The 144,179-nt window shown below is 42.8% G+C and overlaps 3 protein-coding genes across 4 annotated transcripts in view; 1 reads left to right on the top strand and 2 right to left on the bottom strand.

Annotated features, from left to right (window-relative positions):
• Positions 1 to 4,168, bottom strand: part of LOC109899839 (CREB3 regulatory factor) — a 9,895-nt gene extending 5,727 nt beyond the window's left edge. The window contains exons 1-4 of one of the 2 annotated variants that reach the window (XM_020495423.2): positions 4,015 to 4,168; positions 3,697 to 3,774; positions 2,779 to 2,801; positions 2,423 to 2,535 (exon numbers count right to left, since the gene is read on the bottom strand). In XM_020495423.2, the coding sequence (XP_020351012.1) occupies positions 2,423 to 2,524 (102 nt within the window). In that variant the 5' untranslated portion in view covers positions 2,525 to 2,535; positions 2,779 to 2,801; positions 3,697 to 3,774; positions 4,015 to 4,168. Of the gene's footprint in view, positions 1 to 2,422; positions 2,540 to 2,778; positions 2,802 to 3,696; positions 3,775 to 4,014 lie in introns of both variants that reach the window. The other variant, XM_020495422.2, reaches the window with a different exon arrangement.
• Positions 4,169 to 18,760: 14,592 nt separating this feature from the next.
• On the top strand, positions 18,761 to 71,208 carry LOC109899838 (semaphorin-4G). The gene is made up of 16 exons (XM_020495421.2): positions 18,761 to 18,895; positions 34,089 to 34,595; positions 51,754 to 51,902; positions 52,442 to 52,504; positions 52,869 to 52,967; positions 53,317 to 53,410; positions 53,703 to 53,816; positions 54,156 to 54,310; positions 56,163 to 56,338; positions 57,303 to 57,447; positions 58,546 to 58,768; positions 58,980 to 59,095; positions 59,314 to 59,468; positions 59,761 to 59,822; positions 60,355 to 63,404; positions 69,788 to 71,208. Exons 2-15 carry the CDS (start codon positions 34,460 to 34,462, stop codon positions 61,014 to 61,016), a joined length of 2,349 nt encoding a protein of 782 aa, XP_020351010.2. The 5' UTR covers positions 18,761 to 18,895; positions 34,089 to 34,459; the 3' UTR covers positions 61,017 to 63,404; positions 69,788 to 71,208.
• LOC109899837 (tubulin beta chain-like) lies at positions 47,313 to 49,356 on the bottom strand. The gene is made up of 4 exons (XM_020495417.2): positions 49,113 to 49,356; positions 48,854 to 48,962; positions 48,511 to 48,621; positions 47,313 to 48,373 (listed from the first exon to the last, which is right to left on the bottom strand). Exons 1-4 carry the CDS (start codon positions 49,167 to 49,169, stop codon positions 47,313 to 47,315), a joined length of 1,338 nt encoding a protein of 445 aa, XP_020351006.1. The 5' UTR covers positions 49,170 to 49,356.
• Positions 71,209 to 144,179: the final 72,971 nt, after the last annotated feature.

Here is a 144,179-nt window from a genome sequence, read left to right on the forward strand (position 1 = left end):
AAGCTTGTGCTATGTAACCTTGCTCAGAACATGAGAACATATGAAAGCTGGTGGTTCCTTTTAACATGAGTCTTCAATATTCCCAGGTAAGAAGTTTTAGGTTGTAGTTATTATAGGAATTATAGGACTATTTCCCTCTATACCATTTGTATTTCATTAACCTTTGACTATTGGATGTTCTTATAGGCACTTTAGTATTGCCAGTGTAACAGTATAGCTTCCGTCCCTCTCCTCGCTCCTCCCTGGGATCGAACCAGCAACACAAGGACAACAGCCACCACATCGAAGCAGCGTTACCCATGCAGAGCAAGGGGAACATCCACCCCAAGGCTCAGAGCGAGAGAAGTTTGAAACACTATTAGCGCGCGCTAACTAGCCAGCCATTTCACTTCGGTTACACCAGCCTCATCTCGGGAGTTGATAGGTTTGAAGTCATAAAGAGCGCAATGCTTGACGCACAACGAAGAGCTTCTGGCAAAACGCACGAAAGTGCTCTTTGAATGAATGTTTACGCGCCTGCTTCTGCCTACCACCGCTCAGTCAGATACTTAGATACTTGTATGCTCAGTCAGATTATATGCAACACAGGACACGCTAGATAATATCTAGTAATAACATCAACTATGTGTAGTTAACGAGTGATTATGATTGATTGTTTTTATAAGATAAGTTTAATGCTAGCTAGCAACTTACGTTGGCTTACTGCATTTGTGTAACAGGCTTGTGGAGTGCAATGAGAGAGAGGCAGGTCGTTATTGCGTTGGACTAGTTAACTGTAAGGTTGCAAGATTGGTTCCCCGAGCTGACAAGGTGAAAATCTGTCTTTCTGCCCCTGAACGAGGCAGTTAACCCACCATTCCTAGGCCATCATTGAAAATAAGAATGTGTTCTTAACTGACTTGCCTAGTTAAATAAAGATTTTAAAAAATATGTATATATTTTTATTTTTAAATCGGCGTCCAAAAATACAGATTTCCCATTGTTATGAAAACTTGAAATTGGCCCTAATTAAATCAGCCATTCCGATTAATCGGTCGACCTCTAGTCCGAACCATGAAAAACAGCCCCAGACCATTATTAAATCAGTCCAGAGAACATGTTTCCACTGCTCCAGAATCCAATGGCGGTGAGCTTTACACCACTACAGTCGACACTTGGCATTGCACATGGTGATCTAAGGCTTGTGTGCGGCTGCTCGGCCAAATACAAATCAATTTCATAAAGCTTCTGACAAACAGTTACTGTGCTGGTGTTGCTGCCAGAGGCAGTGTCGAACTCGTAGTGAGTGTTCCAACCGAGGACAGACGCTTTTTACACGCTAGGCGCCTTTATTCGTCACGTGCCAGTCAAGATGCTCTCAATGGTGCAGCTGTAGAACTTTGAGGATCTGAGGGCCCATGACAAATCTCTCCAACCTTCTGAGGGGGAAGAGGTGTTGGCATACCCTCTTCAAAACTGTGTTGGTGTGTTTGGACCATGATAGGTCCTTAGTGATGTGGACACAGAGGAACTTGAAACTCTTGACCGTCTCCACTACAGCGATGTGAATGGGGGCGTTTTCAGCCCTCCGTTTCCTGTAGTCCACGATCAGCTTTGTCTTGCTGACCTTGAGAAAGAGGATGTTATCCTGGCACCACGCTGACAGGTCTCTGACCTACTCCCTAAAGGCTGTTTCATCGTCACCAGTGATCAGGCCTACCACTGTCGTATCGTCAGCAAACTTGATGATGGTGTTGGAGTCGTGTGCGGTCACGCAGTCGTGGGTGAACAGGGAGTACAGGATGGGGCTAAGCACGCACCCCTGAGAGGGCCCCTTGTTGAGGGTAAGCTTGGCGGATGTGTTGTTGCCTACCCTCACCACCTGGGGGCGGCCCTTCAGAAAGTGAAATATCCAACTGCAGAGGCAGTTGTTTAATCCCATGGTTCTTAGTTTAGTGATGAGCTTGGAGGGCACTATGGTGTTGAACACTGAGCTGTAGTCAATGAACAGTATTCTCACATAGCTATTCCTTTCATCTAGGTGGGAAAGGGCAGTGTGGGGTGCAATAGACATTGCATCATCTGTGGATTTGTTGGGGCGTTATGTGAATTGGAGTGGGTCCAGGGTGTCTGGGTCGATGGTGTTGATGTGAGCCATGACCAGCCTTTCAAAGCATTTCATGGCTACAGACGTGAGTTCTATGGGCGACAGTCATTTAGACAGGTTACCTTGGCGTTCTTGGGCACGGGGACTATGGTGGTCTGCTTGAAACTTGGGTATTACAGACTTGGTCAGGAAGATGTTAAAAATGTAATTGAAGACACTTGCAATTGTTTATAATTATCTGGTCTTCACTTCCAAAGGTTGCTGTCATTTTGGGACTGATTCAGATGTGGGTCACACGACAAGAGGACTAAATAAAATGTTTTCCCCTGCACCTACCTGATCTGACTCTATGCTGCCCCCTGTAGGAGAGACGGTGAATGGCTCTGAAGTCGCAGATAACCCATGGGTCCCATACGCCTCACCAAAGAAAGGCTCCATCCCACTGCTACCTGGCTGGAGAGCAAGTGGGGGAAAGACAAAGAGAGAAGGGCAGGAGGCCAGAGAGAGAAAGATAAAGAGAGAGGGAAAGACAGATGACTATCAGTTCTCATATTGTACAATAGCCCCCATTACATCAGTAACCTAGCAACTCGACATGGAGTATCCATAGAAATACATTCTATTTCTATGGGAGTATCTTTATATTATGAAGTATAATGTATAATACAACAAAGTATAACAAGGCTGTGTACCTGAGGCATGGTGGTGCTTGGACCTGGTCAGAGGCAGAAGGAAGGGTTAGCAGTTTAGAACGGTTAGCTTCCTCATCATCAGTACACAAACCGCAAGAGGTCAGAGTTCACATCATCTCATAATAGACTGACAGAGAGTTAGCCTTAACATTAACAAATGTTATAGAGCAGCTGAATTATCACTGCAGTAAGACATATGCCTTAGCAAGACCATATAGCGTCCATAAAATGTATTTATAGCTGGTAGAGAAAAGAAGGGATGATCTGTTACATACAGTTTGGGAGTCATTCAATCAAGAACCACTACTTATTATAATGTATGTATACTATGATTGTTCACATACTTTCTGAACAACTATCAGGACTGTTAAAACAACTATTAGGAAAAAAATAGGATTGCTGTTTCCATTGTATGAGCACAGAGCAAGCGAGCAAGCAGAGGAAAGACTCTCTAATATCCACAGCCAACCTCCTGTGCCCTAGATCCCTAAAATAGTAATAATCAGTCATTTCACTGTCTCTCTCTCTCTCTCTCGCTCTCACACACACACACACACACACACACACACACACACACACACACACGCACACACACACGAGATAAATAAATATCTCTAAGGAATTGTTCAGTGCATTCTAGAATGTTCCGTTGAACTCTAAAGTGGTGAAAAAAAGAGGAAGAAAGAGAGGGGTGCCTAGTTATTTCCAAGAAATAAGACAATAGCAACCTCTGTACTTGACAGCTGTCGGATGAATATTTTCATAAGAAACTGACTGTTATTCTCATACATAGACCCAAATCTAGCTGTATGTCCTTCATGTCCTTTAAAACCAAATTTGGCAAAAAATATCACCCTGACACTGTCCCTGAAACTCAACATACGAAAATGCATTATTTTAAACGAACAGCTGTCTTACCTCCTGCATGGACGGTGTGTCACATTTTCCTATGTTGAAGCGCGCACCCGTCATCTGTCAACGCGCAGTCCCGCGATTCTGACAGAAAATAGGTTAAACGTTTGACCACTAAATATGATGCAACATATTAACGCTATTCCATTTTTATGAGTCCTACACATCTATAACATGGGATGCCACTGTTTAGAACACAGGAAGAGTGTATCAGTCGCATTGAGTAGCATAAAGAGCCGCAACAAATTAAAACCACCCTAACTAGGCTACAGGGACATTGCTCGATCCATGTCTACCTTTGCTGTAGTAGGCTAGGCTACTTACAGTCAACTGTTCCATCTGTCAAAAGTACAAAGTTACATATATCTCTGTAGACCGATTTACTTCTCCACAAGTCCGCAGAAATTAATCGAATTGAAATAAATTAAATGTGGTCCTCTAGACGGCTATCGTCGCTAAATATTATTTGGTCATTGTTATGAACAGCTGGCTTTGGAATGGTCTAGCCATAGGGAAACAAGGAAACATTTTTCGTTATTTCTAATGAATACACACGTTTGTTGTTAACATGTATTGCATTACTGTTATCAAAATCACATAGTCATGTTCAAGATTTCATTATGCTAGTCTATATTTTCTCTAAACGTGGTAATGTGTAACTTTTTGATAAATAATTCCCCTCACATCCCAAATGGTTCCATCCAGGATCAGCTGTGAAGGTAGAGTGTAGGATTTGTTCTCAGGAACGAAGAGTAAGTAAGGAAGGAAATGAAACGAGAACACCAGTCATATAATTTGTGGAAGCAGTTATGTCTGAAATGTAAGGGAAATTTCGAAATATATATATTGTGTGTGTGTGTGTGTGTGTGTGACAATAGTGGTAGGTGGATCAGTGGTAGGTGGATCGTTTGTCCAGATCTGCAATAGGCTAACTAATAATCATACCTCACATACAATTATTCAAACTGCATCAATTGTCTATATGAAGCCACAAGAACAAATAGGAATAGCTGATAGGCCAGGTGCATCATTGCGCATGAAAGAACAGTGAAGACATGCAGCTTAAAAAGCTGCCTTTTGATCTTGTTTAGGAACAATACAATTATTCTACCTAGACTAGTTTACAACACCACAATGCAATGAATAATTGCATTATTGTTTTCAAGTGAGTACAAAATTGGCGAGTACAAAATGGTGCAAAAGCCATGTGATTTGAATGTTTAATTCAAAATGTATTGCCTTTTATATGTGGCATAAAAACAACCAGTGACAATGCTTTAGTTTGATTAGGCTACTTCAAAAGTCTCCTGTAAGCATGCACACGATCGTCCAAAATATCATTTCAATTACCATCCAACCTTTTTATGTGAGTGAAGTACATGTTGGATAAAAAATGTAATGACATCATGAAAAGCATGCAGTTTATTACATATTAAATAAGTTATGGTTAACTTCACAGGATGGTGAAAGTACACAGTGATGAGATTGATGCTCCTTTCAATAAATATTGAGAGTCTTATTTTGGTGACATGATGATCGATGCTTGGCTGCCGTTTGACAAATCAAAATAATGTCACACTGTTGTACATGATAATCTCATCATCTCGGCTATACTCAAGGGCGTAACTTTGTCATATTGGGTGGGTCTGGGTCAGTAGGTTTCAGGGTCAGCACCTGTCTAGGGGGGTCCAGGGGCATTACTTTTTTTTAAAGAAATAACTGTGAAAATGTTGTTTCTGGTGAATTTTTAAGGGAAATTACATCCCAAACTTTCCTGATAATTGGTCAGTATATCCCAACCGCAACTGAAATATCAATAATTTCTGTATTACTGTAAACTGTTGGTCTAACTATATCAGTTCAGAAAGTAACCTCGCTTGGTCATTTTTTTGTAGAACAACTATGAGAAAGTCAGTTCTGGGGTTTGTTCAGTTCAATTGAACATTTGCAATGTTGCATAACGGGTTGTACTGCATGACACGTTTCCCAAAAGTATCATTCAGCATTTTTAAACAAACTTTCAGGTAGTCTACGTTTCCTCTGTTTGATGGGTGTGGCGGGTTGTAGCTTGAAGCAATGAGTGGTGTATTTTCAAGAGCAGTGGTGCATTTTGAGCCCACAACCCAACCCCTCCCCATTTTTCAACTGGTCATTCAGAGCAGCTGTAAAAAAAATATAAAAAAATAAGGCCTTCTGAACCTGACTGGCCTTCAGATCTGTCACCTATCTCATTTCCTACCAATCATGGGACTTGGACGTACTCCACGGCTCCACCCCGTGCACCTCAAGTCAGAGACACCTCAAGGAGACTCCCTCTCCTGTCGTGGAGCCACAGTCAGTCGCTGCCATGGGAACTGTTCTGGCTGCCGTTTCAGAGTAGTCCCTGCTAGTTGAGGCAGATGCCCAAGGTTCAACTGTCTGCTATCCTGGAACTTTCAGCCACAAAGACGCCACCTGTTATCCCTCAGGAGCCCCTCCCTGTTCCTTGCCCAGAGCCCAAGCCCCCCGGGTTGGAGCCACAGCCTGCAGCTTAAGCAGAGGTCTAACACAGTTCCCTTCCTCCCTGGCAGGTCCAGAGTCAGTTTCCCTGTTGGGTCCAGAGTCGCTTTCTCTGTCAGGTCCAAGGTTATCAGCACTAGGCTTCTAACCTTATAGTTTTGCTGTCTCCAACTCTAGTCGGCCCTCAGTTCACTGCTCCATCAAGCTATAAGTTCACTGCCCAACTCGGTCAGCAGCCTCTGGCCTCAGTTGATCAGTCGGCAAGCAGTCAGCTCCTTCAGGGCTACACGCCAAACCTCCTGCCCTAGTTCTAGGCCCTGGGTATCCTGTCCCACTAGGAACCCAGCCACCTGTCCTAGCGCTTAGCTATAAGTTCCCTGCTCAGCTAGGTTTACAGCCTCCCGCCATACCTGTCTTGCAGTCTTCAGTCTTAGTAGTAGGTTCCAAATCCGCTGCCCTGTCAGGCCCTTTCCAGGCCATATTTGAATATTTGAATATTATCTGCCATGACTGCAAGGTCCAATAGGAATTCAGGGAACTCAGTGAGGAATGCTGTATATGGCCCAGGAGGCCCGTAAACAGTAGCTATAAAAAGTGATTGAGTAGGCTGCATAGATTTCATGACTAGAAGCTCAAAAGACAATTTTTGTTTTGTTTTTTTGGTCAATTGAAATATGCTATCATAAATGTTAGCAACACCTCCGCCTTCGCGGGATGCGCAAGGGCGGAGGTCACTAGTTTAACCAGGAGGTGAGGCCTCATTTAACACAGTAAATTCATCAGGCTTAAGCCATGTTTCAAACAGGCCAATCACATCAAGATTATAATCAGTGATTAGTTCATTGACTATAACTGCCTTGGAAGTGAGGGATCTAACATTACGTGTCCCTATTTTGAGATGTGAGGTATCACAATCTCTTTCAATAATGGCAGGAATGGAGGTGGTCTTTACTCCAGTGAGATTGCTAAGGCAAACACCGCCATGTTTAGTTTTGCCCAACCTAGGTTGAGGCACAGACACGGTCTCAATGGGGATAGTTGAGTTGACTACACTGACTGTGCTAGTGGCAGACTCCACTAAGCTGTCAGGCTGGCTAACAGCCTGCTGCCTGGCCTGCACCCTATCTCGTTGTGGAGCTAGGGGAGTTAGAGCCCTGTCTATGTTCGTGGATAAGATGAGAGCACCCCTCCAGCTAGGATGGAGTCCGTCACTCCTCAGCAGGCCAGGCTTGGTCCTGTTTGTGGGTGAGTCCTAGAAAGAGGGCTAATTATCTACAAATTCTATATTTTGGGAGGGGCAGAAAACAGTTTTCAACCAGTGCTTGAGTTGTGAGTCTCTGCTGTAGAGCTCATCACTCCCCCCAACTGGGAGGGGGCCAGAGACAATTACTTGTTGCCGACACATCTTTCTAGCTGATTTACACACTGAAGCTATGTTGCACTTGGTGACCTCTGACTGTTTCATCTTAACATCGTTGGTGCCAACAATATCCCTATACTCTCTACACTCACCAGTTTTAGCTTTAGCCAGCACCATCTTCAGATTAGCCTTAACGTCGGTAGCCCTGCCCCCTGGTAAACAGTGTATGATCGCTGGATGATTCGTTTTAAGTCTAATACTGCGGGTAATGGAGTCACCAATGACTAGGGTTTTCAATTTGTCAAAGCTAATGGTGGGAGGCTTCGGCGTCTCAGACCCCATAACAGGAGGAGTAGAGACCAGAGAAGGCTCGGCCTCTGACTCCAACTCGCTGCTTAATGGGGAGAACCGGTTGAAAGTTTCTGTCGGCTGAATGAGCGACACCGGTTGAGCATTCCTACAGCATTTCCCTCCAGAAGCCATGAGAAAGTTGTCCGGCTGCGTGGACTGTGCGTGGGGATTTATACTACCATCTGTACTTACTGGTGGCACAGACGCTGTTTCATCCTTTCCTACACTGAAATGACCCTTGCCTAACGCTTGCGTCTGTACTGGGCTTGCAGCACAGCTATCCTCGCCGTAAGGCGATCGTTATCCTGTATATTATCAGTACAGCGACTGCAATTAGAAGGTATCATGTTAATGTTAATACTTAGCTTCGGCTGTTGGAGGTCCTGACGAACCACGTCCAGATAAAGCGTCCGGAGTGAAAAAGTTGAATTTAAAAAAGTTGAGTAAGGGAAAAACAAAAAATATAAATGGCAATGAAAAAGTAAAAACCGTAAAGTTGTCAGGTAGCAAAGTAAGGTTATTTGTCAAATGATAGTCAAGCATCGATCATCATGTCACCAAGATCAGACCCTCAATATTTATTGGAAAAGAGCATCAAGATCACTGTGCGCTTTCACCACCCTGTGAAGTTCATCATAAGTTATTTCCACTGTAGTTTAAAAAAATATGTTTTTAACTATGCAAGTCAGTTAAGAACAAACTCTTATTTTCAATGACAGCCTGGGAACAGTGGGTTAACTGCCTGTTCAGGGGCAGAATGACAGACTTGTACCTTGTCGGCTCAGGGATTTGAACTTGCAACCTTTCAGTTACCAGTCCAACGCTCTAACCACTAGGTTACCCTGCCGCCCCAATGAAGACATATATATATTTAAGGGTGACAACACAACACTACATAAAGAGAGACCTAAGACAGCAACATAGCAAGGCAGCAACACATGACAACACAGCTTGGCAGAAATGCAACATGACAACTACATGGTAGCAACACAACATGGTAGCAGCACAAAACATGGTACAAACATTATTTGGCACAGATAACAGCACAAAGGGCAAGAAGGTAGAGACAACAATACATCATGCAAAGTAACCACAACTGTCAGTAAGAGTGTCCATGATTGAGTCTTTGAATGAAGAGATTGAGGTTAAACCGTCCAGTTTGAATGTTTGTTGCAGCTCGTTCCAGTCACTAGCTGCAGCGAACTGAAAAGACAAGCGACCCAGGGATGTGTGTGACTGGCAGAACGGGTGTTGTATGTGTAGGATGAGGGCTGCAGTAGATATCTGCAGTAGATTTGAATGGTCAAAACCATTCATCTTGAGGTAACGGGGGAGTGGGGTTCCAAAATGCAATAATATGGCACGCAATTTGACCATTTATAAAATGGTAATATCTTTTTTGTCATACAGACTAGCTCAAAAAGAAGTTAAACTTGACCTATTGACCTATTTTAGGTCACAACTCTTGAAGAGGAAGAAATTTCCAGGTGTGTTTGATTAATAAACAATGCAATAATGGTGGGCGGTAACATTTAAATAAAACCTAAATAAAACCTATCCCTGAAAAGAAATTTTGACTTAAAAGTATTTGCACATCAACTTGTAGTTGGGTAATATTTGATATCCACTTAGTGTATAAAACATTAGGAACACCCCACTAATATTGTGTTGCACCCCCTTTTGCCCTCAGAATAGCCTCAATTCATCAGGGCATGGACTACAGGGTGTTGAAAGCGTACCACAGGGATGCTGACTGATGTTGACTCCAATGACTCCCACAGTTGTGTCAAGTTGGCTGGATGTGTTTGGGTGGTGGACCATTCTTGATACACATGGGAAACTGTCGAGCATGAAAAACCCAGCAGTCTTACAACTCTTACTTCCTACCATACCCCGTTCAAAGGCACTTAAATATTTTGTCTTGCCCATTCACTCTCTGAATGGCACACATACACAATCCATTTCTCAATTGTCTTAAGGCTTAATAATCTTTCTTTAACCTGACTCCTCCCCTTCATCTACACACAGATTGAAGTGGATGTAACAGGTGACATCAATATGGGATCATAGCTTTCACCTGGATTCACCTGGTCAGTCAAAATGTGTAGAATTGCAGGAAATTTGCTTAAAAACAGCAAAATGCTCTCTCAGTCTCATTCTCCCTCACCCAACCTGTTTTCTTAAAGGGGGGTGGGGGGGGAGCCCCCTGGAGGTTGGTGCCCTGGGTCCCCAAATGCGGTAGTCCAGCCCTGCAGCAAATGCATTCATATGTTCTGACTGCCATCTTATTCTGATTAGGCCTATCTTCACCAAAGCTTTATACAGAAGATAATTATGTTGATTTAAAGTTAGCCAAGGGCATCCATTGAACTCCTCTACACACCCCTTTCAGCTCTGGCCCTCTGGCCCTGGTTCTGTAATGATCTGCAGCCTTAGTATATGCCAATAATGTCTGTCTCCACCCAGCAGATGTCAGTAAAGTTCCAGTTGTGTTTTGAATTGATGCACAAACAGTGCCTTCAGAAAGTATTCACACCCCTTGACTTTTTCCACATTTTGTTGTCTTACAGCCTGAATTTAACATTTATTAAATACATATTTTGTGTCACTGGTCTACATACAATACACCATAATGTCAAAGTAGAATTATGTTTTTATAATTTTTTTACTAATTAATTAAAAATGAATAGCTAAAATTTTCTAGTTTTTTTCCCTTTTTCTCCCCAATTTCATGGTATCCAATTGTTTTTTTAGTAGCTACTATCTTGTCTCATCGCTACAACTCCCGTATTGGCTCGGGAGAGACAAAGGTTGAAAGTCATGCGTCCTCCGATACACAACCCAACCAAGCCGCACTGCTTCTTAACACAGCGCGCATCCAACCCGGAAGCCAGCCGCACCAATGTGTCAGAGGAAACACCATGCACATGGCAACCTTGGTTAGCACGCACTGCGCCCGGCCCACCACAGGAGTCACTGGTGCATGATGAGACAAGGACATCCCTACCGGCCAAGCCCTCCCTAAACCGGAAGACGCTAGGGCAATTGTGCGTCACCCCACAGACCTCTCGGTCTCTGCCTGTTACGACAGAGCCTGGGCGCGAACCCAGAGTCTCTGATGGCACTGCGCCACCCGGGAGGCTTACCTGTGTTTTCTGTTGGTCTGTTGCCAGTCTTGTCAAGTCTTACTAGGTGTTCTGCAGTTTTCCAGTTTCTCTTGTTTTTGTTTTCTAGTCCTCCCGGTTCTGACCATTCTGCCTGCCCTGACCCTGAGCCTGCCTGCTGTTCTGTCTTTGTTTGATGTTGTTGTGGATTACCGACCTCTGCCTGTGCTGAGCCTGCCGTTCAGTCCCTTATTGACGCTGTCTTCGATTACCAACCTCTGCCTGCTCTGGACCTGCTGTTTGCCTGTAACCTGTTTTGTAATAAACATCTGAGATTCGAACTGTCTGCATCTGGCTCTTATCCTGAGTCGTGTTAGTACGAACTGGGACTGACTGACCCAGCAGACTCAGACCAGTTTCACAATGCCGTCTCCTCTCAAGGAGCCACCATTGGAAGACACAAGGAGTTACTTCAAAATCTTATGGAAGTTTTCCAGACCTTGGCCGAACTCCATGACCGCACTTTCAATACATTGCTGGAGCAATTCTGCAGATTGTCTGTTAGGCAGCCAGCCACAACAGTAACCTCCCACCCTCTCAGTAACCCCGGTGTCAGCAGAGCATCTCCTCAGCTCATCCCGGCTTCCCGAGAACCCTGCCTACCTCCTCCGGAGTGCTACTCCAGAGATTCGGGAACCTGTCGGCCAGCTCTCGCCTGGGCTACAGCGGTGTGGGAGCAACAATCCACCATGTGCTTCAGTCAAATCAAATCAAATCAAATTTTATTTGTCACATACACATGGTTAGCAGATGTTAATGCGAGTGTAGCGAAATGCTTGTGCTTCTAGTCCCGACAATGCAGTAATAACCAACAAGTAATCTAGCTAACAATTCCAAAACTACTACCTTATAGACACAAGTGTAAGGGGATAAAGAATATGTACATAAAGATATATGAATGAGTGATGGTACAGAGCGGCATAGGCAAGATACAGTAGATGGTATTGAGTGCAGTATATACATATGAGATGAGTATGTAAACAAAGTGGCATAGTTAAAGTGGCTAGTGATACATGTATTACATAAAGATGCAGTAGATGATATAGAGTACAGTATATACGTATACATATGAGATGAATAATGTAGGGTATGTAAACATTATATTAGGTAGCATTGTTTAAAGTGGCTAGTGATATATTTTTTACATAATTTCCCATCAATTCCCATTATTAAAGTGGCTGGAGTTGAGTCAGTGTGTTGGCAGCAGCCACTCAATGTTAGTGGTGGCTGTTTAACAGTCTGATGGCCTTGAGATAGAAGCTGTTTTTCAGTCTCTCGGTCCCAGCTTTGATGCACCTGTACTGACCTCGCCTTCTGGATGATAGCGGGGTGAACAGGCAGTGGCTCGGGTGGTTGTTGTCCTTGATGATCTTTATGGCCTTCCTGTGGCATCGGGTGGTGTAGGTGTCCTGGAGGGCAGGTAGTTTGCCCCCAGTGATGCTTTGAGCAGACCGCACCACCCTCTGGAGGAGAGCCCTGCAGTTGCGGGCGGTGCAGTTGCCATACCAGGTTGCCATACAGCCCGACAGGAGGCTCTCGATTGTGCATCTGTAAAAGTTTTCGAGGGTTTTAGGTGCCAAGCCATATTTCTTCAGCTTCCTTAGGATGAAGAGGCGCTGTTGTTCCTTCCTCACCACACTGTCTGTGTGGATGGAACATTTCAGTTTGTCAGTGATGTGTCGCAGAGAAACTTTAAGCTTTCCACCTTCTCTACTGCAGTTCCGTTGCTGTGGATAGGGGGTTGCTCCCTCTACTGTTTCCTGAAGTCCACGATGATCTCTTTTATTTTGTTGACATTGAGTGAGAGGTTATTTTCCTGGCACAATACTCCCAGAGCCTCGCCTCCACCCTGTAAGCTGTATCGTTATTGTTAACAATCGATCCTAGTACTGTTGTGTCGTCTGCAAACTTGATGATTGAGTTGGAGGCGTGCGTGGCCATGCAGTCATGGGTGAACAGGGAATACATCAGGGGGCTGAGTACGCACCCTTGTGAGGCTCCAGTGTTGAGGATCAGTGCAATGGAGATGTTGTTTCCTATCTTCACCACCTGGGGGCGGCCCGTCAGGAAGTCCAGGACCCAATTGCATAGGGCAGGGTTCAGACCCAGGGTGTCACGCTTAATGATGAGCTCGGAGGGTACTATGGTGTTGAATGCTGAGCTACAGGCAATGAACAGCATTCTTACATAGATATTCCTCTAGTCCAGATTGGATAGGGCAGTGTGCAGTGCGATGGAGATTGCATCGTCTGTGGATCTATTGGGACAGTAAGCAAACTGAAGTGGGTCTAGGGTGTCAGGTAAGGTCGAGGTGATATGATCCTTAACTAGCCTCTCAAAGCACTTCATGATGACAGAAGTGAATGCTACGGGGCGATAGTAATTTAGTTCAGTTACCTTAGCTTTCTTGGGTACAGAAACAATGATGGACATCTTGATGTCTGTGGGGACAGCAGACTGGGATAGGGAGAGATTGAATATGTCCGTAAACACTCCAGCCAGCTGGTCAGCGCATTCTCCCCGGACTCGGCTAGGGATGCAGTCTCGGCCGGCCGTCTTGCGAGGTTAACACGCTTAAATGTCTTACTCACGTCGGCTATGGAGAAGGAGAGCCCACAGTCCTTGGGAGCGGGCCGCGTCAGTGGCACTGTGTTATCCTCAATGCGGGAAAAGAAGGTGTTTAGCTTGTCCAGAAGCAAGGCGTCGGTGTTTGTGTCAGACCCTGCCACATACGACTTGTGTCAGAGCCATTGAATCGCGACTCCACTTTGTCTCTATACTGATGTTTTGCCTGTTTGATTGCCTTACGGAGGGAATAACTACACTGTTTGTATTCTGCCAAAATCCCAGTCACCTTTCCATGGTAAATGTGGTGGTTCGAGCTTTCAGTTTTGCCAGAATGCTGCCATCTATCCACAGTTTCTGGTTAGGGTAGGTTTTAATAATCACAGTGGGTACAACATCTCCTATACACTTCCTGATAAACTTAGTCACCGTATCAGTATACTCATCAGTGTTATTCTCGGATACAACCCGGAACATATCTCAGCCCTTGTGATCCAAACAATCTTGAAGCATGGATTTCGATTGGTCAGACCAGCATAGAATAGTCCCTAGCATGGGTACTTCCTGTTTGAGTTTCTGCCTACAGGAAGGGAGGAGCAAAATGGAGTCGTGATCAGATTTGGGGGAGGGACTTGTAGGCATCCAGGAAGCTAAAGTAGCAGTGGTCGAGTGTTTTAGCAGCGCGAGTACTGCAGTCAATATGTTGGTTGCGTTTTCCTCAAATTTGCTTTGTTCAAATCCCCAGCTACAATAAATGCGGCCTCAGGATATGTGGTTTCCAGTTGGCATAAAGTCCAGTGAAGTACTTTGAGGGCCGTTGCAGTAATATACATGGCTGTGACTATAACCGAAGAGAAGTCTCTTGGGAGGTAATATGGTCGCCATTTGATTGTGAGGTATTCTAGGCCAGGTGAACACAAGGATTTGAGTTCCTGTATGTTATCACAATCACACCATGAGTACTGTGATTGCTAGCACAGACTGAAGTATGTTCCAGGATTCCTCCAATTGCATTGAGGAGTACACAACATCAGTCATTGGCTTCATCAATAAGTGCATCGATGATGCCGTCATCCCCTCAGTGACCGTACGTACACCCCAACCAGAAGCAATGGATTACAGGCAACATCCGCACTGAGCTTAAGGCAAGAGCTGCCGCTTTCAAGGAGCGGGACTCTGACCCGGAAGCTTATAAGAAATCCCGCTATGCCCTCCAACGAATCATCAAACAGGCAAAGCATCAATACAGGACTAAGATTGAATAGTACTACATCGGCTCTAACGCTTGTCGGATGTGGCAGGGCTTGCAGACCATTACAGACTACAAAGGGAAGCACAGCTGAGAGCTGCTCAGTGACACAAGCCTACCAGATGAGCTAAACTATTTCTATGCTCGCTTCGAGGCAAATAACACTGAAACATGCATGAGAGCACCAGCTGTTCCAGAAGACTATGTGATCAAGCTCTCCGCAGCCAATGTGAGTAAGACCTTTAAACAGGTCAACATTCACAAGGCCGCAGGGCCAGACGGATTACTAGGAGGTGTACTGCGAGTATGCACTGACCAACTGGCAAGTGTCTTCACTGACATTTTCAACCTCTCCCTGTCTGAGTCTGTAATACCAACATGTTTCAAGCAGACCACCATAGTGCCTGTGCCCAAGAACTCTAAGGTAACCTGCCTAAATGACTACCGACCAGTAGCACTCACGTCTGTAGCCATGAAGTGGTTTCAAAGGCTGGTCATGGCTCACATCAACACCATTATCCCAGAAACCAAAGACCCACTCCAATTTGCATACCGCCCCAACAGATCCATAGGTGATGCCATCTCTATTGCACTCCACACTACACTTTCCCCCCTGGTCAAAAAAAACACCTATGTTAGAATGCTATTCATTGACTACAGCTCAGCGTTTAACGCCATAGTGCCCTGAAAGCTCGTCAATAATCTAAGGACCCTGGGACTAAACATTTCCCTCTGCAACTCGATCCTGGACTTCCTGATGGGCCGCCCCCAGTTGGTAAGGGTAGGATACAACATATCCACCACACTGATCCTTAACACAGGGGCCCCTCAGGGGTGCGTGCTTAGTCCGCTCCTGTATTCCCTGTTCACCCATGACTGCACGGCGAGGCACGACTCCAAGACCATCATTAAGTTTGCTGATTACCTGATCACCAACAACGACGAGACAGCCTATAGGCAGGAGGTAAAAGACCTGGTAGTGTGGCCCACTTCCCCAACAAACTAACATGGTCCAAGCACACCAAGACAGTCGTGAAGAGGGTACGACAAAACCTATTCCTCCTCAGGAGACTGAAAAGATTTTACATGGGTCCTCAGAACCTCAAAAGGTTCAACAGCTGCATCATCGAGAGCATTCTGACTGGTTGCATCACTACCTGGTATGTCAACTGCTCGGCCTGCGACCGCAAGGCACTACAGAGGGTAGTGCGAACCGCCCAGTACATCACTGGGGCCAAGCTTCTTACCATCCAGGACCTCTGTACCAGGCAGTGTCAGAGGAAGGCCCTAAAAATAGTCAAAGACACCAGCCACCCTAGTCATAGACTGTTCTCTCTGCTACCACACGGTAAGCGATACCGGAGCTCCAAGTCTTGGTCCGAGAGGCTTCTAAATAGCTTCTACCCCCAAGCCATAAGACTCCTGAACACCTAATCAAATGGCTACCCAGACTATTTGCATTGCCCCCCCCTTTTACACCGCTGTTACTCTCTGTTATTATTGTCTATAGTAATTTTAATAACCGGTGCCCCCATACATTGACTCTGTACTGGTACCCCCCTTTATATAGTCTCGCTATTGTTATTTTACTGCTGCTCTTTAATTACTTGTTACATTTATTTATTGTTCTTATCTGTATTTTTTTAAACTGCATTGTTGGTTAGGTGCTCATAAGTAATCATTTCACTGCAAGGTCTAAAATTTGATTTAAGTAGTTAATCACACCCACACCCTTCTTCTTCCCGGATTGATATTTATTGGTGGCCCACCACGGTTCCTGATGTCTCTGCGTATGTCACCGCCTGTGCTGCAGCAAGCTCTGGCTGGCCTCCTTTAACCACTCCCTGTTCATCAGCGCCCTTGGTCCCATATATCCCTGGACTTCGTCACTGGTGTCACTCCATCAGATGGCAACACCCATATCCTTTACGGTGGTGGATAGGTTTTCCAAAGGCTCCCATTATATTCCCCTTCCAAAGTTACCCTCCGCCAAGGAGATGGCCCAGCTCATGGTGCAGCATGTTTTCTGGATCCATGGAATGCCGGTAGACATGGTCTCCGATCGCGGTCCTCAGTTCTCGTCCCGGTTCTGGTGGCGTTCTGCACCCTCATTGAGTTGTAGGCCAGCCTGTCCTCCAATTTTCACCCCCAGTCCAACGGCCAGTCGGAGCGAGCCAATCAGGACCTGGAGACAGCTCTTCATTGCCTTGTCTCCGCCAACCCCACCACCTGGAGCCAGCAACTCGTGTGGGTGGAATGCGCCCGCAACACCCTTCCCTGCTCGGCCACTGGTCTCTCGCCTTTCGAGTGTTCCATGGGATATCAGCTCCTGCTCTTCCCTGGGGCAGACATCAGCATACCCTGGGCCCAGATATTCATCCGCCACTTTCGCCGTACCTAGAAGAGAGCCCAGTACGCTCCTCCCAAGACCACTTCCACAAATCGGCAACAGGCAGACTGCGACCAGACCCCTGCTCCCCGCTATCGTCTCGGGTGGAGTCCCGTACACTTTCCCCCCGTTTTATCGGCCCTTTCCCCATCTCTAAGATTCTTAGCCCCTCTGCTGTTTGTCTTCTGTTGCCCTGCACCCTCCGTATACATATTCACTTTTCATGTGTCTAGGATCAAACCTCTGCCTCACAGACCCCTGTCCCTGTTTGTTCGCTGTCTTGTATTACTGACCTCTGCCTGCCCTGATCCTGAGTGTGCCTGCCGTTCTGTCCCTTATTGAAGCTGTCTTGTATTACTGACCTCTGTCTGCCCTGATCCTGAGTGTGCCTGCCGTTTTGTCCCTGTTTGTTCGCTGTCTTGTATTACTGACCTCTGCCTGCCCTGATCCTGAGTGTGCCTGCCGTTCTGTCCCTTATTGAAGCTGTCTTGTATTACTGACCTCTGTCTGCCCTGATCCTGAGTGTGCTTGCCGTTCTGTCCCTGTTTGTTCGCTGTCTTGTATTACTGACCTCTGCCTGCCCTGATCCTGAGTGTGCCTGCCGTTCTGTCCCTTATTGAAGCTGTCTTGTATTACCGACCTCTGTCTGCCCTGATCCTGAGTGTGCCTGCCGTTCTGTCCCTTATTGAAGCTGTCTTGTATTACCGACCTCTGTCTGCCCTGATCCTGAGTGTGCCTGCCGTTCTGTCCCTTATTGAAGCTGTCTTGTATTACCGACCTCTGTCTGCCCTGGACCTGCCGTTTGCCTGCCCCCTCTTTTGTAATAAACATTTGAGATTCTAACTGTTTGCTTCCTGCATCTGGGTCTTATCCTGAGTCGTGATATTACCCAGAAAGACTCACAGCTGTAATCGCTGCCAAAGGTTATTACAACATGTATTGACTCAGGGTGTGAATAAATGTAAATCAGATATGTACATTTATTTAATTTCAGTAAATGTGGCAAAATTTATAAAAACATGTTTTCACTTTCTCATTATGGGGTATTGTGTGTAGATGGATGATTAAAAAAAAGTTTAATAAATGTTGATTTCAGGCTGTAACACAACAAAATGTGGAATAAATCAAAGGGTATGAATACTTTCTGAAGGCACTGTAAGTACATAGTAGGTGTACAGCTAAGCTAAGGAAGGACACACTGCTGTTTTTTAAATTAATTTACACAGACACCGTTCTGAATGATTATTGATCAAATGTACCCATTGATATCTTCTTATTGCAGTTGTCAACTTCCATGAAACTCACGGAGAGAAAATGTAATGGAAGAATGGAAAAAGCCAGAAAAAAATCAAGAACTACATGCTAACATTTAGAGAAAGGTATAGAATTAATTTGCTGATATTTTCTAGCATTCTGTCAAACTTAAGTTTTGTCATACTGATAGAGTTTTATTTAATTCCTGAACATTCACGAAGAGGCGTGGTCACCTGTGACGAAGGTTCCACACCTCTTGTTTGTCAGGCTGCCACAGTTTGCTGTGGGTGAAAGTCCACTGTAGATTACAAACCGCATTGGGATTTTTTTTACACCGAACACCGTATCTTCAAGGAATCCCCCCATAATTTCAGGTAAAACAGAATGACTTTATCTCCGTGTACTGCGGCTCTTTGTGACTGTATGATTAATTTATCTGCGTTTTGGATAGGCTACCTGCTGCTTTACAGTAGCCTACAGCATGAGTGTACGGCAGATGCGGAAAAAGATCGAGACAATGGACAAATGACGATACTGGTGTTCAATAAAAAGTAGTAGGCTATATAGGCTATACCTAACTGCATAGACGCTGACAGAAAATCAGTTGTTCATCATTGATAGGCTATGCCTATGTAGAAATATAGCCTGCTTGCAGCAAACGAACTCAAATCGATTACATGCTAGTTGATTTAGTATAGGCTAATCGCTTTTTATAGGAGCTCTGTTAGATGAATTTCCTACCTTGTCACAGAAAAGCGCGTTTGGGACTTCTGTCTAAATAACCGGTGAAAGGCTATCCACTCAAGACAGTTGATCATAATCAATTTAGTGTCTACCTGTTATTCTATTACCAAGACATGTATAGTGGAGTTTAAATGACCATTCTGAGAGGCAAATAGACAAGCCGCCTATGTCAACCTGGTATCAGAGTATTTCGTATTATTCTGTACTTAAATCCGAGATACTCCATTTAGTATATGTTACGTTTCATATCATATGTATTAATTTGTGGATATCCATCAACCATTTTGTAAGATATGTTACGAATTACAATTTATGTTATGAATTTTCAAATGTACAATATATTACGAATTTGAAAAACGTATGATATGTTACGAATTCTAGCTAGGTGGCTAACGTAATCTAGCTGGTTAACGTTAGCTAGGCTATGAGTTAGGGTTAAATTTAGGAGTTAGGGGAAGGGTTAGCTAACATGCTAAGTAGTTGCAAAGTAAGTAAAAGTAGTAAGTAGTTGAAAAGTTGCTAAAATGCTGAAGTTGGCCGTGATGAGATTCAAACTTGCAAATGTTGGGTTGCTAGATGTTTGTTTCATATACCCACCCACGAGACCAGATAACAGATGAGTGTTTTGTTCATTGTTGTTTATGGATTACAATGATTTGTGAGTCATAATCAGCCAGCATTGTTAGCATGCGATACCATGTAACCTCGCATGAGAATCACATCAGAGCACCAGGGACCACAGGTAGATCACATTGATTCAGATTAAATGGACAGGGAGGACCTGATCCCAGCTCAGGACTCCTATTCTGAGACACTTGATACATAGGCCCCAGATCTAACATTACTGGATAGGTGACAGCAAGGTACCACTTCAAATGCATTCCCACCATTACAGTCATAGAAGATCAAGGATTAGGTCTACCTCAAGGAAGGGAGGAGGAAATTGTACATTTTAGAAATGGAACAAGGGCCATTGTATCATCTAAAAACACAGTGATGAGATTGGTAATGATCAGATCATTACTATTCTCTTCCATACTGAAGGTATCAATGACATCAAGTGCAATCAATGCTACAATTCCCAATTTGTTTGGAGAATGTGAAGATAATAATGTTTGGTACTGACTCCATAAATGTTTAACAAATCATTTATTCATTATAAGCAGTGCGTAACTGGTCTTAAAGTTATTCATTATTCTAGAGGAGGAATAAATCATATCAAATCTAATACTCCGAATACAAGAGGTGTAGACTTTACAGTGAAATGCTTACTTACACGAACGAGCCCGTTCCCAACAATGCAGAGTTAAAAAGTAAGAAATATTTAGAAATATTTTCTAAATAAAAAGGAGATATTAACACAATAAAAACAAAAACAAGGCCATATACAAGGAGTACCAGTACCGAGTCAGTGTCTTGTTGTCTTTTTTCTGTCTCTTCTCTGTTAGCTGCATTCAATAACTTTAATTCATACTTCCTCTTTTGTGTTATCCTCTTCTTTATTTTATACTGTAGAGACCATCAGTGTCATACACAGATTTGTTCCTACTCTTTATTCCATTGAATAAGGGGAAACTATTATTAGTGAATGGTGTTATAGATTTGCATGTTCCAGCTGGGGGAGTGTATTGTGTGAGAGAAAAACAGTTTACATTCATTAAATTGTTCCCATATATTTTTATTTGACCAAAAACACTGTCTCTCTGCCTCTATGTAAATTCAATGGCAACGACTGTCATCTTTTTCACTAATTGTCACTACACATTTTCACTACACATGTGACACGAGCGCACACAAGGATTTTATTTTATCTTTTAGAGAAGGAAGGCTCATAAATGAAAAAGGATTATACCAAGATGTGAAAGGGGGCTGGATATATTTGTCATTATAAGTTATCTAGCCATCGTTGGTCCTTCATAAAGAGTTCTTACATTCATAATAAAAGGCTTTATATTGAGATGTGAACGAGGGCATCTCGGATGGAGCTGCCTTAGTTATCCAATCTGCCATATCCTCATTAGACAGAGCTCATTGACACACAGTAATTGCCTAATACTCTAAACTCGGTTTAGTGGATGAGTTCTAAGGAATCTCACAGTGGGTCATAGTCAGAACCTACTGTAAATGATGAGTCCCGTAAGCTAATCGCTAATACCCTATGGATAAGGACTGGGGACCCACTCTGACAACCACTGGATTAGCGCGAGGGTAAGAAGCAGCATGGGGTATGTTTTGGGTTGGCAGACTGGCAAACAGGGCAAAGGGTTGGCAAACAGGGCAAAGGGTTGATGGGATTATCTTCTGTAGAGAAGTGTAGATTTCTCACCCCTTCCTGATTTTGCCTGTGGTTACATCAATTGATAAATCTCAATGATGCATTTTTCTCATGAAGCAGTTTACAGATCAGTAGCCCAATATTATCCACACATCTTGCTGTATGTGTGCAGCATGCAAGTTTGTGTCTGCGCACACATGTGTACTCAATAAAGATTCTTCATACACTTGACTGTCAGTAAACCGATAGTCCATGAGGAGTCAGAACTAAGACATTGTGTGCTTTATGGACACTTCTTTACACTACCCTGTTTGTCCATCTGTCTGATGATCCTGGATCCCTCCAGACAGTGAGGAACTGATAAAGACGTTTCCTCCTCCTCTGTCACATCTTTAAGAGTATTTTTTTTTGACAGGCCCTCTGAATGCTGGTGGGCATTTCCATGTAAAAAGCCCTATGAGCACTAAAGTGAAGTTCATAGGAGCACATCAAATTTGGTGTTAAATGAAAGCTGCGTCTATATCTTTGAGAAATAAAGACATATACATTTTTAACACATTTCCATCCTAAAAATGAGGAATAAGTAAAGGCTTTGATTTATGGTCAAACAGTTGGAGAAGGGGTATTAGAAGTTTGGACAGTACAAATCAAATTGTATTGGTCACATATACATATTTAGCAGATCAAATCAAATCAAATCAAATTTATTTATATAGCCCTTCGTACATCAGCTGATATCTCAAAGTGCTGTACAGAAACCCAGCCTAAAACCCCAAACAGCAAGCAATGCAGGTGGAGAAGCACGGTGGCTAGGAAAAACTCCCTAGAAAGGCCAATACCTAGGAAGAAACCTAGAGAGGAACCAGGCTATGTGGGGTGGCCAGTCCTCTTCTGGCTGTGCCGGGTGGAGATTATAACAGAACATGGTCAAGATGTTCAATGTTCATAAATGACCAGCATGGTCGAATAATAATAAGGCAGAACAGTTGAAACTAGAGCAGCAGCACAGTCAGGTGGAAGTTGAAACTGGAGCAGCAGCATGGCCAGGTAGACTGGGGACAGCAAGGAGTCATCATGTCAGGTAGTCCTGGGGCATGGTCCTAGGGCTCAGGTCAGTTGAAACTGGAACAGCAGCATGGCCAGGTGGACTGGGGACAGCAAGGAGTCATCATGTCAGGTAGTCCTGGGGCATGGTCCTAGGGCTCAGGTCCTCCGAGAGAGAGAAAGAAAGAGAGAAGGAGAGAATTAGAGAACGCACACTTAGATTCACACAGGACACCGAATAGGACAGGAGAAGTACTCCAGATATAACAAACTGACCCCAGCCCCCCGACACATAAACTACTGCAGCATAAATACTGGAGGCTGAGACAGGAGGGGTCAGGAGATGTTATTGCTGGTGTAGGGACACAAGCATTTCACTATCTCCAACAGTGCAGTAGTATCTAACAATACACACATCTAAAATGAAAATAATGGAATTAATAAATATTTTAATATTAGGTTGGGCAATGTCGGAGTGGCATTGACTAAAATACAGTAGAATACAGTATAATACAAATTAAATGAGTAAACGTTATTAAAGTGACTAGTGTTCATCATTAAAGTGACCATAGACATGGAATCAATGTACATAGGGCAGCAGCCTCTAAAGTGCAGGGTTGAATAACCGGGGGGTTGCCGACTAGTGATGGCTATCTAACAGTCTGATGGCCTTGAGATGGAAGCTGTTTTTCAGTCTCTCGGTCCCAGCTTTGATGCACATTTACTGACCTCACCTTCTGGATGGTAGCGGGGTGAACAGGCAGTGGCTCAGATGGTTGTTGTCCTTGATCTTTTTGGCCTTGTGACATTGGGTGCTGTAGGTGTCCTGGAGGGCAGGCAGTTTGCCCCCAGTGATGCATTGGGCAGACTGCACAACACTCTGGAGAGCCTTGCGGTTGTGGGCGGTGCAGTTGCCGTACCAGGCGGTGATACAGCCCAACAGGATGCTGTCAATTCTGCATCTGTAAAAGTTTGTGAGGGTCTAAGGGGCCAATACAAATTTCTTCAGCCTCCTGAGTTTGAAGAGGCACTGTTGGTCCTTCTTCACCTCCACTGTCTGTGTGGGTGGACCATTTCAGATTGTCAATGATGTGTACGCCGAGGAACTTGAAGCTTTCACCTTCTCTACTGCGGCCCTGTGGATGGGGGCGTGCTCCCTCTGCTGTATCCTGAAGTCCACGATCAGCGCCTTCAATTTATTGACGTTGAGGGAGAGGTTATTAACCTGACACCACCCCGCCCAGTCCCTCACCTCCTCACTGTAGGCTGTCTTGTCATTGTTGGTAATCTGGCCTACTGCTGTTGTGCCGTCTGCAAACTTGATGATTGAGTTGGAGGCGTGCGTGGCCACACAGTCATGGCTCAACATGGAGTACAGAAGGGGGCTGAGCATAAACCATTGTGGGGACCCTGTGTTGAAGATCAGTATAGTGGAGGTGTTTTTTCCTACCTTCACCACCTAGGGATGGCCCGTCAGGAAGTCCCGTTGCACAGGGCAGGGTTCATACCCAGGGCCCCAAGCTTAATGATGAGCTTGGAGGGTACTATGGTGTTGAAGGCTGATCTATAGTTAATGAACATCATTCTTCCGTCTGGGCTGGCAGCCTTGCGAGGGTTAACACATTTAAATGTCTTACTCACATCTGCCACGGAGAACGAGAGCCCACAGTCCTTGTGAGCATGCCGTGTCAGTGGCACTGTGTTATCCTCAAAGTGGGCAAAGAATGTGTTTAGCTTGTCCAGGAGCAAGATGTTGGTGTCAGCAACGTGGCTGGTTTTCCCTTTGTAATCCGTGATTGTCTGTAGATCCTGCCACAAGCATCTTGTGTCTGAGCCGTTGAATTGCGACTCCACTTTGTCTCTGTGCTGACGTTTTGCCTGTTTGATTGCCTTATGGAGGGAATAACTACACTGTTGGTATTAGACCATATTCCCAGTCACTTTACCATGATTAAATGCTGGGATTTGCACTTTGAGTTCTGCACGAATGCTTCCGTCTATCCACGGTTTTTGATTTGGGTAGGTTTTAATAGTCACAATGGGAACAACATCACCTATATGCTTCCTGATGACCTCAGTCACCGGGTCTGTGTATATGTCAATGTTATTCTCAGAGGCAAGCTGGAATCACAGTACAGTAAAAAACTAGAGTATAGGTCAGTACAATACTGTACTTTAAAGTTTAGTACTTTACTAAATTAAAATTACTAGAATTAAACTTATCTTATAAACAACAATCAATCTTAACATAATATTTAGACTTAGGGTTGCCACCCGTTTGATAAAATACGGAACGGTTCCGTATTTCACTGAAAGAATAAAAGTTTTGTTTTCGAAATTATAGTTTCCAGATTTGACCATATTAATGACCTAAGGCTCGTATTTCTGTGTGTTTATTATATTATTATTAAGCCTATTATTTGATAGAGCAGTCTGACTGAGCGATGGTAGGCAGCAGCAGGCTCGTAAGCATTCATTCAAACAGCACTTTCCTGCGTTTGCCAGCAGCTATTCACTATCAACTCCCGAGATTAGGCTGGCAATACTAAAGTGCCTATAAGAACATCCAATAGGCAAAGGTATATGAAATACAAATGGTATACAGAGAGAGAGTCCTAAAACTCCTATAATAACTACAACTAAAACCTCTTAACTGGGAATATTGAAGACTCATGTGTAAAGAAATTGCCAGCTTTCATATGTTCTGAGCAAGGAACTTAAACTTAAACTTTATTACATGGCACATATTGCATTTTCACTTTCTTCTCCAACACTGTGTTTTTGCATTATTTAAACCAAATTGAACATGTTTCATTATTTATTTGAGGCTAAATTGATTGATTGATTTATTATATTAAGTTAAAATAAATGTGTTCATTCAGTGTTGTTGTAATTGTCATTATTACAAATATATTTATATATATATTTTAATTGGTATCGTCTTTTTTTGGGTCTCCAATGATCGGTATCGGTGTTGGAAAAATCATAGTCGGTCGACCTCTAGTCCAAACCAACCAAATGTGGTCTTGTTTGAGTACGGAGCTCATTAGAATAATAGCCACTGTGTAGAATAATACCCAAACATGCTATAGGATATTACATTTTTCTACCTTTGTGTACCTATTCAGGATGCCTCACCATGAAGGAATGACATTCATAATTATGCATTTCTGTATAGTACAGATCAGGGACCCATGATGTCATTCTGTTACCATAATTATGTTACAGGGTGTTAATCCACCTTACTTACTGTAGTTCAATAACCAAAATATATTTTTTCAAACTCAAGGTGTCATGTCATAGTTGACACCCCGTTCTTTCTGCAGATGTCTTTGGATCTTAGTTCGAATTAGATATTTAAAGGTCCAATACAGCCGTTTTAGTTTAAATATCAAATTATTTCTGGGTAACAATGAAGTACCTTACTGTGATTTATTTTTAATTAAAATGTCATTAAAAAAAAAAAGCTTCTTAGCAAAGAGCAATTTCTCAAGCAAGGACTTTCTGGGAGTGGTCTGAGTGGGGAGGGGGAAACTTAAAACTAGCTGTTATTGAAAGAGGTTTGGAGCTCTCTTTCTTATTGGTCTATTAACTAATTTACAGCCTGGTGATGTCACTAGGCAGGCCAAAACTCCATCCCACCAAATTTCAAGCTGTCTTCTCAAACAGCTCTTACACTGTTTTTAAATTAAAATCCCTTCCTGAATTGAGTGCCTTTTGAATTGACCCCATCACTGGTTTGTTTAACTTTGCAATCAATGGTTTTTGTTTGGCTTTCATTTGAAGTGAAAAATCGGAGTCTCAGCGTCATTCTGTTAACGTGTAATTGCCCAGCAGCACTCTGTGATTGACTCAGCCTTCCCTCTGTTAAGATAAGAGCTCCTCATCTCTGACAAGCTGACTGATTGGAAACTTTAGGGAAATGATAACAATCATTTTATTGTGACATTTTATGCACATTTTTTTTGCACTATTTGAAAACTATAGCATAATATTATAGCCTTCTATCAGTGGAACTATGTATCTCTTCTAGTATGTTCTATTTCTATTCTGTGTGCTCCTGATCTACAGGTATGTTGCTCTACTTCTATGTTCTACACCTGCGGTCTACTGCTTACCTGATCCAGAGGTAGAGAGGTAGCTAGCTACGGCAATGCAATCTGTTGTCATGACAGCATTGTGGAGTGTTGTGATGTTTTCAGATACAGAATCTACAGATGTCTAGAGTGAGATTCTGCAGGCTCCTCTTGGACGAGTGTGTGTGTGTGTGTGTGTGTGTGTGTGTGTGTGTGTGTGTGTGTGTGTGTGTGTGTGTGTGTGTGTGTGTGTGTGTGTGTGTGTGTGTGTGTGTGTGTGTGTGTGTGTGTGTGTGTGTGTGTGTGTATGAGAGAGTAAATGGGGGTAAGAGCGAGAGTTCCGGTGGGTTTGTTTTATGGAATGAGAGAGTGTGAATGTTTACACCAAAGAGAGACAACATTAGGAAGGCGAAGACTGAGGGTGTTTATAGTAGTGTGTTTGCGTGTGCATTCGTACACCTGTTTGTGAAAAGTCTGTGCCCTTGAGCAAAGCACTTCATCTTAATTGCTCCAGGGTTGCCGTTGATATTGGCAGACCCTGGCCATGACCCCACTCTCCGAGGGTGTCTCAGGGAGAGTTGGGATATGCCAAAAACATATTTCATATTCACACATGCGTATTAATACACATTTGTATGTGTGAAATATGACAAATATAAGCACCCACCAAATTATTATTATTATTATTGTGAGAGAGTATATAGTTATATAATCAATAACGTAAACTTCCTTTGTGGCACCAGCACATGTAACTGCAGTGAACTCTGCAGATTGTTCCACATACTAGGGGAAAAAAACTAACTGCACATTTTCCCACATATGTGGAGACTGAAGGGATCTCTAGTGTTATCCATTCCTGAGACGGGTCTGGTAACTTATGATTCTTAACTTCATTAATGAAGTTACATACAGAGGCAGTTTCTGTAAGACTGCTTTGTAATGAAATAAGAGAGAATGCAGCTCTCTTACAGACAGAGAGGTCCATCCCACATTTTTATACAGACTACAATGGGTCCTAAAATTGTCCCCTGTGATAAAACATATTGCGGAATGGTAGACTGTGTCCAAGGGTTTCAAAACAGAGGTTGCCGAATGCATGTAAACAATATCATCAAAATACAGGGAGAAGCATTGTCTTAACAATCTTTCTCCTATTTTCAATACTGGGGTATGATTTATTTCGATATAAAAAACAATCTTGGATATAAGTCAGATATAATATATCAATCAATCTATCAAATTTTATTTGGTCACATACACATGGCCAGTGATATGAATCTCTATGTACGCAGCAGCCTCTCTGAGTTAGGGATTGCTGTTTAGCGGTCTGTCAGCTTTGATGCACCTGTACGAACCTTGCCTTCTGGATGGTAGTGGGGTGAACAGGCAGTGGCTCGGGTGGTTGTTGTCCTTGATTATCCTTTTGGCATTCCTGTGACATTGGGTGCTGTAGGTGTCGGGGGGCAGGTAGTTTGCCCCTGGTGATGCATTGTGCAGACTGCACCACCCTCTGGAGAGCCTTGCGGTTGATGGTGGTGCACTTGCCGTACTAGGCAGTGATACAGCCCGACAGGATGTTCTTGATTGTGTATCTGTAAAAGTTTGTCAGGGTTTTAGGTGACAAGCCAAAGGTTGAAGAGGCGCTTTTGCGCCCTCTTCACCACACTGTCTGTGTGAGTGGACTATTCAGTTTGTCTGTGATGTGTATGCTGAGGAACTTAACTTTCCACCTTCTCCACTACGGTTCTTTCGATGCGGATAGGGCGGTGCTCCCTCTGCTGTTTCCTGAAGTCCACGATCATCTCCTTTGTTTTGTTGACACCCAGTTACTTATATTGAGAAACAAGCTCCATTTGGGCTCCATTTGTAGCCAAATATGCAGATCCTCAGGGTCAACACTTTGTGACCTAGAGAACAGCATGAGCTTGGTTTTACTTGTATTTAACACATATTTAAGAACTGTAAGTGATTTCTGAATTGAATCAATGTCATGCTGAAGTTCACGAATGGCCTGCTACACCGAGGTGGCACAGGAATACAAAACTGTGTCATCTGCATAGTGAATGTTACAAGTATTAACAGTTTCCTATGTCATTAATATACAAGGTGAACAATGATGGACCCAAAATTTAACCTTGAGGAACAGCTTTTGTAAACATGGAGTTCTGTCACTAAGATAATTCTGAAACCATAAAAAGACTGTATATCCCAGGCCTATTTTTGATAACATCTTCAGCAAAACAGAATGATCAACAGTGTCGAACGCCTTTGACAGGTTCATAAACAAGGCAGCACAGCTCTTTTAGCATCCAAGGCATTGTCAAGATCATTAACAACTAGCGTGGATGCTGTGGTACTACTATGTCCAGGCCTAAACCCTGATTGGTTTATTTTAAAAATACAAAAATCTGATAAAAAGGAACAAAGTTGTACATTAACCAAGGATTCAAGAATCTTAGATAAAGAAGGTAGTCTTGAAATGTTGTCATTACACTCCTTACATTGTGCTCTAACATAAGGAGTATGTCTAGGTTCTGAAATACACATTTTCACAAATGTATTCAACTTTTAACATATTATTAAAATCTCGATAGTACCCTTTTTTTCATTTTAAGACATATCGCTTGCAACAATATAGAAGTACATCACATTCCCAGTGAGCTCTCTGCTAATTCGGAAGGTACCATACATTTTATGAGCACCACCAACACAGTGAATGGGAAAATGGATTCAACAGCAACTCCCTCTGCTGGTGATTTACGGCATGTGCAATCCTAAAGGAGGACTGGGATTGGTTAATGACCTATATTGTCATATCATTAAAAGTACCAGAGAGCCCACTCTTTTGTATGTGTTTGAAGAGTATATTGTGCCTAACAATTTATCTAGAAACACGCTAAATCAAAAGGATACTTTTGAGATATTCATATGTTTTATGTACAGCACACTATATGGAGTATAATGACTCTAAGATGTTGTCTGTGTCAGGGCTATAAATAAAAATACAAGATTGGTAGCACTGGTGCTCACAACTTCAAAAAGTTAGGAACACCACATGAAATTTAGGAGCACCTGCCTATATTGGTCCTACATGTGAGCGGACCAAGTAATTGGGCGTCAGTCTAAAGCGGGAAGGTGGAATAAACGAGTCAGGAGTAGGTTTTCTTGATTGAACACAGTTCTCTATTGAGGGCATTTGGTCAACACAAACACTCCAACATAATCAATTAAAATCTTCCAAGGAAAAACATACATCTTCTTCTCCAGATGAAACAGGAACACAATAGGATTATCTTTAAACTACAACAAAAGTCACGGGATTGTCACCGTCTTAGTGGTTCTTCCTGGATAGCTCCTGGATAGTGGCCATCTTCCAGATAGTTTTCCCCTCCCCTCTCTGCTGGCTCCATTCTCTCCCTTATAGGGGAAGGAGAATATGTCATTAGTACCGTCAGCTGTGCTTAATAAATCTTGTTCAGGATAGGGGGCAGTATTTCCCCTTTGGATGAATTGCGTGCCCATAGTGAACTGCATCAAAATCTGTCCTAAATTGCTAATATATGCATATTATTATTATTATTATTATTATTATTATTGGATAGAAAACACTCTGAAGCTTCTAAAACCATTTGAATTATGTCTGTGAGTATAACAGAACTCACAGGGCAGGCAATCTTCCAAACTAGTTTTGGAATGCATTAGACTGCTTTGTCTGTTCCAGTCAGGCCCAGATGAACTAGGATTGTCCGGTTGGAATGCCATTCGTTTTGTACATTTATAACGTCCTGAAGATTGATTCTGCACTTAGTTGACCAGTTTCGTCGACCTGTAATATGTAATTTGGAAGTTTTGATGCAAAATTATACTGGACCAGAAGTAATTTTTTGGGCATTTGAGCTGAAAGTTGTAGCAGGTGCTGCTACATGGACACTAGAATTGAACATTATGAAACAAAACGATTTATTGTTGAAATAGGACTCCTTGCAGTACATTCTGATCGAAGACCATCAAAGGTAAGGGAATATTTATGTTGTAATTTTGTATTTCTGTTGACTCCAACATAGCGGAGAAATATTGTTACGTCTGAGCGCCGTCTCAGATTATTGCATGGTAAGCTTTTTCCGTAACGTAAAAAAAAAATGTGACACAGCGATTGCATTAAGAACCGGTGTATCTTTTTAATTATATGTAGAACATGTATCTTTAGTCAAAGTTTATGATGAGTATTTCTGTTATCTGGCGTAGTTTTCTATAATTCCTCCGGACATTTTTGAGAATTTTCTGAACATGGCGTCAATGTAAACCGAGATTTATGGATATAAAATGCATATTATCGAACAAAACATAAATGTACTCTGTAACATGTCATATGACTGTCATCTGATGAAGATTTTCAAGAGGTTAGTGAATGTTTATTTTTTTTTATCCTGCTTTTTGTCATTTTATCATTTGTGGTACAAAATGGCTGCCTTTTGTCTTTGTTTTGGTGGTGGTCTAACATAAATATGTGCTATGTTTTCGCCGTAAAACATTTAAAAAATCTGACACACTGGGTAGATGAACAAGGTGTTTATCTTTCATTTGAGGTATTGGACTTGTTAATGTGTGGAGGTTAAATATTTCTACTAATATTTTTGCATTCCCTGCGTACCGTTTCAGCTGAACGGGGGGGGGGGGAGTTCCCGTAGGGGAACCCATAGTCTTAACAGGTTGCCTCTGGTTACCTTGTCTCCCATGCCTTGTTGGGCTACTATCCGTGAGCCCAGCCTGCCCTCTGGTGGTCCTTCCACATACATGAATTCAAACTACTTTTGAAGCACGTGCTAGAATATAAAATGTAGAACTGTAAATACGTTAGTTTATTATAAAAGTTCAAATGTTGCTACAAATACCTGCCATTGAAATTACAAAGTCCTTTGTGGAATATTAGGTTCCTACATTGTGTAAAAATACTATTTTTCTTATTGAAATGCATTACATAAAAGATTCTACACTGTTTCTTTAAAAAAGTCAAGTTTGTGATGACAACATGCAAGAGACCTGTCATTCATTCATTGCTAGGACCATTGATCTCATGAAGAAGCTATCCCGTTTCCTTTCTTTCTCTCCCCCCCAAATCCGCTGGGGAAGTTACCAGATTGTTAGCTATGCAATGAAGTAACATGACTAAACAAAGACTAAACAAATGGTTAACAACGTCACCATGCAAGTAGTTTTAGAAGGCCCACCAACATGTTTTATGAATGTAAAATGCCATCCCGGCAATCCGTTATAGGAAGAAAAATAATTGTGCTGTAATATGTGTCCGATCTTTTGATCTGGTTGGTCTAGAAGCAGGCCGTTTTCGCTGTAGTAATGGTGCAACCGTGACTCTAATGAGTCTTCACTAGATTGTTTCTCTAGGGAACTTGGTAACAACAGTACAGTACAGTGAAGCCTTATCATTAGAACAATTATTATCCGGGAGGTTCTTTTCATAGGTCGCACAGTGCTCCCAAAATAAAATTCCATGTCGCACAAAATGTTTTGTCGCACTTTAGAGCCCTGGGCCCAGTTTCACAAAAGTGTCTTAAGGCGAAGTTCATCATTAGAACTATTGAGCACAATGGTTATCACGATTAACTTAGCCTTAAGATGCTTTTGGGAAGCTGGGCCCTGGTCTGTATCATATACGGTTCTTGGCTCATAGGCTCTTACAGGAGGTATGTATAGGTCTAAAAAGGGCCACTTTCATCATGATTTTTTTTCTGATAAAAAAATAAATAAATGTAAATAGCATGTCAGAAATCCTTCCTCCCAATGACGTTTCTTTGAGAATTGCCAGAACGATCTGAGATACCAAAAATATTTTCAGCCTACACTGGCATAGAATCGCCCAGAGACAGCAAGAGACACAGAAATAGGGAAAGATAAGTACCCTGCTAAATCAGATGAAACAGGGTGAGCCTTGCTCCACAGGAGGGCTACGAGTGTTTTTACAGCATGTGATTCCTTATGACCTAAAGCCATAGAACTGAAGAGAGCTAAAGGGGAAGCTAGACACTTGCTCTATGTTATACTGCACCCATCAAACTACTTTTCTATCTTTCCTCTCCTCTTATTCTATCAGTATGTAAGCTATCTCCCCTTCTACTATAGTGGGCAGCAGGATCATTCTATTACTCTCTCTTTCTGTCCTCTCTCTCTGACTCTCTACGTTCTTTCTCTCCACACAACAGAAACGTCTCTCCCTTTGTCTCTCTGCCCTTCTGTCCCCCTGCCCTTCTGTCCCCCTGATCTTCTGTCCCCCTGACCTTCTGTCCCCCTGACCTTCTGTCCCTCTGCCCTTCTGCCCTTCTGTCCCCCTCTCATTCCTCTGCAGCCTGTAGAAACACTTGTAGATAGCTGTCGTTCCTCTGCCTCATCAACCAATGTGAATGTTATATTCTCTCCTTTTCTCTGTGGATTCTAGTGCTTTAACACTCACACTAATTTCATGCTTCTGGATTTCGATTGCATTCCATCGCTATCTTATCTGTAAGTGTTTACTTGGTTTATTAAACATATTACACAGTGATGGGTTGACGAATACACATGCAATTGATACAGTCATACGGAATAGTAATGATTGCTGTGGTTATGATAATGATTGCTGAATATTTAAATGTCTTAGTGATATTCTGTCCTTTGGAGTTATAAAATAAATCTAACATAGATCAGACTTATAGTACCAGTCAAAAGTTTGGACACACCTACTCATGCAAGGGTTTTTCTTTATTTTTGACTATTTTCTACATTGTAGAATAATAGTGAAGTTATCAAAACTATTAAATAACACATGTGGAATCATGTAGTAACCAAAAAAGTGTTAAACAAATGAAACTATATTTTATATTTGAGATTCTTCAAAGTAGCCAGCCTTTGCCTTGATGACAGCTTTGCACACTTGCCATTTTCTCAACCAGCTTCATGAGGTAGTCACCTGGAATGAATTTCAATTAACAGATGTGCCTTGTTAAATGTTAGTTTGTGTAATTTCTGTCCTTCTTAATGCGTTTGAGCATTGATCAGTTGTGTTGTGACAAGGTAGTGGTGGTATACAGATAATAGCCCTATTTGGTAAAAGACCAAGTCCATGTAAAGTCAAGAACAGCTCAAATAAGCAAAGAGAAACGACAGTCTATTATTACTTTAAGGTCAGTCAATCTGGAACATTTCAAGAACTTTAAAATATGTTTAGATTTATTTAACACTTTGTTTTGTTGCTACATGATCCCATATGTGTTATTTCATAGTTGTGATGTCTTCACTATTATTCAACAATGTAGAAAATAGTACAAATAAAGAAACTCTTGAGTAGGTGTGTCCAAACGTTTGACTGGTATTGTATGTGTAGATGATATTGGAGAAGTCTAACAGTTATCTTGTTTTTGTGTGTTTTCTCTATAGATGGAACCTGCAGCAAGGAGATGAGCCAGCTGGTTCAGTCTTCAGCACAGAGCGAGAGAGACTTCCAGTGTCTGTTGGCGTGTATGTGCTAGAGAGTATATATGTATGCGTGTGTGTGTGTCTGCCGAGAGGAGAGAAGACTGCCTTCCAGCGGTGTGTGTGGGAGCAATTGTGTTTCTTTGCTTGAGCTGGTGTGAGTGTGTGAGTTCTTTACTCCGAATAGTAGAAGAATGGCAGCTCGCTAGTGTGTGTTTATGTGAATGCATGTGCATGAGTGTGTGTTTTCCCGAGTGAGTGTGTTGTTTCCACCTCTCTGAGGAGGAGTAGGAGGGCAGCTCTCTCCCCCTGGCTGTGTGTGTGTGTGTGTGGAGATGGCAGTGTGTGTGTGTACTACCCTGCCCGCACTGCTCCTGCTCCTGAGCTGCGGTGTGTGTGTGACGGTGGGATACCCATTCAGACCCCCCATAGACCTGGATGTCACCCCCAGAATCACCATAACTACCAGCGGTAAGCACACACACACACCTCGGACGCATAGAAGGAAACAATATTGTTTTGGATCCCCCCCCCCATCCCTTCTCTCTCGCTCTCTCATTAATCTGGGGAGAGAAAGCGAGAGCTACAGCTTCACTCATCTGTCCAAACTAGGAGAGGTGTACTCTATCACACCATTGTGTGTTTATAGAAGGACAACTGTGACTATAACTTAGACTTATCTCGTCTCCTTCTCTAACTCTCAGGATGTATTAGATTTTTCAGCCTAATGTACTCTGGGATAATGACAATGGATTTGATCTTTCTGTATGAGAAACAGGCCGTTTTTATGGGCTCATGAACAATTGTGCTATTTTGTGTATTTGTTATAACTGATCTTAACTTTTTTTGTACATATTGTTTCTGCCACCCTTTCCTATGACCAAAAAGAGCTTCTGAACATGAAAACAGACATCACTAACCTTGATTAAGACAGGGACACTTCTACTTCAGTGAGTCGGAGGCTAAATACATATAGATTTTTCCGGACAAGGCGCAAATCCCCGACACTCGAAGAAGGAGATGGCGCTATAGAGTCCGGTGCGCGGGCACCCTGATGAGATATGGTGGTGAGGGAATAAATCGCCTCTATTCTCTGTTATATTGGCGAATGTGCAATAACTTGAGAATAAACTAGACAAACTCCATTCGAGACTATCCTATCAATGGGACATTAAGAATTGTAATATACTATGCTTCTCAGAGTCATGACTGAACAAGGACATGGATAATATACATGTTGGCAGGACAGAATGAGAGTCTGGTAAGGTCGGGGGGGGGGGGGGTCTTTTTGTTAACAACAATTGGTGCGCAATCTTTAATATTAAGGACGTTTCAAGGTTCTGCTCGCCTGAGTTAGAGTACATGGGATTCACGACCGACGTGCTGAAGGCTGGTCAACATGAAAATACTTTGTCTTTATTTTGTGTGTAACCCAAGTTTTAGCGAGAGATTCCAGCATCTAAATGTGACATCTAGATTATTGTTCATGAATCGACCAAAAGCACTAACCAGAGAGGAGAAAAACAGACATCTTTTAGGGTGTCGGGAGGACAAAGCCACCGCAAACAGTATAGCAGAGCTGGCTGTAACTTCACCAAACACAGAACCTGTCAAAGCGATTACAGAAAAGTTGATCAATATAATTGTTGATTGTTGAAAAATAATAATTGTTGAAAAGTTTATCAATATAATTATAATTGACGAGAAATTAAAGACATTTTCTGACACCCTTGTTACAATTGAAACTAAGTTGGATGTTAATGTGAAGAGAATCGAGGAAGGAGAGAAGCGCATTTCCACCGCTGAGAACTCCATGCTAACTGTACAACACTGTAAGCATTACAACACTGGAGAAAACGGTGGAAAAAACGGACAGAAATGTTGTCTAATTTTAAGAACAGAAGTCGCAGAGGCAATATTAACATTTCAAATCTGAGAGAAGGAACCGAAGTGGTCAGTCCGATCCAATTCTTTGGTACATGGCCACCAACTCTGCTTGGCTTGGAGACGAAAACGGGCATCATGAAAATTGACTGAGGGCACCATGGTCCCGGGCAGGTGAGAAGAGACCAACCGAAGTGTGTCTGCATTAAACTTCACAACTACACCAATGAAGAGACAATCCTGTCAGTGGCAAAGACAAAGAATCCACTCTAATACAAGGCATTGGGATTTCTTTCCAACAAGACCTCTCTGCCAGTGCACGGGCAAAACACTGGGGCTTCAACGGAATCTGTGAGGAGCTGATAAGCAAGAGGATTCGGTTCTCCATGATATTCCCGGCAACCTTAAGCCTGACGCAAAAGTGTCATCTTATGACATTTTTCCAAAACCGTTAAAATAGTGTCTGTGAGTATAATAGAACTGATTTGGCAGGCGAAAACCTGAGAAAAATCCATCCAGGAAGTAGGATTTTTTTGGTTTTGTATTCAATGCCATTACAGTATCCATTGACTTAGGACACAAATTGCAGTTCCTATGCCTCCCACTAGATGTCAACAGTCTTTAGAAATTGTTTCAGGCTTGTATTCTGAAAAATGAGGGAGTAAGAGCAGTCTGAATGAGTGGACCCTGCAGTGTCACAGAGCTTTTTCATGCGCACGACCGAGAGTGCCTTTCTTGTTTACCTTTTATATTGACAACGTTATTGTCCGGTTGAAATATTATCGATTATTTAGACTAAAAACATCCGGATGATTGAATATAAACATTGTTTGACATGTTTCTATGAACTTTTACAGCTACAGTTTAGATTTTTTGTCTGCCTGTTGTGACTGTGTTTGAGCCTGTGGATTACTGAAGAAAACGCGCGGGAAAAAACAACGATTTTGGGATATAAAGAGAATTTATCGAACAAAACATTTATTGTGTAAATGAATATCTTCTGAGTGCAACCATATGAAGATTATCAAAGGTAAGTGATTAATTTGATCTCTATATCTGACTTGTGTAACTCTTCTACTTGGCTGGTTACTGTTTGTAATGATTTGTCTGCTGGGCGATGTTCTCAAATAATCATAAGGTATGCTTTCACCGTAAAGCCTTTTTGAAATCTGACACGGTGGTTGGATTCACAAGAAGTTAATCTTTAAACCTATGTAAAATACTTGTATGTTTTCTGAATTTTTAAATGAGTATTTCTGTATTTGAATATGGCGCTTTGCAATTTTACTGGCTGTTGTCGAGGTGGGACGCTAGCATGCTTCAGTGTTGCTTGCCTCGAAGCGATCGTAAAAGGCAATTAGCTCGTCTGGTAGCTCGCATCACAGGATAGCTCGCATCTGGGTTTCCCTTTTTTGTCTGTAATAGATTTCAAGCCCTGCCACATCTGTCAAGCGTCAGAGCTGGTGTAGTAGGATTCAATCTTAATCCTGTATTGGCTCTTTGCTTGTTTGATGGTGTTGCGGGATTTCTTACAAGAGTCCGGATTAGTGTCCCACTCCTTGAAATCGGTAGCTCTAGCCTTTAGTTTGATGCGGACGTTGCCTGTAATACATTGCTTCTGGTTGGGATATGTACGTAAGGTCACTGTGGGGACAACATCAGATGCACTTATTGATGAAGCCGATGACCGGTGGTATACTCCTCAATGCCATTCGATGAATCCCAGATCATATTCCAGTCTGTGCTAGCTTTGCACACTCTTGCCATTTTCTCAACCAGCTTCATGACGTAGTCACTTGGAATGCATTTCAATTAACAGGTGTGCCTTGTTAATGAGTTGGACCGCAGAGTGAAAGAAAAGCAGCCAACAAGTGCTCAGCTTATGTGGGAACTTCAAGACTGTTGGAAAAGCATTCCAGGTGAAGCTGGTTGAGAGAATGCCAAGAGTGTGCAAAGTTGTCAAGGTAAATGGTGGCTACTTTGAAGAATCTAAAATATGAAATGTATTTTTATTTGTTTAACATTTTTTTGGTTGCTACATGATTCCATATGTGTTATTTCATAGTTTTGACGTCTTCATTATTATTCTATATTGTAGAACATTTTTAATATTAAGAAAATGAGTGAATGAGTAGGTGTGTCCAAACCTTTTGACTGGTACTGTTAATGTTTTGTGTGGATGAAAATGATATGTAACTATTCATAGATCTGATTTATTTTGGTTCAACGTATGATGCTACTTTTATGTGGAAGTGGGGTTTGGGTGCGCTCGTCTCTATGCCTGTCGGGGCGGCCGGCCGGCCGGGGTCTTTCTCATCCTTGGAAAATCCCTTTGGACCCAGGGGGCAGGGGCCTCAGCCGACCAACGGCTCGAGGCGGGTGGGGTCGAGCGCACCTATGGTCAACAGTAGTCGATTGTACGAGTCTATTCTGTTTGGATTTTTATATTGATTGGGTGTCTGTCTGCTCTCAGGATAAAGGTTCCAAAGACCCCGCTATTTTGTTTTTTTTACTCCCCATGAATGGTTAAATTTATTAGGACTGTTTTTTTTATGTTGGAGCTGAGAGCTCAGAGGGAGAAAATTACTTGAGTGGTTGGACAACAATCATAATATGGCCCGAATAATTAAGGTTGATAGATTAATGAGCCACTATAGACTCGCCCTGACTTTGACTGGGATTCAAATATTGAGAGGTTGTTCTGTTTGACTTTGCTGTCTATAATAGGAAGCAGAATGGGATTTGTTCTGACATTCGATTAAGAAGCGAGCTGTCATGAACAAATCCCTCTTCTTTCTTAAGTCTACTGTGTTCTTATTAAACTAGGAGCTTGTTTAATTAATGGAAGTTTGTAATCATGAATTTTATTTTCTCCTTCCCAGCGCACTATTACTATTATTATGACTTTATAATTAGTATTATTAGGTTATAATAATTAATTCAATATGAATTATCTATCAGCTAATGGCTTTTCTGACTGAATGCAACATTGAATGCAGTTTTAATTGCATTGATATCTACTTCTATTTGGATAAAGGCCTCATTGGAAGGTAGACAGTACCAGGGTAGCTAATGGTAAAATCTTAACATTTATTTGGACCAACGATGAAGATGCTCGTAGGAGACGATGACCTAGACCACGTTATATTTATTTTCAGAAGCAGAAGTGTTTTGTTATGTAATGTTGGATGTATAAGGTTGCTTTTTCTTTATCTTAATGTTGGCCAAATATGTTAAAAATGATCAGACAGGTTTTATTGCTCTTTCATTGCTTGTTGCGGATTCTGTAACAACATCAAACCCTCATGATTTTAAAGATACCTACTATTCTTTTGAAAGGAATTCATTCGCCTAAAAAAAGTTTTGACTCATCCTAAAAGAGAAAAGGAACAGATTGCTCTCCTACAGGACAGACATCTGACTGACTTGGAACATTAGAAATTAAAGCGAGACTGTATAGGCAAAGTGTCTTACTCATCCTATAATTCTAAAAGCAGAGGGGCTGTCATTCTTATTATGAAAAAACAACATTATATCCAGGCAGTATCACAACCGGACTTCATTGGGAGTCCCATAGGGCGGCGCACAATTGGCCCAGTGTCGTCCGGGTTTGGCTGGAGTAGGCCATCATTGTAAATAAGAATTTGTTCTTAACTGACTTGCCTAGTTAAATAAAAAAAATATTATAAATATCTCTATGTAATGATATTTTGCTATTAATTTCTAACCCAGAAACCTTTATTCCCATTCTTATTGACTTAATTAAGAGGTTTAGCTCCTTTTTCTGACTACAAAATTTATTTTTATAAATCAGAAGCTATGCCCCTAGGGAGCTTGAGTGACAACACTTTGAATGAGTTTCTGTTCAAATTGACAATTCTTCTTGTTGAATAAACTTCACAATCTGTCTAATAGCAGCTAACCTGTCTAACAGCAGCTTTGCACCTGTACTTAGGATTAATGAAGACCTAGATAGGTGGATGGACCTGCCATCATAATGGATGGGTAGAATTCATCTGATTTAAAAAGAAGGTTTTCACCAGACTTTGGTTTCTCCAGACGATGCCATTATATATAACAAAAAAATAATTTTTATGAACTCAATAAATACCTCTCAGATTTTATATGGAACAGCACAGAAAAATACCACAAATTAGTAGTGCAGCTGTCGTATAATTTAGAAGGCCTGGCACTACCTAATTTGCTATTTTATAACTGGGCATGTCGTGCTCGCATAACTGCAGAATGGCTCAGGATGAACATTGCTCTAATTGGGTCAGTAATGACTCCTGTTTCACATCTCCATACTCATTAATCAGTGTTATGACTGGTGATAGAAACTCAGTCAGCACAGAAGAGAAACATAACCCGATTCTTAACAGCACCTTTAAGATCTGGAGAGAGATTTGCAAACACCTTGGGAGAAAGGATTACTTTTCTGTTCTGACTCCCCTTATAAATAACAAGGTAATTCCTCCTGGTATCTCTGATAGCATTTTCCACCTCTGGTACCAGAAAGTTAGAGATGCAGTGTAAGATTATGCAAAGGGTTCATAGGACTCCCATTATATGTAATACATTTAAAGCAGAATTCTCTGATACCAGTTGTAAGTGTAAGAAGGAAAATGTGCTCATGGCCATCTGTTTTGGATTTTCCCATTAATTAATATGTTCTGAGAAAATGTCAAAACAAAGCTGGAGGGCATGTGCATATAAGAATGGAACAATGGCTATTCTTACTACAGCCACACATTTTGTGACATTCAAATTATGAATTGTATGTAACGAAAATGTTAATGAAATGAGTGAGAAAAAGATATTAAAGCAATGAAAATGAAGAGCAGAGAACTGAAAGGGAATGTGTAATTCTTATTGTTTTTGTATGTTTTTTTATTTGTTTTGGTGTTTGTTGGTTATGATCTGTTTCATTTTGTAATTTAAATATATCTACATATGTAAAAATTTGTTTGACGTTGACCTGAAACAAGTAACATTAAGTCGGAAATGTACATACACCTTAGCCAAATACATTTAAACTCAGTGTTTCACAATTTCTGACATTTAATCCTAGTAAAAATTCCCTGTCTTAGGTCAGTTAGGATCACCACTTTATTTTAAGAATGTGAAATGTCCGAATAATAGTAGAGAGAATGATTTATTTCAGCTTTTATTTCTTTCATCGCATTCCCAGTGAGTCAGAAGTTTACATACTGTACACTCAATTAGTATTTGGTAGCATTGCCTTTAAATTGTTTAACTTGGGTCAAATGTTTCGAGTAGCCTTCCACAAGCTTCCCAAAATAATTTGGGGGAATTTTGGCCCATTCCTCCTGACAGAGCTGGTGTAACTGAGTCAGGTTTGTAGGCCTCCTTGCTTGCACACACTTTTTCAGTTCTGCCCACACATTTTCTATGGGATTGAAGTCAGGGCTTTGTGATGACCACTCCAATACCTTGAATTTGTTGTCCTTAGGCCATTTTGCCACAACTTTGGAAGTATGCTTGGGGTTGTTGTCCATTTGGAAGACACATTTGCGACCAAGCTTTAACTGATGTCTTGAGATATTGCTTCAATATATCCACATAATTTTCCTACCTCATGAAGCCATCTATTTTGTGAAGTGCACCAGTCCCTCCTGCAGCAAAGCACCCCCACAACATGATGCTGCCAACCCCATGCTTCACGGTTGGGATGGAGTTCTTCGGCTTGCAAGCCTCCCCCTTTTCCTACTTACATAACAATGGTCATTATGGCCAAACAGTTCTATTTTTGTTTCATCAGACCAGAGGACATTTCTCCAAAAAAGTGGGATCATTGTCCCCATGTGCAGTTGCAAACCGTGGTCGGGCTTTTTTACGGCTGTTTTGGAGCAGTGGCTTCTTCCTTGCTGAGCGGCCTTTCAGGTTATGTTGATATAGGATTCGTTTTACTGTGGATAAAGATACTTTTGTACCTGTTTCCTCCAGCATCTTCACAAGGTCCTTTGCTGTTGTTCTGGGATTGATTTGCACTTTTCACAAGTACGTTCATCTCTAGGAGACAGAACGCGTCTCCTACCTGAGCGGTATGACGGCTGCGTGGTCCCGTATTGTTTACACTTGCATACTATTGTTTGTACAGATGAACGTGGTACCTTCAGGCGTTTGGAATTTGCTCCCAAGGATGAACCAGACTTGTGGAGGTCAACTCATTTTTTGGGTGGGGTATTGGCTGATTTCGTTTGATTTTCCCATGATGTCAAGCAAAGAGGCACTGAGTTTGAAGGTAGGTCTTGAAATACATCCACAGGTACACCTCCAATTGACTCAAATTATGTCAATATGTCTATCAGAAGCTTCTAAAGCCATGACATCATTTTCTGGAATTTTTAAAGCTGTTTAAAGACACAGTCAACTTAGTGTATGTAAACGTCTGACCCACTGGAATTGTGATACAGTGTATTATAAGTGAAATAGTCTCTGTAAACAATTGTTGGAAAAATTACTTATGTCCTTCACAAAGTAGACCAACTTGCCAAAACTATAGTTTGTTAACAAGAAATTTGTGGAGTGGTTGAAAAACAAGTTTTAATGACTCCAGCCTGTAAACCTCCGACTTCAACTGTATATATTTATAAAAGAATACCTCATGATATGCTATAGACCATACTATTTACCAAGAGTTTAACTGTATTATTCTTTTCCTTCATACTCTCTTCTGCCTTAGTGAAGCAAAATGCTAGGATTACCCTGACTGGTCTCTGCCTGGGGCCTCCAAATCAGTCCGCCCCTAAACTCAGGCATTGTCTCTGCAACACACATTGTCCCCTCTCTTAATGACAGGCTGTGTGTGTGTGTGTGTGTGTGTGTGTGTGTGTGTGTGTGTGTGTGTGTGTGTGTGTGTGTGTGTGTGTGAGTGTGAGAAAGAGAATGGCATTGTCTTTCACAATTGTGCTTACAGAAGATCTCACATGATTCCAGGGGAGAGAATACAATAGGCTCGTAATACTGTCATCCAGAAGTAATGTAATATGGAACCTTTCCTTTGTGTCTGATGAATCTCAATGTTAGTCACTGGGAAGTAAAAAAACCTGAAGAAAGATAGGATTTCTAACCTAGTATAAGAAATGAAACACAAACTTTCCAGTTAGGCTGGGCTGAAGCCGAAAAATAAAGTAAGTTCACATGGGCATCAAAAGACCTAACTTCGCACATGCTCTACCAAGGTTTTCCAGCAACGTAGTGTAATACATATAAAACGTATAAGCACAGGAGGTTGGTGGCACCGTAATTGGGGAGCAAAGGCAGGTAATAATGGCTGGAGTGGAGTAAATGTAGAGTAAATGTAATTTCCATGTGTTTGATGCCATTCCATTCGCTCTGTTCCAACCATTAGTATGAGCTGTCCTCCCCTCAACAGCCTCTACTGCATATAAGGGTGGTTTTCCGTACACAGACTTAGCCTATTTCTAAACTAACAAACAGTAGAGATTGTACCTTGGAAGTATTTCTTAGTCCAGGGAAATCGGCCCATAGAGAGGCACTTGTTATTGATAAGTCGCTAGATAAGTAGCTACACAGTACACTCTTTGTAAAAAAAAAAAAAAATGTAAAAAAAAATGAGATTATTAAGAACCTAAAAGGAAAATCCTTTTTGGTTCCTTTTCCACATATGGTTCTACAGTGCCTTGCAAAAGTTTTCACCCCCCTTGGTGTTTTTCCTATTTACAACCTGTAATTTAAATAGATTTTTATTTGGATTTATGTAATGGACATACACAAAATAGTCCAAATTGGTGAAGTGAAATTTTAAAAAGTATTGTTTCAAAAGATTCTAAACAATTAAATATGGAAAAGTGGTGCGTGCATATGTATTTACCTAAATAAGATCTGGTGCAACCAATTACCTTTTAGAAGTCACATAATTAGTTAGATTGCACACAGGTGGGCTTTATTTAAGTGTCACATGATCTGTCACATGACCTCTATATATACACCTGTTCTGACAGTCACCGGTCTCCAACACCGCTAAGCAAGGGGCACCACCAAGCAAGCGGCATCATGAAGACCAAGGACCTCTCCAAACAGGCCAGGGACAAAGTTGTGGAGAAGTACAGATCAGGGTTGGGTTATAAAAAAACATATCAGAAACTTTGAACATCCCACGGAGCACCATTAAATCCATTATTAAAAAATGGAAAGAACAAACCTGCCAAGAGAGGGCTGCCTACCAAACCTCACGGACCAGGCAAGGAGGGCATTAATCAGAGAGGCAACAAAGAGACCAAAGATAATTCAATCTCCGCTGTGGAGCTCCTTCAGGGTTATCTGTCCATAGGACCGCATTAAGACATACACTCCACAGAGCTGGGCTTTATGGAAGAGTGACCAGAAAAAAATAAGCAAACACGTACGGAATACCATCCCTACAGTGAAGCATGGTGGTGGCTGCATCATACTGTGGGGATGTATTTCATCGGCAGGGATGGTGAAACTGGTCAGAATTGAAGGAATGATGGATGGCGCTAAGTACAGGGAAATTCTTGAGGGAAACCTGTTTCAGTCTTCCAGAGATTTGAGACTGGGACAGAGGTTCACCTTCCATCAGGACATTGACCCTAAGCATACTGCTAAAGCAACACTTGAGTGGTTTAAGGAGAAACATTTAAATATCTTGGAATGGCCTCGTCAAAGCCCAGACCTCAATCCAATTGAGAATCTGTGGTATGTTTCAAAGATTGCTGTACACCAGCGGAACCCATCCAACTTGAAGGAGATGGAGCAGTTTTGCCTTGAAGAATGGACACAAATCCCAGTGGCTTGATGTGCCAAACTTATAGAGACATACCCTAAGAGATGTTCAGCTATAATTTCTGCAAGGGGTGGCTCTACAAAGTATTGACTTTGGGGGGTGGGGGGTGAATAGTCATACACGCTCAAGTTTTCAGTTGTTTTGTATAATTTCTTGTTTGTTTCAAAATAAAAAATATTTTGCATCTTCAAAGTGGTAAGCATGTTGTGTACCTCAAATGATACCAACCCCCCAAAAATCTATTTTAATTCCAGGTTGTAAGGCAACAAAATAGGAAAAATGCAAAGGAGGGTGAATACCTTTCCAAGCAACTGTACATGAAAACCAAAAGGATTATACCAGGTACAAATAAGGGTTATTTTATGGGACAGCCCAGAACCATTGTTCTATGAGTGTACAGTTATTGTTGATAATTAAGTGTGTGAGTGCTCAAACACAGTTGCAGATGATAATCTTCTTAATACAACTTAAACAAAATATACCAGCTGCTAGTACCTTCACGGGGTGAAGAAATCAGACATTTCAGACATTTCCATGAATCAGGATAGGAATGTTGATCTAGCATCAGATTTCCCCTGTCCATGTGATGTTATTAGTTGTGAACAAAAGGCTAAACTGATCCTGAAAGAATTACCACACTGGGGGAACCTTTCCAGTTCAAAAAGGTTCCTTGAGGAACCCCTCTGAAAACGGTCTTTGATGAATCCCTCTTGTAAAGGTATTATTTTTACCTTTTTAATAATATCTTGTAGAGGTGGCAGCCTATCAGAAGATTGGAGGTGTGGCTTTCATATATGTATTTTTGGCCACCCGTTAGAGTAAATGAATTTCTGTTCGTCATGTTTAAGTTTGTACACTGCAAATTAAAACTTTCCTTAAATATGTACACATATTACATATTCCAATATAATATTAATAATACTAACATTACTGATTACATATTGTAATAAAGTAGTAACTATTCCAACTTAGTTTGTTTTGCACAGGCTTTTGAGGAACTCAGTGTTCAACCTTAACATGTGATGACAATACAACAGAGCAGATGAACCGGAATGACATTTACTCCACGGGTGGCCTAAAAATATACATCTGAAAACCACTTTCGTTTTGAATTTGACTGTTCTGGCATGTCTGCCTACAGGCCATTTGTTGGGATAGTTGTCTGTCTGAAAAGGACCCCTCCCCCCCCCCCCCCAGGAACATTTTGTTTTTCCCTTTGAGAATTTACCAAGACAGTCTGGGTGGGATCATGACCCTGGGCACTGCGGTTACCTGTTGGTCGGGTTTCCGAGACTAAGCCCAGCCTTCACACTCTTTATCATTGACTCTGTGCCTCTGGAAAGTTTATTTGTTTTTTTTAGGACTATCATTTTCTCCACCAGGCTAGATGGATGTCATATGGTACAATCTGTTTGTCTCCCCTCTTTCCGTAGGCCTAGGCTATTGGTTACACTCAAGACAAGATTGTTTATAATTATCTAAGTTTGTCTGTGTCATTTTGTTAATTTTTGTGGTATTAAAAAATATTCTACATGTCTCCATGTAATGTGTTTAGAAAAGGGAAAAAAAATTCTAGACCTCCTAAAATAATTTACCCCTGGGGCTGAGCCCCGAATGTGCCTCTATTCAGAATGGTCTTTTTAAATTTGTGAGTTCGATGAACTTTTAAGTCGTGAGTTAAATTAACATATTAGGCTGCAGTGACTAGGACTACTACTACCGAATGTAGGCTAGAGAGCCTGCGGGTCCCGACAGAGATCATTGCGGCGTGGCCGCATGTTTCATGCTGCGGGCGGAGCAGGTCGCTCAGACAGACAACAATTTTTGTCCAGCTGATTATTTGGAAATTGTCTTCTTTCTGCTTTGTATGCTGTAGCCTAGGCCAACCAATTGTATTAACCTTTCTAGGGCAGGCGGAACCCCTCGACATCATTCCGCTGAAAAGTCAGCGCGCAAAATTCAAAAATATTTTTTCTAATTGCTGGGACCATGGCTGGCAAGCGAGCTGCTTCACATATGCCTAAAATCGCATAGTGCATACCTGTAGCCTAGACCTCCTTATGACATTAGGAATGTTATTTTATTGTTCCTCTGCAAATGCGATGATAGATGCATGTAATCGTTTATTATAAAGGTGAACTTTGACTCCCACCAACCATAGAAATAGAATTCCAAACATTGTGCAGTAAAAAAATCTTAACTTGAATAATATAAATATTGCGTAACACATAATGCATTCAGGAGAAGAAGTTCATTACAAAGTGGCTTCAATATGGGTTATATACATAATAAGTGCTACTTGAAGTCACTATCCATTTCTGAGACGGCAAGGCATTTTGGGACCCTGCTTGTGCTAACTGCTATAGACACTCAGACAAAGCAACAACAAAAAATCATGAAAAATGTCATGTGAAAATGTCATTGGATGCATTTGCAACATCAATACGATTTTGTTGGTGTTGGTACGTCCCATTATTTGATGGTTTAAGAAAGTTACATTTTTGTTCTGGATCTCAGGCTATTCCTTTTTCTTCCTCTTCATCATCAAACACCTCCTCCTCAGTGGTGGCGTCCTGGTACTGCTGGTACTCAGACACCAGGTCATTCATGTTGCTCTCGGCCTCGGTGAACTCCATCTCGTCCATTCCCTCTCCCGTGTACCAGTGCAGGAAGGCCTTGCGACGGAACATAGCGGTGAACTGCTCAGAGAGGCGCTTGAACAGCTCCTGGATGGCTGTATTGTTACCTATGAAGGTGGCGGACAGCTTGAGTCCAGGGGGTGGGATATTACAGACCGCTGTCTTAATGTTGTTGGGGATCCAGTCCACAAAGTAGCTGCTGTTCTTGTTCTGAATGGCCAGCATCTGCTCGTCCACCTCCCTCATAGACATGTGACCCCGGAACACCATCGCCGCAGTGAGGTAGCGCCCGTTACGCGGGTCGCAGGCTGCCATCATGTTCTTGGCGTCGAACGCCTGCTGGGTGAGTTCAGGCACGGTGAGGGCACGGTACTGCAGGCCCCCCCTGTTAGTGAGCGGGGCGAAGCCCAGTATGAAGAAGTGCAGGCGGGGGAAGGGTACCATGTTGACGGCCAGCTTGCGGAGGTCGGCGTTGAGCTGGCCTGGGAAGCGAAGGCATGTGGTCACCCCGCTCATGGTGACCGACACCAAGTGGTTGAGGTCTCCGTAGGTGGGTGTGGGGAGCTTGAGCTTGCGGAAGCAGATGTCGTAGATCGCCTCATTGTCGATGCAGAAAGTTTCGTCTGTGTTCTCTAGAAGCTGGTGAACAGAGAGGGTGGCGTTGTAGGGCTCCACCACCGTGTCCGATACCTTAGGGGAGGGGACCACGCTGAAGCTGGCCATCATACGGTCGGGGTACTCCTCCTGGATCTTGTTGATGAGTAGGGTCCCCATACCAGAGCCTGTGCCCCCACCCAGGGAGTGGGTAAGCTGGAAGCCCTGGAGACAGTCACAGTTATCTGCCTCCTTCCTCACCACGTCCATCACTGCTTCCACTAGCTCTGCTCCCTCTGTGTAGTGGCCCTTAGCCCAGTTGTTACCAGCTCCACTCTGACCTAGAGCATGGGGGGAGATAAGGTAGTTTGTTATAAGGATAACAAGCTGGTTTATGGATGATTTAGGCAGCTATTAATGTACACAGTGAGCAAAATTGGTTTGGTGACATCATCACAAAGCAGAGACCCCCACTGACCGAAGATGAAATTGTCCGGTTTAAAGAGGTGTCCTATGTGTCCGCAGCGCACACTATCCATTGTTCCTGGCTCCAGGTCCACTAGGATGGCTCTGGGGACATACTTTGAGACTGGGGCGAGACAATCACACAGAGACACATGATTAAGGGAATGGACTGGATAAATGCGCACATTGCTGCATGTAGTTCCCTAATACATTTGAGTACGCAATGAGAATTACTTTGATCACTGTTACTGCACTAAAACATTTTATTAATACACTAATGTAAATACACAAGGGATGTTTACAGAGATTGACATAGAATGTTGACTCCTGTATTAAAGACACAGAGAGAGACTCACATGAGGATTCGTTGAAGTAGACACTGATCTTGTCCAGCTGAAGGTCTGAGTCGCCCACATAGTCCCCAGTGCAGTTGATTCCATGCTCCTCACTAATCACCTCCCAGAACTAGACAGAGAGCACAGTCAAATCTAACCAAACACCTCTGAAAAAGTCAATGATATTGATGATAGAAAGAAGGAGAACAAGACAGTAATAGAGAGCGAGAGGGGGGGGGGACTGAGTACTGAATTTTTATCTCTTTATATTATACATCACCTTTGCGCCGATCTGGTTGCCACACTGGCCAGCTTGAATGTAAACGATTTCTCGCATCCTTTCCTTTGTGCAATGTGTATTTATCCTCTTGCAGATGTCAGAGAGCCCTGATCCCAGTCTCACACCAAGGTAAAGTGTTTGGGATGTGTTGAATGGACTGTTGACCGGACAATTTATCTTGCACTTCTATTGGACGCCTGTGGGTTTGGCGGGTAGGACTGAGTGGGGTTGCATCCTGGAGCACGGCACGGACTTTAAAATCTATTGGTCTGCATTGTACTCACACAGAGCCTAGTGAGGGATTAGTAGTTAGCACCTGCAGAAGTATCGAACCAGAACCACTGCTAGCTACCCCTCAACTGAACATTGTATACATAGTTCTCGTAGTCCTCTGTGACCCCTCGCAGTGTTAGCGACAGCTGCTAAATTCTGTGTTTGATTCTCAGTGTGAGTAAGCCTCCAACGCTAATTAGCCACACAGTATGGGTTAGCCCGCTAACTTCCTGTCCTGCGAGAAATACAGCTGGATAAATGAGTGCTTTAGCAGGGGCCACCCTTTTCCCTATTTGGTGATCTACATGGGTCCTGGTCAAAAGTAGTGCACTATATAAGGAATACCTGGTCAAAAGTAGAGCACTATCAAGGGAATAGGGTGCCGTTTGGTATGCATATGCTGTATGAAGCAGGCCCTAGGTACATAGGTTACTGCTGAAGCACTTTCAATAAATTAGAGGGAAAATGTCATATTTTGTAATGTTCTTCACTTTAGGTCATAATGTGGATCTGACAGGAATCACTCATAGTCAGATTTATGCATGTTCCAAGGAGCTAGGGGTAACGATGACAAATCCTAAATGGATCCCTCATCAAATTACATTTTATTTGTCACCTGCGGCAAATTAACAACCTTACCGTGAAATGCTTTACTTACGAGCCCTTCCCAACTAAACAATTAAAATGACACGAGAAATAAAATACACAAGAATAAAGCTATTTACAGAGAGTACCAGTACTATATCAATGTGCAGGGGTACAAGGTGTTTGAGGTACATACTTTTTTACAGTACCAGTCAAAGGTTTGGACGCACTCATTCCAGGGTTTTTCTTTATTTTTACTTTTTTTCAGCATTGTAGAATAATCAAACCTATGAAATAACACATGGAATCATGTAGTAACCAAAAAAGTGTTAAAACAAATCAAAATATATTTGGGATTTTAGATTCTTTAAAGTAGCCACCCTTTGCCTTGATGACAGCTTTGCAAACTCATGGCATTCTCTCAACCAGCTTCAACTGGAATGCTTTTCCAACTGTCTTGAAGGAGTGGAAAAGTGTACTTACTGTGAATCTTTAGATGAATGCACAAACTGTAAGTCGCTCTGGATAAGAGTGTCTGCTGAATGACTAAAATGTCAAATGTAATGACTAAAGTTTAAAATAATCCTGCTGTGTTAACACAACCTAACACATATCTTTATGAGATCCATCCCTGTGTGTTTGATCTTCTTCCTTTCCTACCACATCTGATCAACGGAGAGTTGTAAAAGATCCTGTTCTGTTAAAACAGTACCCTTGGATCCTCTATTCTGTGCACATTTATTATTATTAATGTTGTTTTCCCCTCAACTGCCAGTCATCCCAATTTTCTAAGAATGTGTTATCACTGATCACATAGCTAATCTTGGGTTCACTTGGAGATTGCAGTGGTATGATTCCAAAATTTTTTGTTTTAGGAGAAAAAAATTACTTTATTCTCCAGAAAAGTCATTTAAAATCATACCCAAACCATGTGCAGGCGAGCCGCCACGCCCTGAACTCATTTTAAATGTTCTTGTTTTGCTCTGCTAATATGGGTGTTAAAACCTATGCACAAAACCTGCCTTAAGGACCATTTTTAATTTACAGAACGGGGTAGGCCTACATGGAGGAATATTGGGGAGGGACATGGTTTAAACATTATTTCAGTCTAGGGGAGGGTTTCGTGTTTTTTATTTCAGTCTAGGGGAGAGTTTAGTGTTTTCATTTCAGTCTAGGGGAGGGTTTAGTGTTTTTATTTCAGTCCAGGGAGGGTTTAGTGTTTTTATTTCAGTCCAGGGGAGGGTTTAGTGTTTTTATTTCAGTCCAGGGGAGGGTTTAGTGTTTTTATTTCAGTCCAGGGGAGGGTTTGTAATTGATAAAAGTTAAATATTTCCAAATGTTTTAGAATGATTTGCTAATTATTATATCTCTATGTTCCTGATGCCGACCCTAATCACTATGTCTGGTCATTAGTATATCATAGCCTCTCAACTGGAGAACTAATTAGAGCAGATGCTATACTGCTGAGTCAGGTTCACACACAACCACCCACAGGCACACCCACCCACAGGCACACCCACCCACAGGCACACCCACCCACAGGCACACGCACCCACGGGCACAGGCACCCACAGGCACAGGCACACGCACAGGCACCCACAGGCACACGCACCCACAGGCACAGGCACCCACAGGCACAGGCACACGCACCCACAGGCACACCCACCCACAGGCACACGCACCCACAGGCACACGCACCCACAGGCACACACGTACTTTAATAAATTATTATTAATTCTTAACTTTCTCTCTCTCATCCCTCCCGTCCTCAATCTCCCCCCAGGTCTGTTGGGCTGTAGACGTTTCCAGTCCTCAGTAGTGAACTACAGTACTCTGCTACTAGAGGAGGACAAGGGTCTTCTCTATGTGGGGGCCCGGGGGGCCGCGTTCTCTCTCAACGCCACAGACATCTCAGACAGCACAGCTCGCACTGTAAGAGAGAGAGCAAGATTGTGCATACGTGTGATTTCTACATGATGCCTACACCAATCCAATGCTTTTCAGATTTGTGGGAACTGGGAAGTAGTGAACGAGTGTTCACTTCAGGAAAAGGGAGATATTATTAGGACGCAGTGACTGTCTCTCCAAGAACATTAGCCCACGGTCTAGTTATCCTTAAGGGCACAAAATGATAATATTCTGTCACTTAATCTAGCCACACTAGGACAGAAACTCAATGCCCTGTTTCACATGACACCCTGCCATAAAACTGTTGTAAACGTAGTTAGCCAAGAACCCTTGTTAACGTTCCACTAACACAGTATAGATGCTCCACAAAGATCAAGTAGTAGAAGTGTGTGATATATTTGTACAGATTAAACAGATCAAACTGTCATGAACAACACTCTCTTCTTTCTCTCTCACCTGAACTGATCCTTTGTCTAACTCTCTCTGTCTCTCTCTCTCTCCCTCTATCGCTGTCTCTCTCCCTTTTTCCCTTTCTTTCTCTCTCTCTCTCTTTCTCCTATCAGATTGAATGGGAAGCCTCGACGGAGCAAAAAAAGCAGTGTCTGAGCAAAGGGAAAGACAATAAGGTAGGTATCTTTATTTCTTCATATCCCAGCTAGTGTGCGTCTTCTCCTTAGAGCACAACCTATCCCTCTCTCTCTTTCTTATTCTCTGTGATATGTTTATTATTTTGCAGAGTGCCTTCATCACAACCTCTCTCTCTCCAGCTCTCTTCCTCACCCTCTCTTTATCTCCCTCTCTCCCAAGGAGGTTTAAATCTACTCATCTCAACAATTATTTCCCTCCCTCTCTCGCCCTCACTCATGTCTCTCTCTCTCTCTCTCTCTCTCTCTCTCTCTCTCTCTCTCTCTCTCTCTCTCTCTCTCTTTTAATATATTCTCTCTCTTTTAATATATTCTCTCTCTTTTAATATATTCTCTCTCTCAACAGACAGAGTGTTATAACCACATCAGGTTTCTCCAGAGATTTAACTCAACTCATCTCTACATGTGTGGGACTTACGCCTTCAGACCTCTCTGTGCATACATAGTAAGGAATCTAAGCATACTAAGTCATAGAATGAACATGCATAAAAAATGTAATCATTTCTCAATGGGTTATTTGGTATTCTAGTTATTTAGAAAAACTCCTTCAAGGTATTGTGTCGGTCGATTCTCTCCCCCTTCCACAGTAATTGACACAATATGAAACATATTATGCTATACGTGGATGTCGATCTAAGGCAGTCCCCCGCACCTCTCTGATTCAGAGGGGTTGGGTTAAATGCGGAACACACATTTCAGTGGAAGGCATTCAGTTGTACAGCTGACTAGGTATCCAGCTTTCCACTTATAGCACTGTGTCACTAGCTGCCCTAACCTCCTGTTCTCATGTGTAGGATGAGGGGAGGTTTAAAGTATCATCTGAGTTTGAGGAGGGCCGAGAGAAGTGTCCATATGGACCTGCTACAGGCTACACTGGCATCATCGTAGGTAAGACAACCATTCTTAGACCTTGTTATACATGACTACTGTAATCCTTTATTGAGATGTGTTCTGTCACCAAACATGAGAGCCAATGTTTTGGCCAAGTGTAGATGTAAAAAAAACATATATATATATATATATATATATATATATATATATATAAAACAATGATTATTATTTTTATTTTTTTTTGGGGGGGGGGATTTTTCACAATTTTTATTTATGCTCAATGCTAATGTCATACTTGTTCTGAAATGTAAACCTACCAATAACCATTGCTGTTCCTGTATTGGTCCAGACCAGCAGATGTACACAGCGTCTCAGTATGAGTTCCGGGGCTTCCCGGATGTCCGACGTAACTTCCCCTCCCCCACAGTGAGGACAGAGGAGGCACCCACACGCTGGTTACATGGTGAGTACCCTGGGGCTAGAAGAGATCCTTACAAAGAACACATGCTGGTTAGATGGTGAGTACCCTGGGGTTTGATCAAATCCTCTCAAAGGACCTATACCTATGAGCCCCATCCCTCCCGCCCTCCAGGTTCTTTGGCCATTATGGTCCTTCTCAAAGATCTATTTTCATGCTTATTTTCATGCTCAAGTCACCAGGTCTTCAAAGAAGACAAGCAGCACCTTCTGTTCTGCCTGTTATTTAAAAGGATAGGTTTTATTAGCTTGAACAGTTTTAATTCATTTCTAAGTGAAGAGTTGGCATGTTTCATTACGCTGTCTGTGTTTCTTTGTTCCCCAGAGGCTGACTTTGTGGGCAGTGCCCTGGTGAGGGAGAGTGAGGGCAGTACCACCGGAGATGACGATAAAATCTATTACTTCTTTACTGAGAAGAGCCAGGAGCAGACACCATACTACAGCCACATTAGAGTGGCACGGGTTGGACGAGTCTGTAAGGTGAGGAGAGGTGTAAGGGGGTGAGGAGGGTGTGGGTTGGAAGGGAGGTTGAGAAGAGCCAGGAGCAGACACCATGTGAAGCCAGGAGAGAGTGGTGAGGAGTGAGAAAGAGATGAAGGAAGAGCAGGGTAGGGTGGCCCTGTGGGCATTAGGCACTGACTTACTGTACCAGGGCAAGGACTTTTAGACACTGAAGAAAATGTCAAAGTGAGATATTATTTGTTGAGGACAGGTGTCAAATGATCTGATTTGATCAGCTTAGATTCCACCTGGTCAACACTTCTGAGCATTGTGCTCCTAAAAAAACGCTTGCCCTCGACTTTAGTAGAAAGAGAGAGAGTGTGTTTTGATGTATACGTTGCCTCTGGCTTGCCCTCTGAGCTGTGTGTGTGTGTGTGTGTGTGCTTCTCAGCAGCAGATAACACTCTCGAATGCAGAGTGCACTTGATGTCTAGTGTGTATCACCCCTCTCAACAGGGTTGCTAATGGGCTTTCACAGGGCTGTGCTGTTGCTAAGCAGACACAGATGCAAACACACACACACACACACACACTCCCATGGCTATGCTCTCTGTCTCGTGTCTTAGCTCCGGGGGAGCTGTAGATTGAAAAAGTAAACAACGTTGCAGATACGATAACCTCCCTTGACCCTCCTTTGTGCCCAAGAAAGGCATGTTCTCTGGACTTAGTTTAGGTTGTCCATATGTTGAGTGCTAACCTTATTTCTCCTCCTGCTCCCTTTTTTCTCTTTCATCCTCCTCTTCTCCCCTGTCCTCTTCTCCCCTGTCCTCTTCTCACTCCCCCTCATCTTCTCCTCTCCTTTCCCCCTCTCCCTCCCCCCATCCTCCTCTTCTCCCCTGTCCTCTTCTCACTCCCCCTCATCTCTCCTCTCCTTTCCCCCTCTCCCTCCCTCCATCCTCCTCTTCTCATTCCCCCTCATCTTCTCCTCTCCCTTCCCCCTCTCCCTCCCTCCATCCTCCTCTTCTCACTCCCCCTCATCTTCTCCTCTCCTTTCCCCCTCTCCCTCCCTCCATCCTCCTCTTCTCACTCCCCCTCATCTTCTCCTCTCCTTTCCCCCTCTCCTTCCCTCCATCCTCCTCTTCTCACTCCCCCTCATCTTCTCCTCTCCTTTCCCCCTCTCCTTCCCTCCATCCTCCTCTTCTCACTCCCCCTCATCTTCTCCTCTCCCTTCCCCCTCTCCCTCCCTCCATCCTCCTCTTCTCCCCTGTCCTCTTCTCACTCCCCCTCATCTTCTCCTCTCCCTTCCCCCTCTCCCTCCCTCCATCCTCCTCTTCTCCCCTGTCCTCTTCTCACTCCCCCTCATCTTCTCCTCTCCCTTCCCCCTCTCCCTCCCTCCATCCTCCTCTTCTCCCCTGTCCTCTTCTCACTCCCCCTCATCTTCTCCTCTCCCTTCCCCCTCTCCCTCCCTCCATCATCCTCTTCTCCCCTGTCCTCTTCTCACTCCCCCTCATCTTCTCCTCTCCCTTCCCCCTCTCCCTCCTTCCATCCTCCTCTTCTCCCCTGTCCTCTTCTCACTCCCCCTCATCTTCTCCTCTCCCTTCCCCCTCTCCCTCCCTCCATCCTCCTCTTCTCCCCTGTCCTCTTCTCACTCCCCCTCATCTTCTCCTCTCCCTTCCCCCTCTCCCTCCCTCCATCCTCCTCTTCTCCCCTGTCCTCTTCTCACTCCCCCTCATCTTCTCCTCTCCCTTCCCCCTCTCCCTCCCTCCATCCTCCTCTTCTCCCCTGTCCTCTTCTCACTCCCCCTCATCTTCTCCTCTCCCTTCCCCCTCTCCCTCCCTCCATCCTCCTCTTCTCCCCTGTCCTCTTCTCACTCCTCCTCCCTCTCTCGTAGGGAGACAGAGGAGGTCTTTTGACCCTCCAGAAGAGGTGGACATCGTTCCTGAAGGCCAGACTGGTGTGTTCCCTGCCGGAATATGACTTCCACTTCAACGTGTTGAGGAGTGTGTACACGCTGTCGGGGGACACACCTCACGACACGCTGTTCTACGGCGTCTTTGGTCTCGAGTGGTGAGTAGTAGTAGAACTAGATGTATATGAGATGTATATATGATATATATGAGAGAGAGACTGTAGTTATGACCTCTATGGTCAGGTTACACTTGGCAATGATGGGTTGGCTGTGTGTATGAGAGACCACAATGTCCTCTGACTGTCTGAGTATCAGGTGATATAGTAGCTCAGCTCTGGTCACCAACGCTCTCTCCCAGTCTTTTTTTTCCATTCCCTTAAAGGGCCCCATTCCTTCTTTTGTTTACCTCTCCTTCTCTTCTCTCCCACTCATACCTTCTCTTATCCTTCACGCCTACACTCTTCTCATTCTCCCTCTCTCTGTTCACCTCACTCCCTTTTTTACATGTCAAAGGAGACGTAGAGCTTCTCTTGATTAGCTTTGAACATTTCTCTTTGTCACCATGCCCCCTGCTCTCTCTCTCTCTATCTCTCTTTTCATCTCCGCTATGTCAATCTCTGATCTATTTTAGCTGTCGCTGTGTGTGTGTGTGTGTGTGTGTGTGTGTGTGTGTGTGTGTGTGTGTGTGTGTGTGTGTGTGTGTGTGACCCAGGTCAATGAACATATCCATTGGGAGAGAGAGATGTTTATACTGTATCAGTTTGTGACGTGTCCTCTCTGAGTGCTGTAGTGTTTACAGACCATGTCCCTGGAGACAGCACTGTTTGTATTAGGAACCTAGCTTTGAGCTCTCCTGGATTGGAACAGTCACTTGTACCTCTTTACCAGACCTGGTCCAAATAGTATTAGTTTTCTCTCCAATATTTTGGGAATTCTTAATTGAGTGACTTCATTTATCTTGTCCAACCTAATGAAACCAGTGGAATAGATGGAATAGTCCCAAACCCCATTTCTTTATGTGGGATATCACAAACTGTTTAGGGCAGTGTAACTGTTGATCATATCAACGTCTTCGTATGTTACGGCAACCTTCAAACGTTTGTGTGTGTGTGTGTGCTATAGGAAGAACGTGAAGGCGTCGGCAGTGTGCCAGTTTTCTCTGTCTGAGCTCCAGCGGGTCTTTGATGGGCCCTACATAGAGAACCAGGACTCTGGAGCCAAATGGAGCGAGTACACTGGCAAGGTCCCTGACCCACGACCTGGATCAGTGAGTGTCGCACACACACACACGCCTCGTCTTTTGCTGTCCAAGCAGACTTCTATATAACAGGCCCAGTCAGGTCTTCTTAGTTGCCGATGTAAAGTTTCCCCTAATCTATCTCCTCTTTCCCAGCATCCCAACATCCAATCTACTGAGTCTAAATACTCACATGAAGAACTGGGGAGAGGGAGAGATTGAGACTGTAAAGGGTGGGGAGGGAGAAAGGTTGAGGAGTGAGGGGGAGAGAGGGGTTTATAAAAACAGAGTGATAAACAGACTGAGGAGGAGGGACTGGGAAGGAGAGAGAGGAAAGATGGAAAAAGTGATCATAGAGCTGAGTAGCAGCTTCTTGAATGAGGATCAAATGGAAGGAGCTTATGTCGTTGAAAGCCATTTTCTATGGTGATTATTGCTGGGCCGAGACTCTGCGCAGTTATGATGATGACTTATTATAGGTTCCAAAGGAACGACATCATTAATGAGACGGGTCGTGATCCACAGTAGTGTCGTTTCAATGCCGAAAAGCTTAATTTCCGCTCGCCGGGTCTAGCTGTGAAATGGGGTAGAGGAAGTAACGGTTCTGGGTCTTAACTGTAGTGGCAGTGTCAAAGCCTCTTAGCAGAGTTGGCAATGACATCTTACAGAGGACAAAGTCAGAGAAGTTGTTCGCTTAGTCAGGTGGAGAGAGATAAGCAGCTTGCACACACTGACTTTTCAACTCATAGTGGCTAATAGGTTACAGCAGGCTGCTGAGGGGAGGACGGCTCATTATAATGGCTGGAATGCAGTAAATGGAATGGTATCAAACACACGTGTTTGATGAGTTCAATTACCATTCCAGGGCTATATCTTCCACTCATCTCTCTCTATCCATCTACAGCATCTATCCCCATTTAATTTATTCATCCATACATCCAGACCTTTTGAGAGCCAGAGGCCTCAACTCTACCTCTTTCTCTCCTCTATCCCTCTCTCTTATGAATGTATTTTTCTTAACCCCTCGCTCCAGTGTATAACCGACCCATTGAGATCTAGAAGTGTCAACTCCTTCCTCTCATCCCCCTCTCTCTCCATCCTTCTCATCCCCTCTTCCTTCGTCTATAGTGTATAACAGACCAGTTGAGATCTAGAGGTATCAACTCCTCCACCTCCTTGCCAGACGACGTGTTGAACTTTGTGAGGAGACACCCTCTGATGTCCCAGCAAGTCATGTCTACAGAACAGCGCCCCCTGTTGTTCAGGAGGACCACAGACTACACCCAGCTGGCGGCTCACAGGGTGGAGGGGCTGGACGGGCAGAACTACCATGTACTGTTCATGGGCACAGGTTGGTGGGGGTGTAGAGAGGGGGAGGGTTATGGTGTACATGTGTTATGTTGTGTGTCTGCGTACATGTGATTCATTTGTGTGTCACTAGGCAGTCAATTATTGCGATCACCAATCATTCCAGTAATGGAATGGAACAGACTTCAAACCACATGTACAGTACATCCCATTGTATGCGTGTGTTGTGACCCTGTCTCTGTCTCCTGTTTCAGACGATGGCTGGCTGCACAGGGCTGTGGAGGTCAAGGGCCATCTACACATCATAGAGGAGCTACAGCTGTTTGACCAACCACAGCCTGTGGATAGCCTGGTCATCTCACACACACAGGTACACACTCACAAACGGACGTCCAGACACGTACACACACGTACACACACGCACAGGTGCACATTTTCACTCACACGGCTAGTATTATGTTTTGTATGTTTTGTTTATTGTCATTCTAAGTGAAGGACCGCTAACCCAGATCCACCACCCATTTTCAATAACACAGAGAGGCTCTCTCTCTCTCTCTCTCTCTCTCTCTCTCTCTCTCTCTCCTCTAGATGAGTGTGTATGTAGGTTCTCCCTCTTGTGTGGTCCAGCTGCCTCTCTCCACCTGTAGCAGGTACACCTCCTGTTACGACTGTGTCTTCTCCCGGGACCCTTACTGTGGCTGGGATGGACAGGACTGTGTGGACATCACAGCACAGACTGACAGGTGTGTGTGTGTGTCATCACGTCACTGTCAGGTGATGGGGTTGAGTAATATCATTTTAGCTGGTGCCCTTGTGTCTGTCTGTGTGTTTGATTTGACTTATCTTATCTTCTGTATATCTCTGTCTGTGTTGCAATCTCTGCAATGCATTCACAACTGTTGCGTAATGCTGAACTGGGCGTAATGTTTGTTGACTGTGCTGGTGAACGTGACATGAATAGTTCTGTGTGTGTGTGTGTGTGTGTGCGCACTTGATGACACGCTAACAGTCTCTCCTCCTCTCCTCTCCTGTTAGGTCTAACCTGAGTCAGGACGTCCTGTATGGGAACAGAGGATGTGACAGTGACACAGCAGACGGTACGCAGACACACACAGACCGGCCTTACCAACCATACTTAGTTGTATTGTTGTGCAGATGTATTTTATCTGGAAAGTTGAGGGATTTAAGAGTTGTGTTAATATTTGAAAGTTGGTTATGCATGCTGCATGCTGTCTCTGCAGCACCCTCGTTTCCATAGCACCTCTAATCATATTTCTGATAGGTCTGAAGAGAACTTTCAGAAGAGAATCTGACTTATACATTGATGTACTTTACATACTAAGAAGTTAGAAAATACTATGCAATTCAGGATTTGAGATCCTCAAGCTTTTCTGATTATGATGCAATTGTTTTAAATGGGAGAATGTAACATATTGAATTATTTATGCACCAGTGATTTTAGAGTCATATATGCAGTCTGATAAGTTGTATAGAAGTTGCATATAACTCCCAAACACATAGTACAATGTCTTGGGCCTTTTAGTGTCTATTCTGAAATCCATAACAGTATATATATCAGTCTTATTGTGAGAGGATACTCATGTTGTATGTGTGTTGCCCTTCATTCAGAGCTAGTCCAGCACCGGAGCCGGTCTGTGATGGTGGGAGATGACGTGCTGCTCCAGTGTGAACTCGGCTCCAACCTGGCAACCCCAGTGTGGACTCTGGGTGGGTCAGAGTTGCAGGGCTACGGCCTGGACTCCGGCTTCAGAGTGGGAAATGATGGCCTCCTGGTCATTGAGTCCCGACCTGAGCAGAGCGGCGAGTACACCTGCCACGCCCTTGAGAATGGCATCCGGGTCGCCGTGGTTACGTACTCTGTGACAGTTCGTTTAGACATGCCCCAACCCCCTCCCCCGCCCAAGGACCCCACCAAGGAAGACTACTCCTTCTACACCCCCCGGGACTCTGACTCATCCAGCCTTGACCCCCCTCCTCCACCCAGCGCACCCCCCTCCTCAGAGAGGCCCCTGCTACCCCCCTCCCCCGGCCCATCTCCCCCCCACCTCGGAGCTGCTCTCCCCCAGGAGCATGGAGGCTATGTACCTGTCCATGATCACCATCCTAGGGGGTCTGTGTCTGGTTCTCACAGTGGTTCTCCTCTACGTGGGCTTCTGTCTTCGGGGCGGCCACAGGGGGAAGTACTCTCTCCGCGCTGCCGCCGCTGCCTCTGCCAATCACACGAACAGGAAGAAAAAACACAGGAAGCAGCATCAGAAACGCCACAGTAGCTCCACCCACCTAGAGCTCAAGACCATCTCCAGCCACTGTAATGGGAATGGGATCTGTAATGGTAACGGTGTCTCCAAACAACCGGGGGACGGTGACGCGCATGAAGGGGGCTTCCTCCAGATCGTCCCTGGGGAGGGCCAGTCGTCCCCCAACAAGGACCCCCCACCCCCTGCCCCTCCTCTCCCCCCGCCTCCTCAGACCCCCCACACTGCCCTCAACCAATCAGAGTGTGACTTGCAAGACTTCCCCAGCCCCAACGGCCTATCGGCGACGTTACCCAGCGTCTTGCGGAGGATGCATGGTAACAGCTATGTGTTGTTAAGACAGAGTGACGCAGACAGCAGTTCTCCTCTCTGCTACTCCTTCACTGAGGAACTCAACAGGATCCTAGAGAAGAGGAAGCACACACAGCTGCTGCCCAAACCGGACGAGAGCTCTGTGTAGTAGAGGGAATCTGTGTCAGGGAGGTAGCTCCCCCTGTGGTGGGAGGACTGAACTGGGACATTAATATAGGCCATTTAGCAGATCCAAAGCGACTTACATCAGTGAGTACATACATTTTGTATTGGTGGCCCCAGCGACAATTGAACCTATGACTCTGTCATTACATGCTGAAGGGCCTGTTGTAAGGCTCTGACTTTATCTCCTTCTCCAAGTCAAGAACAGTAATACTCATCGGGAGGAACTTGAGAAACTGGCCCCAAACCGAAGGGTGCAGAGATAATTTGTGGATGACCCATGCTGCTCACAGAGTACATGGGCTCTAGGCAAGTCTATATAACAGCAGCTAGCCTGATCTGAATTATGAGAGGGAGATAGCCTGCCATTTGTCCTACTTAAAGGCCCAGTGCAGTCAAAATGCTTTTTCCTGTGTTTTGTATAATATTGTACAACAGTTGATGAAACGAACACTGTAAAAGTGTGATTTAAAAAAAATTAGTGTTATTTCCTCATATTTGCTAGTTGGAAATACAGTCGTCTAATCAACCTGTTTGCATTGGCGGGAGTTTCGGCTTGCCTGGTGACATCACCAGGCGGTAAATTAGTTAATAGACCAATAGCAAAGAGAGTTTCTAACCTCTCTACCAATAACAGCTAGTTTTAAGTTTTCCCATCCCCACACAGACCACTCCCAGACAGTCCTAACAAAAGTCTTGCTTGAAAAATTTGCTAAAAATACATTTTTGTCCATTTTAAGGTAAGGTACTTAATTCTTACCTAGAAATGATTGGATATAGATATAAAAGCGGCTGCAATGGGTCTTTTTTTAAAAGTTTTTGCACCACTGAAAATGGGCACACATCTAATGAGTCGCTTGCATGTGTGTTGGAATAACAACTATGTTTCAAAAGAGGTGATTTCTGCACAATATTCAACCTTCCTAGGAGCTATTCTTGTATCTCTATCTCCTGTTTGACACCCAAAGGCATGGGTTACAGTGAGGACTCACGTAAGATAAGCCTCTCTAGGAGAGACAGAGAGAACCTACCTCAGCTCTGCAAAACTTAGCAGGCTAGAGCTAACCCAGCTCAAGTCAATACGGCTCAGTCTGGATCAATAAAAGACTAGCCCTGGAGGTGGTGAATCAGGGAGAAGGCCTCAGATCTCAGCCCCAGAATAAGGTTCCTCGCTGGGCAGGACACGAGTGGCAGGGACCCTGTGAAGTCTCAACACAGACCATGGTAACAAGGAGGAAAAGGAGGAAGAAGAAGAGGCTCATATGAAGTTGTTGTGAATTGTGACAACGGCCTTGAATTGGCTTTTGTTTTAAACTGGAGGCAGATGTCCGAAGAAGGGACGAGGTGTTTTAACGATGGTGTGCTCTACACCTTTTTAGCAGGTTTCATATTAGAACATTGAGGGGAAAAGTGTATTTGTTTTTATTCTTAGAGGTTCTCATTGTAAATGATCTTTATTGATTACAATGGTAACACAAACTGTAATAACCACATTCAAGTATTATTATTAACATATAGCAAAGTTTAACCCAAGACAGAGAGCGTATCCAATGACAAAACCCTTTGAACATTATATTTGTGATAGGAAATATGACAGTATTAACAGTTTTTATGCACTTTCAATGCCATTTGCTTCAGACATTCCTTGGTTATTATGTACTCAAATCAATGGACACTACAAGCACATCAGGACTATGGGAGATTCAACATCATCACACCCTGTCAAGAGACAACACCATCAACTGAGTTGGAGCTAATAGATTAGCAGCACCCCTACACTACTGACTTTCTTTCTCCTAACCAACTCCAACGAATGTGTCTGAACTGGGGTTGGCAAAATTCCCAGTTCTGAACTCATCACAGCTCAGCCACAGAGGATCAGACATCACTTCCGGTTCATGGCCATAACTTATAGGCTACACACCTGAGGTAAGCAGACTGAGTTTTGCTTTCTGATATTTTGTTGGTTGTACAGACAGACACAGACAGACAGACACAGACAGACACAGACAGACACAGACAGACACAGACAGACAGACAGACAGACAGACAGACAGACAGACAGACAGACAGACAGACAGACAGACAGACAGACAGACAGACAGACAGACACAGACAGCCAGACATAGACAGACAGCCAGACACAGACAGACAGACAGACACAGACAGCCAGACATAGACAGACAGACAGCCAGACATAGACAGACAGCCAGCCAGACATAGACAGACAGCCAGCCAGACATAGACAGACAGACAGCCAGACATAGACAGCCAGCCAGACATAGACAGATAGACAGCCATAGACAGACAGACATAGACAGACAAACAGAGCAAGACAGGCACTCTGCCAGCTAGCTGCTTAAACCAGTGTTTCCCTGGTCCTCCAGTTCCCCAACAGTAATAATTTTGATTGTAACCCTGGACAAGCACACCTGATTCAACTAATCATCAAGCCCTCAATGAGCTGAATGAGGTGTGTTTGTCCAGGGCTACAATGAGAATGTGTACTGTTGGGGGTACAACAGGACCAGGGTTGGGAAGCACTGGCATTTAAACAATTATATACAGTTACTCAGACAAATTGCAATCTCCCATAAAAGCACTGATGTTAAATGGAAGAGCCATATAGGCCTACTAAAAGAGAGGAACTAAGGTAAGAACAAACTAGGATTAGTTATATTGATTTAATAGATATTTGCAGCCTGTGTTACAGCAAAACTGATATGGTGGCCAGATAGTGACATCCAGGGAAGCTCTGCTCTAGTCAGTTCTCCTCTTTTCTTTTAGTGATGGTTGTTAGGAATACAGAGGGTAGAATAGAGAGGGTCGATATTAGTGAAGCAGAGTACAAAAATCTAGCAGCTCCAGGTGAAGGGGAAAAATGTCCTCTACATGAGATGAAACTGTTCACCATTCTCAGTATCGGATGCTCTCTCTCCATTTCTCACTCTCTCTTTCTCCACTTGCCGTCTTTTCCCTTTTTCACCATCTCCTTTCTCACTTTCTCTCACACATTTGTCTATCTTTTTTCCCTCCCTCATCTTGTCCTTTCTCCTTTGCTTTGTCTTCTTCTCATCTATTTCCTCCATGTCACCACTGATCTCCAGAGTTCTGTCTCTCCTCTGTGAGACGCACAAGTTAATTGGAGCAGGTGAACCTGGCAAGAGCACCTGACCTCTCTGTAGAGAGATTGAAGAGAGAAAGAGGGGGAGAGAGTTCCACCAGAGATTTCCTGAATAGATTTATTTCAGATGCACACTCTGTTCTCAATTATCTTCTTATACCTCTAGACCCTGAAAACAGAAAGTAGCACACACATGCAGACACACACACTCTCTCTCACTCACTCACATGCGCGCACACACACACACCACGTATGATTGAATCTAACAAGCCAGGACAGGTCTCTAATGTGAGTCTGTGATGTGGGCTGGAGAAGCAGTGAATTGAATGCTGCAGTAAATTCAAAAAGGCTATAGCTGGTTGGAGACCAAACATCACATGGCCGTGGCATTGATGGAGGAGATGCAAGGGAGGAAAGAAAGAAAAAGCAACACAAGCCATTAGAGAAACCTCCATTAGAGAAGCTGTCATTAAGCCCTATTCAGCTAGTCTCTAAATATACCCAGGAGTGATGAGACATGGTGACAGTTATTTAGTTAGGTAGGTAAACTATACTCCCAAAGGGGTTCTTTTAAATCAAGATTTGGGATCTACAAATGACGTGAGGATATGTTTGAAGAGTTACGGCCCGCTTCATACACACAGGGACAGCTGTGATGCTATCTATAGCACTGTGCTAGCTTTCATCTATTTTTTTCATCATCCTTTTTTTATGCAAGTTATTTTTGTTTCCAGTGGCTACTGCCCACTGGGGACACCACGTTATTTCAACGTGGATAATTGGGTAATATTTGGTTTACGTTGATCAATGAGATTACAACCTATTGTATATTCACCCGTTCAATAAGACAGCCAAAAGTGGATTGAATTTCCAATGTTTAATCACTATGCTTTCAACCATCTAAAAGCACAACCAAATTCCAATGTGTTATCACTATGCTTTCAACCATCTAAAAGCACAACCAAATTCCAATGTGTTATCACTATGCTTTCAACCATCTAAAACACAACCAAATTCCAATGGAAAAACAATTTGATTTTTGGTTTCAAATGTCTATCACTGCACTTTCAACCGTTTAAGAGCACAGCAAAGTTCAAATGGGAATATAATGTCAGATCTTTTGTTTATTTATACAATAGATGAAAGTGTTATCGCTGTGCTTCATTTTGTAGAAGAACCAAATGACCTGGATTGCAGTTGAGATTACATTCAAAGTACATAGTGCAAGTGATCAATGCTGTTTGAGATTCTGCACAGATTATTATAGAAATTGTGAAGATCTCCACAGACTTGCGATGACCTATGCATGCTGTTTTGAACATGCACGCTTTATAGAATTACATAGGAAGAGATGTTTAGTTATGGTAACCTCAAAATGTGGCCATGGATGTGTGGGCAATTTGATGGTAACGGAATTACAATGAGACGCAGATTTTTCACTTTAAAATGTATACTATACAACAAAAACTAAAAACTAAATTGAAGGAATCAAATTAAACTTAAAAAAGGGTTTGATTTTGTCCTATTCTTTAACATAGATTTGTGGTTGAGATGGAGACGTGAACCCAACACATCAATTAATAATTTATAACTGCAAGTAAAGCCAGACGAAGTCACTGGCACAGATGGAACTATCCGAGCAGAAGATAGATCACCTGTTGATATTTTGTTGCGTTGACAACCAAACACAATTCACTATCACTTTTGAAATACAATAAATAGCCTGTTAACAAATACTATGTTCGATTCTCCAACTCAACCAAAAAGAATGGTATCAAAACAGTGGCTTAGATGGAACTATCCAAGCAGTAGATTAATTTCATTAAATGGTGATATTTTGTTGTCAACCAAACACAATTCAATATTACTTTTGTTATTTGACGTCATTACCCTAGGAAATAGATACCTCAGTAAGTAATATAGGTCGATGTCCAGTACAACTACTCTCTGTAACCTGTATGTCCCTCTACAATATATATATATATATATATATATACATATATACAGTGGGGAGAACGTGTATTTGAAACACTGCCGATTTTGCAGGTTTTCCTACTTACAAAGCATGTAGAGGTCTGTCATTTTTATCATATGTACACTTCAACTGAAATCCAGAAAATCACATTGTATGATTTTTAAGTAATTATTAGCATTTTTTTGCATGACATAAGTATTTGATCACCTACCAACCATTAAGAATTCCAGCTCTCACAGACCTGTTAGTTTTTCTTTAAGAAGCCCTATTGTTCTCCACTCATTACCTGTATTAACTGCACCTGTTTGAACTCGTTACCTGGATAAAAGACACCTGTCCACACACTCAATCAAACAGACTCCAACCTCTCCACAATGGCCAAGACCAGAGAGCTGTGTAAGGACATCAGGGGTAAAATTGTAGACCTGCACAAGGCTGGGATGGACTACAGGACAATAGGCAAACAGCTTGGTGAGAAGGCAACAACTGTTGGTGCAATTATTAGAAAATGGAAGAAGTTCAAGATGACGGTCAATCACCCTCGGTCTGGGGCTCCATGCAAGATCTCACCTTGTGGGGCATCAATCATGAGGAAGGTGAGGGATCCGTCCAGAACTACACGGCAGGACCTGGTCAATGACTTGAAGAGAGCTGGGACCACAGTCTCAAAGAAAACCATTAGTAACACACTACGCCGTCATGGATTAAAATCCTGCAGCACACGCAAGGTCCCCTTGCTCAAGCCAGCGCATGTCCAGGCCCGTCTGAAGTTTGCCAATGACCATTTGGATGATCCAGAGGAGGAATGGGAGAAGGTCATGTGTTCTGATGAGACAAAAATAGAGCTTTTTGGTCTAAACTCCACTCGCCGTGTTTGGAGGAAGAAGAAGGATGAGTACAATCCCAAGAACACCATTCCAACCGTGAAGCATGGAGGTGGAAACATCATTCACAACTGCACTGTATTGAGGGGAGGATGGATGGGGCCATGTATCACGAAATCTTGGCCAACAAACTCGATGGGTCGTGGCTGGGTCTTCCAGCATGACAACGACCCGAAACAGACAGCCAGGGCAACTAAGGAGTGGCTCCATAAGAAGCATCTCAAGGTCCTGGAGTGGCCTAGCTAAGTCTCCAGACCTGAACCCAATAGAACATCTTTGAAGGGAGCTGAAAGTCTGTATTTCCCAGCGACAGCCGTGAAACCTGAAGGATATGGAGAAGGTCTGTATGGAGGACTGGGCCAAAATCCCTGCTGCAGTATGTGCAAATCTGGTTTAAAAAAAACTACAGGAAACGTATGATCTCTCTAATTGCAAACAAAGGTTTCTGTACCAACTATTAAGTTCTGCTTTTCTGATGTATCAAAGACTTATGTCATGCAATAAAATGCAAATTAATTACTTAGAAATCAGAGAATGTGATTTTTAGATTCCGTCTCTCACAGTTGAAGTGTACCTATGATAAAAATTACAGACCTCTACATGCTTTGTAAGTAGGAAAACCTGCAAAATCGGCAGTTGTTCTCCCCACTGTGTATATATATATATATATATATATATATATATATATATATATATGTATGTAAAGCACATTTTTTGTCCATTAATATAACATCAAATTGATCAGAAATACAGTGTAGACATTGTTAATGTTGTAAATGACTGTTGTATTTGGAAACTACAGATTTTTTTATGGAATATCTACATAGGCGTATCTGGAGCATCAGCATTTGTGGGTTCGATTACAGGCTCAAAATAGCCAGAAACAAGTAACTTTCTTCTGAAACTCATCAGTCTACCCGCAGTCTCAACGTCAGAAGTGAAGAGGAGACCCCGGGATGCTGGCTTTCTAGGCAGAGTTCCTCTGTCCAATGTCTGTGTTCTTTTGCCCATCTTAATCTTTTCTTTTTATTGGCCAGTCTGAGATATGGCTTTTTCTTTGCAACTCTGCCTAGAAGGCCAGCGTCCCGGAGTCGCCTCTTCACTGTTGACGTTGAAACTGCGGGTAGACTGACGAGTACTATTTAATGAAGCTGCCAGTTGAGGACTTGTTGTTGAGGTCTGTTTCTCAAACTAGACACACTAATGTACAGTACTTGTCATCTTGCTCAGTTGTGCACTGGGGCCTCCCACTCTTTCTATTCTGGTTAGAGTTGTATGAGATCTTCAGTTTCTTGGCAGTTTCTCATATGGAAGAGACTTCGTTTCTCTGAACAAGAATAGACTGACGTGTTTCAGAAGAAAGTTCTTTGTATCTGACCATTTTGAGCCTGTAATCAAACCCATAAATGCTGATGCTCCAGATACTCAACTAGTCTAAAGAAGGCCAGTTTGATTGATTCTTTAATCAGAACAACAGTTTTCAGCTGTGCTAACATAATTAAAAAAGGGTTTTCTAATGATCAATTAGCCTTTTAAAATGATAAGCTTGGATTAGCTAACACAACATCACATTGGAACACAGGAGTGATGGTTGCTGATAATGGGCCTCTGTATGCCTATGTAGATATTCCATTACAAATCAGCCGTTTCCAGCTACAATAGTCATTTACAACATTAACAATGTCTCCACTGTATTTCTGATCAATTTGATGTTATTTTAATGGACAAATAAAATAGCTTTTCTTTCAAAAACAAGGAGATTTCTCAGTGATCCCAAACTTTTGAACAGTAATATATCATTTTTACCCTTTCTTAACTAGGCAAGTCAGTTAAGAACAAATTCTTATTTAAAATGACGGCCTACCCCGGCCAAACCCTAGCCCGAACGACGCTGGGCCAATTGTGCACCTCCCTTGATGAGGGACCAAAGGGTAGCTGTAGATAAACCCATTCTCCAGTTGGATGTGCTGCCCAGCCTGTAGTTATTTTTCTGATAGTGGATATAACGTTGAAGATCTAATGTTGGTTTGAAGGTACAAATTCAACATATTTTATACGAGGTTTGTCTATGTTGAAATTTTGTTGCTATTATTATATAATCCTGTGGTTGACATTTCACCCTCAAAACAACAGTTAAATACTTTGATCAAATCCAATGTATTTTCCACGTAGGGTTCACATACCAATGTGTTGACAAATTACGTTGAAACAACATTGATTCAACCAGTTTGTGTCCTGTGGGTGGTGACGCATCAAAACAACACCAGTAAATGAACCCAGAATGTATATCTCTGTTCCTGACTCACAGATGTGTCTCTTTCTTCCACAGACCTGAGAGATGCTATCTAGTTTGGGGCCTGTCTGTTTCAAACAGATCTTGCTCCAGCCATGCTCAAATATGGTGTGATGTCTGGTACCGTGACATGAAGATCTTGCCAACTGGGAATAGTGTAGCTTCAAAATGTCAGGATAATGCCACCGTTTGGAATCAAACACAGTTCCAGTGCAATTGGAAGACAGCAATTATAATCCAGAGTGAGTGAGGAAAAAGACTAATCCTCCCTTCTACAACCAGTTCACTGCTCTATCCCATCTTAACCTGAGAACTGGAGTTGACATGGATACCTCAGTAAGTAATATAAGTCATGGTACAGTACAACTACTCTCTGCAACCTGACCTGTGCTGTTCACCTCAAGATACAGGAGCAAACTGGGGAAAGTGGCATGGTCCTGGTCTTCACCTCAGACTACTCTGCCCTCTATAGCCCTCTCTGTAAAGATGACAAACTATCACAACATGGAAGCTTACTAATAGAATGGGGGACCATCATAAACTGTTGTCAGGTTTTAAAAGGACTGCACTATCAGTGCCACTACGTTCTTTGAAGAAAAACATTTAAAAGGGGAAAAAAAGCATTTATATTGTGATTTTGTACCAAGTTGCTCTTCTATTGCCGTTGTTGTTTTAAAGCCATTTGTAAGAGGCTCTGATGTGGGTCTCAGTCCATTAGTGTTGCACAAGTAGTCTAATAACACTGTTGAACAGGGGTCTCCAACTCTGGAGATCTCCAACTCCTGGAGATCTATGAGTGGTGCAGGCTTTCGTTCCAGCCCAGCGCCAACACAGCTGATGCAACTTATTATGGTCCAGAGTCAGACTGAAGACCATGATGAATTGATTTTGTTTAGTAGGTATGTTAGTGATGGATTGAAGCAAAACCCTGCACATCCAGTTGCTCTCCAAGGCCAGGGTTTGAGGAAACCTGTTGTAGAAGCATGGTAGGTTAGCCAACAGCATGATGAACAGAATATACCACCGTAGCTATAAGGCTTAAATTTAAAAAATAATCAAATGTGACAGATGATGAGACTGTTCTCAGTCTTGCCCATTCATCTGGGTTTGTTTAGATAGTTTCTCATCCACAGTGTTCTGTATTTCTCTCTCTCGCTCCATATACTGTATCTACCAATGGTTTCTGTCTGTCTTTCTATCTCTCTCGCTTTGTCTCACACACTCTCTTGCTTTATACAGTATCTCCACCCCTTTCTCTGTCTGTGCCTGTCTCTCTCCTTATTTTTCTCCCTCCCTCTCCATATTTATCTGTCACGTTATGAGTAATATGTCCACACAACAAGATGTCCTCCTGCTTCACTGACACTAACACATTGAGTAGAAGCTCACTGACTTCTGGTTCATTTACATTTCATTTTGATGAGCTGAAATTCTAATAAACAATATGTTTCAACCTCTTCTGTTGTTTATCATTGCTTGTGTGTATATAACTGACACGGTGCTCTGGTCAACCCATATTCATCTCTCTTTAGACCTGTATTGCAGTTCAGAGTGAATCAGTGAACTTTGAGGTAGTGAAGCATTGAAGGAGTGAGGAAGGAAGGGAGGGAGGGAGGGAGATAGGGAGGTATTGAAACATGGTCTGAGGATTTACATCAGCTAGGCTCAACAAGCCAGCCAGTTAACATTGCCAAACACTCAGTGTGAGGGAGGAGTACATCATGAGTAAACTATTAGAGTGAGGCACAGGTCTCTGGAGTGGTCTGCCTGGGATGAACCAACACTGACAGATGTTTACAGAGTGGTAATGAAGAGGCAGTAATCTAGGCCCGTTTCCTATTAAATGACTTGGTTAGCATCCAGCCTCGTCTCCCACAAATCTCTGGCTACATTGTGTTATACATACACATACTCAGCTAGCAGGGCTGCTGTCTCAAGGTGGTTCTGTTTGTGTTCTGGGAAGCATAAACATCACGGCTGAAAGCATAACCGTGTGTCTCATTAGTCTTGTTTAGAGGACATTTGGGGACTCAGAGAAGAGTGTGTATCTGTCGATCTATTCAGTGTTCTAGAGACATTGCCAAAGGCAGGGGCTAAGAGAAAGCACAGCGATTGAAACTGACTACATTTGTACTAGAGTTCGACTAGATATTATCGAGCGTGTCCTGTGTTGCATATAATCTGACTGAGCATACAAGTATCTAAGTATCTGACTGAGCGGTGCTAGGCAGAAGCAGGCCCGTAAACATTCATTCAAACAGCACTTTTGTGCATTTTGCCAGCAGCTGTTTATGACTTCAAATCTATCAACTCCCGAGATGAGGCTGGTGTGACCGAAGTGAAATGGCTGGCTAGTTAGCAAGCGCTAATAGCGTATCAAACTTCACTTGCTCTGAGCCTTGGGGTGGTTGTTTCCCTTGCTCTGCATGGGTAATGCTGCTTCGATGTGGTGGCTGTTGTCGTTGTGTTGCTGGTTCGAGCCCAGGGAGGAGCGAGGAGAGGGACGGAGGCTATACTGTTACACTGGCAATACTAAAGTTCCTATAAGAACATCCAATAGTCAAAGGTTAATAAAATACAAATGGTATAGAGGGAAATAGTCCTATAATAACTACAACCTAAAACTTCTTACCTGGGAATATTGAAGACTCATGTTAAAAGGAACCACCAGCTTTCATATGTTCTCATGTTCTGAGAAAGGAACTGAAACGTTAGCTTTCTTACATAGCACATATTGCACTTTTACGTTCTTCTCCAACACTTTATTTTTGCATTATTTAAACCAAATTGAACATGTTTCATTATCTACTTGAGGCTACATTTATTTTATTGATGTATTATATTAAGTTAAAATAAGTGTTTATTCAGTATTGTTGTAATTGTCATTATTACAAATACATAAAATTGTAATCGGCCGATTATTCGGTATCTGCTTTTTTGGTCCTCCAATAATCGGTATCGGTATCGCTGTTGAAAAATCATAATCGGTCGACCTCTACTTTGTACATCTAGACTGTACTGTACCAATGTTCGACCCTTGTGGGGTTTAAAGGGGATAGTTCATTTGAAGTCAGCTGTACAGCACCTGTAAGACAATAACTCAGTTGTGGAAATAGGTCATAGAATGTACTGTACATGTGTCAAAACTACTGGACAGGTAAGTCGGTCACCCATAGACGTGCAACCATGTGTGCCTGTCACCCAGAGACCGATATGTCTCCTAAGAGGATTTACGTTCTGATACTGTCAGGTAGCCTACTGGTTAATTATAACACCACAAGCAGCAACAGAACCATACCAATTCTGATGTAATAATTAACATTTTGTTTATCTAAGCCCAACAGGATATGCTTGTTCTGCTTGTTGCGGGATCACACTGGTAGAGGGAGTCACTGAAAGGTATGGAGAAGAACTGGATCAAACAAGGGCAGTATCAAATCAAATCAAATCAAATGTATTTATATAGCCCTTCGTACATCAGCTGATATCTCAAAGTGCTGTACAGAAACCCAGCCTAAAACCCCAAACAGCAAGCAATGCAGGTGTAGAAGCACGGTGGCTAGGAAAAACTCCCTAGAAAGGCCAATACCTAGGAAGAAACCTAGAGAGGAACCAGGCTATGTGGGATGGCCAGTCCTCTTCTGGCTGTGCCGGGTGGAGATTATAACAGAACATGGCCAAGATGTTCAAATGTTCATAAATGACCAGCATGGTCGAATAATAATAAGGCAGAACAGTTGAAACTGGAGCAGCAGCACGGTCAGGTGGAAGTTGAAACTGGAGCAGCAGCATGGCCAGGTGGACTGGGGACAGCAAGGAGTCATCATGTCAGGTAGTCCTGGGGCATGGTCCTAGGGCTCAGGTCAGTTGAAACTGGAACAGCAGCATGGCCAGGTGGACTGGGGACAGCAAGGAGTCATCATGTCAGGTAGTCCTGGGGCATGGTCCTAGGGCTCAGGTCCTCCGAGAGAGAGAAAGAAAGAGAGAAGGAGAGAATTAGAGAACGCACACTTACATTCACACAGGACACCGAATAGGACAGGAGAAGTACTCCAGATATAACAAACTTTTTATTTATTTTTTTATTTTATTTAACCTTTATTTAACCAGGTAGGCTAGTTGAGAACAAGTTCTCATTTACAACTGCGACCTGGCCAAGATAAAGCATAGCAGTGTGAGCAGACAACAAAGAGTTACACATGGAGTAAACAATTAACAAGTCAATTACACAGTACAAAACAAAGTGGGAGTCTATATACAATGTGTGCAAAAGGCATGAGGAGGTAGGCAAATAATTACAATTTTGCAGATTAACACTGGAGTGATGAATGATCAGATGGTCATGTACAGGTAGAGATATTGGTGTGCAAAAGAGCAGAAAAGTTAATAAATAAAAACAGTATGGGGATGAGGTAGGTGAAGAAGGGTGGGCTATTTACCAATAGACTATGTACAGCTGCAGCGATCGGTTAGCTGCTCAGATAGCTGATGTTTGAACTGACCCCAGCCCCCCGACACATAAACTACTGCAGCATAAATACTGGAGGCTGAGACAGGAGGGGTCAGGAGACACTGTGGCCCCATCCGAGGACACCCCCGGACAGGGCCAAACAGGAAGGATATAACCCCACCCACTTTGCCAAAGCACAGCCCCCACACCACTAGAGGGATATCTAGTATGACCGTATTAATTCTTGTTGAGATAATGCACGTACAGATGCAGGCATGCACGCACAGTCACACATAATCATTAAGTGAAATGCCTTGGACCTTGAATCCATCTTGAAAACCTCAATGTTCCACTGTTACGTAGTAAAGCACACCCTATCTGGTGGCTCACCATACAGTGAGCCAGCAGTCCTCCTTGGTCAGAGAGAAGCTGTACCGACACTCGGCTCACCATGATGTTGCCCAAAACTCTGACACATGAGGGTCGTGTTCATTAGGGCACACTGTTGAAAAATATTTTGCAACATCAGGGTGAGCCGAACAAGTTCAGATAGTACCATTTTGGACTGTTTTCTTACGTTTCGTGCCTACTGATCAAGATCCAATACCAGTCTTTAATTTGTCATGGAGTTCTCACAGGACAGTCAGAGAGGGATTGTGAGAGAGAGATTCTTAGTTACCTTCTAAACAGGGTTTCTTCACCTCCAGGTTTCAAGGATAACATTCTACCTGCATGTTTGATAAGATTCTTACCAGTTTCCATGTTTCAGAGAAGTGGGGAAATATCATGCGTACTTCTTGTAAACTTGGCTACGACACTAAGACTGATAACAGAAAGTAGTTCAGAGTGATTAGACATCAGTTAAATTGAGTCCTTTGTCTGAAATATTTGAAAGGTTTGATCCGACCCACCACAACTGATTCAGCTAATTCAATTATTGGTAATATTTTTTTTAGTTGAACCAGGTGTGTAAGTGCTAGTCTAACAAAAATATTCACCACCTATGGATCCCTAAGGAATGGATTGAGAGACTATTCATTGGATTGAGAGACTATCAGAGGAGATGAGAGAGAGAGAGGGGTTGAACAGGTGAAACATCATAAAAGTGATTCAGAATAATTAGTATAATATTCCATCTCTTTTATCCTTCACATCTCTCATGTTTCCCTGGTCTCTATGCTTTTCCTAAGGCTAGGGCCTTGGGCGGTTGCATAGCTGTCTCTTGAGAGAGCTGGTTAAACAATACAGACAGACATACAAAGAGATGCGCACACACCCAGGGTTGGGGAGTAACTGATTACATCTAAAATATTGTAATCAGATTACAAATACTTTTGGAAAACTAGATTACTTCTTGGATTGCTTTAAAATCATTTCTGTTCTCAATTACTTTCAATTTGGCTTTGAAAAAAGGCGGAAGTTTAAAGGTGCACTTTGCAGAAATACCTCTGCCATTTCCTGGTTGCTAAAATTCTAATAGTTAACCTAATCCATAGCCCCCAAAAATATATTTTCAACTGTTTGAAGCTGGTGTACAAAACCGAAAGTAAAAGACGCAAAAACTAAACTTTAGACTGGGAAGCATAGAAATAGTGCACCGAACAGATCTACCACTTCTTAAACTTGCTTTCACAAAAAAACGACAGGTCACTTTCTATGTGAATTTGGTCAGGTCGCCCCAAAAAGTTACATAGTGCAGCTTTAAATTTGTTCCTCCTGGGCAAGTCTGGCCACAAGTCAGAGACCACTATGATCACACACCAAATGCTTTTGATGGTCATTTTTGTCTTCTTCTAATGCCTCTTTAAGGCAGATTACGTTACCGAGTTTGGGTAATCCAAAAGTTATGTTACTGATACAAATGCTGTACAGGTAAGTAGTAACTATAATGGATTACATTTAGAAAGTAGCCTGCACACAAACGAATAAACATGCACACAAAAGAATAAACAAATATTTATGCACAGACGTTCCAGCATCTTCAGGTAGTTTAGCCTGATGGCTCTGCCACAAAGACAGGGTCAAAAAACAAAGCCTGTATGACATTGTGACTCATCTCAACCTAGGCAAGGACACACACTGGTTTCATAATCATAATACACACTCATTCTGACACTACATACACTGGATATATCATTGTCTTCCAGTACTGCCACATCATTCCATTGAAAACCCTAACACTGCTTGTTAATCAGGTTCTAAGGCTGTGTGTGAGTCATATTGTCGTAAGCAAGCACAGCGCAGACGTGTGATATTTCCAATGTGCAAAGAGTTACCATTAGAGATGGACAGGTAACTGCCAAAATAAAGGAAACACTTGAGTAAATGAGGAATACAAAGTATATTGAAAGCAGGTGCTTCCACACTGGTGTGGTTCCTGAGTTAATTAAACAGTTAACACCCCATCATGCTTAGGGTCATGTATAAAAATGCCGGTTGCCCCTCATTTTGGCTAGTGACTTTGAAAGAAGGGCATCAAGGGTTTGTGGTGTGTGTGTGTGTGTGTGTGTGTGTGTGTGTGTGTGTGTGTGTGTGTGTGTGTGTGTGTGTGTGTGTGTGTGTGTGTGTGTGTGTGTGTGTGTGTGTGTGTGTGTGTGTGTGTGTGTGTGTGTGTGTGTGTGTGTGTCAGTCCAATTGAACACTTATGGGATATTCTGGAGCGGCGCCTGAGACAGTGTTTTCCACCACCATCAGCAAAACACCAAATAATGGAATAATGATTTCTTATCCCCCCAATAGAGTTCCAGACACATTTAGAATCTATTCCAAAGCACATTGAAGCTGTTCTGGTGGCTCGTGGTGGCCTGACGCCCTATTAAAAACTTTATGTTGGACCCTCAGAAATTGATAGCTTGTTACAACATGCATTTGACCAAAACTGGATCACCAAGCGTGAGCACAAATCCCTAAATGTCACCTATCCAGTCACCCCAGTCCCTAATTCCCTTCTGAAAGTACATAAGAACCCTGCTCACCCTCCACCCAGATGTATTATCAACAGCATAGAATCAGTCACAGACCCCCTTTCGAAATTCCTAGATTTTTTTCAGATTTTTAAGTTGCCATCCTTTTTAAGACAAAATGTCTACTCAACTGCTTAAATGACTGTCAAATGGATTCAGATGTATTACTCATTACTCGTGTTCACAATGAAGACAATAACCCTTTTACCCATATTACGCTTTGGAAGCGCTAAATTGACAACATCATTTTATTTTGGTGTTTATCTAAAGAGAATCTTGATTACTTTGTTATCTGAACAACACAAGGACTTTCCTCTAATTCACTGTTGAAAGTGACCCCAATAGCATCAACTTCCTAGATCTCAAAATATTCAAGGATGATCAAAATCCACACTACCATCTATCGGAAACCAAGAGAGGAATACTGTCCTCCTCTTCTATAGTAATCATCCGTGACATCTCAAAACAGATTTCCCGACTGGCCAGTTTCTACGCCTGAGTCGCAACTGCTCTACACTCAAAGAGCTGACACAGGTTCCAGAGGATATTGTAGTCCAATCCTCCAGCGCGCCCACCTCCAGGCTCAGGACATTCCCAGACCATCACTTCTAGCTCAGAAGCCCCAAATGAACAGCATGGCATGACTGTGCATTGTAACATGACTTCAGTCATTGTTCAAATCAAAAATCCCAAAACAGTAGCCTATTCTACAAACTGACTGGGCAAATACTGGTTCAATCAACATTGTTTCCACATATTTCAACCCCAAAAATAAATGTGTTGAATCAACTTGAATCAACTTGTAAAACTGTTTGGATTAGAACATGAGGGCATTTTGTCCTTTTTTAACCCAACTTTTAACCTAAATCCAATTACATGTTAATTTTTTGTTGTTGATTTTATAATGATTTCACGTTAGTTGACAACTCAACCAAAAGTAAATCAAAAATGTGCCCAGTGAGGATGCTCCAGCCTCTGGCGGAAAATCACACTCTGTTCTCATATAGAGGAGCACGCGCAATCAGGGACACCCTCGTCCAATCTTTCCAAAAGCCTGACCGTTCAAGCTGGTTACCTCTACACGGAACTATAAGTGTGGAAGATGTGCTCAATGTAACAACACAGCAAACTGTAAGTACTTCACACACCCTTTACCTGGCCGAAAGTTCTACCAAAGACAGTTCATCAATTGTAACTCCACCAACATGATGTATATTCTTACGTGCCCATGTGGTACAGCCTACAGTATGTGGGCCCCAAAAAAAATGTTTAAAAATAAGAATATCTGAACATAAAACAGCTATCTGCACTGGCAATATTAAATATGCTATGGCAAAACACTACTTAGAAACCATATGTGTATATGTATTTGTATATACTGTATAATGTCACCGTTTGTTTTGAATACCACTATGCACCACCCTCACACAGGTCTGGGCAATTAATTATGTAATTATCACCTTGGCACTTGCATAAAAAAAAACTGTGGCTTTGGCACATCTTCCAATGAGCTGATGAAGGCATTACTGCCGAAGCATGTTAGCATGCCCAGCCTAAAATAGAAAGGTGAAAGGAGGTGAAGTCTTTTTTGTCTTCGAAAATACATAAATTGAGTGAAGCCTTTCCCAATTTCCTTGGGATTTCATTTGAAGTCATTGTCATGTACAATGCCTTCAGAAAGTATTCACACCCCTTGACTTTTTCCACATTTGGTTGTGTTACAAAGTGGAATTGAAATGGATTTAAATGTCGTTTTTGTCAATGATCTACACAAAATAATTAACGTCAAAGTGGAGAAAGAATTATCTTTAATAAGAAAAGGGAAATAAAACACTAATATATCTTGATTACATAAGTATTCAACACCCTGAGTCAATACCTGTTAGAATCCCCTTTGGCTGTGCTTACAGAGTCTTTCTGGGTAAGTCTATAAGAGCTTTGCACACTTGGTTTGTACAATATTTGCCCATTAGTCTTAAAGAATGTGTCAAGCTGTGTCAAGTTGGTTGTTGATCATTGCTAGACAGTCCTTTCAAGTCTTGTCATAGATTGTCAAGCCAATTTTAGTAATAACTAGGTCACTCAGGAAAATTCCATGTAATCTTGATAAGCAACTCCAGTTTACATTTGGCCTTGTTTCAGGTTATTGTCCTGCTGAAAGGTGAATCTGTTTCCCAGTATCTGTTGGAAAGCAGACTGAACTAGGTTTTCCTTTAAGATTTTGTTTGTGCTTTGCTCTACTCTGTTTATGTTTATGAGAGTAAACTCCCTAGTCCTTGCAGATACAAAAGCATACACATAACAGGAAGCAGCCACCACCATTCTTCTAAATATGAAGAGTGATACTCAGTTATGTGTTGTGCTGGATTGGCCCTAAACATAACGCTTTCAGGACAAAAAGTGAATTGCTTTGCCAACATATTTTTACAGTATTACTTTAGAGCATTACTGCATACAAGATGTATGTTTTCGAATATTTTTGTATTCGGTACAGGCTTCCTTCTATTCACTCTGTCATTTATGTTAGTATTGTGGAGTAACTACAATGTTGTTGATCCATCCTCAGTTATTTCCTATCACGTCCATTAAACTAACTATTTTAAAATCACCATTGGCCTCATGGTGATTGCTTCCTTGTGGCTTACTCTGCTAAAGCAGTTGACTCCCAATCAATAATGCACAGTCTAGCGTGGGTTCGAGCCCCCTTCTCAGCAAGCTTATTTCTTGGGATGCCGAGTGGTTCAGCGGTCTCTGCATCTCAGTGCTAGAGGCTTCGCTAAAGACCCTGGTTTAATTCCAGGCTGTATCACAACCGGCCATGATTGGGAGTCCCATAGGGTGGTGCACAATTGGCCCAGCATCGTCCAGGTTAGGGTTTGGCCAGGGTAGGCTGTCATTGTAAATAAGAATTTGTTGTTAACTGACTTGCCTAATTAAATAAAGGTTAAATAAATAAATCCCTGAGCGGTTTCCTTCCTCTCTGGCAACTGATTTAGGAAGGGTGCATGTATCTTTGTAGTGACTGGGTATATTGATACACCATACAAAGTGTCAAATTAATAACTGCAACATGCTCAAAGGGATATTCAATGTCTGTTTAGTTTTTTTTACCCAGCTACCAATAGGTTTGCGAACCAAGGGAAGAACTCCCTGGTCTTTGTGGTTGAATCTGTGTTTGAAATTCACTGCTCGACTTAGGGACCTTACACATAATTGTATGTGTGGGGTACAGAGATTGGGTAGTCATTTAAAAAGAATGTTAAAGACTATTATTGCACACATAGTGAGTCCGTGCGACTTATAATGTGACAATTTTACTCCTGAACTTATTTAGGCTTGCCATAACAAAAGGGTTGACTACTTATTGGCTCAAGACAATTCAGCTTGACATTTTTTATTAATTTGAAAACACTTATTAAAACGTACTTTCTATTTGACATTATGGGGTATTGTGTGTAGATCAGTGACACAAAATCTCAATATAATCAGATTCAGACTGTAACACAACAAAATGTGGAAAAAGTCAAGGGGTGTGAATACTTTCTGAAGCCACTGTATAGCAGCACAGCCAGCTAATACAGTAAGGTTGGGCACCTGTTACACACTCCACTTTCTGTTGGTGTTTCCTTTGTAACAACTGTTTGTTGACTAATGTTTTGAATACCACTATGGGTTTCTTTGTATTTCTTTGAAAACATTTAAGAGTGCTGCCATTTCCCAGTGTTCTTGGGATTTCGTTTGAAGTCATTGTCATATATGGCAGAGCAGCCAGCTAATGAAGAGAGAGAGAGCACCTGTTACCCACTCCACCGTATGTTGGTGTTTCCTTTGTATGGGAAGTTATCTGTATATGATGGGTCAGTGTCAATAGCACAATTTACTAGCTGGGTCTGTGTGTGAATGAACCATCTACTATTGAGGTTTAACCTGACTACAATACCAAGCATTCACCATCTCTCTCTCTCATACACACACACACACTGACATGCATGCAGTGCACCTCAGGTATCTGTGACTAACTTGACATTAACGTGACATTAATTCCAACAGTAGGGGACAAACTTCACAGATTCTGCTCTACTAAAGCACAACATTGCTGAAACAAGCAGAACATTTCATCTGCAAGTAGCATACAGAGCTATCACAGGAATATATGTTTGCACAAAGGGAAGCCTTCACCGGGTGCCTGCCGTCTCTATCTAGAAGGGGGGGGGGGGCTGAGTATGAGAAAGTGTATGCATGAATGTTCATGTTTATGCTTTATTCTACTGATCAATATTATAATCCATATTTCATGAATTTTGAATTATATTCACACTTTCATAATTTCACCCTCTAGTTTTATCATTTGTTCTCTCTTTGTTCCCTCTCTCTCCTCCCTCTATTCCTGACCACAGGTGACAAGCTGCACCTGTGACCAGTGGGGATCCTATACTGAACAAAAATATAAATGTAAAGTGAAGGTCCCAGGTTTCATGAGCTGAAATAAGAAATCCCAGAAATGTTCCATATGCACAAAAAGCTTAATTCTCTCAAATGATGTGCACAAATTTGTTCACAACCCTATTGGTGAGCATTTCTCCTTTGCCAAGATAATTCATCTACCTGGAGTACTTCTGTCTGTAATAGAGCCCATTTGTGGGGGAAAAACGCATGCTGGTTTTCTGGGCCTGGCTCCCCAGGGGTGTGCCTGGCTTCCAAGTTGGTGGGGCTATGCCCTCCCAGGCCCACCCATGGCTGCACCCCTGCCCAGTCATTTGAAATCCATTATTTATTTTAATTGACTGATTTCCTTATATGAACTGTAACTCAGTAAAATCTTTGAAATTGTTGCATTTTGAATTTATATTTTTGCTCAGTTTAATAGTGGGATGCTATGGGGTGGGGTGTCTTCTCGAGGAGGCCTGCTTAATCTCACCTTTACCATGTGTTTGTTATTTTCAGACTGAGGGCCATGTATTTTGCACCAGAAAACATGGTCCTGGGATTCTCTTCATAGATATAGCCCAGGAAACATGGTCCTGGGATTCTCTTCATAGATATAGCCCAGGAAACATGGTCCTGGGATTCTCTTCATAGATATAGCCCAGGAAACATGGTCCTGTGATTCTCTTCATAGATATAGCCCAGGAAACATGGTCCTGGGATTCTCTTCATAGATATAGCCCAGGAAACATGGTCCTGGGATTCTCTTCATAGATATAGCCCAGGAAACATGGTCCTGGGATTCTCTTCATATATATAGCCCAGGAAACATGGTCCTGGGATTCTCTTCATAGATATAGCCCAGGAAACATGGTCCTGGGATTCTCTTCATAGATATAGCCCAGGAAACATGGTCCTGGGATTCTCTTCATAGATATAGCCCAGGAAACATGGTCCTGGGATTCTCTTCATAGATATAGCCCAGGAAACATGGTCCTGGGATTCTCTTCATAGATATAGCCCAGGAAACATGGTCTTGGGATTCTCTTCATAGATATAGCCCAGGCAACAACCTGCCAGTGACACACAAGTCAATGACAAACAAAACATTCTGTATCTACATTCTGTATCTAATGTTTTCTGTGTGTTTGTCAAGCCCTGATCTGTTTCACCTGTCTTTGTGATTGTCTCCACCCACCTCCTCATTAGTCCCTGGATACTTATTCCTGTGTTCCCTGCTTGTCTGTTGCCAGTTTATCTTGTTTGTCATGTCAACCAGTGTGGTTTTTCCAGTTTTCCCATTTCCCTGCTTTTTTCCCCCCTTCTCTCTGTTTTGCTAGTCCTCCCAGTTGTGACCCTTGCATGTCTGGACTCTGAACCCACCTGCCTGACCATTCTGCTTGCCCTGACCCCGAGCCTGCCTGTCACTCTGTACATCTTGGACTCTGACCTGGTTTGGATCTTTTGCCTGTCCATGACCATTCTCTTGCCTACCCCTTGAATTATAATAAATATCAGAGACTCAAACAATCTGCCTCCCGTGTCTGCATCTGGGTCTCGCCTTGTGCCCTTATAGTGTGAAGGGAACCATAGGGGGTCTGTGTAGCTATAGGGCATGTCATTGTTGTATCGATTATAGTTCCTTTATAAAAAGTGACATTTGTTATGTTGTTACTTGTTTAGAAGTGGCTTGGAAATTATGGTGTGACTGTTCTTGTGTGGGTTGGACAAAGATTAGTGTGTAACGATGGACTCTTCTCTTCCAAAACAAACAGTCACTGTGGCTGTAGCACGCCATGCCAAGAGACGCCTCCCTGTTCCCTCCATGACCGGTTTAACTCCTAGACAGCCACGTGCTTCTGTTGTTAGATCAGCTGTCACCCACACACACACGCAGGCATGTATGCACGCATACACACACACATATGCACACAATTACATATGCGCACACACGCTTATGCAAGCACGCACTCATGCACACACAGTCACACACACATACACGCTTCAGTTGTCACACATGCACACACATTCCTGTCAATCAAGCCTTTATCTTATTTTTGGGAAAATTAGGCCATTCCGAAACTTTTCCAGAATTTTTTTTTAATAACAAAAATCCCCCGGATTATAACACTGATGGTGATGTCCTAAAAACTGAAAATGTTACAACACGTATCTGTCTGTCAAAATATACAGTTGGAGGCTTACCACCAGTCTGAGTGACACAAATTCTCTCGACAAACAGGTCACAGTCTCTCAGCCAGACAACTAATCACTCTTGAATCTAGACAAACCGAAAATACTGGGTTGCATCTTAAGTCTAAAGTGGCTTGCTCTCCTCATCTCTCCTCTCCTTGTTTACTCTTCTATTTTTTTACTGATCTGAAAACACAGGCTAGGTGAATTCATAGACTAGATTGGAACGTGAGGGAGTCCAATCCGGCCCGTGGGTGATTTGAGTAAAAAACAAAAGGGGAACTTGAAACTTTGTAGAAATGATAATGGACCTATATTCATATAGTTTGTTAACTGTGTCCAGCTTGCTGATAATCACCGAAATTTAAGATAGACAGAGAGCATGAAAAATTCCCAAAACGATAGAAGACTACTTTTTGTCAATTTTGACTGTGAGGAAATATAACCAATTTTCAGTGCGATCTTCCAGTCCTCGTTGAAGACCGAAATCAGCCCCCAGGGCAAAAATAGTTTGACACCCCTGATTTAGACTATTAGGTCACACCCCTGGCCAGGTCTCTTAGCGACACGTCACCGTACACATCCACACCTGTCGACTGAAGTGTCATGACATCACACCCATTTACACTTTTTACTGCCATGTTCTTTTGAGATAACCACACATCAATCTAGATGGGAATTTGATAATAGTCTAGGCCTACCACATAGTTTCCACTGAGATTTGGCTAGAGGCGACACTGTGTCAAGAGAGTGGCGTTTGTTGTGCTGATCAGCTGCACTGAGACACGGCTGTGTAGTGTGTAGAATTCTATGTCATACAGCCAGTTCACCCGCGATACAAGTCAGTATTCAATGTCCATCCACGTCTGAGGATGTCGGGAGATGACATAACAACCAACCACTAGGGGCAACCAGGAGCACTCTTAATTTCAAATATGTTTCCTTTTTGCTAGGGCATTGTAGATGGCGATGGTGGATGGCATCTACCTGTGGTGCCTGTTTGAATCCAGCGATATAAAAATGTTTTTGAGATTTTTGTTTTAATTAAGCCTATCCCAAACCTTAAACCTTAACCATTCGGAGTTAATACCTAACCTTAAGATTTCTGAGTTACTGGCTAAACGTAACCTTAAACACCTCGAAATGTGATGTTTGCAACAACTTAGAAATGTGATGTTTGAGAAATATGGATGAACATCTAATTCTGACATGAGACTGTGAGAGCTAGCTGGATCATAAATAGTAATCATTTTGAGGTTTTCTCCCCACAATGGTCATTCATTGAATATGGAGAAATGTATCTCAAGTATGGGCCTTGGTCAAAAGTAGTGTACTGAATAGGGTGCCATTTTGGATGCAGACAGGGTGTTAGAGACAGATAGAGTGGTGAATCAGGGACCTTTGCACTTCAAATATTGACTGTGAGTCAATAACCCAGCCTCCAGCCCACCTACTGAGTCTATATTTGATGCCTGCCACCTCTGACCCTATAGCCTGTTACACTGGCTGTGTGTGTATGTGGGTGCAGTCACAGTCCAGCCCTACTCAATATATTTGTTTGATAATTATGCCATCTATTGAATTTCCATTAGAATCACACTTGGCTGCAGTTCTACAATTTCTCCACTAGAGTTCATATGTGGCTTGGCTATTCTAGAGAGTAGTCAAAAACCAGATGGGGGAGAGAAGCCACTTCAGAATACTATTGAGACACCAGGTCAACAATCTTACTGTGGTTTATTAGAGGAGTCCCCAGCACAACGTGCACCTGAGTAAAGATCATGCTGTTTAATCAGCTTCTTGATATGCCACACCTGTCAGATGGATGCATTATCTTGGCAAAGAAGAAATGCTCAGGGATGTAAACAAATTTGTGCACAAAATTTGAGAGAAATAAGCTTTTTTGTGTGTATGAAAAATGTATGGGATCTTCAATTTCAGCTCCTGAAACCTGGGACCAACACTTTACATGTTGTGTTTATTTTTTCAAATCACTTGTCCATAGTCTGCCTATAGTTATAATACCATATCCAACCTACTCCCAAATCCCAATGACGGGATGCTTTTGTAACGGATGTGAAACGGCTAGCTTAGTTAGCGGTGCACGCTAAATAGCGTTTCAATCGGTGACGTCACTTGCTCTGAGACCTTGAAGTAGTAGTTCCCCTTGCTCTGCAAGGTCCGCGGCTTTTGTGGGGCGATGGGTAACGATGCTTTGAGGGTGACTGTTGTTGATGTGTGCAGAGGGTCTCTTGTTCGCGCCCGGGTATGGGCGAGGGGACGGTCTAAAGTTATACTGTTACATTGATGCTGTTGACCTGGATCACTGGTTGCTGCGGAAAAGGAGGAGGTCAAAAGGGGGGTGAGTGTAATGGATGTGAAACGGCTAGCTTAGTTAGCGGTGCGCGCTAAATAGCGTTTCAATCAGTGACGTCACTTGCTCTGAGACCTTGAAGTAGTAGTTCCCCTTGCTCTGCAAGGGCCACGGCTTTTGTGGAGCGATGGGTAACGATGCTTCGTGGGTGTCAGTTGTTGATGTGTGCAGAGGGTCCCTGGTTCGCACCCGGGTATGGGCGAGGGGACGGTCTAAAGTTATACTGTTACACTTTCTCTGTTGTCAGTCCCTAGAACATAGTATATATATTTTTTGTATTCAGTATGGTATGATGCCCTCACTGCCTGTAGAACAGTCGATTATATAGTTTCTCTTCTTTCAGTATTGTATTCACCCGGTGTCACAGGAAGGCCAAGAAGATCATCAATGACCTCAGCCACCCGAGCAACGGCCTGTTCACCTTGCTACCATCTAGAAGGTGGAGACAGTATACTGTAGGTGCATCAAAGCTGGGACCGATAGCTTGAAAAACAGCTTGTATCTCCAGACCAACAGACTGTTAAATAGTCACCACTAGCCGGCCTCCTCCCAGTACCCTGCCCTGAACTAGCCGGCTACCGCCTGGTATTCTACCCTGTACCTTAGAGACTGCTGCCCTATGTACAGCATATTTGTAAAGTATTCAGACTCCTTGACTTATTCCACATTTTGTTATGTTACAGACTTAGTCCAAAATGGATGGAGAGAAAAAAATCCTCACCAATCTACACACACTTCCCCATAATGACAAAGTGAAACAAGTTTTTAGGAATTGTATAAATGTATTAAAAAAACACACACACAAAAAAAATACGTATTTACATAAGTATTCAGACCCTTTGCTATGAGACTCGAAATTGAGCTCAGGTGCATCCTGTTTCCATTGATCATCCTTGAGATGTTTCTACAAATTGATTGGAGTCCACCGGTGGTAAATTCAATTGATTGGACATGATTTGGAAAGGCACACACCCATCTATATAAGGTACCACAGTTGACAGTGCATATCAGAGCAAAAGCTAAGCTATGAGGTCAAAGGAATTGTCTGTAGAGCTCCGAGACAGGATTGTGTCGAAACACAGATCTGGGGAAGGGTACCAAAAATGTCTGCAGCATTGAAGGTCTCCAAGAATCTCCAAGAACTGAGCAATCAGGGGAGAAGGGCCTTGGTCAGGGAGGTGACCAATTACCCGACGGTGACTCTGACAAAGCGTACCTCTGTGGAGATGGGAGAACCTTCTAGAAGGACAACCATCTCTGCAACATTCCACCAATCAGGCCTTTATGGTAGAGTTGCCAGACAGAAGCCACTCCTCAATAAAAGGCACATGACAGCCCGCTTGGAGTTTGCCAAAAGGCACCTAAAGGACTCTCAGACCATGAAAAACAAGAATAACTGGTATGATGAAACCAAGATTGAACTCTTTGGCTTGAATGCCACACGTCAAGTCTGGAGGAAACCTGGCGGTGACGCAGGGTGGTGGCAGCATCATGCTCTGGGGATGTTTTTTAGCGGCAGGGACTGGGAGACTAGTCAGGATCGAGGAAAAGATGAACGGAGCAAAGTACAGAGAGTCATTGATACAAATCTGCTCCAGAGTGCTCAGGACCACAGACTGATTCGAAGGTTCACCTTCCAACAGTACAACAACCCTAAGCACACATCCAAGACAAAGCAGGAGTGACTTCAGGACAAGTCTTTTAATGTCCTTGAGTGGCTCAGCCAGAGCTAGAAGGTGGAGACAGTGGAGAGACCTGAAAATAGCTGTGCAGCGACGCTCCCCATCCAACCTGACAGAGCTTGAGAGGATCTGCAGAGAAGAATGTGAGAAACTCCCCCCCCCCCCCCAAAATAAAATACAATTTAATTGGTCACATACACATGGTTAGCAGATGTTAATGCGAGTGTAGCGAAATGGTTGTGCTTCTAGTTCCGACAGTACAGTAATATCTAACAAGTAATCTAACAATTTCACAACAACTACTTTATACACACAAGTGTAAAGAGATGAATAAGAGTATGGACATATATATATATGGATGAGCGATGGCCGTGCGGCATAGGCAAGATGCAGTAGATGGTATAGAGTACAGTATATACATATGAGATGAGTAATGTAGGGTCTGTAAACATTATATCAAGTGGCATTTTTTAAAGTGACTTGTGATTCATTTATTATATCCAGGTGTGCCACATTTACATTTATTACATTCCAGGTGTGCCACATTTACATTTATTACATCCAGGTGTGCCACATTTGCATGTATTACATACAGGTGTGCCAAGCTTGTAGCTTCATACATAAGAAGACTCTAAGCTTTAATCGCTGCTAAAGACGCTTCAACAAAGTACTGAGTAATGGGGCTGAATACTTATGTAAATGTGATATTTCAATTTTTTTGTTTTTATATAAAAAACAGTTTTTTCTTTGTCATTATGGGGTATTGTGTGTAGATTGATAACGGAAATAAACTATTTAATCAACTTTAGAATAAGGTTGTAACAAAGCAAAATGTGGAAAAAGTCAAGGGGCTTGAATACTTTCGGAGTGAATTGCATGCATGAACACTGGTCACTTTAATAATGTTTACACACTGTTTTACCCACTTCATATGAATATACTGTATTTTCGTCAAGGCTCATCTCAACTACTGCTGTCCACACCTTTTATATTCATATACTGTCCATACTATCTATACACACCATAATATACATATAGATTTACATTTTTAGGGATTAGTTGTTTTGTATGGTTCGGTAATACTGAACTGATGGAGCTGGAAACATAAGCATTTTGATGTACCTGCGATAACATCTGCAAAATATGTGTACGTGACCAACAAACTTTGATTTGGTTTGATTTGACCCTAGTAAAGTTTAGGAAAGCTCTCTTAGCCTGGCTGGCTGACTGGATGACATCTGTGTGGGCAAGCTGCTCCAGGATTACATGTCTATAATTTTGATGGGAGGGATTTCACATACAGCCAGCCAGGACTAATGGACCAGCCATACTACTCACTGTGGTTAATTTAGTAATGAGAAATGGGAGGGAGGGGGGAAATGATGAAGTTTTGACAAATATGCATTTTTCAGACCTGATTTGCTAGTTTTTGTTTAGTCTAAGTTTGATACAAATATTTGTATATATGATTTAACTATTACCATATGTAACACTTTTTTTGTTTCTGTGTTGAGGATAGAAAGCATGTGTGGGAGGCTAAGAGCCACTTGGGTTTATAGTTTGTGTTTGTTTTTTGGGATGTCACTTCCTGCACATGGAGGAGGGTAATACATAAAGTGATGGTTAGATTATGTTTAAATTATGAAGTCAATCTGCATGTGACCTGGATTTAAAAGGAATATCGCAGGGTAGCCTAGTGGTTAGAGCGTTGGACTGGTAACCAGAAGGTTGCAAGTTCAAACCCCCGAGTTGACAAGGTACAAATCTGTCGTTCTGCCCCTGAACAGGCAGTTAACCCACTGTTCCTAGACCAGTTAACCCACTGTTCCTAGGCTGTTATTGAAAATAAGAATTTCTTCTTAACTGACTTTCCTAGTAAAATAAATAAAGAGACTGGTGTAAAAATATGGTGAAATGAAACTCTCTGTTGCTCATGTTTACACCAATCCAATGCCTTTTAACTTTAGTAATACATCAAGTTAGAATCAAGTTAGCTACCTAGCTTCTTTCCCTGTTGGCTAGTGATAGCTAGTGATAGTGACACACAGAGCTAGGCCTAATTGAAACATCGCTTGGCCGCATTTACCTGCCAGGATCCTATGGTTCTAATGATGAATTTAGCCTTAAAATGCTTTTGGGAAACCGGGCCCAGATTAAGTAGCTTGTAAACCACCCAAAGTCTTGAAAACCCAATGGAAAACCTCAATAGATTTTTGTCCAAAGTGTAGAAAAAAACCTAAAACTTAAGATATTTCATGATGGTTTTTATTTTAATTTGTTTTGGAGCTAAAGATAATAGTTTCAGTATAGTTTTAGTTTTTCAAACAGGTTTGTTAATTATTTTATTTCAGTTTACTAAACGTTTTTTTTTCATTATTAGTTTTCATTTTAGTTTCAGTTTACTATAATAATCTTGGGATACACACACACACACACGCACCCACACACACACGCACCCACACACACACGCACCCACACACACGCACCCACACACACACGCACCCACCCACACGCACACACACGCACCCACCCACCCACACGCACACACACACACACACACACACACACACACACACACACACACACACACACACACACACACACACACACACACACACGCACCCACGCACACACGCACCCACACACACATGCACACCCACACACACACGCACCCACACCCACACACACACACACCCACCCACGCACCCACGCACCCACGCACCCACGCACCCACACACACACACACACACACACACACACACACACACACACACACACACACACACACACACACACACACACACACACACACACACAAGGACCACAGATTAAACCTGGCTCATTGTTTCTCTGGGTGTGCAGCAGGACGGAAAGTAAATTGCAGGCCCCAGTGGAGACAATACTTTTAACTGTTGCTCTTAGTTAAACACACGGTGTGCGTGTGTGTGTGTTTGTGTTTGTGTATTTGTGTTATGTTGACATTTTGAGTGTGTAACTTGCTGTCATTGTTCCTGAGTGGAAAACAGTTTTTTGAGTGTTTGCAGTGGAATGAAATAATGTTAAAGAATTAAACACAGACTGGCAACAGACTTAACATTGTGTAGCATCACATGAAATAAAACGCAGACACAAATATATAGATCAGAGGGACAGATGACAAAGATATTTTAGTAAGTTTGTCTATGTGGTGTATGTGAATGTGAGGCTCCTGCGTGTGTGTGTGTGTGTGTGTGTGTGTGTGTGTGTGTGTGTGTGTGTGTGTGTGTGTGTGTGTGTGTGTGTGTGTGTGTGTGTGTGTGTGTGTGTGTGTGTGTGTGTGTGTGTGTGTGTGTGTGTGTGTGTGTGTGTGTAGAGAAGTTTAATTGAGCTAAAGGATCCTGCTTCAATCCAGGATTAGAGATGATCTCTCTCTGTGTGTTTATCTTCCACTGGACTCTCCACAGAGGTTTAACTCAGTTACACACACACACACACACACACACACACACACACACACACACACACACAGAGAGAATGACACACACACCACACAAGTAGGGCTGACCATACTCGTATTCGTAATCGCATCCGTAATTGACAGTTCATAGTTGGATCGGATCATACTCGTAATCGGAAAAGACGGAAGTGTTTTAATATGCCTAAATAGATGTTGGGAGATATGTATACTCTAGCTAAGAAAGTAATACTAAGTGTATGTTGTGTACGATGTTAGAAGCCCATGTGCCTCACCCTAATAATTTGGTCTATTTTCACTTTTTAATTTAGCCTACTGTTCTGACTTGGTGGTGCACATGAAGCCTATAGCCTGTTTTAGAGAAATGTCATCATCAAATATCCAACCTGACAGAGCTTGAGAGGATCTGCAGAGAAGAATGTGAGAAACTCCTCAAATAAAATAAAATAAAATGTAATTGGTCACATACACATGGTTAGCAGATGTTAATGCTAGTGTAGCGAAATGCTTGTGCTTCTAGTTCCGACAGTGCAGTAATATCTAACAAGTAATCTAACAATTTCACAACAACTAACTTATACACACAAGTGTAAAGAGATGAATAAGAGTATGGACATATACATATATGGATGAGCGATGACCGTGCGGCATGGGCAAGATGCAGTAGATGGTATAGAGTACAGTATATACATATGAGATTAGTAATGTAGGGTATGTAAACATTATATCAAGTGGCATTGTTTAAAGTGACTTGTGATTAATTTATTACATTCCAGGTGTGCCACATTTACATTTATTACATCCAGGTGTGTCACATTTTCATTTATTACATACAGGTGTGCCAAGCTTGTAGCTTCATACATAAGAAGACTCTAAGCTTTAATCGCTGCCAAAGACACTTCAACAAAGTACTGAGTAATGGGGCTGAATACTTATGTAAATCTGATATTTCAATTTTTTTTGTTTTTATATAAAAAACAGTTTTTTCTTTGTCATTATGGGGTATTGTGTGTAGATTGATAACGGAAATAAACGATTTAATCAACTTTAGAATAAGGTTGTAACAAAGCAAAATGTGGAAAAGATCAAGGGGCCTGACTACTTTCAGAGTGAATTGCATGCATGAACACTGGTCACTTTAATAATGTTTACACACTGTTTTACCCACTTCATATGAATATACTGTATTTTCGTCAAGGCTCATCTCAACTACTGCTGTCCACACCTTTTATATTCATATACTGTCCATACTATCTATACACACCATAATATACATATAGATTTACATTTTTAGGGATTAGTTGTTTTGTATGGTTCGGTAATACTGAGCTGATGGAGCTGGAAACATAAGCATTTTGATGTACCTGCGATAACATCTGTACCTGCGATAACATCTTAGAGAAATGTCATCATCAAATATTTTAAGAGTTTTCATTGTCTGCTTATATGCCACCTGTATTTAACCTACAGTTCTGACTTGGTGTTCTGAATTTTGTCACTGTACAGCTCAGAAGTGCTGAATGAATTGTTATATTGACTACGTCCAACCTAGCTCGCTCATAAAGTATTTTTTTTAAAGGGGCTCATTAATTTAATGTCTTAATCAAAATTACGGATTGCCTCTTATCTTCTCGCCGTCCCCTTATACCATAGTTTGTACATCTCAATTGTCAGTAGAAACCACATTTGTTTAAGCAAGTCAGCCATATCAGCTATGTTTTTTTTAAAGCTAGTAAAGCCTGAATGAACTGTTTCACTGCTGTCTGTCTGTCTGTCTGTCTGTCTGTCTGTCTGTCTGTCTGTCTGTCTGTCTGTCTGTCTGTCTGTCTGTCTGTCTGTCTGTCTGTCTGTCTGTCTGTCTGTCTGTCTGTCTGTCTGTCTGTCTGTCTGTCTGTCTGTCTGTCTGTCTGTCTGTCTGTCTGTCTGTCTGTCTGTCTGTCTGTCTGTCTGTCTGTCTGTCTGTCTGTCTGTCTGTCTGTCTGTCTGTCTGTCTGTCTGTCTGTCTGTCTGTCTGTCTGTCTGTCTGTCTGTCTGTCTGTCTGTCTGTCTGTCTGTCTGTCTGTCTGTCTGTCTGTCTGTCTGTCTGTGTGTGTGTGTGTGTGTGTGTGTGTGTGTGTGTGTGTGTGTGTGTGTGTGTACACATGAGGGACAGTGTGTTTGTGTCCATTTATTACCGTTGCTGTAGACTCAACGATGCGTGGCCCAGTGTGATATAGCTGCATTGCAGCAGAGGCATCTTCTCAAACGTTCTCCTCTTTCACAATCAATACCCGGTCAAATAACTAATGATTCACTTATCATGGAGCAAACCATGGCCCTTTTTATCTTGGGAACAAGCATGATTTATAAGCTATCTTAAAAGTGTATTTTACAAGGCAGCAAAAATGAGCAAAGTAAAGAAATTGGGCTCATCATTTGCACAATGTGATGTGAAGGGCAGTAACTCTGTTGGAAGACTTGGTACTAGCACACAGGGTAGTCGTTCTGCTACACAAACAAACTACAGAACTCCATATAGTGAAGCATTAAAACAGTGTGAACCAGTGTGTCCAACATGACACAACATTTAATATGAAATATTATGAAGTAATATCAGTTTAAACAAATCTATGCCCATTTCTCACCTCTACCTCCCTCTAAACTTGCTTTGACAAAATATGTCAGCCTATTTTAACAGGAAGAATGTGTCATTTGTCATGAGGCTGTACTGAAGCCTTTAATGTAAAGATCAGACAGTTTTTGCCCCTGGACCAACCCCCCCCCCCCCCCCAAAGTGGCGGTTCTGGCTTGTACGGCTTCCTGGACGTACCCTTCCAAAGTGGCGGGTTCTGGCTTGTATGGCTCCCTGGACGAAAACCCCCAAAGTGGCGGTTCTAGCTTGTATGGCTCCCTGGACGAACCCCCCCAAAGTGGCGGTTCTGGCTTGTACGGCTCCCTGGACGAACCCCCCTAAAGTGGCGGTTCTGGCTTGTATGGCTCCCTGGACGAAACCCACCAAAGTGGCGGTTCTGGCTTGTACGGCTCCCTGGACGAACCCCCCCAAAGTGGCGGTTCTGGCTTGTATGGCTCCCTGGACGAAACCCACCAAAGTGGCGGTTCTGGCTTGTACGGCTCCCTGGACGAACCCCCCCAAAGTGGCGGTTCTGGCTTGTACGGCTCCCTGGACCAACCCCACCAAAGTGGCGGTTCTGGCTTGTATGGCTCCCTGGACCAACCCCCCCAAAGTGGCGGTTCTGACTTGTATGGCTCCCTGGACCAACCCCCCCCAAAGTGGCGGTTCTGGCTTGTACGGCTCCCTGGACCAACCCCACCAAAGTGGCGGTTCTGGCTTGTATGGCTCCCTGGACGAAACCCCCCAAAGTGGCGGTTCTGGCTTGTATGGCTCCCTGGACGAACCCCACCAAAGTGGCGGTTCTGGCTTGTATGGCTCCCTGGACCAACCCCCCCAAAGTGGCGGTTCTGACTTGTATGGCTCCCTGGACCAACCCCCCCAAAGTGGCGGTTCTGGCTTGTACGGCTCCCTGGACCAACCCCACCAAAGTGGCGGTTCTGGCTTGTATGGCTCCCTGGACGAAACCCCCCAAAGTGGCGGTTCTGGCTTGTATGGCTCCCTGGACGAAACCCCCCAAAGTGGCGGTTCTGGCTGGTACGGCTCCCTGGACCAACCCCACCCAAGTGGCGGTTCTGGCTTGTATGGCTCCCTGGACGAACCCCCCCAAAAAACACCATTCTGCACTGTCATATTTATTCAGACATTTGGAACAACACAAATAATCATAATATTTAAAACGATATAAATATGAAATTATATACAAAAATAACTCATAAATATCAAAAAAGTAACAAAGACAAATAGAAACAAATTGTAGTATAAAAATACAAATAAAAAAGAGAATCAAATTATTACACGATTGCCCTATTGCTAACAAAAAACACACAAATAAATCTAAATTGCACAAATCCTATATTACACAAATAGAATAGCACACTTATAAAGAAGAGAACCTGATTATTGCACTAATGCAACTTCAAACAAGAAACACACAAACTATGGCCACAAGAGCCGCGGCTTTTGTGGAGTGATGGGTAACAATGCTTCGTGGGTGACTGTTGTTGATGTGTGCAGAGGGTCCCTGGTTCGCACCCGGGTCCCTGGTCTATGAGTTTTGGTGGATGGCCGGTTTGTTGTGGTGCCATATTCTTTCCATTTTTTAATAATGGATTTAATGGTGCTCCGTGGGATGTTTAAAGTTTATTTTTTATTTTTTTTACCCAACCCTGATTTGTACGTCTCCACAACTTTGTCCCTGACCTGTTTGGAGAGGTCCTTGGTCTTCATGGTGCCGCTTGCTTGGTGGTACCCCTTGCTTAGTGATGTGAACAGGTGTATATATACACTGAGATCATGTGACAGATTATGTGACACTTTGATTGCACACAGGTGGACTTTATTGAACTAATTATGTGAGTTCTGAAGGTAATTGGTTGCACCAGATCTTATTTAGGGGCTTCATAGCAAAGGGGGTGAATACATATGCACGCACAACTTTAAAGGTTTTTTTATTCTCAAATTTTTTGCATTTCACTTCACCAATTTGGACTATTTTGTGTATGTCCGTTACATTAAATCCAAATAACAATCCATTTAAATTACAGGTTGTAATGCAACAGAATAGGAAAAATGCCAAGGGGGGTGAATACTTTCGCACGCCACTGTAGATGGGCTACACTTCCTGAGACAGAGGGGCACTGTTTTGTTTGCTCAGATGCTTTCTCCGGTGAGATACATTCAGCCCCTAGCAAATTGAGGTTAATTTATGAAACAGAGAGACGAAGATATATTATTTCTTGGTAAACTTTTTGGGGAAGCCTGGATTCCCTTGGTATCCATGAATACATGCCGCTGACCAATGCTACAAATTATTTCTCCCTCGCCCAACAAAATAATCATCACTTTCTTTTTACACTTTTAACTAGCGCCATGCTACTGTTGTTGCCAGCTAGCCAGCATAAACTAATCCCTTCGTCTCCACACTTGACTCCTAGCTGCACGACATATGTCCTCAATTTGAGCACCATGCGTGTCCGTATAGCCTTTCCCCTCAAGGCCCACATTCCCCCTCTCCCTCCTTCCTCCTTCCCTTCACTACCCTTCACTGAGTTTCTTATGGAGCAGGATCTCTGTGTGCCACAGGGAGAACAGGAGATTTGACCTTTCACCTTCTCTCTAGTCCACTGGCTTTACCTCCGTGGAGCTGCCTGGGGCTCTTACGGCCAATAGATGTGTGTTTATGTGGAGCTAGGGGCGGGGAAACTACAGCTATTATGTTGTGAGAGAGAAATACTGTGTAGAATATGCTAACTTGAATGTGGTGTGTTTGTGTGAATGAGGGTGTATGAGCATGGGTGAGTGAGTGCATGTGTGCATATGCCTGCATGCTTGTCCGTGCATGACCTCGTCCTTGTGTACGTGCGTGTCAGAGAGAGACACAGCTGCCGGTCGAAGGCAGTGAAGCTTGTGTTTACATACAGTACATCACCCCCCCCCTGAATTCTAACCCAAACCCTAAACCTAGCCTCTAAAATTTAAATATCCTTTTTCCTCGTCGGGAGGAGGGAGAATTTTCTCTGTTTTACTATCCTTGTGGGGACTTTTGGGGATTTTAGGTCCCCACGAGGGTAGAAGAACAAGACCACACACACACACACACTTCCTTTTACATCAGCTCCATACTTTCTAATCAAGAAAGCTGATTTTTAATTCATGGCCTATGTGTAAGTTAAGCCACACACACAAATGGCTGAGTAGACTTGCCTGTGTATGTGTGATTGTCATCATCATCACCACCATTATTATCATCATCATCATCATCATTATCGTCATCATCATCTGTGTAACCGTGGCAACGGGCGTGTTGCTCAACATTGTGGCACAAGTTGTCTGTTTGACCTGCACTGACCTAAAGCTACCCCCAAGCCTCTTCTAGGAGGAGGAAAGAGGAGGAGGAAAGAGGGAGGAGAAGGTAAGACAGAGGAAAAGTTCTAAAAACAGATGCTCCCCTGACTGGCCCTGTCTCTTCACATTAGTGCAGCACACCCTCTCATTGACTCCTCCTCGCACCCCTCTCTTCTTATCTCTCTCTCTTCTTCCCCTGTCCTCTCAGCTCTGTCCTCTCCCCTGACCTCTCCTGCTCCCTCTCTCACTTCACTTATTTTTCTTCACTGCTCTCTTGTCTCTCAACTCCCAAACTATCTTGTTTGTTAGATACTCGCTTTAGTGGTTCTGTGTACGTAAGCACACATAGGTAGGCATACGCATGTGTACTTTCACATTATCTTCATTTGTATGTGTATTCACACGTCTGTTCAGTGTCTGGAGAGTTTTTCAGTGGTACCATCATCTCAGCCAACCATAACATTTCCACAGCTGCTGTTTCAACACATATTCAAAGGTTCAGATTTCCTTACAATGGAAACTGTGTATGCGCATTTGTACGTAACACATGTACAGGCTGCAGTTCAAGCGCAAAGTAGACAGCCCTCGACCCTCAACCCTCAGCCGTTGAATGGCGTTTTACATTGCAAGATGGCGCCGACAGAGAGGGTCGCCTCGCTTCTAGTCCTTAGGAAACTTTGCAGTATTTAGTTTTTTTTAGGTATTATTTTTTACATTGTTAGCCCAGAAAATCTTAAGTGTTATTACATACAGCCGGGAATAACTATTGGATATCAGAGAGATGTCAACTTACCAGCACTACAACCAGGAATATGACTTTCCCGAAGCGGATCCTTTGTCCGAACCACCCAAAGCATTTCAACTGATTCCAGAGGCTGACCCAAAACAACATCGCCTCAGAAGCGGTAGATGGAGCAGCCTTCTGGTCAGACTTCGGAGGCGCACACACCACGCATTTCTTCCGAGTATATTACTCGCTAATGTCCAGTCTCTAAATAACAAGGGCAAGGGTTGCTTTCCAGAGAGACATCAGGGATTGTAACATACTCTGTTTCATGGAAACATGGCTCTCTGGGGATAAGCTATCGGAGTCGGTACAGCCACCGGGATTCTTTGTGCATCGCCCGGACAGAAATAAAAATGTCTCCGGGTAGAAGAAGGGCGGGGGGTGTGTGTTTCAATGACTTATTGTTTTACTCCAATGTTTGCAAACAAACTAAATGTAAACAAACACTATATAGCTTCAAAACATGGGTGAAACTATCATTTTGATATCACAGATGGTCAGTCCTTGCATCCATAGCTCTGTCTATGAATTTGAAAGTGATTACATTTCTCCAGCCCCATCCCTCAGCTTTTTACCGGAACAAGGGTGGGGAGACAGCTTTGTTATTGTTTCAACTGCTGCTTTAAAGGCAATATCCCAGACGTTTACGGTAAACGCTGCTGCATATGTGAACTCGAGCATTACCTTCAAAAATAAAATGCAATGCTTTTGTTGACAACACACCTTGGATTGACCAGTGACTCGGACTGAAACCTGAATCACCATGACATGAGTGCATTTAGAGCTACAATATATGAACACAATTTTATTGAGGTTGTTGTTGATATCTTAGAAGAATGTGTGCTGAAAGGTGATTAAGGAGAGTTGGCTGTACTGTACCCGATGGTGTCTTTGATCTGTTCTGAAGATAGACACATAGCTATAATAATACTACAAGCCTTTACGACACACTGTTCACATGCCTTTGATCTTTAACCTCTCTATCCCTCTAATACACACACGCGTGACTGAAGACACACACACATGCATGCATGCATGCACGCACACACACACACACACACACACACACACACACACACACACACACACACACACACACACACACACACACACACACACATTCTGCTCATGTAGAACCAATCTTGACCCAAGGCGTAAAAATAAAAGAGTGGAGTAAACAAGTGCACACATTGGGGAGAAGAGTAGAGGAACGCAAATTCACCACTGTCTATTTCTCACTATGAGAATGTGTTGCCCTTTGTGTTGCCTGACTGAAATAGCCATCTGGAGCACACTCTCTCTGGGAAATGTACAGTATAATTCACTGCTACATTTGATGCTTATTATAGCATACACACACACACAGAGAGAGAGAGACTTAGCGCTTGGCTAATCTGGGTCATTGCCCTCCCATCTGAGTGTGTGGATTAATCTAATGTAACATGGAGCGTTCTCCTTACACACAAAAGCAAATATTGCTTACATCCCAGTCCCCCGCTGTGTGAGTGTGTGTGTGAATGTGGTGAATGTGCGTGTGAATGTGATGTGTGTGTCTGTGTTTGTGTGTGTGTGTGTGTGCATGCTACCATGTGTGTGTGTGTCTGCATATGTGCGCATGTGTGTGCATGCCTATGTGTGTGTGTGTGTGTGTGTGTGTGTGTGTGTGTGTGTGCGTGTGCATGCACCACTAACGCTGCATGACATTTGGGACCCCTCATAGGGCCCCATAGGGGAAGGTCAGGGCATCTGTTATGTTGTTTGCAGTATTTATTTACAGTCAAAACACACCAACTGTGGACAGCCCCTTTAAGGAACATACCTACTGTCAACACACACTTACTGTGGACAGCCCCTGTAAGGAACATACACACTGTCAACACACACTTACTGTGGACAGCCCCTGTAAGGAACATACACACTGTCAACACACACTTACTGTGGACAGCCCCTGTAAGGAACATACACACTGTCAACACACACTTACTGTGGACAGCCCCTGTAAGGAACATACACACTGTCAACACACACTTACTGTGGACAGCCCCTTTAAGGAACATACCTACTGTCAACACACACTTACTGTGTACAGCCCCTGTAAGGAACATACACACTGTCAACACACACTTACTGTGGACAGCGCCTGTAAGGAACATACACACTGTCAACACACACTTACTGTGGACAGCCCCTGTAGGGAACATACACACTGTGAACACACACTTACTGTGGACAGCCCCTGTAAGGAACATACACACTGTCAACACACACTTACTGTGGACAGCCCCTGTAAGGAACATACACACTGTCAACACACACCTACTGTGGACAGCCCCTGTAAGGAACATACAGGTATGCGTCCCAAATACCACACTATTCCGTATATGGTCCACCACAGAGCCCTGTGGTCCCTGGGCAAAAGTAGTGCACTATAGGGAATAGGGTGCCATTTGGGACACACCCAAGTTACCTGTCTGTAGCGTGACCATGGGGTGTTTGTTTGTGTGGGAGGAGAAGCTACAGTGGATTATTAGTGTCACACTGACTACTTTGCGTGGGATGTTGTTCTTGACCTTTAAATGTGAGTAAATGAAGATAGACTTGACATCATCGTCAATGTTGATATTTTCTGTCACATCATGTACTGTTATGAGATTAAAGTTCGTTGAAATACCAGCAAGGTCATATACTGTACTTTTCCATTTTGTTTTAATAAAAAAAAAATGGTCCTCTCATCTGAACCCATGTTGTGTACGTGTGTGTGTGTGTGTGTGTCTGTGTGTGTGTGTTCAATACTGAGAAACTATCAGTCCAAGCCTATTTAGCACACACCACAATGCCATTAGAGGGGAGTTATTCAATACACAGAAGAGAAAACCCCAGAGAGAGGCGGGAACCATAGGATCCTAATAGCCTAATGTTTTTCAAATGTTTCTTAACTAACAATGAAATCTTTTAAAATCATACAGTATTTGCTGTTCGTCTTAGTTTTGAATAGCGAGTATGTCAAATCTTTTGTGACGATGCCGTAGCCCCTTATTATGCTGAATGTTTAATGGTCCTCTAATGGTACATTTTACTCCCTATTTCCTTCCCATATCAATAATAAAGGATTAGAAAGATGAGCTTTTGAAGTTGGTTTCAGTAATCCTGGGAGGATGGCTCTAAATGCTTCATTTTAAGCTCTGGGAGTGAATTTTTTTATCCTGTATTAATCTTCATTTTACAGGTTGAGGCAGTTATTTAGTGCACTTGTGACAGCTTAGTAAGAGCATATTGGTTAGAGTGATTCAATTTCAGAGAAAACTTCAATTGGTAGTAAGTTTTAAGTTCCTCGGCGTACACATCATGGACAAACTGAATTGGTCTACCCACACAGACAGCGTCATGAAGAAGGCGCAGCAGCGCCTCTTCAACCTCAGGAGGCTGAAGAAATTCGGCTTGTCACCAAAAGCACTCACAAACTTCTACAGATGCACAATCGAGAGCATCCTGTCGTGCTGTATCACGACTGGTACGGCAACTGCTCCGCCCACAACTGATTTTGTTTTGTGTTTTTCTCACAAACCCTGCTCATAAGACACTATATTGTTTAGACATCAAATGCTGTTTCGGTTTTCATAAGAACATTTATTTCAAAAAAGAGAAAATATTGTCCACATAATTTACTGTATCCCAGCCAGGTGCATAGGAGCCGGAGGAACCCCCAATGTTAGAAACTCCTTCTGATGTGCATATTTCCGTTTCAAGATGATTCGATACGCATCTACACTGAACAAAAATATAAACACAACATGTAGCAATTTCAAAGATTTTACTGAGTTACAGTTCATCAAGGAAATAAGTCAATTTGAATAAATGAATTAGGCCCGAATCTATGGATTTCACATGACTGTGAATACAGATATGCATCTGTTGGTCACAGATACCTTTAAATATGACCACCATTTGCCTTATGCAGCATGACACATCTCCTTCGCATAGAGTTGATCAGGCTTTTGATTGTGGCCTGTAGAATGTTGTCCCACTGCTCTTCAATGGTTGTGTGAATTTCCTGGATATTGGAGGGAACTGGAACACACTGTTGTGCACTTCGATCCAGAGCATTCCAAACAGGCTCAATGGGTGGAATGTTTAGTGAGTATGCAGGCCATGGAAAAACTGATACATTTCCAACTGCCAGGAATTGTGTACATATTCTTGTGTATAGATAATAAACAGCGAGTAGCGGCAGTGTAAAAAACAAAGGGGTGGGGGTCAATGTAAATAGTCCAGGTGGCCGTTTGATTAATTGTTCAGCAGTCTTATGGATTGGGGGTAGAATCTGTTAAGGAGCCTTTTGGACCTAGAATTTGCGCTCCGGTCCCGCTTGCCATGCGATAGCAGAGAAAACAGTCTATGACTTGGGTGACTGGAGTCTTAGACAATTTTTTGTCTTGGCCATCCTTTGACACCGCCTGGTATAGAGGTCCTGGATGTCAGGAAGCTTGTCCCCGGTGATGTACTGGGCCTTACGCACTACCATCTGTAGTGCCTTACGGTCAGATGCCGAGCAGTTGCCATACCAGGCAGTGATGCAACTGGTCAGGATGCTCTCGATGATGCAGCTGTAGAACTGTTTGAGGATCTGGGAACCCATCACAAATCATTTCAGTCTCCTGAGAGGGAAAAAGCATTGTCGTGCCCTCTTCACGACTGTCTTGGTGTGTTTGGACCATGATAGTTTGTTGGTGATGCGGACACCAAGTATCTTGAAACTCTCAACCTGCTCCACTACAGCCCCATCAATGTGAATGGGGGTGTGTTCGGCCCTCCTTTTCATGTAGTTCACGATCAGCTCCTATGTCTTGCTCACGTTGAGGTTAGAGGTTGTTTTCCTGGCACCATGTTCGTGAACCAGCGATTTGCAACATTTGAATAGATTTTCTGACCGATGCATGCTACATTTGGATCAGTTTGGGGTCCCCTGGGCCGATGCACACATTTCTTACATTTTAACTGGGACCGATGTCTATCAGTGAGTCATTACATCACTTGGTGTTTCCCCAACAAAATGTCACCAAAAGTAGGGCCGGCTCTGACTGCATGTGTGGGTATGGATGTGGGTAAGCAGACCCGAGATGATGAGTTCATCTTTTTTTGTGGCCCCCACCCCCATCAAAGTTTCCCGTCACTACAAGGTGTAATGCATGTGTTAACAGTAGAGAGGCAGCCATGATGATACCCACAGACAGACAGACAGGCAGAGAGGGGGAGAGAGGAGGCCACAAACAAACAGGTAAGATAGTAAGTGCCTCCAAGCTCATAGAGTTCATAGACTGATGAGCTTTCATGGTGTGAATCAATCTGAATTAGTGTGCAATAATAGTGTTTAACATATTTTTTTTATGACTACCTCATCTCTTTATCCCACACATACAATTATCTGTAAGGTCCCTCAGTCGAGCAAGGAATTTCAAACACAGATTCAACCACAAAGACTAGGGAGGTTTTCCAATGCCTTGCAAAGAAGGGCATCTATTGTAAACTATTTTGAATATCCCTTTGAGCATGGTGTAATTATTAATTACACTTTGGATGGTGTATCATACACCCAGTCACTACAAAGATACTAGCGTCTTCCCTAACTCAGTTGCTGGAGAGGAAGGAAACCGCTCAAGGATTTCACAATGGGGCCAATGGTGACGTGAAAACAGTTACAGAGTTGAATGTCTGTGAAAGGAGAAAACTGACCTAAATGACAGAGTGAAAAGAAGGAAGCCTGTACATAATAAAAATATCCCAAAACATGCATCCTGTTTGCAATAAGGCACTAAAGTAAAACTGCAAAAAATGTGGCATAGAAATTGACTTTGTGTCCTGAATACAAAGCGTTATGTTGGGGACAATCCAACACAATGCATCACTGAGTACCACTCTTCATATTTTCAAGTATGGTAGTGGCTGCATCATGTTATGGAGATCTGCAAGGACTACTGAGTTTTTTGGTAAAAAATAAACAGAATAGAGCTAAGCACAGGCAAAATCCTACAGGAAAACCTGGTTCATTCTGCTTTCCAACAGACACTGGGAGACAAATTCACTTTTAAAAAATTGCAATGAAATGTGTGGTTTGTTTGTGTGTGTGTGTGTGTGTGTGTGTGTGTGTGTGTGTGTGTGTGTGTGTGTGTGTGTGTGTGTGTGTGTGTGTGTGTGTGTGTGTGTGTGTGTGTGTGTGTGTGTGTGTGTGTGTGTGTGTGTGTGTGTGTGTGTTGGTTTGTTTGGGTGTGTGTGTGTATATATATATATATATTCCATGTCAGATATATATATTTTCCATGTCAGATTATATTTTCCATTTTTTTATTCAAATGGAATGGAGTAGAACAGCAAACACACACATGGCCACTGCGCCTGCTACTCCTCTCCATTTCCATATGAAATAGCCATTGGGTGCTGTTCAGGGGAGGGCAGGCCCACTACAAGGGCCGGAGTTGAATGGAACAGCACTTCACCTTAGTGATTGTTCCCTCTGCTCTATACAATACATATCTGTTTATTTTATGTGATGATAAAAGGCTCATACAATACAAATATTTTTTTAATGTTTTCTTTCACAGTGATAGCGACTCCGACTGGGAGCCCCCGGTGCCAAGCTGCCCGCTCTACCTCTGCCCCCAGTGGTGTTCATATGCCACAGTTCATTACTGCAGGCATGACTGTGCCTCAGGGCCAAAAGGGCACAGCATGAAGGCGTCGTTGTGTTCTGTGTCGCATGAACTGCATCACTTGTTCAGTTTGCCTCTGCTTTACATCAGAAAGAAACTGCTATGGGACATGGCACAGGCAGCAAAATATTGTGTCGAGGACTTCCAAAGGGCGTTTTTTTTTTCAAATATTTTTTTTAACTCTTTTTTTGTGTGTGTGTGTGTTAGAATTGCTTTGTGATATGTTGTATATAGTTATTTGCATTATAGTTATTTGCATTATATATAGTTCTAGGTCATTTCACCAATTCGGCCACTTGGAAACATTTGGGCAACTTGTGTGGGACACCTGGGTGTCTTCATGCTAAATGTCATGTAGCTCACCCATTCCTGAAGTTATCAGTCTGAAACTTTGCACACCTACACCTACACCTCCAGCATCCTATCTGACTGTGTGGTATTCTAGTACATGTGAAAGATGATGCTACAACAATAAAAAACAGAAAACGTATGCTCTTTCTTTCTCTTTTCTTTCACCAGATCTACTGTGTTATATTCTCCTACATTTAATTAACATTTCCACAAACTTCAGAATGTTTCCATTCAAATGATACCAATAATATTCATATCCTTGCCTCTGGGGCTGATCTACAGGCAGTTAGATTAGGGTATGTCTTCAGGCTGAAATTGAGAACAAAGGGATGCAGCCATAACAGGTTATTAACAGTCACACTGGTATTCAGTACAGTATGAATGGCCATGGCCCTGTACCAAAGTAAGTCCTCCCTGGTAGGCACCCCTTCACCTTGTAAACTTGCCCATTTGTAAGTTAATATTTTTTTACAATCCTGGACCACCGTAACAAAATGTGTGTGTGTGTGTGACCACGCCCCCGATCCAGCCATATATGGATTATTCACTCCCATCTACAGTACATTCCATCTCCAGGGGCATTTGGGGGAAAGGCGCCATTTCCATTTAAACAGTATAGCACTGCAGGGCAAAGCTTTCATATAGTTCATATCCGTCTTTATGAAGGGTGGAGGAAAGTCAGTGTCAAGATGTTCCTGGGGAATGAATTATGCTACTGTACCCTGCTGTACAGTACTGTACGCTATGTTCTGTATGGTCATTGTGTGTCTGCAATGTGTCCACTATACCATCACTTTATCAAGCCCAATCCCAAATGAACCCATAGCCCAATTCTACAGTGAGCATCATAATCCATTGGACAGTGACCATTTTTTGTTATTTCGGTTCTGTACTCTAGCACTTTGAGTTTGAAAGGATACAATGACAAGGATGAAGTGCAGACTGTCAGCTTTAATTTGAGGGTATTTTCATACATATCGGATGAACCGTTTAGAAATTATAGAAGCTTTTGTACATAGTCCCCCCCCATTTTCGGGCATCAAAAAACATTGGACAGTTTAACATAATGTAGAATAAAGTAATCATTGTTAATATTTGGTCGCATATCCTTTGCATGCAAGGTCTGCTTGAAGTCTGCGATGCATCGATATCACCAGACACTGCGTATCTTCCCTGGTGATGCTCTGCCAGGCCTGTACTGCAGCCATCTTCAGTTCCTGCTTGTTTCGGGGACTTATTGCCTTCAGTCTCCTCTTCAGCATGTAAAATGCATGTTCAATTGGATTCAGATCTGGTGATTGACTCGGCCAGTCAAGGATTTTCCACTTTTTGGCCATCAAAAACCCCTTCGTTGCTCTAGCAGTACGTTTAGGGTCATTGTCTTGTTGCATGATGAAGTGCCAATGAGTTTGGAGGCATTTGGTTTTATCTGAGCAGGTAAAATATTTCTGTAGACTTCAGAATTCATTGTTCTACTTCTGTCTCCAGTCACATCATTGATGAAGACAAGTGAGCCTGTTCCACTGGCAGCCATACAGGCCCAAGCCATAACACCCCCTCCACCATGTTTCACAGATGAGGTGGTATGCGTTGGATCATGGGCATGTCTTTTTTTCTCTCCACACTTTCCTCTTTCCATCACTCTGGTACATGTTCATCTTGGTCTCATCTGTCCACAATACTTTTTTCCAGAACTCTTGGGGCTCTTTTAGGTGCTTTTTAGCAAACTATAATCTCGCCTTTCTTTTCTTCAGGCTTATCAGTGGTTTGCATCTTGTAGTGTACCCTCTGTAGTCCTGCTGGTGTAGTCTTCTACGTATGGTAGACTTTGACACATCTACACCTGCATTCAGGAGAGTGTTTTTGATCTGTTGGGCTGTTGTCAGGGGTGGTTTCTTCACCATAGAGAGTATTCTCCGGTCATCCACTACAGTGGTCTTCCTCAGTCTACCGGGTCTTTTTACATAATTGAGTTCACCGGTTGTTGTTTTCTTGTTAATGATGAACCAAACTGTTGACTTGGGCATGCCCAGGGTTTTTGCAGTGTTCCGGATTGATTGATTTTCATTTCTGAGCCTTATGAAGGCCAGCTTCATTTGCATCGACACTACTGTCTTCCTCATGTTGTCACACCCCAACAACAATCTCCAAAGGCAATAACAAAGTCTAGAATCAAGACTATTCATCATCAGCTCTTCTGCATTCACTAATGACACAAATGAATACACCTGCCTAACAACACACATCTGTGAAGCCAATTCAACAATTACTTGTAGTACCTTAAAATGGGGGGACCATGTACAAAAGGTGCTGTCATTTCTAAACGGTTCATCCGATATGTATGAAAATACCCTCAAATTAAAGCTGACAGTCTGCACTTCACCCTCATTGTCATTGTATCCTTTCAAACTCAGGGTGCTAGAGTACAGAACCAAAATAACAAAAAAATGTCACTGTCCAATGAATTATGGTGCTCACTGTATAGGTGAAGGCAGGTGATTGCTGAACTCCATTTCTTGAATTTAAATCAGTGTATTGCAGGTGTGTGGATCCAGAACAGGGATGCTGTCTGCACACTGCAAAAAAACAAACATATTTGGACTCAAAACTCCATCAAAATAATAATGCAGTAGTGCGTATAGTGCCCAATCCATCCAAAACTACCTCATAGCTTTCCCTATTGCTCTGGATCCTTGATTATTCTCTTTCAGAGATCTGAAAGGATTGTAGTTGGATTGTAAACAGACTGGGCAGCTCATCTATTCAGCTTTGTCTCACCATGGGGTGTGTGTGTGTGGGGGGGGGGGGTTATATCCCATTGTATTCAGTCAGCACAAGCAGTGACCAGAATTTCAACGTTCGTATCCCACTGATCAAGGCTCTTACAATAACAGCGTATTTCAAAGTATTAGGACATACTGTACACTACAGTATGATGCACACACACTGGCTTTCACAGACTTTATTTACAAAACAAACGTTGCACTCAGATGGCAGAAGTGCACATCTGTGAACAAACAGAAAAACAGTGTTCAGGAACAGATCTTTGGAATGGAGTTAAGAGTTTTCTGCCCCAATTCTCTCCATTCTATTCACAGCCATGCAGATAGAGTCTGCAGTGGACAAAAGGTTCAATATTGTATGAGCCCAGTGCTGCATGGGGCTAAGAATGCTTGTTTCACACTGTGATGCTACCCACTGATTTAACTTTGGAATATGAAAATAACCCCCTGAAACACACACATACACTGTAACCAGTTTTTGTAATTTTATCCGTAAATTACTGCATTAGTCAACAGTATGATACTTTATAAACTGAATACAGCAGATTACCATAGAATGCACACTAAAATACTGCACATTTGTTTTAAAGCATACTGTAAGACCTGTCTACAATTTCAACAGTAATACCTTGTAGAATGAACAGTAAAATACCATAAATGTGTTTTACAGTATTCATTTTGGTGCATTGTGGAAATATATATATATTTCACAAGACAACACAAAACAATATAAACAATATACTCAAATAGAAAAAATACACACAAAAAACAACTAGCTTTAAAGATCCCCTACTTTAGACAAGTTAAACACACCGGGCAGAAGGTTAAAGGGCAATCTATAGTACAGGGACAGAGGAAACACCTCACCATTGTTCCTGTAAACAGTCAAGGGATAGGAGTGGAGAAATGCATCCACTGGACCCCAAAAAAAGTTTACAATGCTATAAAAAGAAGAAAAATAAAATAATCATCATTTTATGTGAGCATGAACAAATTGTACAAAAAACAACAACATTTAAACGGCAAAACAAGCTCACATTTTAGCGTCTGACCGAACAAGGCATCCGCAGGGCACAATCAATAAGCACATCATCAACTTTAAATGCCCCCCCCCCCAATAAAAGAAATGCTCAGCCAACCCTTAAGTCAAATACAGACTTATTTGTGTTTTAATATGAGAGGATGGACTGTTTGAAGTAAGACCGGAATGGAGCCCAAGCCTCATAAAACAGTTTGGGGTTCCCACGTGTATTGAATTAAAACAATTCTAATTTCAGAGAGCACAACACGTCTCTCACCCAATATTTGTAAGATGGGGGAACTGCCATCTTTCAATTCTGTAGTATTAGCCGGCTAGCTAAACGAGTTGTATAATGTCCAACTGGATTCTTGACAGGGGGTAGCTATGGGCAGTACACCAAAAAGGGCTGTAAGGGGAGGCGGATCTATAACAGTGTCATATAGATCAGAGAAACATTTAAATATGAATTCCCAGAAACCTGACAGTTTATGACAGCCCCAAAACATATGCAACAGTGTGGCTGGTTCCGTTTTACATCTGACACAGGTAGGATTAAAATCAGAGAATATTCTTCCAAGTTTGGCCCCGGTCCAGTGGATACGGTGGACCACCTTGAATTGAATGAGGCTGTGTCTAGTACTAAAAGAGGATGAATGCACCCTGTGCAGCACAGCTTCCCAGGTGTCTTCCCCAAGTTTCTTGGGGAAGAGGCAAATTTATCATCAAAGAATAATTGGGCTAGTGAGGAGAGGCCTAGTGAGTGCCAGATAGCAAAAGCCCCATCATTCAAAGATGGAGGAAATAAAATGTTCTGATTGATTGGGCCTGACAGAGAAAAGCCTCGGAGGCTAAAGGCTAAACTGAACTGATTCCAAAATTTAAGAGACTGCTTTACAATTGGGTTGACATACCTTTTGCCTAGGGACACTGGGAGAGATGAGCACAACACAGAAGAAAGTGCAGCAGGTTTACATGATTCAGACTCCATCTGGACCCAGAGTGGTCTAGGGCCAGTAGGATTAGTCTGCAGCCAGTACAAAAGGGCTCTGAAATTTTCAGCCCAATAGTATGTCTGAAAATTTGGTAGAGCTAAACCACCCAGTGTCTTAGGCTTCTGTAAATGTTTTCTACCAATCCATGATACCGTGCCACCCCAAATAAAATACATGAATGTTTGGTCCAGTGAATTACAAAAAGATTTTGGAATAAAAATGTATAAACATTGAAAAAGATATACAAATTCTGGCAACACATTCATTTTAATGACATTAATCCTTCCAATAAGAGAAAGAGGTAGCGAATTACAAAAGTCAAAGATTGTTTCAAACTGTCTGCTAGAGCAACAACGTTTTCCTGAAACAACTTTGAATATTTCCTTGTCACTTTAACTCCCAAGTAGGTGAATTGATCCCGGACAATCCTAAACTGAAAACTTGCAAAAGAGCACTTTAAAGCAGCCTTATTTACAGGAAAAAGCTCACTCTTGCCTAGATTCAGCTTGTACCCTGAGATTGATCCAAACTTTTTAAGAACAGATAGGGCATGTGGCATTGAGGTATCAGGGTTGGAGATAAACAAAAGGAGGTCATCAGTATATAGCGAGACTTTCTGCTCTAAGCCCGTCCTGATTATACCTTGAATTGCTTCATTAGGGTGTAGTGCAATGGCGAGAGGCTCGATTGCCAGAGCAAACAACAAGGGGGAGAGAGGACAACCCTGTCTGGATCCGCGGTGCGAGGGAAAATAGTCAGAGGACAAGTTGTTAGTCCGTGCCATGGGAGAAAAATAAAGAATCTTTATCCACGCAATGAATTTGGGGCCAAAGCCAAATCTATAAAGGGCAGCTGTTAGGTAGTCCCACTCAACACGGTCAAAAGCTTTTTCCGCATCAAGTGAGACCACCACCTCCGGGTCCCCCGATGCTGGGGGGTAAAGTATATTCATAAGGCGTCTAATATTGAAAAACAAATTTCTCACAAAGCCAGTCTGATCAGAGTGTATTACTTGGTGTAGCTAGCCTTCCATGCGGATGGCTAAAAGCTTGGCTAGGATTTTGTAATCACAGTTTAAAACCGAGATTGGGCGATAGGATCCACATTCCAGGGGGTCTTTGTTTTTCTTTAATAGTAATGAAATTGAAGCCTGATAAGACTAGACTGTAGCTTTGAGGTATTAAGGCACTCTGCAAATAATTGAGACAAGAATGGGCCAAGCAGACCAGAAAACATCCTGTAAAATTAATTTGGAAAACCATCCAGACCCGGTGATTTACCACTTTTCAACACTGCTGTTGCAATCTCCTCAGGTGTAAGTTCTTCTAGACCGTCATGGGAGACTGTATCAATTGAAGGCATATTCAAGCCATTAAAGACTGAATCAACGAGCAAAGGGTCTTGAGGAGATTCAGAGGTGTATAGCGTAGAGTAAAATTGTTTAAATTTATCATTGATCTCTTTATGTATAACTGTGGTGGCACCAGACAGGGTCCTTATTTGTGGGATTAAACGTGAGGCCTCATATTTACGAATGTGATGTGCAAGGAGTTTACTGGCCTTGTCGCCTTGTTCATACACTCTGTATCGAGCTCGCAAGAGTAACTGTTCAGCTTGCCTGGTAGAAAGCTCATCAAATTCAGATTGGAGTTGTTGGCGCTCTTTATGTAGATCAGAGGAATGATCCGTATCATACTTCTCATCCAATGTGGCTATGGATTCGCTCAGGTCCAGAAGTTGCTGAGAGCGAGCTTGGTTTTGGTTGGCTGTATAAGAAATAATTTGGCCACGTAGGCATGCTTTGAGAGACTCCCATATGGCAGAGCAAGACATACCTGGCTTTGAAATTGTGGAAATATTTTGTGGGCGTTAGCATATTTTAAGCCGTGCCTTGTAAGAGGCTGTATTTGTTGCACCCATGAGTGAGACAGTTGTACATCCACAGAATACAGTAATACACTGTATTTTAGGCATTCTACAGACCTTGTCCTGAAACTCTACTGCAACTTACTGGCCAATTGCTGCCAGCAATTTACTGTAATTCCGAATACAGTACCATACTGCATTTTTGGAGCACCAAAAACCTTTTGAACTCTAGTGGGTGCAGGGTATTGTTGTTTCTCACTCACCCATGACTGAAAGTGCTGTACCAATTTAAGTGATATGTGGTAGTGTTTCCCTAACAATTCAATTTATCCAGAGGACAGATCCGAGTGGCAGCAAGTCTAGTGGAAAGCCTTCCCAAAAGAGTGGAGGCTGTTTTAGCAGCAAAGGGGGGACCAACTCCATATTATTGCCCTTGATTTTGAAATTAGATGTTCGACGAGCATGTAATGTAGTGTATTTCAGGAATATGGTTTATAATATGATGATAGCTAGCCTTCCAGTAGGTTGTGAACATAGATGGCATAAATCCTATAGAGGAAGGAACAAGAGACCAAGCTATATGAAATGGGCCTCTCATATCATATGATTCACAGACGTTCTCTGCCTTAAGGGTCTTCATCCTATGACCAGTCACCTGACCTAACTTTGACCCTGTTACTGTAGTTCTTCACTCTACACTGTAGTTCTTCTCTCTACAATGATAAATAAGTACCTGCACCACAGACATATTCTGAAATACCCAAAAGCATAGAAGAGTTTTAAATTCTGTTCTTTCAGTCGAACATTAACAAGTGTTCTATTATGCTAGTATTAGTAACTAGCTACAATGTATTTAATGGGTTCAATGTATATGTTTAATTCACCATGAGGAAATTTCATTATTATATAACATAAACAATGAAGACTGGAATGTGGTCACCACACATCAAAATAAACCCAGAAACAGAACAATAAATATAAACATAACAAGGGGGGAAAAAATATAAGGAAAACATTTTATATCTGTCTTGTTATCGTCCTCATTAACTGTTATCGTCCTCATTAACTGGACAGACATCATCATCATGTATCCAATTAAAGGGTCAGTTCTTCTCTTGCCAGTTTCTGGTCGGAGTGGTTGTGTGTGTGCACACATGCACGTGTGTGTACATTGTAAAACATTTCTGGTCAAATGTTCAGTAACTTACAGTAATTGGCCACTACAGCTACGGTAATCGATTTGACGGTAATCCATTTTACAGTACCAAACATGTTACTGTAATCTAATTTACAGTATATTACTGGAATTACCCATGCAGCGACATACTACAGATTGTTCTTTGGAAGTTTAAATGTTGACATTTACATTTACATTTTGATCATTTAGCGGTCACTCGTCTTTTTACAGTCAGTGCATTTTACCAAGGTTGATTAAACAAAACACATATCAAGAGTCATAGCAAGTAAAACATTTCTGTAACCGTTACTGAAAATATTGTTGAAGTTAAGGATACAGATATTCATGGTAACCAGAGCAATAAAACACAGTACAACACAATAAAAGTAACTATTAAACTGTAAGAAAATTATTTCTGCAATATTTTACTGTAATTACAAGATATTAGAGCAAGCAGGTTGCCTGTAGGCATTTGCACATTACAGCAAATTAATATATACTAGGAGTTTTATATTACTTGCACTTATAGAGGCCTAAACAAAGGCTTCCAAACTGGGTGTGACTAAAGGGAAAAACAGATAAAATGGACATGGGTGTTACGGCTTTCTTCCGTCGAAGGAGAGTCGGACCAAAATGCAGCGTGGTTAGTTCGATACATGTTTAATAAATGAAAATACGAACAAATACAAAAACAACAAACAGAAATGTGAAAACCTAATACAGCCTGTCTGGTGAATACAAACACACTGAGACATGAACAATCACCCCCAAACACACAGTGAAACCCGGGCTACCTAAATATGGTTCCCAATCAGAGACAACGAGAATCACCTGACTCTGATTGAGAACCGCCTCAGTCAGCCATAGACTCTGCTAGAAAACCCCCACTAAGCCACAATCCCAAAACCTATGAAAAACCCCCATACATAAACACAACACAAAATAAACCCATGTCACACCCTGGCCTGACCAAATAAATATAGAAAACACAAAATACTAAGACCAGGGCGTGACAATGGGTAAATATACTGAACAAAAATATAAACGCAATGTGTTAAAATATCCCAGAAATGTTCCATATGCACAAAAAGTTTATTTCTCTCAAGTTTTCTGCACAAATGTGCATACATCCATTCTCCTTGCCAAAATAATCCATCCACCTGACAAGTGTGGCTTATCAAGAATCTGATTAAACAGCATGATCATTACACAAGTGCACCTTGTGCTGTGGACAATAAAAGGCCACTCTAAAATGTGCAGTTTGGTCACACAACACAATGCCTCAGATGTCTCAAGTTTTAAGGGAACGTGACTGCAGGGAGGTCCACCAGAGCTGTTGCCAGAGAATCTAATCTTTATTTACCATAAGCCGCGTCTGATGTAATTTTAGAGAATTCGGCAGCAGGTCCAACAGGCCTCACAACTGCAGACCACGTGTAACAATGCCAGCCTAGGACCTCCACATCCGGCTTCTTCACCTGCGGGATCATCTGCGACCAGCCAACCGGACAGCTGATGAAACCGGGAGTATTTCAGTCTGTAATTAACCTTTTGTGGGGAAAAACTCATTCTGATTGTCTGGGCCTGGCTCCCCAGTGGGTGGGCCTGGCTCCGAAGTGGGTGGGCCTATACCTGCTACCACTCTGATCTGTTCCCTTTATAAATTACATTTCTTGGGAATTAATACCACATATAACTTAAATTGGTACAAGACTCTCACTAACGGGTGCAACAAACATATTTTTAATGATAATAAATCAACATAGCCACTTACCACGCCTTAAAATATGTTAATGAGCTATTCTTTCTCCTCCCACAATATTAATCCACAATGCACCATAATTAACAGTATGCTACAGTAAATATATAGCAAAACAACAATACATTACCTTTTTGTTGAATTGTATTGAACATAAAAACAGCAATTGCTACTAGTGAATATTTAAAAATCATATACACTATATATCCATAAGTATGTGGACACCCCTTCAAATGAGTTGATTCGCTATTTCAGCCATACCCATTGCAGACATGTGTATAACATCGAGCACACACCCATACAATCTCCATAGACAAACATTGCCAGTAGAATAACCTTACTGAAGAGCCCAGTGACTTTCAACGTGTCACCATCAAAGGATGCCACCTTTCCAACAAGTCAGTCCGTCACATTTCTGCCCTGCTAGAGCTGCCCTGGTCAACGGTAAGTGCTATCATTGTGAAGTGGAAACGTCTATGAGCAACAACGGCTCGGTGGAAGGCCACACAAGCTCACAGAACAGGACAGCCGAGTGCTGAAGCATGTAGCATGTAAAAATCGTCTGTCCTCAATTGTAACACTCACTACCGAGTTCCAAACTGCCTCTGGAAGTAACGTCAGGAAAATAACTGTTCGTCGAGAGCTTTATGAAATGGAAACCCCATTCTCTGGAGGGATGGATCATGCTTCACATCTGGCAGTCTGACGGACAAATCTGGGTTTTGGCGGATGCCAGGAGTACACTATCTGCCCCAATGCACTGTAAAGTTTGGTGGAGGAGGAATTATGGTCTGGGGCTGTTTTTCGTGGTTGGGACTAGGCCCCTTAGTTCCAGTGAAGGGAAATCTTAACGCTACAGCATATAATGACTTTCTAGACGATTCTGTGCCTCGAAATTTGTGGCAACAGTTTAGGCAAAGCCTTTTCCTATTTCAGCATGACAATGCCCCAGTGCACAAAGCGAGGTCCATTTAGGAATGGTTTGTTGAAATCGGTGTGGAAGAACTTGACTGGCCTGCAAAGAGCCATGACCTCAACTCCATCGAACACCTTTGGGATTAATTGGAATGCCGACTGCGAGCCAGGCCTAATCGCCCAACAGCAGTGCCCAACCTCACTAATGCTCTTGTGATGAATTGAAGTCCCCGCCGCAATGTTCCAACATCTAGTGGAAAGCCTTCCCAGAAGAGTGGAGGCTGTTATAGCAGCAAAGGGAGGACACATTTTGGAATGAGATGTTTGACAAGCAGGTGTCCACATTTTTGTCAATGTAGTGTATATGTACATATCTACCTCAATTATCTCACAACCTTGCACATGAACTCGGTACTGGTACCCTGTGTATATAACCAAGTTATGTGTTATTATTCTCTCTGCTTTGTTGGGAAGGGCCTGTAAGTAAGCATTTCACTGTTAGTCTACAGCTGTCTACAGCTGAAGCATGTGACAAATAACAGTTTAGTTTATTTGAGTAGGTCTCCCGTCATTGGATACAAATTGTGCATACCACACTTGCATTTCAACAGCATCAGTGTATTGCAACAGTCACTTCACAACCACATACAACCAACCGCAAAAGAAAGAAATGCAGATATAGTATCGGTCAAATAAGACGCTACCCCCACTCAGCGTGCTGTATGGAAGAAGCATTGGATGGACTGAGCTCCAAGCTATATGATCAAATATATGCACTCTATCACAAGCCCAACTGACTGCCCAAGGCAATTACTTTCATTAGTTGGTGCACACACACACACACGCACGTGCCTGCGCATGCACGCACACACACATCTACACTAACTGTAAATGCAGCAGGAAATGTATGCTATACATGTTGGCAGAGTCACAGATGAATAAATTAACAGTTAAAAAAACACAACTGCTGCGGTTCAAAACTGAACGAGAATCCTGCCCACAACCCTCATCATCAGTCAGTCCTGTGAATACGCTCTGAGGGTGCTTCTCAAATGACACCCTAGTCCCTATTTAGCGCACTACTTTTGACCAAAGCTATATGGTTTCAGGTAAAAATGTGTGCGCTATATAGGGATTAAAGTGTCATAGGGCCTCACCTAATGTAGTAGAATGCACAGAGAGGCTGTTGGGGAGAATGCAGCGGCTGCACTCCATCAGCGCATCTAATTTCAGCTGTGAATTATATTAGCACAGGAGCAGTACACTGGCTGGAGGAGAGGAAAGAGGGAGGTGGAAGAGGAGAGGTGGGGATTATAGCCTTGGAGAATGGGGAAGGAGAGGGAGGTGGTGGGTGAGAAAGGGGGAATAGATGGGATGAGGGTGATCAGAGAAGTGGGGGTAATGTTCTTGGCAGCAATTCAGTTTATAAATGCGTACAGTTTACAAAAACAGAGCAAGAGAAAGTGAGAGAGCAAGAGAGAGTGAGAGAGCAAGAGAAAGTGAGAGGGAGGTAGAGGGTCATTCAGAGTTCAACAGTGATTGGGGTCTCAGGTACCAGTCAGGTTATAGACTGGTACTGGACCTCATGTGTAGACGTATGAACCGGACACTATCAATAGAGCAATGACTTAAGAATCATTCAATTATAAAAAATGATGGATAGCATTTATCTAGCGATTTTCACTTAGTCTATAAGTGTTATCATTATAAAGGCATAGTATGGCCTCTGCCTTGGGGTCTGAACCTTTATGCCACAGTAACAAGGTTACTGGTTCAAGCAACGTTCCAAATGTTCTCAATTAATTGATAGAATAGACACCCCTCACCATGAATCATCAAACAGTGGATCTTGTCAATTAAATTAAATTAAATGGGCTTTATTGGCATGGGAAACATATGTTAACATTGCCAAAGCAAGTGAAGTAGATAACATACAAAAGTTAAAATAAAAATGTAAATTAACAGTAAACATTACACTCACAGAGGTTCCAAAATATTAAAGACATTACAAATGTCATGTTAGGTATATATACAGTGCTGTAACAATGTACAAATGGTTAAAATACAAAAGGGAACATAAATAAAGAAATGTCTCTGTGTAATGTTGACTGGCATTTAACAACCCTTTCCCACCAACCTCTGGGCGATAAGGCCCTAGGGGCAAGGAGCAGTACATACTGTACAGCCTCACCATCTCTGACACTGAACCCATTCAGACACAACGATGGCTCTGTTTCAAAGCTCAGTCAGAGAGTTAGTGTAGTGCTAAGAGGAATTAGCTACCAATTGAGTTTCTATAGGCTAGTTCGTGAGGGGACCGGAATCGGGATTTCCCCATGGAATAGTCCCAAAGTGTTTTTAACCCAGGACATGGCCAATGACTAAAGCATCTGACTCAATAGATCTCACAGACTGTGACAGACCATAGCCCAGTGGGACATTTTACACACCACTATTTGATCTACATTGCATTGTATGTTAACACATACGCTAGCTAATAGACTATTTATATGACAAAGGACACATGATCATTGAAGCAAAGCGATCGACAGTAAAATGATGTAAGGGATTGTTTCTGTCAAGCAACCGAACACCGGCAGTCTGAATAATTCCTCTCCCCTTGCCTCCACTGTCCTAAAACGTGTCACTCCAGATCAGCGTTCGAGACGCGACGAGAGCAGCAAGTTCGCCCGCGCTGCTCCATTCTGCTCCGTTCGTTTCCCTCTGTCTGCCGGTGGCGCTGAACCGCTGCAGCACGCAGCCCGGACGTTGGGGGCTGGCATACTGCGCGCGAGAGAGAGAACAGAATGAGAGAAAAGGACCAGACCAGTCGCGCTTGTTACAAATCTGTTTCTCTTCGAACCGGACGTGTTCGGGACAGAGAGAAGAGAGGACGAGAGTGAGCAAGATGAGGAAGGGAAGACTGAGTTTCAACTCGTGAAAGAAAGGGGAACAAATGGGGGGGGAAATTCCTGTTATATCAAGGAAATAATTTACTTTAATATTACACCCAAGCCACATCTGGAAATAGTCGTTCCTCGGACGTTCTCTGCAAGGAGCAGCTCGAGGTAAGTTTCTTGGATGTTAGGCTACTAAACTATCAGCAATGTATCCGAGTTGTGCAGACGGAATGGATGCTGTTCTGCATAAAATGTTGGTTATTTCTGAAGTAGCCTAGGACTGGAGCACATCATGGTGAGGATTGTTTCGCTGTCATGTAGCAAACTTATTTTTGTAGCGTGCTCGTAGTCGGGTTCTTTATCATTTTCACCTTTTTAAAGCAGTAGCCTATATTTTAAGTTTTGATTGTTTGTGGGCCTGTTTCGTGTCATTCTAGTGACACGGTTGTGTTGTGTTGTAAACAGCAGGGTTTTATGTTATTGACATTACATACAGTGGAACGGACAGGCTCCAGCTACAGTCACACATCAGGAGCTGAGCTCACATGATGCAGCCATATCTGAACAGCTGTTGTAGCCAAATCATCCATACTAAAAACATGCATGACCTGAAGCTATTTTACCCTGTTTCAAGTGTTACTGTCACTTACAGTAGGTAATAATATCCATCACAATGGCTGCGTTTACTTAGGCAGCCCAATTCAGATCTTTTCTCACTAATAATTGGTATTTTGCCCAAGATCAGAGCTGGGCAGCCTGTGTAAACACAGCCATAGCCTACTCAGTTAAGACTGTTCTGTTTCGATCAGTGGAAAGAGTGTCTGTCTCTAAAATGATTCAAGACTTGACTGATCTATTGATCTAGTCATTGATTGGTTGATTTGACATTTCTACTTCTTGAGATTTGATACAGTGTCTATTCAATGTCTTTATCAATTGACAAAAAGTTCAAATCAAATTGTATTGGTCACATACACATGGTTAGCAGATGTTAATGTGAGTGTAGCGAAATGCTTGTGCTTCTAGTTTTGACGGTGCAGTAATATCTAACAAGCAATCTAAAAATTCCCCAACAACTACCTAACACACAAATCTAAAAGGAGGAATAAGGATATGTACATATAAATATATGGATGAGTGGCATAGGCATGGTGCAATAGATGGTATAAGGTACAGTATATACATATTAGATGAGTAATGTAAGCTATGTTAACGTTATTAAAGTGGCATTGTTTAAAGTGACTAGTGATCAATTTATTAAAGTGGCCAGTGATATGAGTCTCTATGTAGGCAACAGCCTCTCTGAGTTAGTGATTGCTGTTTAGCAGTCCGATGGCCTTGAGATAGAAGCTGTTTTTCAGTCTCTCGGTCCCAGCTTTGATGCACCTGTACTGACCTCGCCTTCTGGATGGTAGCGGAGTCAACAGGCAGTGGCTCGGGTGGTTGTTATCCTTGATGATCTTTTTGGCCTTCCTGTGACATCGGGTGCTGTAGGTGTCCTGGAGGCCAGGTCATTTGCCCCTGGTGTTGTGCAGACCGCACCACCCTCTGGAGTGCCTTGTGGTTGAGGGCGGTGCAGTTGCTGTACAAGGCAGTGATACAGCCCGAAAGGATGATCTTGATTGTGCATCTGTAAAATTTTGTCAGGGTTTTAGGTGACAAGCCAAATTTCTTCAGCCTCCTGAGGTTGAAGAGGCGCGGTTGCGCCTTCTTCACCACACTGTCTGTGTGGGTGGACCATTTCAGTTTGTCTGTGATGTGTACGCCGAGGAACTTTAAACTTTCCACCTTCTCCACTACTGTCCCTTCGATGTGGATAGGGGGGTGCTCCCTCTGCTGTTTCCTGAAGTCCACGATCATCTCCTTTGTTTTGTTGACATTGAATGAGAGGTTGTTTTCCTGACACCACACTCCTATTGCCCTCACCTCCTCCATCTAGGCTGTCTTGTCATTGTTGGTAATCAAGCCCACTATTGTTGTGTCGTCTGCAAACTTTATGATTGAGTTGGAGGCGTGCATGGCCACGCAGTCATGGGTGAACAGGGAGTACAGGAGGGGGCTGAGCATGCACTCTTGTTGGGCCCCAGTGTTGAGGATCAGCGAAGTGGAGATCTTGTTTCCTACCTTCACCTGGGGGCGGCCCGTCAGAAAGTCCAGGACCCAATTGCACTGGGCGGGGTTGAGACCCAGGGCCTCCAGCTTGATGATGAGCTTGGAGGGTACTATGGTGTTGAATGCTGAGCTGTAGTCAATGAACAGAAATCTTATATAGGTATTTATTTTGTCCAGTTATGTACAAATCTCACATATTTCTCAGTATATTTCCAGGATTCTGTTGCCATTTCATCTGTGTGTCTCTGTGGAGCAGGAATGTTGGGTAATAATAGGGCTGTCCCTGACAATTTTTTTTAAATTGTCAACCGAAAGTCATCTGTTTTGTGTGTATTTTTCCATATATAGACACACCTATGTGTTTTAATAAAATTAACTATATGCTTGTCTGATGCTTTAAGCAAATTGTTTGATGATATAAGACACAAATGATTCAAGAGGGAGCCAGATATCAGGATAACTAGAGGTAAAAAAACAACAACATATTAGCCTGACCCGACCATCCTCATCCTGCTCCTGCTGGCTTTCTACTGTCCTGATTTTGCCGGTAATAGGCTACATGAGGTAATAGGCTACATGAGGAGTCGACAACCTTTCTCATGTGGAATGGCAATTTATCTTCTAATTTCTACCGATCTGCGTGCCAGTTATGGTTTTCATATACACATCTTCGTATGTCTCAAAATCATTGTCATGTGGTAAATCAAAATTCTATCCAAATCTAAATGAAAATTATACAAACCCTAAAAAGTAATTTAGTTACCATTGCCAACTATGTAAAATACTTAAAGCCAACAAATAAAAAAATTGCAGCCTGCAGGTAGAAAATATCCTGATAAAAATACATATCCTATAAATCACATTGGCTACACATGGCTTGTCTGCAATAAACTTGAAACATTGTATCAACTATCAACTTGGGTCCAGCCTAAAGCTTACACTAGCAAACTTGCAACATTGTATAAAATATTCTGGGCCCTCAAAGCTTCCCAAGCCAGTGAGCTCAGGACAGACACAGCTGTAGTCTATTTGCGCAAGGAATAAGAGCTCATCAGGTAGGGCTATTTTATTATGTTTCAACCAAATCAGAGCATGACATTTCCTTCCTTCACGCTGAGTGGTTATCGAAAGGGGGAGAGATGGAAAGATTTTTCAAGTACATTGAGGAACCATTGTGATTCTCAATGGATGTAAAACAGACTTTGTTTGCTTGCTGTTTGAGGTGAAGAAAACTTTACTTTGAGAAGCTCCACAGCTCATTAGTGGTGGTGCGCTAAGCCAATCAGATCCAACATTTGCGCGCAGGCCAGGTAGTCTATAGGCCTACCTTACTCAACATTGACAGTAGCACTCCAAACAAAATACAATGACTAAATTGACAAAACTCGTAAATGGAATGAAATAAACCAAAACGTGTTTCTCACAAGTGTAGCGCTCTGTAAACAAAGTGTCCACTCTGACAATGAGAATGGCAAAAGACTGGAATAATAATATTTAGAAAGCATTAACAGAAATTACCATAACCAAGCAAACATTGTAGATCAGAAATTAAAGGAATTAAAGGTAAATGTACTACTGGTCATATATGTAGTGGGGAATAGATAGACACCAACAATCAAGGCAAACATTTCACACAATGAAGTCATAAAATAATTAATGTGCACAAATTGGTGAGAGAGAGCACATTCTGGAGAGAGTTATGCATTTTAGCCACACTCCCCTTCTTCATGGACTGTGCCATCCACGCGGCCTCCGCAATGAATTAGTCTCAGCCTCCACAATGGGTTAGTTCTCTGAGATCGGCACGAATCAGACAGGTGTCTCGTGTGCCAAAATATAGTTGCTACTGCTTGACTAAAAAAGTATTGGTTGACCAACAGCCTATTGACCAAACAATCGAACAGTCCACTAATTGCGGTCAGCCCTAGGTAATAGCATGCTGAGCTGTGCTGTCTGGCTTTGGCTCTACACAGCTGTTTCAGTGTGGGGTTTGTCTTCCCTACCACCCCAATGGCATCCCCTGTCTGGGAAAACACGCACGAATGCACACACACACACACACACACGCACACACACACACGCACACACACGCACACACACACACACACTCATTCCCGCTAATACCCATATCGTCAGAGTCTTGGCAGGACATTCTCTGTCTGACTCTCATGCCATCCCCAGTTGTTTAAGGGTGTCTGACTGTCTGCTGAAGGAACAATCATGTCTAACACTCAATTGGGAGGGAGGGAGAGAGAGAGAGAAAGAAAGAGAGAACGAAGAGAGAGGGCTGAGAAGGGAGAGTGGGCAGAGAGAAAGAAAGAGAGAGAAGGGGCAGAGAGAAAGAGAGAGAGAATGGGGTAGAGAGAAAAGGCAGCATGGAAAGTGATAGAGGATATATCGATGAAAGCTGCTGGCAGAGAGAGCAAGTTAGAGAGAAGATTGAGAGTGAGAGAAAGAAAGAGAGAATGGGGCGTGAGAGAGGGCAGAGATAGGGTTAAGTTGTGACACCGTAAAGAGACATCTTTGTTTTATGCTCTCAATGCCTGTTTTAATACAGTGTATAGATCAGGATCAGCTGTGAGCAGAATTGCAAATGCTGCTGGTCTGATTGGACCATAAACAATAGGGATGTAACGATTCAACGATATGCATCGGTTCCCAATTCAAATGTTTAAGATGCAAGTCCATCGGTCGCGGACCCAATACCGATCCAAATGTAGAGTGCATCCGTCAGAAAATCAATCCAAACGTTATGAATCACCTGTTCACATTTTTTTTCTAATTTTACATTATTTCTACCTTCTAAAAATACCTCTAATCTTTTGTGGCAACTGGTGTGTCATATCTGCTTCAGTGTCGATCTGCATGTAACTGTGTTGACATTCATTGATGTACAAGTCATTTTGCAATATCAATAGCCTTGTCAAACTGCGCACTGTGCCCAGCTACACGCGCTGACCAACGAGGTATGCAGCCTGTTCCTGATCTTGCCCATCTGCACAGCACATTCAAATGCTAAAATGGCTTGCGTGATATTAGGCTTCATTAGTTTAGTGACAACCTATGTCATTCGCTAGGTTACTGTTATTCATTTGCTGTTGAAAATGTTGTTTTACCGGAATAAAATTAAGCTACCAGAGCCATAACTCAACTCCACGATTTACGATGGAGTTGAGCAGCGACTAGTGTTGTCGGATTGGAGCTCGTCACATAAAATTACGTTTTTATCCAAATCTACTACTGTCAGCAGCCAAAGAATAGAACAATGTTGTGTATAATTGCGGGCTATTCTTTGGATCTGAAAACTAGTTTTAAGGAAATCCTGGAGTTGAGTTTAATCGGCTACCTGCTGAACTGAGAATGCAATCGTTTTTATTTTGATTGTTCAGTTTCAACAATAGTTTGGGTAATTCTGCTTTAAACAATCAGTGTATAATGGTCATTTTTAGATATACAGTTGAAGTCGGAAGTTTACATACACCTTTAATACATTTATACTCATTTTTTTCACAATTTCTGACATTTAATCCTAGTAAAAATTCCATGTCTTAGGTCAGTTAGGATCACCACTTTATTTTAAGAATGTGAAATGTCAGAATAATAGTAGAGTGATTTATTTAAGCTTTTATTTCTTTCATCACATTCTCAGTGGGTCAGAAGTTTACATACACTCAATTAGTATTTGGTAGCATTGCCTTTAAATTGTTTAACTTGGGTCAAACGTTTTGGGTAGCCTTCCACAAGCTTCCCACAATACGTTGAGTAAATTTTCAGAACTGAGTCAGGTTTGTAGGCCTCTTTGCTCACACACACTTTTTCAGTTCTGCCCACAAATATTATATGGGATTGAGGCCAGGGCTTTGTGATGGCCACTCCAATACCTTGACTTTGTTGTCCTTAAGCCATTTTGCCACAATTTTGGAAGTATGCTTGGGGTCATTGTCCATTTGGAAGACCCATTTGCGACCAAGCTGCTTCAATATATCCACATACATTTTCTACCTCATGATGCCATACATTTTGTGAAGTGCAGCAGTTCCTCCTGCAGCAAAGCACCCCCACAACATGATGCTGCCACTCCAAGGCTTCACGGTTGGGATGGTGTTCTTCAGCTTGCAAGCATCCCCCTTTTTCCTCCTAAAATAACGATGGTTATTATGGCCAACCTGTTCTATATTTGTTTCATCAGACCAGAGGACATTTTTCCAAAAAGTGCTATCTTTGTCCCCATGTGCAGTTGCAAACCATAGTCTGGATTTTTTATGGCTGTGTTGGAGCAGTGGCTTCTTCCTTGCCGAGCGGCCTTTCAGGTTATGTCGATATAGGACTCGTTTTACTTTGAATATAGATAATTTTGTACCTGTTTCCTCCAGCATCTTCACAAGGTCATTTGCTGTTGTTTTGCGATTGATTTGCACTTTTCGCACCAAAGTATGTTCATCTCTAGAAGACAGAACGTGTCTCCTTCCTGCGTGGTATGAAGGCTACATGGTCCCATGGTGTTTCTACTTGCGTACTATTGTTTGTACAGGTGAACGTGGTACCTTCAGGCGTTTGGAAATTGCTCCCAAGGATGAACTAGACTTGTGGAGGTCTACAATTTTTTTTCTGAGGTCTTGGCTGATTTCTTTTGATTTTCCAATGATGTCAAGCAAAGAGGCACTGAGTTTGAAGGTAGGCCTTGAAATACATCCACAGGTACACCTCCAATTGACTCAAATGATGTCAATTAGCCTATCAGAAGTTTCTAATGCCACAACATTTTCTGGAATTTTCCAAGTTGTTTTAAGGCACAGTCAACATAGTGTATGTTAACTTCTGACACACTGGAATTGTGATACGGTGAATCATAAGTGAAATAACCTGTCTGTAAATAATTGTTGGAAAAATGACTTGTGTCATTCACAAAGTAGATGTCCTAACCGAATTGCCAAAACTATAGTTTGTTAACAAGACATTTTTGATGTGGTTGAAAAACGAGTTTTAATGACTCCAACGTATATGTATATGTATATGTAAACTGCCAACTTCATTTGTACATGGTAAAGTTGAGAATTTCAAAACGAGGACACAAATCACTTTGCAAGGTGCACTGAGTGGCCAAAGGGAGAGGAGAAGAAAATATAATTCCGTAAACACTTCCAAACATTTTTCAGATGATGGTGAAGTCCAATGTGCTATATAGCTGTGCTATATATTCATTGGCTATGTCATAGCTTATTTGTAAATTATAAATATTGATACATTAATAGCTCAAACACTTAATTTGCAAAACTGACAAGTTCATTAGTGGGTGATGATGATTTCAGAACCAAATTGGGTGGGGTGAATACATAGGCTACATTGCCCCCCACCTAATCTGATAGTGGTAGTGGGGTGGTAGATGCCTAGTCTCCCTTATGGCTCAGCTCAGGTGCCTACATAGTAGAGGTCCACCGATTAATCGGAATGGCTGATTAATTAGGGCCGATTTCAAGTTTTCATAACAATCGGTGATCTGTATTTTTGGACACCGATTTGACGATTTTTCAAAATGTTATTTGTTACACCTTTATTTAACTAGACAATCAGTTAAGAACACATTCTTATTTTCAATGACGGCCTAGGAACGGTGGGATAACTGCCTTGTTCAGGGGCAGAACGACATATTTTTACCTTGTCAGCTCGGGGATTCGTTTTTGCAACATTTCGGTTACTAGTCCAACGCTCTAACCACTTACATTGCACTCCATGAGGAGCCTGCGTGGCAGGCTGACTACCTGTTACGCGAGGGCAGCAAGAAGCCAAGGTAAGTTGCTAGCTAGCATTAAACTTATCTTATAATAAAACTATCAATCTTAACATAATCACTAGTTAACTATACATGGTTGATGATATTATTAGTTTATCTAGCGTGTCCTACGTTGCATATAATCGATGCAGTGCCTTTTAATTTCTCATTGAATCACAGCCTACCTCGACAAACGGGTGATGATTTAACCTCTCTAGGGTAGGTGAGACGCTAACGTCCCACCAGGCCAACATCCGGTGAAACCGCAGAGCGCTAACATTCTAAATATACCATTTGTTATAGTAAACATTCTTGTAAATACATGAATCATACATCATTTAAAAGATGAACGTCTTATTAATCCAGCCGCTGTGTCAGATTTCAAAAAGTCTTTACTGCGAAAGCAAACCATGCGATTTTCTGAGGACAGCTCCCCACACACACAAGTATTATTAGCATTTTCCAACCAAGCATTAGCGTCACGAAAGTCAGAAATAAGAATAAAATAAATCGCTTACCTTTGAAGATCTTCCTCTGGTGGCAATGCCAAGTGTCCTTTCTACACAGTGAATGTTCGTTTTGTTTGATAACATCCATTTTTATAGCCTAACACGAAACATTTGTAAACCGCTTGCGTCGTGATTCAACTTTGGACGAAGCGTTTGTGGTAATTACACACACTAAACAAATGTTTATCCAGTCATGGTTGGTTTTATTACAATCCTCTGGTTGTTACTAACACAACCATACTTGATGGTTCTTTTCCCGGGACGTATTGAACGAAACAAACCGATTTGAAGACACCAATCAATGACCTCATTGCGCACCAATGGAGGGACCGGTCTATCGTTGATTGACTGTATTTTGGCCCAATGACCACTGATCATCTTGAAATCTAGCTTGGAAGATAGGCAATGAGCTGAGGTAAATGGCAATATGTAATGGTTATATGTTCGAAGACCAGCCTTTGTCGTAAACTCTGGAGTAAAAGAGGTTCATTCGCCATTGCAAATCCTACTTGACGGAGCCACGAGTGTTACGCATAGCAGTAACATAGCAGTACATAGCATTTTCAGCAAGTTTATATATTTAAATTATGGCGAATAAATCAGGTAAAGCTAAAACAAAGTCTAGGTATACAGATTATAAAATCATTTTATAAAATCAAATTATAGATCATTTCCATGTCAGACCTTTTCTGCTACCTTTCAATGGTCATTTACATGGGGCTGGTGAAGTTGAAAACTCTAAAACGTCAGCTTTCTATCAACTGCCTTTAACCATGACTGTCATGTCTTGTAAAAGGTTTCTGACTATCTCACGGGCGCTGCACATCAGTGACCCAGAAGTTGATGGGGAGAATGACAAAAAACCTGCCCAAAACCTGTCCATCGATGAGAGGATGGTAGCCTCAAAGGCCAGAATCAGCCTCAAACAATATTTGCGTAACAAACCAACCAAATGGGGTTACAAACGGTTTGTTTTGGCTGATTCTGTGTGTGCCTACACTTGCAATTTATTTGTTTATGAGGGGAAAAACAGTTTTGCTACTGGTAATGGACTGAGTTATGATTCTGTTATGGAGTTATTGAATTTTTCACTGCTGGGGAAGGGCTACCAACTGTTTGTGGACAACTTCTACACAAGCCCTACCCTGTTTACAGAGCTGAGGATGCGGAATGTGTGGGCTTGTGGCACCATTCGGACCAACAAAGTGGGCTTTCCAAAAACAAAGGTGGCCGACATGCCTAAGTGGGCTGAGCGGGGTACCATGCGATGGATTCGTGAAGATGGCCTGCTCTTTGTAAAGTGGATGGATACCAGAGAGGTGGTCATGTGCACAACTATGCACAAGTCCTTCAGTGGAGATCACGTCGTCAGACGTGTGAAGGTTGGTGCCGGGGCATGGACCACAAAAAATGTCCCCATTCCAGCTGCTGTGAAGGACTACAACAAGGGCATGGGAGGTGTGGACCTGTCAGATGCACTGATAGGATACTACAATGTTGTCCACAAGACCATTAAAAGGTAAAAGACATTTTTCTATCATTTCATCGACATTGCTGTGTTGAATGCCTTCATCCTCCAGAAGGAAATGGCCAAGAGCTGTGGACAGCCCCCCCATCTCACAACTAGCATTCAGGGAGCTGCTCACCCAGAAGCTTGCTAGCTACAGCAAGTCCACTGCAGCACCTTCTGTCCCCTCTACCTCTGTCCCCTCTGCTCCAACCAGTGGTGTTCACCTGTCCAGATTCATCTCTGCAGGCATGAATGTGCCTCAGGGCAAAAAGGGTACAGTAGGGAGATGTCGTTGTGCCCTTTGTCACAGGAAATGCCCCATCACCTGCACCACCTGTTCAGTAACCCTCTGCTTTACACCAGAAAGAGACTGATATGGGCCATGGCACCAGCAGCACAATATAGTGTAGAGGACTGAGGGTCTTCACAATATTGTAAATAGAAAATGTGTAAATAGTTACCCTTGTTATTTGTTTATGTTGAATTATTATTATTATTATTATTATTTTAAAAATAATTTTTATATATACATTTTTGGGGTGTGTTAGAATAGCATTTATGTATTTTGTATATGGTTCTTTCCTTCAAAATGTATCACTGTACCAATTCGGCCACTTGGGGTACATTTGGGTACATTTGTGTGGGACACCTGGGTGACTTCATGCTCATTTTTGAAGTTATCTGTCTAACACTTTGCTCAACTATTGTTGCCATCTTATGTTCTTCATTCTTATCATCCCCAGCATCCTATCTGTATGTTTGTCTGTTCTTGGTCATTTGAAAGATAATGCAGCAACAATACAAAACAGAAAACGTATGTTTATTTCCTTGTATTTTCTTCTACCAGATATATTGTGTTATATTCTCCTACATTCAATTCACATTTCCACAAAATGCAGAGTGTTTCCTTTCAAATGATACCAAGAATATGCATATCCTTGCTTCTGGGCCTGAGCTACAGGCACTTAGATTAGGGTATGTCTTTAGGCGGAAATTGAAGAGGGGGTACCCCAAAGAAGTTACCTCTCTGGGATAGGCGGGACGCAAATGTCCCACCTGGCAAATAGCCAGGGAAAATGCAGAGCGAAAAATTCAAATAAAATACTATAAAATACAAACTTTCATTAAATCACACATGTAAGATACCAAATTAAAGCTACACTCGTTGTGAATCCAGCCAACATGTCAGATTTCAAAAAGGTGAAAGCATAAGAAGCTATTATCTGATGATAGCACAACAGTAAACAAAGAGAGAGTAGCAGATTTCAATCCTGCAGGCACCACACAAAACGCAGAAATAAAATATAAATCATGCCTTACCTTTGACGACCTTCTTTTGTTGGCACTCCAATATGTCCCATAAACATCACAAATGGTCCTTTTGTTCGATTAAGTCCGTTGATATATATCAGAAAATGTCCATTTAATTGGCGCGTTTGATCCAGAAAAAAACAGCTTCCAATTTGCGCAACGTCACTACAAAATATCTCAAAAGTTACCTGTAAACTTTGCCAAAATATTTCAAACTACTTTTGTAATACAACTTTAGGTATTTTTAAATGTTAATAATCAATCAAATTGTAGACGGGACGATCTGTGTTCAATACAGGAAGACAACAAACTCATGCTACTTTTCCAGTCATGCGCCTTCTCAAAAAGTACACTTCAAATGACACAAATTCAAGATGGCCGTACTTCTTCATTACACAAAGGAATATCCTCAACCAATTTCCAAAGACTGGTGACATCCAGTGGAAGTGGTAGGAACTGCAAACAAGTGCCTTAGAAATCTAGTTTCCCAATGAAACCTCATTGAATAGACAGTCACCTCAAAGGTTTTTTTTCTGAATGGTTAGTCCTCGGGGTTTTGCCTGCTACATAAGTTATTTATACTCACAGACATGATTCAAACAGTTTTAGAAACTTCATAGTGTTTTCTATCAAAATCGACTAATAATATGCATATCTTATATTCTTGGCATGAGTATCAGGAAGTTGAAATTGGGCACGCTATTTATCCAAAAGTGAAAATGCTGCCCCCTATCCCAAAGAGGATAAGAACATCTAATAGTCAAAGGTATATGAAATACAAATCATATAGAGAGAAATAGTCCTATAATTCCTATCATAACTACAACCTAAAACTTCTTACCTGGAAATATTGAAGACTCATGTTAAAAGGAATCACCAGCTTTCATATGTTCTCATGTTCTGAGCAAGGAACTTAAACGTTAGCTTTCTTACATGGCACATATTGCACTTTTACTTTCTTCTCCAACACTTAGTTTTTACATTATTTAAAACATATTGAACATGTTTAATTATTTATTTGATTCTAAATTGATTCTATTGATGTATTATATTAAGTTAAAATAAGTGTTCATTCAGTATTGTTGTGATTGTCATTATTACAAAAAAATTAAAAATAATCGGCCGATTAATCAGTATCGTCTCTTTTTTGGTACTCCAATAATTGGTATCGGTATCGACGTTGAAAAATCATAATTGGTCGACCTCTACTAAAAAGTACATACAGAAATACATAATTTACACACACACACATGCACGCACACGCACACACAGAAGTCAGCTCAGACAGATTCAGCTCACAGAGGCCCAGCACATGAGCTCCATCAGCAGCACATTTTTTACTGAGAATGGAAAATGAATGTGTTTATGCAACAAATGTCACATTGATTCGTTCTATAATTACACCGAATCATTTCAAACTAAAACATATCATTCCTGTATCGTATCGGAACCCATGTATCTAGATATGTATCAAACCATCTTGAAAGGGAAAGATACAGATCCCTAATAAATAATCCTTACACCAAGAGATATGAGATAATAAAATGGGATCTCTCTCTCTCGCTCTCTCTCTTTTCCTTAATCCCCCTCTCTCAGGTAATCTTCACGTGTTTGTGTGTGTGTGTGAGTGTGTGTGTGTGTGTGTCATAGGGTGTGTGGGTGCATGTATGTTTGTGAGCCCTAATTACATTATGTCACCGAACCATAACATTACAACTCAGCCATAACCTTACTGAGAGAGACCCTAAAGCACATAGCCCTGTCTGCAAAGCAGTGGGAGGGACAACAGGAGGGTTGGATGAAGAGGGTGAACGGTAGAGAAGAGGAGTGGGGAGAGCGACGAGGGAGAGGAGAGAGGAGAGGAGAGGAGAGGGATGAGGAGGAAGAGAAAGAGGGAGAAGTGGAGAAACAGAGTAGGGAAGGTAGCGCTGTAAGGGCTGCGGGAGAAGTGGCCTGTGCATGTGGTGTTAGACAAGCTAGCGGAGTGGCTAAAGAGGAGAGGATGAGGGGAGAGAGAGAGAGACTACTGTACCACATTTAAAAATGCATTTGCAGCCATCTGGCATTAAAAGAAGATAAAGTAGCCTACAGTAATAATACAGCGATGATGATGACGAGTGCTAGAAGCTATACAGATGGTAAAGCTGAGAAACTATACAATATGACTCATTGGGTCAGGAAAGTACTCTCACAAGTTACATTAATTCAGGTAAATGTACAAGCAGTAGGTGAACATAAGCCAAAAGCTAACTTCTGTCATCATTCCCATAACGTTTTCCTTTCCCAATCATTTGCTTTTGTAATGATGTCAAATCTGATAACATTTTGCTGGGTTCTGACATAAAAACCTAGGGGCCTGTGGAGGTACTGCAGGGGATCCATGTTTTTTTGTAGAAAAATCTATGTGTTTTCTGTTTTCTGACTCTGGGAAAGTAATTAAATGGCTTCATTGCCAAAATCTCAGATTATCCTTTTAATGTCAGGCTCCCGAGGGGTGCAGTGGTATTAGGCCCTGCATTGCATTTCAATGCAAGAGGTGTCACTGCATTTCAATGCAAGAGGTGTCACTGCAGTCCCTGGTTCAAATCCAGGCTGCATCACATCTGGCTGTGATTGGGAGTCCCATGGGGATTGTATTCGGTATCTCTTGATTTCCATGTGCTGTATCTGTGCTATGATCTCTTACATAGATTCTCAACCTTTATAATGGCAAATTATCAACATATTGTGATAATTGTGTTATTATGTTATTGATTGAGTGACTATGGCTTTCCAGATCTCCAAACAGTGCTATTTGTGGGTTAATTTTAGAACAATGTTATGACTTTTTAGCTACTATTGAACCACTCCAGATGGCGTTTCTTAGCAGATTCGTCTGAGGAGAGTCTAAAACATCTCAACTCGTTTACAAATGCTTTGTTCTACGACTGTCAAAAACGTGTGTGTGTGTGTGTGTGTGTGAATCTGACAGACAGCTTGTCTCCTCTCCCGCTCTGTGCTGAGGTTGTGCCCTTTGAGAACATTCTGACAGCACCCTTCAGACTGACAGGGACGCACACACAAACATACACACAAACATACACACACACACACACACACACACACTCTACCCCCTGTTAGGAGCAGTAATCGTTGGGTACCTGACGAGAGACATGACCTCTGTTTTTCTCTGTTATTCGGGAAGGTAAACACTACTGTAGCTCTGGAGAATAATGAAGGGAGTCAAAGACGGCTGTATCCCTGTACTCTTAATTGGCTTCCTTTTCTTGTGTCCTTCCCTTCATCTATACTGAGATACAGTAGTTTAAGATGAAGAAGATTGCCTTGCAGAATATAGTAGAAGAGTGTCTTAATGTCAGTGGGTTGAAACTCAATCAATAGTACAGATGGTGCTGTAAATGCATTTGTAAGAGGACCTAGAATCAATGATGTGTGTAATGGCCAGAAGAATAGACTTGTATACAGAATCATGGAATTAAGTAGATCACATTAGGCTCCTGAGTGCTGACATTTGCCAGAAACTCCATATAGCTATCAATCAATATAATTTAATTGATATAACATTAGAAGAATATTACAAATATTTTTTTTTCATAAAGTGCTGAACTGTAACCCAGGCTTACACACCAAAGACCAAGCCTAAAGCAACAGTGGAAAGGACCAACTCCAACATCTTGAGGGGAACCAGACTACATGGGTAGGAGGAAACCTTGAGAGGAACCAGACTACATGGGTAGGAGGAAACCTTGAGAGGAACCAGACTACATGGGTAGGAGGAAACCTTGAGAGGAACCAGACTGCATGGGTAGGAATACATCTTGAGAGGAACCAGACTACATGGGTAGGGAACATCTTGAGAGGAACCAGACTACATGGGTAGGAAGAAACCTGGAAAGGAACCAGACTGCATGGGTAGGAATACATCTTGAGAGGAACCAGACTACATGGGTAGGAGGAAACCTTGAGAGGAACCAGACTACATGGGTAGGAGGAAACCTTGAGAGGAACCAGACTACATGGGTAGGAGGAAACCTTGAGAGGAACCAGACTGCATGGGTAGGAGGAAAAGTTGAGAGGAACCAGACTACATGGGTAGGAGGAAACCTTGAGAGGAACCAGACTGCATGGGTAGGAATAAATCTTGAGAGGAACCTGACTACATGGGTAGGAGGAAACCTTGAGAGGAACCAGACTGCATGGGTAGGAGGAAACCTTGAGAGGAACCAGACAACATTGGTAGGAGGAAACCTTGAGAGGAACCAGACTGCATGGGTATGTATACATCTTGAGAGGAACCAGACTACATGGGTAGGAGGAAACCTTGAGAGGAACCAGACTACATGGGTAGGAGGAATCCTTGAGAGGAACCAGACAACATGGGTAGGAGGATACGTTGAGAGGAACCAGACTGCATGGGTATGTATACATCTTGAGAGGAACCAGACAACATGGGTAGGAATACATCTTGAGAGGAACCAGACTACATGGGTAGGGAACATCTTGAGAGGAACCAGACTACATGGGTAGGAGGAAACCTTGAGAGGAACCAGACTACATGGGTAGGAGGAAACCTTGAGAGGAACCAGACTACATGGGTAGGTGGAAACCTTGAGAGGAACCAGACTGCACGGGTAGGAATACATCTTGAGAGGAACCAGACTACATGGGTAGGAGGAAACCTTGAGAGGAACCAGACAACATTGGTAGGAGGAAACCTTGAGAGGAACCAGACTGCATGGGTATGTATACATCTTGAGAGGAACCAGACTACATGGGTAGGAATACATCTTGAGAGGAACCAGACTACATGGGTAGGAGGAAACCGTGAGAGGAACCAGACTGCATGGGTAGGAATACATCTTGAGAGGAACCAGACTACATGGGTAGGATGAAACCTTGAGAGGAACCAGACTACATGGGTAGGAGGAAACCTAGAGAGGAACCAGACTACATGGGTAGGAGGAAACCTTGAGAGGAACCAGACTGCATGGGAAGGAATACATCTTGAGAGGAACCAGACTACATGGGTAGGAGGAAACCTTGAGAGGAACCAGACTACGGGGGTAGGAGGAAACCTTGAGAGGAACCAGACTGCATGGGTAGGAGGAAACCTTGAGAGGAACCAGACTGCATGCATAGGAGGAAACCTTGAGAGGAACCAGACTGCATGTGTAGGAGGAAACCTTGAGAGGAACCAGACTACATGGGTAGGAATACATCTTGAGAGGAACCAGACTACATGTGTAGGAGGAAACCTTGAGAGGAACCAGACTACATGGGTAGGAATACATCTTGAGAGGAACCAGACGACATGGGTAGGAGGAAACCTTGAGAGGAACCAGACTACATGTGTAGGAATACATCTTGAGAGGAACCAGACGACATGGGTAGGAGGAAACCTTGAGAGGAACCAGACTGCATGGGTAGGAGAAAACCTTGAGAGGAACCAGACTGCATGGGTAGGGAGAAATATTGAGAGGAACCAGACTACATTGGTAGGAGGAAAACCTGAGAGGGACAAGACTACATGGGTTGGAGGAAACCTTGAGAGGAACCAGACTGCATGGGTTGGAATACATCTTGAGAGGAACCAGACTACATGGGTAGGAATACATCTTGAGAGTAACCAGACTGCATGGGTAGGAATACATTTTGAGAGGCACCAGACTACATGGGTAGGAGGATACCTTGAGAGGAACCAGACTGCATGGGTAGGAGGAAACCTTGATAGGAACCAGACTACATGGGTAGGAGGAAACCTTGAGAGGAACCAGAGTACATGGGTAGGAAGAAACCTTGAGAGGAACCAGACTACATAGGTAGGAGGAAACCTTGAGAGGAACCAGACTACATGGGTAGGAGGAAACCTTGAGAGGAACCAGAGTACATGGGTACGAAGAAACCTTGAGAGGAACCAGACTACATGGGTAGGAGGAAACCTTGAGAGGAACCAGACTACATGGGTAGGAGGAAACCTTGAGAGGAACCAGACTACATGGGTAGGAGGAAACCTTGAGAGGAACCAGACTACATGCGTAGGAATACATATTGAGAGGAACCAGACTACATGTGTAGGAGGAAACCTTGAGAGGAACCAGACTGCATGGGTAGGAATACATCTTGAGAGGAACCAGACTGCATGGGTATGTATAAATCTTGAGAGGAACCAGACAACATGGGTAGGAATACATCTTGAGAGGAACCAGACTACATGGGTAGTAGGAAACCTTGAGAGGAACCAGACTACATGGGTAGGAGGAAAACTTGAGAGGAACCAGACTGCATGCATAGGAGGAAACCTTGAGAGGAACCAGACTGCATGGGTATGTATACATCTTGAGAGGAACCAGAGTACATGGGTAGGAAGAAACCTTGAGAGGAACCAGACTACATGGGTAGGAGGAAACCTTGAGAGGAACCAGACTGCATGCATAGGAGGAAACCTTGAGAGGAACCAGACTGCATGGGTATGTATACATCTTGAGAGGAACCAGAGTACATGGGTAGGAAGAAACCTCGAGAGGAACCAGACTACATGGGTAGGAGGAAACCTTGAGAGGAACCAGACTACATGCGTAGGAATACATCTTGAGAGGAACCAGACTACATGTGTAGGAGGAAACCTTGAGAGGAACCAGACTGCATGGGTTGGAATACATCTTGAGAGGAACCAGACTACATGGGTAGGAATACATCTTGAGAGTAACCAGACTGCATGGGTAGGAATACATTTTGAGAGGCACCAGACTACATGGGTAGGAGGATACCTTGATAGGAACCAGACTGTATGTGTAGGAATACATATGGACAGGAACCAGACTACATAGGTAGGAGGAAACCTTGAGAGGAACCAGACTGCATGGGTAGGAGGAAACCTTGAGAGGAACCAGACTGCATGGGTAGGAATACATCTTGAGAGGAACCAGACTACATGGGTAGGAGGAAACCTTGAGAGGAACCAGACTACATGGGTAGGAATACATCTTGAGAGGAACCAGACTACATGGGTAGGAGGAAACCGTGAGAGGAACCAGACTACATGGGTAGGAGGAAACCTTGAGAGGAACCAGACTACATGGGTAGGATTACATCTTGAGAGGAACCAGACGACATGGGTAGGAGGAAACCTTGAGAGGAACCAGACGACATGGGTAGGAGGAAACCTTGAGAGGAACCAGACTGCATGGGTAGGAGGAAACCTTGAGAGGAACCAGACTGCATGGGTAGGAATAAATCTTGAGAGGAACCAGACTACATGGGTAGGAGGAAACCTTGAGAGGAACCAGACTACATGGGTAGGAATACATCTTGAGAGGAACCAGACGACATGGGTAGGAGGAAACCTTGAGAGGAACCAGACTGCATGGGTAGGAGAAAACCTTGAGAGGAACCAGACTGCATGGGTAGGGAGAAATATTGAGAGGAACCAGACTACATTGGTAGGAGGAAAACCTGAGAGGGACAAGACTACATGGGTAGGAGGAAACCTTGAGAGGAACCAGACTGCATGGGTTAGAATACATCTTGAGAGGAACCAGACTACATGGGTAGGAATACATCTTGAGAGTAACCAGACTGCATGGGTAGGAATACATTTTGAGAGGCACCAGACTACATGGGTAGGAGGATACCTTGATAAGAACCAGACTGTATGTGTAGGAATACATATTGACAGGAACCAGACTACATAGGTTGGAGGAAACCTTGAGAGGAACCAGACTGCATGGGTAGGAGGAAACCTTGATAGGAACCAGACTACATGGGTAGGAATACATCTTGAGAGGAACCAGACGACATGGGTAGGAGGAAACCTTGAGAGGAACCAGACTACATGGGTAGGAGGAAACCTTGAGAGGAACCAGAGTACATGGGTAGGAAGAAACCTTGAGAGGAACCAGACTACATGGGTAGGAGGAAACCTTGAGAGGAATCAGACTGCATGGGTAGGAATACATATTGAGAGGAACCAGACTACATGGGTAGGAGGAAAGCTTGAGAGGAACCAGACTGCATGGGTAGGAGGAAACCTTGAGAGGAACCAGACTGCATGGGTAGGAATACATCTTGAGAGGAACCAGACTACATGGGTAGGAGGAAACCGTGAGAGGAACCAGACTACATGGGGAGGAGGAAACCTTGAGAGGAACCAGACAACATGGGTAGGAGGATACCTTGAGAGGAACCAGACTGCATGGGTATGTATAAATCTTGAGAGGAACCAGACTGCATGGGTAGGAGGAAAACTTGAGAGGAACCAGACTGCATGCATAGGAGGAAACCTTGAGAGGAACCAGACTGCATGGGTATGTATACATCTTGAGAGGAACCAGAGTACATGGGTAGGAAGAAACCTTGAGAGGAACCAGACTACATGGGTAGGAGGAAACCTTGAGAGGAACCAGACTGCATGGGTAGGAGGAAACCTTGAGAGGAACCAGACTGCATGCATAGGAGGAAACCTTGAGAGGAACCAGACTGCATGGGTAGGAAGAAACCTTGAGAGGAACCAGACTACATGGGTAGGAGGAAACCTTGAGAGGAACCAGACTACATGCGTAGGAATACATCTTGAGAGGAACCAGACTACATGTGTAGGAGGAAACCTTGAGAGGAACCAGACTGCATGGGTAGGAATACATCTTGAGAGGAACCAGACTGCATGGGTATGTATAAATCTTGAGAGGAACCAGACAACATGGGTAGGAATACATCTTGAGAGGAACCAGACGACATGGGTAGGAGGAAACCTTGAGAGGAACCAGACTACATGGGTAGGAGGAAACCTTGAGAGGAACCAGAGTACATGGGTAGGAAGAAACCTTGAGAGGAACCAGACTACATGGGTAGGAGGAAACCTTGAGAGGAATCAGACTGCATGGGTAGGAATACATATTGAGAGGAACCAGACTACATGGGTAGGAGGAAAGCTTGAGAGGAACCAGACTGCATGGGTAGGAGGAAACCTTGAGAGGAACCAGACTGCATGGGTAGGAGTACATCTTGAGAGGAACCAGACTACATGGGTAGGAGGAAACCTTGAGAGGAACCAGACTACATGGGTAGGAATACATCTTGAGAGGAACCAGACTACATGGGTAGGAGGAAACCGTGAGAGGAACCAGACTACATGGGGAGGAGGAAACCTTGAGAGGAACCAGACAACATGGGTAGGAGGATACCTTGAGAGGAACCAGACTGCATGGGTATGTATAAATCTTGAGAGGAACCAGACAACATGGGTAGGAATACATCTTGAGAGGAACCAGACTACATGGGTAGGAGGAAAACTTGAGAGGAACCAGACTGCATGCATAGGAGGAAACCTTGAGAGGAACCAGACTGCATGGGTATGTATACATCTTGAGAGGAACCAGAGTACATGGGTAGGAAGAAACCTTGAGAGGAACCAGACTACATGGGTAGGAGGAAACCTTGAGAGGAACCAGACTGCATGGGTAGGAGGAAACCTTGAGAGGAACCAGACTGCATGCATAGGAGGAAACCTTGAGAGGAACCAGACTGCATGGGTAGGAAGAAACCTTGAGAGGAACCAGACTACATGGGTAGGAGGAAACCTTGAGAGGAACCAGACTACATGCGTAGGAATACATATTGAGAGGAACCAGACTACATGTGTAGGAGGAAACCTTGAGAGGAACCAGACTGCATGGGTAGGAATACATCTTGAGAGGAACCAGACTGCATGGGTATGTATAAATCTTGAGAGGAACCAGACAACATGGGTAGGAATACATCTTGAGAGGAACCAGACTACATGGGTAGTAGGAAACCTTGAGAGGAACCAGACTACATGGGTAGGAGGAAAACTTGAGAGGAACCAGACTGCATGCATAGGAGGAAACCTTGAGAGGAACCAGACTGCATGGGTATGTATACATCTTGAGAGGAACCAGAGTACATGGGTAGGAAGAAACCTTGAGAGGAACCAGACTACATGGGTAGGAGGAAACCTTGAGAGGAACCAGACTGCATGCATAGGAGGAAACCTTGAGAGGAACCAGACTGCATGGGTATGTATACATCTTGAGAGGAACCAGAGTACATGGGTAGGAAGAAACCTCGAGAGGAACCAGACTACATGGGTAGGAGGAAACCTTGAGAGGAACCAGACTACATGCGTAGGAATACATCTTGAGAGGAACCAGACTACATGTGTAGGAGGAAACCTTGAGAGGAACCAGACTACATGGGTAGGAATACATCTTGAGAGGAACCAGACGACATGGGTAGGAGGAAACCTTGAGAGGAACCAGACTGCATGGGTAGGAGAAAACCTTGAGAGGAACCAGACTGCATGGGTAGGGAGAAATATTGAGAGGAACCAGACTACATTGGCAGGAGGAAAACCTGAGAGGGACAAGACTACATGGGTAGGAGGGAACCTTGAGAGGAACCAGACTGCATGGGTTGGAATACATCTTGAGAGGAACCAGACTACATGGGTAGGAATACATCTTGAGAGTAACCAGACTGCATGGGTAGGAATACATTTTGAGAGGAACCAGACTGCATGGGTAGGAGGAAACCTTGATAGGAACCAGACTACATGGGTAGGAATACATCTTGAGAGGAACCAGACAACATGGGTAGGAGGAAACCTTGAGAGGAACCAGACTACATGGGTAGGAGGAAACCTTGAGAGGAACCAGAGTACATGGGTAGGAAGAAACCTTGAGAGGAACCAGACTACATAGGTAGGAGGAAACCTTGAGAGGGACACGACTGCATAGGTAGGAGGAAGCCTTGAAAGGGACAAGACTGCATTGGTAGGAGAAAACCTTGAGAGGAACCAGACTACATGGGTAGGAGGAAACCTTGAGAGGAACCAGACTACATGGGTAGGAGGATACCTTGAGAGGAACCAGACTGCATGGGTATGTATAAATCTTGAGAGGGACCAGACAACATGGGTAGGAATACATCTTGAGAGGAACCAGACTACATGGGTAGTAGGAAACCTTGAGAGGAACCAGACTACATGGGTAGGAGGAAACCTTGAGAGGAACCAGACTGCATGCATAGGAGGAAACCTTGAGAGGAACCAGACTGCATGGGTATGTATACATCTTGAGAGGAACCAGAGTACATGGGTAGGAAGAAACCTTGAGAGGAACCAGACTACATGGGTAGGAGGAAACCTTGAGAGGAACCAGACTGCATGGGTAGGAGGAAACCTTGAGAGGAACCAGACTGCATGCATAGGAGGAAATCTTGAGAGGAACCAGACTGCATGGGTATGTATACATCTTGAGAGGAACCAGAGTACATGGGTAGGAAGAAACCTTGAGAGGAACCAGACTACATGGGTAGGAGGAAACCTTGAGAGGAACCAGACTGCATGCGTAGGAATACATCTTGAGAGGAACCAGACTACATGTGTAGGAGGAAACCTTGAGAAGAACCAGACTACATGGGTAGGAATACATCTTGAGAGGAACCAGACGACATGGGTAGGAGGAAACCTTGAGAGGAACCAGACTACATGGGTAGGAATACATCTTGAGAGGAACCAGACGACATGGGTAGGAGGAAACCTTGAGAGGAACCAGACTACATGGGTAGGAATACATCTTGAGAGGAACCAGACGACATGGGTAGGAGGAAACCTTGAGAGGAACCAGACTGCATGGGTAGGAGAAAACCTTGAGAGGAACCAGACTGCATGGGTAGGGAGAAATATTGAGAGGAACGAGACTACATTGGTAGGAGGAAAACCTGAGAGGGACAAGACTACATGGGTAGGAGGAAACCTTGAGAGGAACCAGACTGCATGGGTTGGAATACATCTTGAGAGGAACCAGACTACATGGGTAGGAATACATCTTGAGAGGAACCAGACGACATGGGTAGGAGGAAACCTTGAGAGGAACCAGACTACATGGGTAGGAGGAAACCTTGAGAGGAACCAGAGTACATGGGTAGGAAGAAACCTTGAGAGGAACCAGACTACATAGGTAGGAGGAAACATTGAGAGGAACCAGACTACATGGGTAGGAGGAAACCTTGAGAGGAACCAGAGTACATGGGTAGGAAGAAACCTTGAGAGGAACCAGACTACATAGGTAGGAGGAAACCTTGAGAGGAACCAGAGTACATGGGTAGGAAGAAACCTTGAGAGGAACCAGACGACATGGGTAGGAGGAAACCTTGAGAGGAACCAGACTACATGGGTAGGAGGAAACCTTGAGAGGAACCAGAGTACATGGGTAGGAAGAAACCTTGAGAGGAACCAGACTACATAGGTAGGAGGAAACCTTGAGAGGGACACGACTGCATAGGTAGGAGGAAGCCTTGAGAGGGACAAGACTGCATAGGTAGGAGGAAACCTTGAGAGGGACAAGACTGCATTGGTAGGAGAAAACCTTGAGAGGAACCAGACTACATGGGTAGGAGGAAACCTTGAGAGGAACCAGACTACATGGGTAGGAGGAAACCTTGAGAGGAACCAGACTACATGGGTAGGAGGAAGCCTTGAGAGGAACCAGACTGCAGAGAGGAACAAGCCACTCTGGGCCCCACTCCAGCCATTTTCCCAGGGGCACTAAAGTGGCCTAATATGTCTCTGAGTGTCACTTGACTTGTGTCAGGTGCCTGAAGTATGAGGATCAGGATTAAGTTAGCGCTGAAACACACACACACACAGAGACACATTTTGAAATCTTGATTTGAATCCACAAATCACATTACAGTCGAGAAGGATTCAAACATTTCAAAGGACACCGATATCTGGACACTTATGGAAACAGATAGCACCGTCTTCTCCACACAGCAAGGCTGCCCATGACCGCTGACACAGAGCAGTACCTCACTATCTGCTTTGCCTTTGTCTTATGCATGCCTACAATCTGAAGGCAATGTACTGTCAGCCTACTGTATAGTGAGCATTTCTCATTTGTGAAGATAATCCATCCACCTGACAGGTGCGGCATATCAAGAAGCTTATTAAATGGCATGATCATTACACAGGTGCACCTTGTGCTTGGGAAAATTAAAAGGCCACTCTAAAATGTGCGGTTTTGTAACACACCCCAATGCCACAGACGTCTCATGTTTTGAAGGAGTGTGCAATTGGCATTCTGACTGCAGGAATGTCCACCAGAGCTGTTGCCAGGTAATTAAATGTTCATTTCTCTACCATAAGCCGCCTCCAATGTCATTTTAGAGAATTTGTCATACGTCCAACCGCCCTCAGAACCGCAGACCTGTAACGGTTTTCTTCCTCTACTGAGGAGGAGTAGGAAGGATCGGACCAATATGCGCGTGGTACGTGTCCATGTTAATATTTGTTTAAACTGAACACAAAACAAAATAACATGAGAACGAACAAAAACGAAACAGTTCTGTCTGGTGCAGACACAGAGACAGAAAACAACTACCCACAAATCATAGTGGGAAAACAGGCTGCCTAAGTATGGTTCTCAATCAGAGACAACGATAAACAGCTGCCTCTGATTGGGAACCATACCAGGCCACAGAAATACAAAAACATAGAACAACACATAGAATGCCCACCCCAACTCACGCCCTGACCAAACTAAAATAGAGACATAAAAAAGGAACTAAGGCCAGGACGTGACAAGACCATGTTTAACCACGCCAGCCCAGGACCTCCACATCCCGCTTCTTCATATGAAGGGGTTGCTGCGGAGTATTTCTGTTTGTAATGAAGCCCTATTGGTATTTCAGGAACTTGTCAGTGAAGGTCTGCTCCATGTAAGAGTCAAAAGAGCAACCCACTTCCAAAATGAGCCACTCCCTCTGGCCTCCCCCACTACAATAATATCTGGCATATTGGGATTCAAAACACACACACACACACACACACACACACACACACACACACACACACACACACACACACACACACACACACACACACACACACACACACACACACAATAACACACCATGCTTTGTTTGATTCAAGAAACATTGTAGCAAACCAACATAAAAAGTGTAACTGCAGTAACAACAGCAACAGGATGTCAATACAAGTGCCAAAGGTATTGATGAAGCAGTTTGTTGATTGGCCCTATTGATGAAATGATTAGGTTGGCTGAGTGAAGCAGAACAGCAGTTATTGATCAAACAAGCCTGTCATCATTGTCCTTAGGTCTGATAGATACCACAACTACACCAGTGGAGGCTGCTGAGGAGAGGACGGCTCATAATAATGCCTCAAACGCATGGAAACCATGTTGTTGATGTATTTGATACCATTCCAATAATTCCGTTCCAGCCATTACCGTGAGCCAGTTCCTCCGAATGAAGGTGCCACCAACCTCCTGTGAACTACAGCTCGGGGATTCAATCTTGCCACCTTGCCACCCGGTTACAAGTCCAACGCTCTAACCACTAGGCCACCTGCCACCCCATGAGTGATACCTGTCAGACCCTATGATAACCCCAACCAAGGCATGCCTTTGTGTGTGTGTGTGTGTGT

Source organism: Oncorhynchus kisutch, linkage group LG11 (genome assembly GCF_002021735.2).
Source record: "Oncorhynchus kisutch isolate 150728-3 linkage group LG11, Okis_V2, whole genome shotgun sequence".
In the NCBI taxonomy this organism is placed as follows: domain Eukaryota; kingdom Metazoa; phylum Chordata; class Actinopteri; order Salmoniformes; family Salmonidae; genus Oncorhynchus; species Oncorhynchus kisutch.

What these genes read in the sequence shown, in the direction of transcription:
- LOC109899838 (XM_020495421.2), top strand. Translation starts at nt 34,460, where the DNA reads ATGGCAGTGTGTGTGTGTACTACCCTGCCCGCACTGCTCCTGCTCCTG. An exon ending in ACCCACACGCTGGTTACATG is followed by an intron (nt 53,817 to 54,155) that starts GTGAGTACCCTG and finishes TTTGTTCCCCAG; the next exon opens with AGGCTGACTTTGTGGGCAGT. An exon ending in CTGACCCACGACCTGGATCA is followed by an intron (nt 57,448 to 58,545) that starts GTGAGTGTCGCA and finishes CTTCGTCTATAG; the next exon opens with TGTATAACAGACCAGTTGAG.
- LOC109899837 (XM_020495417.2), bottom strand. Translation starts at nt 49,169, where the DNA reads ATGCGAGAAATCGTTTACATTCAAGCTGGCCAGTGTGGCAACCAGATC. An exon ending in CTACTTCAACGAATCCTCAT is followed by an intron (nt 48,622 to 48,853) that starts GTGAGTCTCTCT and finishes GTCTCGCCCCAG; the next exon opens with TCTCAAAGTATGTCCCCAGA. An exon ending in ACCGGACAATTTCATCTTCG is followed by an intron (nt 48,374 to 48,510) that starts GTCAGTGGGGGT and finishes CCCATGCTCTAG; the next exon opens with GTCAGAGTGGAGCTGGTAAC.